This window comes from Bos grunniens, chromosome 6 (assembly GCF_055505025.1).
Source record: "Bos grunniens cultivar Pamir isolate PY7600 chromosome 6, Bosgru_T2T1.0, whole genome shotgun sequence".
NCBI classification, from domain to species: Eukaryota; Metazoa; Chordata; class Mammalia; order Artiodactyla; family Bovidae; genus Bos; species Bos grunniens.
The window spans coordinates 64,836,309-64,980,487 of NC_141170.1; positions in this window are offsets into that span (position 1 = coordinate 64,836,309).

Here is a 144,179-nt window from a genome sequence, read left to right on the forward strand (position 1 = left end):
GATTCTCCAGGCAGGAACACTGGAGTGGGTTGCCATTGCCTTCTCCAATGCATGAAAGTGAAAAGTGAAAGGGAAGTCATTCAGTCGTGTTCAACTCTTCACAACCCCATGGAATGCAGCCCACCAGGCTCCTCTGTCCATTGGACTCTCCAGGCAAGAGTACTGGAGTGGGGTGATGGGTTGCCATTTCCTTCTTCAGGGGGTCTTCCTGACCCAGGGATGGAACCTGCGTCTCTTATGTCTCCTGCATTGGCAGGCAGGTTCTTTACCACTGGCACTAGCTGGGAAGCCCAGGTCCTAAGATAGATTTGTTTAATATTTTAAGAAACTGGTAAATATTTCCCAAGAGATTATACTATTTTATATTCATATTAGCAGTTTATAGAGTCCAGGGTGTTATTTTTCAAAAATGCTTAGAATGACTGCTTTAAGAAGTAGCCAATTATATATTGTTTATTTATTATTATAGGTCTTTTATTCTCCCATGTATCTTTTTTCACATCCTTATCCAAAGCTGCCTTGATTTACTTTTCTCTAAATTCTTGACCATCTTATAATTCCTGGATCACTTTTCTCAGCATTTCTTTCTTTCTATTTAGGGGCTATTTATCCTGTTTTCTGGCATATAGAGTGGTTCTTTTTAAGTCTTTTTTCTTTTTGAAGCATAAAAAGCAATGTGCGTAAGCTTCACAGAAAGCTAGCAATTGTCAGTCAGGTAATAGGTTCAGAACAGAATCTTCAACTTTCAAACCTTTTATTAACAAATGGAATTATCTTTTCTGACTCCTTATAGTATCTACCTTGGAATTTGCCTGTTTCTATTCAGGCTTCTTATGCAACTTTCTTCTTACCATCTCATAATTTTTCCCCATTACTTTGATTTATAAAATGTCCTTTGTGACAATCACAAATAATCACCAATAAATTTTAATTAGCAATGACTGATGATAGCTACCAACTGAGAAGTAGTCAGAACTTCACCTATTTCCCCCTTTCAATTCTTTTTGCCAAAATCCCGAGTATTATTTTACCCTTTTTGCCAATAATCAACATTACTACAAAAACTCATTTTTTTCTTTCAATTTAGTGCATTGAAGTCATTAATGAGAAAACAATCTACTATCCCATTTCCTGCCCAAGTAAGCTAGCTGTGATTATATCTCCTCTTTAGGAGATACATGTGAACAGAAGAACACTTTTCTAATGTAGCATGTATCATATTACTGGACTTATATCTTCATAAGTTTGTGCTCTATTATGGTGAGCTTCAAACTGGCAGATCAAGTTTTACTAGACTTTTTTACTTTCATACCAGATATTCAGTTCACACGTAATGTTTTTCAGGTGTCAGATGTGTGATTTCCACTTTCCTGATTTCAGAACCTGTAAGATCAAAGCATCAAATAGGCAATATTTTAAAATATATAGGTTGATGGATCAATAAGGAAATTTTTCAGAACCATTAAGCAATATATTCATTGATTCTGAACTAACATGCACTCATGGTGAAATGACTTCTTTAAATGACTTTTTTGACAGAGAACTGAACATGACAATCTTTTCTCTTTTCATTAGCCAAAATGCTACCATTTCTAGCAGTTTATACTCTTCTGACAGTCACACTTTTGTGTTATCATTTATGTACTTCACATCTACATTCAACTTTAGGAACAAATAATAAGTTTAAAAATCAGCATTATATTTCACTTTATAATTATTGAGATATTTTACCTACCTTTTCCTGTTTGATCCACACTGGAGGGTAGGTTGTAGTCCTTTGGGTTGCAAAGAGTCAGACACAACTGAGGGGCTAACACTTTCACTTTCAGCCATGGGAGGCAGGTAAAGCATGTTGGAGGAACTACCTATGGTTACAACCATTCAAGCTATGATTTGCTTAAAAGTTGTCATAGAGAGACACATATCCATTAATCATGAAAATCAACAGAAAAGCTCTAATAGTAATGACAAGTCTGTAACAGTAAAAGTAGTAAATAATGGCATGGAAGTTATTCTTTTGCCTGCCCTCACAATCAACAACTACTTGTGAAAATCAAAACCATCTCTGTAGAACAGACCTGATCTTCTAAATATTCAGAATGGGTGTAATTCCAGATTATTCAGAAGTGGAGAGACAGATTTAAATGGCAGTGCTAATTCTGTTCTTAGTCATGAACTATCTCCTTTGGAAAGAAGCAGTACATTGGCAAGGAACACGGGAAAGGTATTCTTCTCTGATATACCTTCCAACTCCTCCAAGAATCTTACTATGTTTGCTCTTAAAGTTCCTCCTTTATGTTGCTTGTGTTCCCTAAAGACTTAATTCTCACTTCTGTCTTCAATTAGGAGTGACTTAATCTGATAATTGAAGTTCACTTAGCTTAACTGACCTTCAGTTCAGTTCAATTCAGTTGCTCAGTTGTGCCTAACTCTTTGCAACCTCAAGGAATACAGCACAGCAGGCTTCCTTGTCCATCACCAACTCCCAAAGCTTGCTCAAATTCATGTCCATTGAGTTGGTGATGTCATCCAACAATCTCATCCTCTGTCATCCCCTTCTCCTCCTGCCTTTGATCTTTCCCAGCATCAAGGTCTTTTCCAATGAGTCAATTCTTCGCATCAGGTGGCCATAGTATTGGAGTTTCAGCCTCAGCATCAGTCCTTCCAATGAATATTCAGGACTGATTTCCTTTAGGACTGACTAGTTTGATCTCCTTGCAGTCCAAGGGACTCTCAAGAGTCTTCTCCAACACCACAGTTCAAAAGCATCAATTCTTTGGCACTCAGCTTCCTTTATGGTCCAACTCTCACATCAATACATGACTACTGGAAAAACCATAGCTTTAACTAGATGGACTTTTATCAGCAAAGTAATGTCTCTTCTTTTTAATATGGTATCTAGGTTTGTCATAGCTTTTCTTCCAAGGAGCAAGCATCTTTTAATTTCATGGCACAGTCAATATTTGCAGTAATTTTGGAACCCCCCCAAAATAAAGTCTGCCACTGTTTCCATTATTTCCCCATCTACTTGCAATAAAGTAATGGGACAAAATGCCATGATCTTAGTTTTCTGAATGTTGAGCTTTAAGCCAACTTTTTCACTCTCCTTTTTCACTTTCATCAAGAGTCTCTTTAGTTCTCCTTCACTTTCTGCCATAAGGGTGGTGTCATCTGAATTATCTGAGGTTATGATATTTCTCCTAGCAATCTTGACTCCAGTTTATGCTTTATCCAGCCCAGCATTTCACATGATGTATTCTGCATATAAGTTAAATAAGCAGGGTGACAATATACAGCCTTGATATACTCCTTTCCCTATTTTGAACTAGTTCCATGTCCAGTTCTAACTGTTGCTTCTTGATGTGTATACAGATTTCTCAGGAGGCAGAATATTCTCCACTCTTTAAGAATTTTCCACAGTTTGTTCCCTAACTGACCTTAGGGAAAATAAACAGAGTGGAAGGGGGTTTATGATGAGTATGAGTATGAGTGCCCAGGGTCTAAGGAAAGAGATAATTGTCTGAAGATGGGAATACAAAAAAGTCACACAACCAACTTTGTTAAGAGACTGACCAGAGACTAGCCCTAATCTATCCAGTGCTATAAGTGCCCAGCTCTGTAACCCTAGGCTAACATAGGCTCTAAACTAAGAATAATCTTAAGGACTCCATTAATTGGACCCCATATATTTTGACTTATGGTCAGGTTTAGTCATTGAAAGACAACTGTAGGATTCTCAAGGGCAGAATAAAACTTCCCCTGATTCCTCCCTCTCTGCTTCTGTGATTATAAAAAAGATGCTTTCCACCTGAAGTACAGGTTCCACCAAGAAGACTCTTTTTAATGACTCCAGATCTCACTTGTCCCTAGTAACACTAAATCTTCTCTTTGCCTTATAAGTGTGAGAGTGGCAATTGTTTTGCTGTTGGTAGTCCTTGAAAATCCCAACAACCCTTACTGCTTCTTCTTCTTCTTTTTTTTTTTTTGGTTTCCTTAATCCTGTTCACACATCAGTAAAGAATCACATGATTAAAATCTTGATTCCTCCATCTGACCTACAACATTTCAGACAGTCCTATTATTTGTTGCTAATTTGATTTCTGTCAAATGTCTTTTCTTAGGAAGGGGGTTAGTAGACTTGATGGAGCATAAGGATCTGTTTGAGAAGAATGTAAAGCAACTATGCCAGGTCTCCTATTTTCTAGAAAGCTGTATGGGCTTCTTAAGTGGCTCAATGCACAAAGAATTTGCCTGCAATGCAGGAGATGCAGATGAGGTAGATTAGAGCCCTGGGTTGGGAACAGCCTCTGGAGGAGGGTATGGCAACCCAGTCCAGTGTTCTTGCCTGAAGAATCCCATGGACAGAGGAGCCAGGCGAGCTACAGTCCAAGGCACTGCAAAGAGTCAGACATGACTGATCGACTTAGCACACAAGCACATCAAGGCCTTTAAACCACAACTTTCCTTTATCACTATTCCTTCGACCATCTCCACCCACTTTTCTTTCTCAGTTTCATTTACTCTTCTCTTAATCTTTTATCCTTTATTATCACTTGTCTTAGAGTGTTTATTTCTTCATAAGTTCATTGGTGTCATTCTGTCTGATGAATACACAATTCTCTAAGGACAGCCTGATGTGGTGGAAGTAACATTTATAAGACACATCTTCAAAAGTTGACTTGGCTGTTTATTGGCTTTGTGACCTTAATAAATTAACTCTGTGAACCTGCTTTTTGTCCCTATATCATGACATTACTGAAAACAATACTGCTTGCCTCACAGAAGACTAAGTGAGATAGTAAAAATGAAAATTCTTTAATCCTCTAAGCAATACTTGAGTGTAATACATTATTTTTTAATTTATTTTTTTATTGAAGGATAATGCTGCTGCTGCTGCTGCTGCATCACTTCAGTCGTGTCCGACTCTGTGCGACCCCATAGACAGCAGCCCAACCAGGCTTCGCTGTCCCTGGGATTCTCCAGGCAAGAACACTGGAGTGGGTTGCCATTTCCTTCTCCAATGCATGAAAGTGAAGAGTGAAAGTGAAGTCGCTTAGTCGTGTCCGACTCTTAGCGACCCCATGGACTATAGCCTACCAGGCTCCTCCATCCATGGGATTTTCCAGGCAAGAGTACTGGAGTGGGGTGCCATTGCCTTCTCTGTGAAGGATAATAGCTTTACAGAATTTTGCTGTTTTCTGTCAAACCTCAACATGAATCAGTCATAGGTATGCATATATCCCCTCCCTTTTGAAGCTCCTTCTCATCTCCCTCCCCATCCCGCCCACTCTAGGTTGATACAGAGCCCCTGTTTGAGTTTCCTGAGCCGTACATCAAATTACCATTGGCTATCTATTTTACATATGGTAATGTAAGTTTCCACATTACTTTTTCCATACAACTCACCCTCTCCTCCCCACTCCCCATGTTCATATGTCTATTCTCTATGTCTGTTTCTCCATTGCTGCCCTGTAAATAAGTTCTTCAGTACCATTATTCTAAATTCCTTATATATGTGTTAGAATATCCTATTTATCTTTCTTTTTCTGCCTTCACTCTGTATAATAGGTTCTAGGTTCATGCACCTCATCAGAACTGAATCAAATGCATTCCTTTTTATGGCTGAGAAATATTCCATTGCATATATGTAACAAAACTTCTTTATCCATTAATCTGTTGATGGACATCTAGGTTGCTTCAATGTGCTAGTTATTGTAAATAGTGCTGCAATGAACAATGGGATGCATGCATCTTTTCAGTTTTGGTTTCCTCAGGATATATGCTTAGGAGTGAGATCGCTGGGTAATATGGTGGTTTTATTCCTAGCTTTTTAAGGAATCTCCATACCATCTTCCATAGTGGCTGTATCAATTTACATTTCCACCAACAGTGCAAGAGCGTTCCCTTTTCTCCACACTCTTTCCTGCATATATTGTGTGTAGACTTTTTGATGATGGCCATTCTGAACAGTAAGAGGTAATAGCTCATTGTAGTTTTGATTTGTATTTCTCTAATAATGAGAGATGTTGAGCATCTTTTAATGTGTTTGTTTGGTTCAGTTCAGTTCAGCCACTCAGTTGTGTCCAACTCTTTGCAACCTGATGGACTGCAGCAGGCAAGGCCTCCCTGTCCATCACCAACTCCCAGAGTTTACTCAAACTCATGTCCGTTGAGTTGGTGATGCCACCCAACCATCTCATCATCGGTCATCCCCTTTTCTTCCTGCCTTCAGTCTTTCCCGGCATCAGGGTCTTTTCCAATGTGTCAGCTCTTTGCATCATGTGACCAAAGTATTGGAGATTCAGCTTCAACATCAGTCCTTACAATGAATACTCAGGACTGATTTCCTTTAGGACTGACTGGCTGGATCTCCTTGCAGTCCAAGGGACTCTCAAGTCTTCTCCAACACCACAGTTCAAAACCATCAATTCTTTGGTGCTCAGGTTTCTTTATTGTTCAACTCTCATATCCATACATACCTACTGGAAAAACTATAACCTTGATTAGACTGACCTTTGTTGGCAAACTAATATCTCTGCCTTTTAATATGCTGTCTAGGTTGGTCATAACTTTCCTTCCAAGGAGTAAGCGTCTTTTAATTTCATGGCTACAGTAACCAACAGTAGTGATTTTGGAGCCGAAAAAGGTAAAGTCAGCCACTGTTTCCACTGTTTCTCTGTCTATTTGCCATGAAGTGATGGGACCACATGCCATGATCTTAGTTTTCTGAATATTGAGCTTTAAGCCAAGTTTTTCACTCTCCTCTTTCACTTTCATCAAAAGGATCTTTAGTTCTTCATCAATTTCTGCCATAAGGGTGGTGTCATCTGCATATCTGAGGTTATTGATATTTTTCCTGGCAATCTTGATTCCAACTTGTGCTTCATCCTGCCCAGCATTTCTCATGATGTACTCTGCATATAAGTTAAATAAGCAGGATGACAACATACAGCCTTGACATACTCCTTTTCCTATTTGGAACCAGTCTGTTGTTCCATATTCAGTTCTAATTGTTGCTTCTTGACCTGCATACAGGTTTCTCAAGAGGCAGGACAGGTGGTCTGGTATCCCCATCTCTTTCAGAATTTTCTGCAGTTTATTGTGATCCACACAGTCAAAGGCTTTGGCATAGTCAATAAAGCAGAAGTAAATGTTTTTCTGGAACTCTATGGCTTTTTTGATGATCCAGCAGATGTTGTCAATTTGATCTCTGGTTCCTCTACCTTTTTAAAATCCAGCTTGAACATCTGGAAGTTCATGGTTCATATACTGTTGAAGCCTGAGTTGAATAATTTTGAGCATTACATTAATAGCATGTAAGATGAATGCAATTGTGCAGTAATCTGAGCATTCTTTGGCATTGCCTTTCTTTGGGATTGGGATGAAAAGTGACTTTTTCCAGTCCTGTGGCCACTACTGAGTTTTCCAAATTTGCTGGCATATTGAGTGCAGGACTTTCACAGCATCATCTTGTAGTATTTTAAATAGCTCAACTGGAATTCCATCACTTCCACTAGCTTTGTTCATAGTGATGTTTCCTAAGGCCCACTTGACTTCACATTCCAGGATATCTGGCTCTAGGTGAGTGATCACACCATCATGATTATCTGGGTCATGAAGATCTGTGTATTCTTGCCACTTCTTCTTAATGTCTTCTGCTTCTGTTAAATCCATACCATTTCTGTCCTTTATTGAATCTATCTGTTGCATGAAATATTCCCTTGGTATCTCTAAATTTCTTGAAGAAATCTCTAGTCTTTCCCATTCTGTTGTTTTCCTCTATTTCTTTGCATTGATCACTGAGGAAGGCTTTCTTATCTCTTCTTGCTATTCTTTGGAACTCTGCATTCAAATGGGTATATCTTTCCTTTTTTCCTTTGATTTTTGCTTCCCTTCCTTTCACAGCTATTTGTAAGGCCTCCTCAGATAGCCATTTTGCTTTTATGCATTTCTTTTTCTTGGGGATGGTCTTGATCCCTGTCTCCTGTACAATGTCAGGAACTGTTGAGGTCCTTTAATGGCCTGGAACCTGGTGGTCTGGAGTCAACGATAAGAAAGTAAAGGGAGAGAAAGAGGTTGATATTCCTTTGTTAATGCAATAAACCAATAAAGTCCCTGACACGGGGCTTGCTCTCTTCACGAAGGCCGCAGGCACCCTCTCGATGGGGTGAAGGTGTGGAGCACCTTCTCGAGAGGGTCTTAGAAGCCCAGGCAGGAAAGTGAACCCAGAGTGCCTCTGCACTCCAAAGAAATAGCCTGAGAGAGAGAGAGTGGGGTTGGGGGGGAGAGAAGACATGGGGACCAAAGCTCTGATGGAGCAAAGGTGTTTTAATAAACATGGTGTGGGCATATATACTGTCTTACAAGGTAGTTATTCTCAGCAAAAATAAAGATTAAAATTGCATACTTAGAAAACATAGGCGATCCATATTAAAGAGAGAGAGTTGTAAACAATCACTTTTACCCTATGGTTCACAAGAAGGAAGAAGGTACTTATCATGGTATTGAAAAACTAATGAAGGAAATGCCTGGATTCCTCAGCCCCAGGAGAGTTTTGCCTCTCCTCTTAATTCCTGAATATTCAGGAATTAATAAGGAACAGAGGATTCCTGACAGATCCAAAACAGCACACAGGAAGCCTCCTGTTAAATGCTTCCTGACAAGGAATGTCCGTCTATAGTTCATCAGGCACTCTATCAGATCTAGTCCCTTGAATCTATTTCTCACTTCCACTGTATAATTGTAAGGGATTTGATTTAGGTCATACCTGAATGATCTAGTGGTTTTCCTTACTTTCTTCAATTTAAGTCTGAGTTTGGCAATAAGGAGTTCATGTGTTTGTTATCCATCCATATGTCTTTTTTGGAGAAATGTCTGTTTAGGTCTTTTTTCCACATTTTTATTGGGTTGTTTGTTTTCATTATATTGAGTTGTATAACCTGCTTGTATATTTTGGAAATTAATCCTTTGTCCATTGTTTATTTTGCTATTATTTTCTCCCATTCTGAGGGTTGTTTTTTCACCTTGCTTATAGTTTCCTTTTCTGTGCAAAAGCTTCTAAGTTTAACCAGGTCCCACTTGTTTACTTTTGTTTTTATTTCTGTTACTCTAGGAGGTGGGTCATAGAGGATCTTGCTTTGATTTATGTCATCGAGTGTTCTGTCTATGTTTTCCTCTAAGAGTTTTATAGTTTCTGGTCTTACATTTAAGTCTTTAATCCATTTTGAGTTTATCTTTGTGTATGGTGTTAGGAAGTGCTCTAAGTTCATTCTTTTACATGTAGCTGTCCAATATTCCCAGCACCATTTATTGAAGAGGTTGCCTTTGCCCCATTGTATATTCTTGCTTCCTTTGTCAAAAATAAGGTACCTATAGTTGCATGGATTTATTTCTGGGATTTATATCTTGTTCCATTGGTCTATATTTCTGTTTTTGTGCCAGTACCATACTGTCTTGATGACTGTAGCTTTGTAGTATAATCTGAAATCAAGAAGGTTGATTCTTCCATTCTTGTTTCTCAAGACTGCTTTGGCTATTCGGGGTCTTTTGTGTTTCCATATAAACTGTGAAATATTTTGTTCTAGTTCTGTGAAAAATGTCATTGGTAATTTGATAGGGATCACATTGAATCTGTAGATTGCATTTGGTAGTATCGTCATTTTCACAGTGTTGATTCTTCCTACCCAAGAACATGGAACATCTCTTCATCTGTTGATGTCATCTTTGATTTCTTTCATCAGTGTCTTATAATTTTCTGTGTACAGTTCTTTTGTTTCCTTAGGTAAGTTTATGCCTAAATATTTAATTATTTTTGTTGCAGTGGTGAATGGGACTGATTCCTTAATTTCTCTTTCCGATTTTTCATTGTTAGTATATAGAAATGCAAGTGATTTCTGCATATTAATTTTGTATCCTAAAACTTTACTAAATTCACTAATTAGCTCTAGTGATATCTTTAGGGTTTGCTATATATAGTATCATGTCATCTGCAAACAATGAGAGCTTTACTTCTTATTTTCCAACCAGGATTCCTTTTTTTTTTCTTTTTCTTCTCTGATTGCTGCAGCTAGGACTTCCAAAACTATGTGAATAATAGTGGTGAAAGTGGAAACCCTTGTCTTATTCCTAATCTTAGGGGGAATGTTTTCAGTTTTCACCATTGAAAGTAATGTTTGCTATAGGCTTATAATATATGGCCTTTACTATGTTTAGGTAGGTTCCTTCTATGCCCATTTTTTGAAGAGTTTTAATCATAAATGGGTAATGAATTTTGTCAAAGGCTTTTTCTTAATCTATTGAGATTATCATGATTTTTATCTTTCAATTTGTTAATATGGTGTATCAGATTGATTGATATGCATATATTGAGGAATTCTTCCATTCCTGCAATAAACTGAACTTCATCATTGTGTATGAGTTTTTTGATGTGTTGCTGAATTCTTTTTGCTAAAATTTTGTTGAGGTTTTTTGCATCTATGTTCATCAATGATATTGGCCTGTAATTTTCTTTTTGCAGTGTTGTCTTTGTCCAGTTTTGGAATCAGGGTGATGGTGGCCTCATAGAATGAGTTTGAAAGTGTTCCTTTCTCTGCAATTTTTTGAAAGAGTTTTAGAAGGATAAGCATTAATTCTTCTCTAAATGTTTGATAGAAGTCTCTTGTGAAGCCCTCTAGTCCTGGGCTTTTGTTTTTTGTGAGATTTTTGATCACAGCTTCAATTTCAGTGCTTGTAATTGGGTTGTTCATAATTTCTATTTCTTCCTGATTCAGTCTTGGAAGATTGAGCTTGTCTAAGAATCTGTCCACTTCTTCCAGGTTATCCATTTTATTGCCATATAGTTGTTCATGTAATACATTTTTATTTGATTTGATCATTTGGAGGTCTAAAATGAACCACTTTGTCATTACTTATATTTACAAATATTGGAAAATGATGCTTGGATAGTTATAATAATATTTTATGCTTAATAATTTGAAATTTAAATAGGTAAACATTGTCCACTAGAAAGAAGGAAAAAAGAGAAATTGCTAAAATTTTGAACAATCACTTACACACTCAGGCTATAGTGACTGGAAAATAATTTTAACCAAAAAAGTAAAATTTCATGTGAATAGTAACATTTAACCTCATTTCCACCTAAGTCATATTACACTCATGTTTAGTCAGCTTCTGATTGATGTCTGTAAATTTTTACATCTTTGTTGCTTTAATAGTTTGGCCAGTCAGTGTTGGAGTCAGGTAGTTTGCAGCAACTTATAGAAAGATACAAATGCTAAAGATATTTGCCAAGATTTTATAGTATTCATTGCAGTAAAATATGTACTTTATCCCTGTTTCTTTAGGAGAGGTCAATTTAGTCCATGATACATTTCTTAATGTCAGTTCCAGTATGTGGATTCTGAGACAATGAAAAAAGGATGTACTCATTTCTTTTTGCTGAATGCACAAGTCTGCCATGTGAAAATGTATTCCCTTTATATACCTTTGAATAAAATATGACAAGATCTCTATTTATGTCATGCCAGACCTACACAAAACACTGTTGATGGAAAGAAATGTCCTCTGAACTTTCACTCAGTATACTACCATTGATAATGAAATTGCCATCAAAGTAACATTGTAATTCGCATTTACTAAGCCATATTTATTGTAAATAAGAAATGATTCTGTCTTCTTTCTTTTCCAAGGAGGTACTAGTTTTCCCCATCATATCACAGACACTTTATTTCCCTGTATCACCATTTAGTGTTACACAATCAAATTGAAAATATCTTCCTGCAGTGTCTCTAACAAAGAAGAATGGTGACCTTCAACAAGTATCCATTAAAATGCTCCAGCTCAGTGTGACACAAAAAGATCAATTTGAAAGTTGTCTTTTAAAAATGGGAACATCAATTTTAAAATTCCACTAGTGTCTTCTGTAATCGTTAATAGTATAGCTACAATTGGTTTAAAAAACAACAACAACATAGTCTCTGGATAGTTAAAACACTCAGCCAAGTTTCTGGCAGACATTAGCAAAGCCACTTCATTGTATTTAGCAGTATCTTTTTCATATCAATAGCATAGTTTCTGGCCTCATAACAGGGCAAGTATTCTACTTAGTATTCATCGTCTGAAAGAAAGAGTGATAATTAACTGTATCCACTGAGATAGCTGCTAATGATATGTGTCACGACCAGGCTGCTGATGTGGAAATACGTGGAAGACAGATATTTCTAAAACCCAATTGTGATCTTTTTTCTTCCTTGGAAAAATGTTGATAAAACCTACAATATAATAGGACTTACTAATTACTTGATGGAGAATTGTATCTCAGTGATGATTCATTGTTTAAGAAATAGCATTTTGTTCCTTAAAATTTTAACTCTATTTCTGAGAACTGCCCAGTTATCTCTAAGCTTTTGATATGCAATGATGTATCTAGAAAAGTCTGAAGCATATAATCATGATAGTATAACATTATTGCTCTAAATTTACTTAAACTATCATTTTGGATGAAGTTATAGACATACACATGGAGAAGGCAATGGCACCCCACTCCAGTACTCTTGCCTGGAAAGTCCCATGGACAGAGAAGCCTGTTAGGCTGCAATCCATGGGGTCACTAAGAGTCTGACAGGACTGAGCGACTTCACTTTTACTTTTCACTTTCATGCATTGGAGAAGGAAATGGCAACCCACTCCAGTGTTCTTGCCTGGAGAATCCCAGGGACAGGGGAGCCTGGTGGGCTGCCGTCTATGGGGTTGCACAGAGTCGGACATGACTGAAGTGACTTAGCATAGCATAGACATACAAGCCTATTTTCACTTTGTTAATAAATTTTAAAAATAAAATTCAAAGGATATTTTACTTTTGAGAAAGATTAATGATAATGCTACTATAAGTAATTGGAAACAGTAATTCTTTAAGAAAAAAATACAGTGTAAAATGGAATCTCCAGGCATTCATAAATGTTCCCATTCATTTACAATCCTCAAAAACTTATAAATAGTTCTTTTTTTAATAAACTTTTTTAGTAGTTCTATTTTTAATAAATAGTTGTTTTTAGGACAGTTTTAGATTCATGTCAGTATTGACCAGAAACTACAGAGACTTCCCATATAATAACTCCTGCCACCACACATGGGTAGTCTCCCGTATCATAATCATCCTCTACCAGAGTGGTATATTTGTTGTAATTCATGAACCTACATTGACACATAAATATACTCCAAGTCCATAGTTTATATTAGGGTTCACTTTTGGTGTTGCATATTCTATCAGTTCAGTTCAATCACTCAGTCATGTTCAACTCTTTGTGACCCCATGGACTGCAGCACGCAAGGCTTCCCTGTCCATCACCAACTCCCAGAGACTGCTCAAACTCATATTCTATGGGTTTGGATAAATTTATAATGACAGATACCCATCATTAGAGTATTTTCGTTGCCTTCAAGTCCTCTGTGCTCTATTTATCCTTCTCACTGCAATAACTCCTGGCAGCCACTGATCTTGTTATTATCTCCAGTTTTGTCTTTTCCAGAGAAGCCTTTAGTGAGATTCAAATACCATGAAGACTTTTCAGATTGGTTTCTTTCAGTGAGCAATATGAATATATATTTCCTCCATGTCTTTTCATAGTTCGATTGTGCCTTTCTTTTTAGCACTGAGTAATATTTCACTGCCTGGACGTACCACAATTTTTCTCTCCATTTACCTATTGAAAGGCATCTTGGTTGGTTCCATTTTTGAAAATTATGAATAAATCTGCTATAAACATATATGTACAGGTTTCTGTGTGAACATAATTTAGATACCAGTGACTATATTTGCTGAATCATATGGTAAGCACATGTTTAATTTTGTAAACTACTTCCAGACTGTTTTCCAAAGTGGCAGTGCCATTTTGTATTCCCCATAGTAAGTCCCTATGTCTATGAGTCTCTTTCTTGTTATATTCACAAGTATGTTTTATTTTTTTAGATTCCATTTATAAGTGGCATCACATAGTATCTGTCTTTGACTTATTTCACTTAGCAAAGTACCCTCCAAGCCCATCCATGTTGTTGTAGATGGTGTTTAAGTAATATTCCTTTGTGATATCTATATCTATATCTATCTATATAGAAAACACATCTTTTTTATCCATTCATTTGTTAATGGACACTTAGGTTTCTTCCATATTTTGGCAATTATGAATAATACTTCAATGAACATTGGGGTACATGTATCTTTTTTTGAGTTAGTGTTTTGGGATTTTTTTTAAATGTATACCCAGGAGTGAAGTTGCTGGGTCATATGGTAGTTTATTTTTAGCTTTTTGAGAAACCTGATATACAGGGGAGTGATTTCTAAATGCTGAGAGAAATAGTACTACAATTCCTTAACATGTCATGCATAGATATTGCAATACTATATTTAGGATATGGCGTACTTGGTGTGTGTGCTATATGCTCAGTCACTCAGTCATGTTAGATTCTTTGCAACACTTTGAATGGTAGAACAACAGGCTCCTCTGACCATGTGATTTTTCAGGCAAGAGTACTGGGGTGGGTTGTCATTTCCTCCTGAAAGGGATCTTGCTGAACTAGGGATCAAACCTGTATCTCCTGTGTCTCCTCTATGGCAGGCAGAATCTCTACCACTGAGCCATTGGGGAAGCCAAAGGTACTTGGCACCTATTGGATTAATATCTGCACACAGGACCTCTGCTGAAATTTTGATAGACTATGAGAGGATTGCATTAAATATCATGATATAATATGGATTCTAGGGTATTATTTTCCTTGCCTCTTCCCTCTCTAACTCACAATCAGAATTTTTAAAAATAAGATTTTTTAATTTGAATCTCTCATGAAAACTGCAAATTTTGATGCACTCTTAGGATACCTTAAAAACCTATTGTAAAATACAAAGTCTCTATTCTATTACCTTCAAATCTGGAATATATGTGGTCACAAAGTCAAGTGATCATGTGTGTAGGTGAGGGTGTTATTTTTTTTGTTGTTTAAGATGATAAAAATAGATCATTCAGTTCAGTTCAGTTCAGTCGCTCAGTCATGTCTGACTCTTTGCAACCCCATGGACTGCAGCATGCCAGGCCTCCCTGTTCATCACCAACTTCCAGAGTTTACTCAAACTCATGTCCATTGAGTCAGTGATGCCATCCAACCATCTCATCCTCTGTTGTCCCCTTCTCCTCCCACCTTCAATCTTCCCCAGCATCAGGGTCTTTTCAAATGAATCAACACTTTACATCAGGTGGCCAAAGTACTAGAGTTTCAGCTTCAAAATCAGTCCTTCCAATGAACACCCAGGACTGATCTCCTTTAGGATGGACTGGTTGGATCTCCTTGCAGTCGAAGGGACTCTCAAGAGTCTTCTCCAACACCACAGTTCAAAAGCATCAATTCTTAGGTGCCCAGGTTTCTTTATAGTCCAACTCTCACATCCATATACGACTACTGGAAAAACCATAGCCTTGACTAGACAGACCTTTGTTGGCAAAGTAATGACTCTGCTTTTTAATATGCAGTCTAGGTTGGTCCTAACTTTTCTTCCAGGGAGTAAGTATCTTTTAATTTCATGACTGCAGTCACCATCTACAATGATTTTGGAGCCCCTCCCCAAATTTAAGTCTGCCACTGTTTCTACTGTTTATCACACATTAGTAAAGTAATACTGAAAATTCTCCAAGCAAGGCTTCAACAATATGTGAACCATGAGCTTCCAGATGTTCAAGCTGATTTTAGAAAAGGCACAGGAACCAGAAATCAAATTGCCAACATCCACTAGATCATTGAAAAAGCAATAGAGTTCCAGAAAAAAACATCTCTTTCTGCTTTATTGACTATGCCAAAGCCTTTGACTGTGTGAATCACAATAAATTGTGGAAAATTCTGAGAGAGATGGGAATAACAAACTACCTGACCTGCCTCTTGAAAAATCTGTACACAGGTCAAGATGCAACAGTTAGAACTGGACATGGAAGAACAGATTGGTTCCAAATAGGAAAACGAGTATGTCAAGGCTGTATATTGTCACCCTGCTTATTTAACTTATATGCAGAGTACATCATGTGAAATGCCAGGCTGGATGAAGCACAAGCTGGAATCAAGGTTGCTGGGGGAAATAGCAATAACCTCAGATATGCAGATGACACCACCTTTATGGCAGAAAGTGAAGAAGAACTAAAGAACCTCTCGATGAAAGTGAAAGAGGAGAGTGAAAAACTTGGCTTAAACCTCAACATTCAGAAAACAAAGTTCATGGTATCCAGTCCCATCACTTCATGACAAATATATGGATAAAATAGATCATTACTTTGTATAATAGTCTAGTTACAAAGGTTTTGTGAGTTTTGTGAAATTATTAACTGTGTTGCATTTTATTGTCTTTTCAAATTATATATGATCTTGGGTATTACTTTTGATTATGCATTAAGGATAATGAATACCTTAAATCTATTGTCTCATACACTATCTAGAACACAGAAGTCAAACTGTAAGTGAGTACTCAATGTCAAAAACCTAGAGAGACTGGAGTTCTCCTTTTGTCAGAGTAGAAGGCTGTGAGGATTCTAATGGATGCAGAAACCTATAAGATTAGTTTAACTTCTTAGCTGATGAGAAATGAACAAACCTAAGGAGGTTCTATCTGTATCTGGCATGGTTTATGGAAAGGCAGTGCCAAATTTAATGCCACATAAGATAACTTTTATGTTTAATAAACTGAATTAGAGTTATATTTTCATAATAATCCTTGTAGTCAAGATTGTGTGGGATTTTACTAGACTCCCTGGTCTGAGTATGTTACATGTTATTGACTACACACCAATCTCAAAAACAGCAGTTCTGTCTAATCTGTCACTTTTCTGCCCTCAGTAAATAAATATCCTCTCTCTGCACAAAACTTAGGAAAACAGAAAAATAAATATAAAATACAATCCAAACAATAATTTTAATAAATATATTAATATTTAATCTAATTAAGTATATTGAATAAATGTGTTGATATCAATAAATTATACATATATAATATTGTATCTTTTTGCCTTTCATACTGTTCACAGGGTTCTCAAGGCAATAATGCTAAAGTGGTTTGCCATTCCCTTCTTCAGTGTCCCACGTTTTGTCAGAACTCTCCACCATGACCTGTCCATCTTGGGTGGCCCTACATGGCATGTCCCATAGTTTCACTGAGTTAGACAAGGCTATGATAGATGTGATCAATTTGGTTAGTTCTGTGGTTGTGGTTTTCACTCTGCCTGCCCTCTGATGGATGAGGGTAAGAGGTTTGTGGAAGTTTCCTGGAGGAGGGACTGGCTGTGGGTAAAACTAGGTCTTGTTCTGGTGAGCAGGGTCATGCTTATAAATCTTTAATCCAATTTTCTATTGATGGGTGAGCTGTGTTCCTCCCTGTAGTTTGGCCTGAGGCCAATGGTGACCTCCTTCAAAAAGACTCATGCCAGCATGCCTTGGCTTCCAGGACTATTGTAGTCAATACCCCTGACCCTGTGGCAGGCCACTGTCAACCCACACTCTGCTACAGACTCCCAGACATGCACAAGCAAGTCTAGCTCCGTCTCTTAATGGGGTCACTGCTCCTTTCTCCTGGGTCCTGGTATACAAAAGACTTTGTTGTGCCCTCCAAAAATCTGTTTCCTTGAAGGTGCTCAGTCCTTTTGCTGGATCCCCAGGTTGGGAAATCTGTTGTGGGCCCTAGAACTTTTGCAAAAGTGTGAGAACTTCTTTGGTAGAATTGTTCTCCAGTTTGGGGGTCATTTCTTGGGCTTGCCTGATAGCTCAGTTGGTATAGAATTTTCCTGCAATATAGGATACCCCAATTTGATTCCTGTGTTGGAAAGATCCACTGGAGAAGGGATAGGCTACCCATTCCAGTATTCTTGGGCTTCCCTTGTGGCTCAGTTGGTAAAGAATCTTCCTGCAATGAGGGAGACCTGGGTTCAATCCCTGGGTTGGGAAGGGAGAAGGGAAAGCCTATTAACTCTAGTATTCTGGCCTGGAGAATTCAATGGACTGTATAGTCCATGGGGTCACAAAGAGTTGGACACGACTAAATAACTTTCACTTTGTGGGTCTTCTGCTCCGCAGCTCTATAATGGGGCTAATGATGACCTTCTCCAGGATAGGGTAATAAAAGATAGAGATATTACTTTGCTGACAAAGTTTTGTTTAGTCAAAGCTATGGTGTTCCAGTAGTCATGTATGGATGTGAGAGCTGGACCATAAAGAAGGGTGAGCACCAAAGAATTGACTTTTTTGAACTGTGGTTTTATTTTTTTTTAATTTTATTTTATTTTTAAACTTTACATAATTATATTAGTTTTGCCAAATATCAAAATGAATCCACCACAGGTATACATGTGTTCCCCATCCTGAACCCTCCTCCCTCCTCCCTCCCCATACCATCCCTCTGGGTCGTCCCAGTGCACTAGCCCCAAGCATCCAGTATCGTGCATCGAACCTGGACTGGCAACTCGTTTCTTACATGATATTTTACATGTTTCAATGTCATTCTCCCAAATCTTCCCACCCTCTCCCTCTCCCACAGAGTCCAAAAGACTGTTCTATACATCAGTGTCTCTTTTGCTGTCTCGTACACCGGGTTATTGTTACCATCTTTCTAAATTCCATATATATGCGTTAGTATACTGTATTGATGTTTTTCCTTCTGGCTTACTTCACTCTGTATAATAGGCTCCAGTTTCATCCACCTCATTAGAACTGATTCAAATGTATTCTTTTTAATGGCTGAGTAATACTCCATTGTGTATATGTACCACTGCTTTCTTATCCATTCATCTGCTGATGGGCTTCTAGGTTGCTTCCATGTCCTGGCTATTATAAACAGTGCTGTGATGAACATTGGGGTACACGTGTCTCTTTCCCTTCTGGTTTCCTCAGTGTGTATGCCCAGCAGTGGGATTGCTGGATCATAAGGCAGTTCTATTTCCAGTTTTTTAAGGAATCTCCACGCTGTTCTCCATAGTGGCTGTACTAGTTTGCATTCCCACCAACAGTGTAAGAGGGTTCCCTTTTCTCCACACCCTCTCCAGCATTTATTATTTGTAGACTTTTGGAATGCAGCCATTCTGACTGGTGTGAAATGGTACCTCATAGTGGTTTTGATTTGCATTTCTCTGATAATGAGTGATGTTGAGCATCTTTTCATGTGTTTGTTAGCCATCTGTATGTCTTCTTTGGAGAAATGTCTATTTAGTTCTTTGGCCCATTTTTTGATTGGGTCGTTTATTTTTCTGGAGTTGAGCTGTAGGAGTTGCTTGTATATTTTTGAGATTAGTTGTTTGTCGGTTGCTTCATTTGCTATTATTTTCTCCCATTCTGAAGGCTGTCTTTTCACCTTGCTAATAGTTTCCTTTGATGTGCAGAAGCTTTTAAGGTTAATTAGGTCCCATTTGTTTATTTTTGATTTTATTTCCAATATTCTAGGAGGTGGGTCATAGAGGATCCTGCTGTGATGTATGTCAGAGAGTGTTTTGCCTATGTTCTCCTCTAGGAGTTTTATAGTTTCTGGTCTTACGTTCAGATCTTTAATCCATTTTGAGTTTATTTTTGTGTATGGTGTTAGAAAGTGGTCTAGTTTCATTCTTTAACAAGTGGTTGACCAGATTTCCCAGCACCACTTGTTAAAGAGATTGTCTTTAATCCATTGTATATGGATTATAGGAGGCTCTTGCCTCCTTTATCAAAGATAAGGTGTCCATATGTGCGTGGATTTATCTCTGGGCTTTCTATTTTATTCCATTGATGCAAAAATCCTTAACAAATTTTAGCAATCAGAATCCAACAACACATTAAAAAGATCATACACCATGATCAAGTGGGCTTTATCCCAGGGATGCAAGGATTCTTCAATATCCGCAAATCAATCAATGTAATACACCACATTAACAAATTGAAAAATAAAAACCATATGATTATCTCAATAGATGCAGAGAAAGCCTTTGACAAAATTCAACATCCATTTATGATAAAAACTCTCCAGAAAGCAGGAATAGAAGGAACATACCTCAACATAATAAAAGCTATATATGACAAACCCACAGCAAACATTATCCTCAATGGTGAAAAATTGAAAGCATTTCCTCTAAAGTCAGGAACAAGACAAGGGTGCCCACTTTCACCATTACTATTCAACATAGTTTTGGAAGTTTTGGCCACAGCAATCAGAGCAGAAAAAGAAATAAAAGGAATCCAAATTGGAAAAGAAGAAGTAAAACTCTCACTATTTGCAGATGAAATAGGAAACCCTAAAGATTCCACCAGAAAATTACTAAAACTAATCAATGATTATAGTAAAGTTGCAGGATATAAAATCAACACACAGAAATCCCTTGCATTGCTATACACTAATAATGAGAAAACAGAAAGAGAAATTAAGGAAACAATTCCATTCACCATTGCAACAGAAAGAATAAAAAACTTAGGAATATATCTACCTAAAGAAACTAAAGACCTATATGTAGAAAACTATAAAACACTGGTGAAAGAAATCAAAGAGGACACTAATAGATGGAGAAATATACCATGTTCATGGATTGGAAGAATCAATATAGTGAAAATAAGTATACTACCTAAAGCAATTTATAGATTCAACACAATCCCTATCAAGCTACCAACAGTATTCTTCACAGAGCTAGAACAAATAATTTCACAATTTGTATGGAAATACAAAAAACCTCAAATAGCCAAAGCAATCTTGAGAAATAAGAATGGAACTGGAGGAATCAACCTACCTGACTTCAGGCTCTACTACAAAGCCACAGTTATCAAGACAGTATGGTACTGGCACAAAGACTGAACTGTGGTTTTAGAGAAGACTCTTGAGAGTCCCTTGGACTGCAAGGAGATCAAGCCAGTCAATCTTAAAGGAAATCCTGAATATTCATTGGAAAGGCTGATGCTGAAGCTGAAGCTCAAATACTTTGGCCACCTGATGCCAAGAGCTGACTCAGTAGAAAAGACCTTGATGTTGGGAAAGATTGGAGGCAGGAAGAGAAGGTGATGACAGAGGATGAGATGGTTGGATGGCATCACTGACTCAATGGACAAGAGTTTGAGCAAACTCCAAGAGATGGTGAAGGACAGGGAAACCTGACATGCTGAACTCCATGGGGTCACAAGAGATGGGCATGACTGAGTGACTGAACAACAAAGTAATATCATATATATTTTCAAATATATATTTCATATATGTATAACTATATATGAAGATGGTTATATGTTTGTTCTTTGGTTATTGTGTCAATTTTACCAGTACTAACAATCATAATTAAAGCTTAACAACTCCATTATTCTGGTCTGGACTGTTTTGAGAACATTATACAGAGGAATTGACTTAACATCCATGGAAAATCAAAGAGTGAGAGATATAATGCAACTGAGGTGCATATGTTCCTTGTCCAAGGCGAAATCATTTATAAGTGGTAGGGCAGGATTTGAATTTTGCAAACTTGACTTTGAAGTTGATTCTCTTACACACCATACAGTACTGTCTCTCTGAAAACATATTAAAATTTACAAACCAAAAATTAAATTCCATAAATCTAAAGCCATAAAGTAACAGTTACCATTTCCATATACATGGTAAATTTCTTAGTTTGTGTGTTTCTATATGGACTCTCTAAGACTACTGAAAGTGAAAGTGAAACTGTCATTCACCAGTGGTGTCTGACACTTTGCAACCCTATTGATGTAGCCCTCCAGACTTCTCTGTCCATGGACTTCTCCAGGCAAGAATACTGGAGTGGGTTGCCATTCCCTTCTTTTGCTCCAGAGGATCTTCCCAACCCAGGGATCGAACCTGGGTCTCGCACAATGCAGGAAGATTCTTTACTATCTGAACCACAGGGAAGCCATGGTTCAGTGGTAAAGAATCTTCCTGCCAGTGCAGGAAATATAAGAGATGTGGGCTCGATCCTCTGGAGAAGGAAATGGCAACCCGCTCCACTATTCTTGATGGGAAAATTTCATGGACGGAGGAATCTCGTGGGCTACAGCTCATGGTGTCACAAAGAATCAGACATAACTGAGCCACTGAGTACAGCATGAACAATATCACTGAACTTTCCTTATATGAAGACAAGAGATTTAAATAGTGTAACGTAGACATATTTCTCTGTAAGAAATGTCACTGCTTTTAAAATAACAAATGGAAAGCAAAAAAGAACAGATCTTAGGCATTGAAAGACATTCTTAAAACACATGGTCATTTTAAAGCAGATTGCATATGGAGTTATGTTTATGAAGAAAACTGTCTTAGGTTCAATAAATCTACAAGGAAATATGGTAGTAGATATTTCTTTTAAATTTGAAGTAGTCCTTAAGTTATGCAGATGCCTTAAAGAAAAATAGAATTAGTTTTATCTTATAATTAGCTTGTTCTGTTTTCCTGACACAGCTAAGAAAAATTCCTGTAGCCTTTATAAAAATATGATCAGAGGTTGAGAAAAGGCCAGAACTGAAGGCACTTTATATATCCTTTTTGGACAAGGGCATCATATTTGAGGATTTCCCAGGTAGCACTAGCGGTAAGGAATCCACCTGCCAATGCAGGAGACCTAAAAGATGCATGTTCAATTCCTGGGTTGGCAAGATCTCCTGGAGCTGGATATGGCACTCCACTTCAGTATTCTTGCCTGGAGAGTCCCACAGACAAAGAAGCTTGGCAGGCTACAGTCCATAGGGTTGCAAAGAATTGGGCACTACTGAAGCAACCAAGCCCACATGATATTTGAGTGGGAATAGCCACAAAGAATCTTAGAGACATGGATTCTGATGCTTATCATGCTTCTGAGAAGCAGTTTCACTAAATTTTTTAGACTGCAGTTTCCTCATTTAGAAAACAAAACATTGAACAATTTCATCTCTATGTACACTTCCAATTTAAATATTCTGAAATCAACTAAATGTTTGAGATAATGAAAAAGACATTAAAGAGCATATTTTCAAATTTATAAGAATCCTGGCTATATGTAGTTGGGCATCGATGACATTTTATCTCTTCAGTTTCTCATAGCTCATCAACATAGAAAGACCTGCAAATATTAATCACTCTGATGTTAAGAAACTTGTTCTAACTTCTTAATTTCTTGTTATAGCAGATTTTAAGAGAAGAAGATGATTCTTAAAAATATGTTCTAACATTAAATAGAAATGATAGGTAACTTTATAAGATGCAAATTGAGGTTAATTAGTTTATTGGTTTACTTAAAACATATTGTTTACTTGAAAGTGTTTAGTATCCTGTCAGGATATATAAAGCTTTGCTCCAGTTCACAATTTTATTTTAATTTTAACACTTGCATAAAGTGTGAAGTTGTTTGCAGATGCCTGGGGACTTAAGGAATTGAAGACAAAAATTCTCCAGATTACAGTAAAGGAAATTGTGTTCTAAATTTTCTAGAGTGATAATTTCTGTGTATCACTGTGTATGGCTTTATTGACTATGCCAAAGCCTTTGACTGTGTGGACCACAACAAACTCTGGAAAATTCTTGAAGAGATGGGAATACCAGACCACCTGAGCTGCCTCTTGAAAAATCTGTAAGCAGGTCAGGAAGCAACAGTTAGATCTGGACATTGAACAACAGACTGGTTCCAAATCAGGAGAGGTGTACATCAAGGCAAAGAAGAACTAAAGAACCTCTTGATGAAAGTGAAAGAGGAGAGTGAAAAAGCTGCCTTAAAGCTCAACATTCAGAAAACTAAGATCATGTCATCTGGTCCCATCACTTCATAGCAAATAGGTGGGGAAACAATGGAATCAGAGACTATTTTGTGGGGCTCCAAAATCACTGCTCAAAATTCTCCAAGCCAGGCTTCAGCAATATGTGAACCGTGAACTTCCAGATGTTCAAGCTGGTTTTAGAAAAGGCAGAGGAACCAGAGATCAAGTTGCCAACATCCGCTGGATCATGGAAAAAGCTAGAGAGTTCCAGAAAAGTGTGTATTTCTGCTTTATTGACTATGCCAAAGCCTTTGACTATGTGGATCACAAGAAACTGTGGGAAATTCTGAAAGAGATGGGAATACCAGACCATCTGATCTGCCTCTTGAGAAATTTGTATGCAGGTCAGGAAGCAACAGTTAGAACTGGACATGGAACAACAGACTGGTTCCCAATAGGAAAAGGAGTTCGTCAAGGCTGTATATTGTCACCCTGTTTATTTAACTTATATGCAGAGTACATCATGAGAAACGCTGGACTGGAAGAAACACAAGCTGGAATCAAGATTGCCAGGAGAAATATCAGTAAACTCAGATATGCAGATGACACCACCATTATGGCAGAAAGTGAAGAGGAACTAAAAAGCCTCTTAATGAAAGTGAAAGTGGAGAGCGAAAAAGTTGGCTTAAAGCTCAACATTAAGGAAACGAAGATCACGGTATCCAGTCCCATCACTTCATGGGAAATAGATGGGGAAACAGTGGAAACAGTGTCAGACTTTATTTTTCTGGGCTCCAAAATCACTACAGATGGTGACTGCAGCCATGAAATTAAAAGACGCTTACTCCTTGGAAGGAAAGTTATGACCAACCTAGATAGCATATTCAAAAGCAGAGACATTACTTTGCAAACAAAGGTCCGTCTAGTCAAGGCTATGGTTTTTCCTGTGGTCATGTATGGATGTGAGAGTTGGACTGTGAAGAAGGCTGAGCGCCGAAGAATTGATGCTTTTGAACTGTGGTGTTGGAGAAGACTCTTGAGAGTCCCTTGGACTGCAAGGAGATCCAACCAGTCCATTCTGAAGGAGATGAGCCCTGGGATTTCTTTGGAAGGAATGATGCTAAAGCTGAAACTCCAGTACTTTGGCCACCTCATGGAAGAGTTGACTCATTGGAAAGTACTCTGATGCTGGGAGGGATTGGGGGCAAGAGGAGGAGGGGACAACAGAGGATGAGATGGCTGGATGGCATCACTGACTTGATGGACGTGAGTCTGAGTGAACTCTGGGAGTTGGTGATGGACAGGGAGGCCTGGCATGCTGTGATTCATGGGGTCGCAAAGAGTTGGACACGACTGAGTGACTGATCTGATCTGAAAATCACTGCAGGTGGTAACTGCAGCCTTGAAATTAAAAGATGCTTGCTCCTTGGAAGAAAAGCTATGACCAAACCTAGACAGCATATTAAAAAGCAAAGACATCACTTTGCCAACAAAGGTCCATCTAGTTAAAGGTATGGTTTTTCCAACAGTCATGTATGGATGTGAGAGTTGGGCTATAAAGAAAGCTGAGTGTTGAAGAATTGATGCTTTTGAACTGTGGTGTTGGAGAAGACTCTTGAGAGTCCCTTGGACTGCAAGGAGATCCAAGCAGTCCATCCTAAGGAAATCAGTCCTGAATATCCATTAGAAAGACTGATGCTGAAGCTGAAACTCCAATACTTTGGCCACCTGATGTGAAGAATTGACTCATTATAAAAGACCCTGATGCTGGGAAAGATTGAAGGTAGGAGGAGAAGGGGATGACAGAGGATGAGATGGTTGGATGGCATAACTGACTCAATGGACATGGGTTTGAGTAAACTCTGGGAGTTTGCGATGGACAGGGAGGCCTGGCATACATCCGTCCATGAGGTTTCAGAGTTGAATATGACTGACTGAACTTAACTTTCTGTGTATCCTAGCCAAGAGCATCATTTCTAAACATGTGCTATAATTTTTTATTTATGTTTCACAATTGGAAAAATTAGGATGATATCCCAATCCTTTGATACATAGATATAGAAACTGTGTGCTCAGTCATTCAGTCATAGCCAACTTTTTGCAACCCTATGGACTGTGGGCCACCAGGCTCCTCTGTCCATTGGATTATTCAAGCAGGAATACTGGAGTGGGTTGCTGTTTCCTTCTCCAGGGGATCTTCCTGACCCAGGGATCAAACCCACATCTCCTGAGTTTCCTGCCTAGGCAGGTGGATTCTTTACCACTGAGCCACCAGTGAAGCCCCTTATATAGAATATATTGTCAAATAAAACTGTCTAGAGTAATGGGGATATTCTATGTATGTTTTGTCAAATACACTAGCTAATAATCACTTGAAATTGGGCTAATATCACTAAGAAGCAATACATAATATTATTCATCTTAATTAATGTAAATTCAAACTTAATGACCCTGTGTTACTAGTTGCTGCCATATTGGACAGTGCAGTTTAGAAATAAGCAGTCACTGCATGTTCTATTTTAAGCAATGGGATGCATAGCAGTGGTGAAGAATGCTGGCTGTTCCAGTAGAAAACTGAGGCAAGCATATTTAGACAAGTGCTGCTGTAAAGGTGGTAAAAAAAAAAAAAAAATATATATATATATGGCTAAACTCTTGAGTGAGGGCTAGTGTAGTGTCTCTCTTTCTTAGCAAAATTTTTGCAGTTGCTTACATACTGCCTAATATAGGGCAAGAACACAAAAATATTTCTAAATAAAGCTTCAACAGGGGACTTCTCTGGTTTTCCAGAGGTTAAGAATCTGCCTTGCAGTTCAGGGGATGCAGGTTCAATGCCTGGTCAAGTACCAAGATACCACATGCTGCAAAGCAGCTAAGCCCATGGGCTCTGACAGAAGGCCATATGCTTTAGAGCCCACATGACACAACGGAAACCTGCTTGCCCCACAACTAGAGTTGGTGCTCCATAACGAAAGATCTCTCATGACACAGTGAAGATCCCATATGCTGTAGCTAAGCAGCCAAATAAATAAATATTTAAAAAGAATAAATGGAGGAATATTAATTGTTGTTGTTGTTCAGTCACTCAGTCGTGTCTGACTCTTTGCAACCCAACTGACAGCAGCGCGCCAGGCTTCCCTCTTCACCATTCCCCAGAGTTTGCTCAAACTCATGTCTATTGAGTCAGTGATGCCATCCAACCACCTCATCCTCTGTCATCACCTTCTCCTCCTGCCTCCAATCTTTCCCAACATCAGGGTCTTTTCTAATGAGTCAGCTCTTGGCATCAGATGGCCAAAGTATTGGAGCTTCAGCTTCAGCATCAGTTCTTCCAATGATTATTCAGGGTTGATTTCCTTTAGAATGGACTGGTTTGATCTCCTTGCAGTTCAAGGGACTCTCAAGAGTCTTTTCCAACACCACAGTTCAAAAGCATCAATTCTTTGGCATTCAGCTTTCTTTATGGTCCAGCTCTCACATCCATACATGACTACTGGAAAAACCATAGCTTTGACTATACAGACCTTTGTCAGCAAAGTAATATCTCTACATTTTAATATGCTATCTGGTTTATCATAGCTTTAATGGGGGAATATTCATTAAGTAAGTGATGAAATAATTTACCTTAAGTGAAAGTGTCTTTGTTTGGCAACAGAAGAAAAAATCAGTTTAATAAATTTTTTCCTTATCAGTATCAGAATAGAATAAAACAGATAAAGATAATAATAAAAAGATAATATATAAATAATAAAAAAATAAATATAAAATGGGAAAAATGAAATTAAAATATTAATGATGCATATGGTCTTGAGCAGGAACAGGGATGACATGAATAGAAAGTGTCTAGTGAGAGATTTCCAACAAGAGAGGCTCAGCCAGAAGATTGGAATAAAGGATGCTCAAGTTAATAGGAAAAAGTTTTCATGTAAGGTGAGTATTTATGATGCTTTTCATCCTGAAATTCACTAAAATGAATCCAAATATTGTATGCATGTGTAAGTATGTGAGTCAGTTACCTGTGTTGTTGTTTTTATGCCTTTATATTTGTTTTCTTGCTTTTTACTAGATTCATTCCTACAAACACCTATGCACACAAACCTTACCCATAAAAGCAGAGGGAGAATCAGATAAACAGGAAGAGGGGCAAAATATAATGTTTTTAACGTGTATATATAAAAATATTTATATATGAAAATACATACATGTTAGAATATTTGTGACAGAAAAAACATTATAGATACGTGAACTGAGACTGACTACTGGGGCAGTAAATACATTTTTTCCTAAAATGTCCAACTTCTTTCATTAATTTTGGCCTAAATTCCACTCTACTAGCATTTATAGCAGTTTGGGGTTGTTGCTGCCTTCCAGCTTCATAACGTGGGTCTCCTGCATTGTAGACAGACGCTTTACCACCTGAGCCACCAGGGAAGTCCAATAGAATATATACATATATGCATATAAATATGTTTTCCCATATATTTTTCCATATATTCTGTCTGCCTTATAGTTTCATGCAGAATATAGGTATGACATATACAAATATATGTATATATAATACTTAGGACTTCCCACAGAGAAGGCAATGGCACCCCACTCCAGTACTCTTGCCTGGAAAATCCCATGGACGGAGGAGCCTCGTAGGCTGCAGTCCATGGGGTCGTTAAGAGTCAGGCACGACTGAGTGACTTCACTTTCACTTTTCACTTTCATGCATTGGAGAAGGAAATGGCAACCCACTCCAGTATTCTTGCCTGGAGAATCCCAGGGACGGAAGCGCCTAGTGGGCTGCCGTCTATGGGGTCGCACAGAGTCGGACACGACTGAAGTGACTCGCAGCAGCAGCAGCAGCAGGACTTCCCAAGTGGCACTAGTAAAGAGCTCACCTGCCAATGCAGGAGACGTGAGAGACATGGTTTCAATCCCTGGATTAGGAAGATACCTGGAGGAGGGTTGTTGTTGTTCTAACATGATTGATAATTCTCCTGAAAATCTTGATTCCAGCTTGTGCTTCATCCAGCCCAGCATTTCACATGATGTATCGGAGAAAGCAATGGCACCCCGCTCCAGTACTCTTGCCTGGAAAATCCCATGGATGGAGGAGCCTGGTGAGCTGCAGTTCATGGGGTCGCTAAGAGTCGGACACGACTGAGCGACTTAGCTTTCACTTTTCACTTTCATGCATTGGAGAAGGAAATGGCAACCCACTCCAGTGTTCTTGCCTGGAGAATTCCAGGGACAGGGGAGCCTGGTGGGCTGCTGTCTATGGGGTCACATAGAGTTGGACACGACTGAAGCGACTTAGCAGCAGTAGCATTCTGCATATAAGTTAAATAAGCAGGTGACAATATACAGCTTTAACATACTCCTTTCCCAACTTTGAACCAGTCTGTTGCTCCATGTCCAGTTCTTACTGTTGCTTCTTGACTGGCATACAGGTTTCTCAGGAGGCAGGTAAGGTGGTCTGGTACTTCAGTATCTTTAAGAATTTTCCACAGATTATTGTGATCCACAGTCTGTTGTGATCCACAGTCAAAGGCTTTACCAAAGTCAATGAAGCAGAAGTAGATGGAGGAGGATATGGCAACCCATTTCAGTATTTTTGACTGGAGTATCCCATGGACAGAGGAGTCTGGTGGGCTACAATCCACGGGTTCACAAAGAGTTGGATATGACTGAGCAAACTTAGCATGCATGCATATAATATACACATATAATGTACATTATAATTAAATTAAAAGGCAGATATAATATATATATATACACATATATTCTAACATGAATAGAATGAAACTTGAAGACAGCAACTATAATACTGAACATAAGTATTCAGTACTTATTTAGACAAGTATAGTAGAATTTAGACCAAAACTAAGGAATTTACATATTAGAAAATGTTAAAATTCACCTTCTCAGAGATTAGGCTCAGTGTTGATTCATCATCTGAAAGTAAGTGAGAGAGACCCTCTGGTAAGGATCTTTCTGCTTTACTCCCATGATGTGTTTATGTCACATAGACTATCCTTGAAAATAGACAGGGAAACTACCTTTCCCCATAACCAAGTAATATCCATTTACTTTAATATGAAGAATGTGAAGATAAAGAAAAAAAACCTAATTGTAATATAAAGAAGGCTGAGTGCCAAAGAATTGATGCTTTCAAACCGTGGTGCTGGAGAAGACTCTTGAGAGTCCCTTGGACTCTGCAAGGACATAAAACCAGTCAATCCTAAAGGAAATCAACCCTGAATATTCATTGGAAGGACTGATGAATTAAGCTGAAGCTCCAATACTTTGGCCACCTGATGCCAAGAGCCGACTCATTAGAAAACACCCTGATTTGGGGAAAGACAGAAGGCAGGAGAAGAGGATGACAGAGGACAAGATAATTAGATGGCATCACTGACTTAATGGACATGAGTTTGAGCAAGCTCTGGTAGATAGTGAAAGACAGGGAAGCCTGTCATGTTGCAGTCCATGGGGTCTCAAAGAGTCAGACACAACTTAGTGGCTGAACAGCAACAAATCTATTTAAAATCTGTTGCCAAATAAATAGTGCATTCTACAATTCTAAGCATGGGCTATAGAGATTATAACCTACTCTTTTATTTAGATCCACAGAGATGTCAGCTGTTATGCAACTGCTTTTTACAGAACATGGAAAATGTTGGAATAAAATTCTATCTGACACAAATGAAAATTCATTGCATTGCACTCTACTGTCTACTATGTATTCATGAGTTTATTATCTTCAGGGTAAATTTCATACCCATGTAACGTTCTCAGCAATACTTTCTGCATTAAATTGGGAAATAAAATATAGGTATATCTGAGGGCATGCATCATCTCCTTGTTAAACACAAATTTTGTAGAATTTAATAAAAGCAATTTATTCTCTTCAGGACAAAACTGGATCATTAAAAATTGCCAATTATATCATATGTGCCTGACATTTTTTATTTATTTAAAAATTCACTTCCCCTAGATATAAACCTGCACTTTCTTTACCAGTCATCAACATATCTGAAAGGCATGGATCATGATATCTGTAACTTCATTTTTTTGTTCCTTGCATAAAGTACATTTGAAACCCTTCATGTTTGTTGCCCTTGTTCTAGCTCTGCAAGGTTGCATTTATGATATACGCTTTTCTAACCTTATTACCCCTCTTTCCTCAGCGTAATCTTGTTAGAATCACTTAGCTGTCTCTAGCAGAGCATACATTTTGCAACCTCTTCCTTCAACGTTCATTCTATCCTGCTCTAACCTAGTTAGACATATCCTGCTATGCAAAATTTCCCTATTAATCACCCACCACCACCTTTGATGATTTCCTTTTTCTAACACTGTGTTATATTCACATATATACAGTTATCTCCTCCAGTGTCCATCAGAACCTTGAGGGTCTTATTGATATAAACCTGATATAAAGACTTGCACATAATATAAATCAAATACATATTGTGAAAGAATGAAGGATGTGGTATGTTTCTACCATAAAATCATTTGGACGATCTTTCTAAACTAGTATCCATCCCTGCCTGACCCCAGAAGAGTTTAAAAAGCTCATCACTTCCTATGTGTGGGGAAAAAGTGTCTTGCTCCTATGGGATGGGATGACTTTTAAGAGAGAAATCATCCACAATGTCACAGAATCTGTACCATAAGCAAATGAATAGTTACATTACACACCAAAAGAGATGAATATGCATTCAGCATCCTAGCTAACTTGTCTGAACTTGTAACTTACATTTACAAGGACATTGTTAGAGTGTCTCATATAGCGTGCTTTTTACATGTGCAGATTATACCAAACCCACTCAGAAAACTTTTTATAGCTACAACAATAGTGGCAAGATGAATGTGGAAATCCTTAAACACAAAAGGAAATGGTAAATTAACTGTACATTCTGCAATCATATCTAAGCTACTTTAAGCTTGTGATTTCTATTCTTGACAGGTAGTCTAGTTTATCCTTGCTGAGCCAAGATAATAATTATTAATATTTTAAAAAGTGTACTCTCTCCAACATAGAAGGAATTTCAGAATATTCTATATCTTTTGTTTAAAGTAGGTAGAGATTTTAAATTACTATTTTACCACATCTTCCTACATAGTCACACAATGGAAATCACTTGCCTTTCCTTTGTCTTACACTTAACAGGATTCCCTGGTAGCTCAAATGGTAAAGAGTCTTCCTGCAGTGTGGAAGACGGGATTTGAATCCTGGGTCGGGAAGATTCCCTGGAGAAGGAAATGGCAACCCACTCCACTATTGCCTGGAAAATCCCATGGACAGAGGATCCATGGGGTCACAAAGAATTGGACACGATTGAGTGACTCCACATGTTGTTGTTGTTGTACACTTAGTTTTACTGTGAGTAGAAAATATAACAATCTTCCATTCCTCTTAAGGCATTTGTTCTTTTGTGAAGTCTTTTTAACTACCTTCTATTTAAGTAAGCATTTTAGAAAGTGCTATTGCTGTTCACAACTATGCCCTCTCTTCATGGGACAAGGATGCACCCAAAGAGAAAATGAATTGCGTGCAGAGTTGTTTTTATGCTGTATAAGATCTACAAAAAGTGATTCCACACAACTGAAAAACAAAGGTCAATTTTCAACTTGAAATATACAATATTATTGCAGCAAAAAGAAATCAAAAGCTCAGACATTTAAAGGGAGAGCATATGTATACAAATTTAACAGAGAACAATTTAAGTAAAGGAATGTTGCTTGCATTATTTCAAATCTAGAAATTTATCTTGTATATTACATGCACAGAATATAATAAAAAATATGTAAAAATAGTTTCTTATCAGAGCTCTTAGCTTGATGTTATTTTATTACTGCAAATATAAATATTTAGAACCACACAGATAAATAGAAATAAACAGTTGATTAAATTACATGCTTGAAGTACCATGAAGGGGTACTGGTTAATAAGAGTGCATATTCTGGAATCACATTTATCTAATGGAATACTAGTTCTGGTACTTTCTAAATAGGAGACCACTGATAAGTTATGTATTCCTTTGTGTTTCACTTTCCTAAAATGCATACAATAATAATAGTATATACCTCTTTTATTTGTTGTTGGTATTACTTGGTTAACATATGTTAATTTGGGGGGAAATGCCTGGCATGTAATAAGCACTGCATCATTGTTAACTTTGGTTTTGTAGCCAAATACATTAATTTTGTAAAAAACATAATAAGCTGGAAAGGTTTTCTGAGGAAAGAGATTATATATTATTTGCTGCTGTCTTAAACCAGACAATCACCTTTATAGATCTAGCCCCCTTCATTCAAAACTGAAACATCACTGGTGAAAAATATTGAATGAAAATAAGCATTCACCATATTGATTTAAATAATAGGTGATCTTTAAATGGAGAAAATAGAAGAATATCTATCTCCATATTCTGATACATAGATATTTTAAAAACATTAGCCAAGCACAATGTCCTTTGGCTAATCTTTAATATTTTCTGCAGCATTCCCAGCTGATTGATTTCTTCTAGAGTAAACCTGCTACAAAAAATGTTGTCTTTGTTTTTTTCTTAGAATGTTTGTAAATACAAACTTTCTCCTCTGAATCATTTTATAACTTGCCAATAGAGTAGTTCTCTTAAAACACAAATATGACCAATGTGACTTTTAAGCTGTCTACTTGTCTAAACAACTCCAGCATATGTCCTGGGGAATTTGTATTCTCTCTCAGTGGTTTATTCCTTCCCATGCTTATCTTGGTCTCAAAGAGAATATATTTTACTTGCTAACTATGTATTGATTCATAGATCAATGAAGCACAGGTTTTGTTTGTTTGCTTGTTTTCATTTGTTTGCAAAATTCCTTTCATTCACTACTTTATTTCCATTGCCTCATATATTAACTGGCATATAGAAAGTGGCAAAAGTTGAATAATAAATGCATCTTAGCAGGCAGGCTAGCTTAATGCTTGAAAACATGTTTCCTAAACTGAAAGTCTTGGAATACAGCTAGATAAGAATACACAGAAGAACTATACACAGAATACGCAGAAGAATTACACAAAAAAGGTTATCATGACCCAGATAACCAGGATGGTGTGATCACTCACCTAGAGCCAGACATCCTGGAGTCAAGTGGGCCTTAGGAAGCATCACTATGAACAAAGCTAGTGGAGGTGATGAAATTCCAGTTGAGCTATTTCAAATCCTAAAAGATGATGCTATGAAAGTGTTACACTCAATATGCCAGCAAATTTGGAAAACTCAGCAGCAGCCACAAGACTGAAAAAGTCAGTTTTCATTCCAATCCTAAAGAAAGGCAATGATAAAGAATGTTCACACTACCACACAATTGTACTCATCTCACAGGTTAGCAAAGTAATGCTCGAAATTCTCCAAGTCAGGCTTCAACAATATGTGAACTGAGAACTTCCAGATTTTCAAACTGGTTTTAGAAAAGTCAGAGGAACCAGAGATCAAATTGCCAACATCCCGCTGGATCATCAAAAAAGCAAGAGAGTTGCAGAAAAACATCTACTTCTGCTGTATTGACTATAGCAAAGCCTTTCACTGTGTGGATCACAACAAACTGTGGAAAACTCTTCAAGAGATGGGAATACCAGTCCACCTTACCTGCCTCCTAAGAAATCTGTTTGCAGGTCAAGAAGCGACAGTTAGAACTGGACATGGAACAACAGACTGGTTCCAAATTGGGAAAAGAGTACATCAAGGCTGTATATTGTCACCCTGTTTATATAACTTATATGTAGAGTACATCATGAGAAATGCTGGGCTGGATGAAGCACAAGCTAGAATCAAGATTTCTAGGAGAAATACCAATAACCTCAGATATGCAGATGACACCACTGTAATGGCAGAAAGTAAAGAGAAACTAAAGGGCCTCTTGATGAAAGTGGAAAGTGAAAATGCTGGCTTAAAACTCAACATTCAAAAAACAAAGATCATGGCATCTGGGTCCCATCACTTCATGGCAAATAGATGGGGAAACAATGGAAACAGTTGGAGACTTTATTTTGGGGGGGCTCCAAAATCACTGCAGATGGTGACTGCAGCCCTAAAATTAAAATATGCTTGCTCCTTGGAAGAAAATCTATGACATACCTAGAGAATATATTACAAAGCAGAGCCGTTACTTTGCTAACAAAGGTCCATCTAGTCAAAGCTATGGTTTTTCCAGTAATCATAAATGGTTATGTATATATGTTAGAGAAAGTCCCTCAGTCGTGTCTGACTCTTTGTGACCCCATGGACTATACAGATCACGGAATTATCCAGGCCAGAATACTGGTGTGGGTAGCCTTTCCCTTTTCCAAGGGATCTTCCCAAGCCAGGGATAGAGCCCAGGTCTCATGCACTGCAGGTGGATTCTTTACCAGCTTAGCCACAAGGGAAGCCCAAGAATACTGGAGTGGGTAGCCTGTCCCTTCTCCAGTGGATCTTCCCAACCCAGGAATTGAACCAGGGTCTCCTGCATTGCAGGCAGATTCTTTACCAACTGAAATATCAGGAAAGCCCTGATATGGATGTGAGACTTGGACCATAAAGAATGCTGAGCTCCAAAGAACTGATGCTTTTGAATGGTGGTGTTGGAGAAGCCTCTTGAGAGTCCCTTGGACTGAAAGATCCAACCAGTCAATCCTAAAGGAAATCAACTCTGAAAATTCATTGGAAGAACTGATGCTGAAGCTGAAACTCCAATACTTTGGCCACCTGATGTGAAGAGGGAACTCCTTGGAAAAGACCCTGATGCTGGCAAAGATTAAAGGCAGGAGAAGGGGGCGACAGAGGATGAGATGGTTGGCTGGCATCCTTGACTCGATGAACATGAGTTTGAGCAAGCTTTGGGACTTGGTGATGGACAGGGATGCCTGGTGGGCTGCAGTCCATGGGGTCACAAAGAGTTGGACATGACTGAGCAACTGAACTGAACTGAACTGAGACCAAAAGTGCCTATGATTGTTTCTATCTCTATCTCATCAATTACAGGTAGTACTCTGGCCAAGTTAGCCTCCTTTCTGTGTGTGTGTGTGTGTGTGTGTGTGTTTTGGTATTAAAAAATGCCATAGATAATGACTGTGAGAAAATTAATGAGATAATATGTAAGTCACCTGAAACTTAACCTGTGTTTTTGAGTATCAGTATATTTTTGATTACCTTTGGTCAGTGCACTTAACACTCCTTCATTCTATACATTTTCTTTGAGGTAACTTTTAGGTAAATTTTTGGTTCAGTTGTCAGGACTAGAAGGTAAATATACATGACATTCATAAGTTTATGATCTTCTCTTCCAATGACTTATTAAAACAATAGTCATAAATAGATCAAGTAAAATGAAATTCTTAATATATTTTGATTTTCTGAAATTTAAGCAGAAAACTGCTTTTGAGAAGAATTCTCACTACCAGTCATTAACATAAAAATTAACATTGTAGTAGTTGTTTTTCTGAATATCATTTTAAAAAGGTAATTATTATTATTACCAGTAAAACACATGCAATAAATGGTGAATTTTTAAGGCAATTATTTAGATGTTGAAATAAGAGTACTCAAAAGCACAGAGGTGAACTTAAGACATGAGCTATTATGTCAGGGAAACAGATGACTTTAGATTAATCATTTTGATAACATCTTCAGTTCTCCATTCAAAAGAATTGAATCTTTACAATAAAATCATTAAATTAAACCAAACAAATACCCACTAATACCTGCTGCTGCTGCTGTTTCATCGCTAAGTTGTGTCTGACACTTTGCTACATCGTGGACTTGAGCCAACCAGGCTCCTCTGCCGGTGGTATTTCTCAGGCAAGAATGCTGGAATGTGTTGCCATTCCCTTCTCCAGGTAATCCTCCTGGACCAGGGATCGAACCTGTGTCTCCTGCTTGGCAGGCAGATTCTTTACCACTGAGCCACTTCAGAAGTCACCTACTAGTCTCTGTTCCATAGTGAGATGATTAAGTATCCATTGTGGATATGGAGATATTCATGCATGAAGCACTTAATACATACTTGAAAAGCATATATAATTATAACATTTACTTTGAAAAAAAGTCCAATTGTTCATAGTTATCAGAATAAAATAGAACAGTGATGAACTTCTACATTGAGGTGTTCAAAAGAGAAAGTTCTGACACTGCTCAACAACAGTAGCTACAGGTAAAACACGAGAAAAAAAGGGGGGGGATATTAAATCTAAAAAAACCACTTCTGAAGTCTTGTGAGGTCTTCTGAGATTTTTCAGCAAATATTTAAGGAAAATGAAAATTGCTTATACTTTCCTGTGCAGCTTTCCAGGAGTTAATAATGCATTTTTTTTCATTTGTTTCTGTCTTTAAACATCTACTAAGGATATTGAATAGAACAAATGGGAGCTAACAGATAATTTCCTAAGTAGTCATAGATTAGTGAAAGATGACCCTAACCATTCTGGACGACAGCTATGAAAAATCCATGGCCTTCTGCTCATTTCCCTAACCTTTAATCATATATGAGTCTTTCAAAAAAATGAGCTTGATTAAGTCAACCTTCTTGGGTTTCATATATGTTAGTAAGTTAAACCCCTTTTCTCTTATTTGTTCAAGTAACGTATCAAGTATAGTTTATTAAATTTTAATCTTGTTACAGATTTTATTATGAACACTTTACTAATGCTGCAATATAATTACATTTTTCTTCCTAATCAAACTGAGACTGTACATGTAACAGATTGTGAGCCTTTCTGAATGATGGCTCTATTATCTTCTCCCTTGATTCTGTCACATCCTCTTTGTATACAAACCACACTAAATTAATAATTTCTTTTTCTATGTAATAAAAGCATTTTATTGTCCTTATTTTCATGAATTAAATCTTTGTATTATTATTTTTCTAAACAATAACTGAACACATAAAGTTTAGGATTAAATTCTGTATACACACATATTTATGTACATGCATACATAGGTATATATGTTTTTCTACTATATATCAATAAAATTTTAAGTAAATACAAATGTCTTGACACTATTAAACATACTTTTGAAAATATGCTATAAAATATGAGCTTTTTGTACCTGTGAAGTATTAGTTTCTTCTCTTGGCATGGGCTTTAAAATGATAAAGACAAGGGGTCAGATCAAATTAGAAAGCTCTATTGCATCACCTTCCAAATTCTTCCCAAGTTTTAAATAGCACTAATATGTTCTCACCTCTCCTCTTTACACCTATATGTATAAAATTTTATTACACTAAATTTTGATAGGCATGTTAAATTACAGGGCATTTTTACATTTTTCATGTGTACAAATACGGATTTGCTCTTAGAATAGTATTTTCATTGGATACATTCGTTCTTATTTGTGATCACTTGTGATAAAATATATCTAACTTCATGACATCCATACAATCTCAAGTTTGAAAATTATTGTCAACATTCAAGTATTTTCTATCTGATTTCAAATCTTAGACTCTGCTACCTTTATAGGCATTTGATGGATAAAGCATTCCTTTTGAACCTTGAAAAAAAAAAAAAGAAATATATAGGGAGTTCCCTGGTAATCCGGACTTCTCTGATAGCTCAGTTGGTAAACAATCCATCTGCAATGCAGGAGACCCCAGTTCTATTCCTGGGTCAGGAAGATCCACTGGAGAAGGGATAGGCTACCCACTCCAGTATTCTTGGGCTTCCCTTGTGGCTCAGCTAGTAAAGAGTCTGCCTGCAATGCAGGAGATCTAGGTTCGATCCCTGGGTTGGGAAGAACCCTTGGCACAGGGAAAGGCTACCCACTCCAGTATTCTGGCTTGGACAATTCCTTGAACTGTATAGTTCATAGGGTTGCAAAGGGTTGCAAAGAGTCAGACACGACTGAGTGACTTTCACTCACTCACTCACTCCCTGGTAATCCAGTGGCTAAGTCTTCATGCTTCCAATGCAGGGGATCTAGGTTTGATCCCTGATCAAGGAACTAGATCCCACATACCCCACAATGAAGAACGAAGATCCCATTTGCCACAACTAAGACCAGATGCAGCCAAATACATAAATAAATACTTTTTAAAAAGAAATATATAAAAAGTAATACAATACCTTAAAATAATTATGATAAATCATCTTGTAACTAAGCATCCTAATCAGAAAAATAACATGAAAAATGTTCTGTTACACTAAAATTAAAATATGCAAAGTTGTGGATTATAAAAGCATGAATTTTGGTGTTATTTCATTGATAGATTTTCACATATTAAACATTGATGTCCCTAACTGTAAGTGAATTCTCAAAGTGTTTTTCACATCATCATTGCCTGCCACAATTTCTTGTGTTCAAGTATTTTCAAAGAATTAAATGTGTTATTGTTGTTCAGGTCATACCAGCTTCTGAAGAGATGAAAGAAAACTACTGCCATGATACAGAAAAAATGCTTTGTGCTTATTTGTTTTTGTTCCAAGTCAGAAGTTTCATTTTGTAATCATAAATTACTAAACCAAAACCAAACATATGCAGAATAGCACAATTTTTCCAAAGAGAGATGATATACAAATAAAATAAGAACACTTTGAAACATTCTCCTAAGAGATATTGCAGAACATATGCTGTATGTTTGTGAGTCAGTGGTTTTAAAATCCTCTTGGATCATTTTAGATGTATTATTCATAGAAATATATTTACAAAATTGTATACCTATTTTATTTAAACAGGAAAAAACTGTGGAATGCATAATTCAATTGGGACACATTTATTATTTTTTCATCATTTAGGCTTTGAAAATTCTCTTTATTAACCTTTCTTATTTTTCTGAAAAAAGCCAAAGACAATGATCCCAGAGATCACGTGCTACTAGTCAGTTCTACATGCTCTTATTGTATATATGTAGCCCCACTCTTCTTGCTCCTCAGAGTCAGTAGCCCTATGAAGGCAGTGGTTCCTTTTCTTTCCTAATGGCTTTTGATCATAAATCCAAAGCACCCTGACAACAAGCCCAGCTTGTGGCTTAATAGTATCTATGCTATACTCTCTGGCAGGAATATTCTTACTTTGTGACTAGGAACTTGAATCTTTCAGATCCCAGAGTTACAGAGACTTGATATAAAAAGTCTCCCAGTATGCTTCTAGGAGATAAGTATATCCTCTGCTCCTCCTCTTTGTTCCTGGACCAGTGTTTGTGTGTGTGTGTGTGTGTGTGTGTGTGTTTATCCATAAGGCACAGAGTTCTACATTCGAATCTCTCATTTAAGACATAGACTACATCATGAAGAATGTCACCCCACTATTTCAGATTATTGAACCCCCAGTTGACATAGCATTTGTACTTTTAGAAGCCCATTTCAACACTCTATGAGGCTAGATGCTACTGAATGTTATGATAAACGATATCACAAGTAGATCTCTGGATTCCCACTGTGAAAGAGGTCTAATACTTTGCTCTGAGGAACTCCATGTCTGTGATCAGGTATTCTGTAAGCACATAGATGTTGGTATTGAATGAGGCTCTGTGCATAGGAAAGTTCAGTTCCTTCCCAGGTATGGCTACCTCTTCTTATGAGATGAATAGAATGGTGCCAACGTAGTCACCTTACTAAGTTATTAATTAATCTCCCAGAGTGTAATGCCATGCTGAAGTATAAGTTTTGCTCCCCATTGCTGAGTGATTGGATATTCAGAAGCAGCATTAGGTAGGTAAATCTTGGAAAATAGGAATTCATGTTGTTGGGCTCTTGCATAACGTTTACATCTACCATCTTGATCACCTTGTTTCTATGTCTATCATGCTGGTTTTACAGTGGCCAATGATAAGAAATAATCAAAGACCGTTGCCCAACTCATTTTTTATTACATGCTGGTTAACTGCCCCTTCCATGACAGGTGCTTATAAAGGTCATCAGTATATTAGCTTCCTCTTGCTCCTAATCCAATCTAATCAGTAACTTGTCATTGATATAATGTATCAACATGATGTTCTGTGGTATGGACAGATGGTCTAGATCTCTTGAGACTATAATTTGACAGAAGATAGGAGAACTCTATAGCAAAACTGTTAATGAATATTGTTCATTTCACATGAACACGAACTATCTCTGTTTCCTTTTCCTCTAATCAGAGTAGAACACCATCAGTAAATCCATGGCTGCATACCATATGCTAGCTGCTGTTATTATTGTTGTTTAGTCACCAATTCCTACTCAACTCTGTGACCCCTTGGACTGTAACCTGCCAAGATCCTCTGTCCATGGGGTTTCCTAGGTGAGAATACTGGAGTGGGTTGCCATTTCCTTCTCCAGGGGATCTTTCCTATCCAGGGATCCAACCTGAGTTTCCTGCATTGACAGGCAGATTCTTTACTGCCGAGCCACCAGGGAAGCCCCAACATATGCTAGAGGCATAATTAATTTCTTCCAGCATCAGTACCATGTCCAAGACAATAAATGTGATGATGATTATTATTTTATTGAGTTTGTGGTGGTATTTAGTCATTATCCAAGGATCCATTCTGTTTCTGCAGAGTCTCTTTTGGTGAATTGAATTGGATAATTTAGGGGTAACCACAGCTCACCTTTTAGGTATTTAATAATTCACAAATCTCTGCAAGTTTCATTCTCCCCACTACCAAAGGTGATATATATATTTTGTATTTCTATGTTGCCTTAGTGAGAAGGCAATGGCAACCCACTCCAGTGTTTTTGCCTGGAGAATCCCATGGACGGGGGAGCCTGGTGGGCTGCCATCTACGGGGTCACACAGAGTCAGACATGACTGCAGCGACTTAGCAGCAGCAGCATGTTGCCTTAAGAAGGACAGTTTCAGAGGTTGTCCCTTATCCTTACCCAATATGAAAATTATGATGATATAGGCTAAGGATCCATCATGGAAGTTACTGCAACTACCTAGTATATCATCACCAACTATATATACTGCTGGGTGGTTCTACTCACCACTGTGCAAGCACTATAAGCCAGTCTTTATTCATGACTCTGTTATTGCCTGCCTGCATGCCAAGTCCTTCAGTCATGTCCCACTCTTTGTGACCCACAGACTGTAGCCTGCCAGGCTCCTCTGTCCATGAGATTCTCCAGGAAAGAATCCTGGAGTGGGTTTCCATGTCCTCCTCCAGGGAATCTTCCCAACCTAGGGATTGGACCCACATATCTTACATCTCCCATACTGGCAGGTGGGTTCTTTACTGCTAGCACCATCTAGGAAGCTTTGACTCCATTATTACCTACCCCTATATACCCACTAGTCTAATACTGGGGCAGGAGGTGGGTGTGAAGGCATCAGGATGATAGTTAGTTCTCTGAATTTCCCCACCCTCACATACCCTGTGTCCAATAGACTCAAAATCTCTTGAGTATTTTCTTTTTCCCAATGTAGATGGCCGTAAATTGATTTTTAGATGTATTTGAGAGATTTTACAGTACTAACCTAGAGCCAGACATCCTGGAATATGAAGTCAAGTGGGCCTTAGGAAGCATCACTAGGAACACAGCTAGTGGCAGTGATGGAATTCCAGTTGGGCTATTTCAAATCCTAAAAGATCATGCTGTGAAAGTGCTGCACTCAATATGCCAGCAAATTTGGAAAACTCAGCAGTGGTCACAGGACTGGAAAAGGTCAGTTTTCATTCCAATCCCTAAGAAAGGCAATGCCAAAGAATGCTCAAACTACCGTACAATTACATTCATCTTACGCGCTAGTAAAGTGATGCTTAAAATTCTCCAAGCCAGGCTTCAGCGATACATGAACCGTGAACTTCCAGATGTATAAGCTGGTTTTAGAAAAGGTAGAGGAACCAGAGATCAAATTGCCAACATCCACTGGATCATCAAAAAAGCAAGAGAATTCCAAAAAACATCTATTTCTGCTTTATTGACTATGCCAAAGCCTTTGACTATGTGGGTCACAATAAACTGGGAAATTCTGAAAGAGATGGGAATACCAGTCCACCTTACCTGCCTCTTGAGAAACCTGTATGCAGGTCAGGAAGCAACAGTTAGAACTGGACATGAAACAACAGACTGTTTCCAAATAGGAAAGGAGTATGTCAAGGCTGTATATTGTCACCCTGCTTATTTAACTTATATGCAGAGTACATCATGAGAAATGTTGGGGTGGAGGAAGCACAAGCTGGAATCAAGATTGCCAGGAAAAATATCAATAACCTCAGATATGCAGATGACACCACCCTTATGGCAGAACGTGAAGAAGAACTAAAGAGCCTCTTGATGAAAGTGAAAGAGGAGAGTGAAAAAGTTGGCTTAAAGCTCAACATTCAGAAAACAAAGATCATGGCAACTGGTCCCATCACTTTATGGCAAATAGATGGGGAACAGTGGAAACAGTGGCTGGCTTTATTTTTCTGGGCTCCAAAATCACTGCAGATGATGATTGCAGCCATGAAATTAAAAGACGCTTACTTCTTGGAAGGAAAGTTATGACAAACCTAGATAGCATATTCAAAAGCAGAGACATTACTTTGTCAACAAAGGTCAGTCTAGTCAAAGCTATGGTTTTTCCTGTGGTCATGTATGGATGTGAGAGTTGGACTGTGAAGAAAACTGAGCACCGAAGAATTGATGCTTTTGAACTGTGGTGTTGGAGAAGACTCTTGAGAGTCCCTTGGATTGCAAGGAGATCCGACCGGTCCATCCTAAAGGAGATCAGTCCTGGGTGTTCATTGGAAGGACTGATGTTGAAGCTGAAATTCAAATACTTTGGCCACCTGATGTGAAAAGCTGACCTATTGGAAAAGACCCTGATGCTGGGAAAGATTGAGAGCAGGAGGAGACGGGTACGACAGAGGATGAGATGGTTGGATAGCATCACCGACTCAATGGACATGAGTTTGAGTGAACTCCGGGAGTTGGTGATGGACATGGAGGCCTGGCGTGCTGTGGTTTATGAGGTCACAAATGTTGGACACGAGTGAGCCACTGAACTGGACTGACTGACAGTACTAACCATGGGCTTTCCCAGGGGCTCAGAGGTAAAGAATATGCTTGCAATGCAGGAGACCTAGGTTTGATCATTCAGTTGAAGGTCCCCTAGAGAAGAACATGGCAATCCATTCCAGTGTTCTTGACTAGAGAATCCCATGCACAGAAGAGCCTGGTAGGCTACAGTCCATAGGGTCTCAAAGAGTCAGACATGACGGAAGTGACTGAAATCCCATAGTACTAACCTTGGGCTGTGAGATCCTACCTCCTAATGAGTTGATCTCCTCTTCAGTCAGTGAATACTGTACCTAAAAAATTAACTCAAGTTTAGACCCTGAGAAAGGAATCATGATTTGTTATATGGGTGACCACAGTAAGACTCCTGATACACCAAATTTTTTTTTTTTTTTTTTTTTGGTAATAGCAGAGACCTTACTTTGCCAACAAAGGTCCTTCTAGTCAAGGCTATGGTTTTTCCAGTGGTCATGTATGAATGTGAGAGTTGGACTGTGAAGAAAGCTGAGCACCAAAGAATTGATGCTTTTGAACTGTGGTGTTGGAGAAGACTCTTGAGTCCCTTGGACTGCAAGGAGATCCAACCAGTCCATTCTGAAGGATATCAGCCCTGGGATTTCTTTGGAAGGAATGGTGCTAAAGCTGAAACTCCAGTACTTTGGCCACCTCATGTGAAGAGTTGACTCATTGGAAAAGACTGTGATGCTGGGAGGGATTGGGGGCAGGAAGAGAAGGGGACAACAGAGGATGAGATGGCTGGATGGCATCACTGACTCTATGGATGTGAGTCTGAGTGAACTCCGGGAATTGGTGATGGACAGGGAAGCCTGGTGTGCTGCAATTCATGGGGTCTCAAAGAGTTGGACACGACTGAGCGACTGAACTGAACTAAACATGAACCTTATCTGCACTCTGTTGCCACTACATATGTCATGCTCTAATTATTACCTTTGGCTAAAGATCTTTTCACCATACCTCTAGCCTCCTCAGCCTCTATGGTCATTGTAGCTCCTAGTACTATTTTGAAATTTAAGTACTACCTGCCCTTGGCAGTTATTACTTGTGGAGTAAAGAAGGAAAGGGGATCCCAGGTGGTACAGCAGTAAAGAATCCACCTGCCAATGCAGGAGGTGCAAGAGATGCAGGTTAGATCCCTGGCTTGGGAAGATCCTCTGGAGTAAGAAATGGCAACTCACTCCAGTATTCTTGCCTGGAAAATTCCATGGACAAAGAGCCTGGAGGGCTGCAGTCCATAGGAGTGTGGTGAGTTAGATGCAACTGAGCACAGCACACAGAGAAGGAAAGAGGGGCACTGTTATCCATGTATATGTATAAACCAAGATCTGTAACCCACTGTCAGCCCAGACCTTCAGAGAACTTACAGTACTGAACCTCTTAGTAATGCTAAGATACAGTGCTCCTCTCACCAGTCATTCCCCTCGACTTAGGTAAAGGATGTGTTCTAACCCAATGTACTGTATCCAATCCTGGATCCCGTTTCCTCAGCTTTTTTAGACCTTCCAAATCCACTTCAGTTATCTGTGGCTGTACAATAAATTATTTCAAAACCTAGCAGTTTAAAACACCAAACACTTATTTAATACCTAGAGGGTATTGTGCAAGCATTAACTCATTGTTTTATGTCTATTGGAAACTCATAAAATGTTTATAAGTAGCATTTTTTAAGTATAAACTGAATTTAAGAGAATACTCAAGTGAGACACGATCAATAACTTTAAATAGTTAATATGTGGCAATATAGTTAAGGATTTTATAAGGATCATAATAATAGGACAAATAAGTCTATGAAATATTTTAGCAAGTAGCGGATGAGAGAATATAACCACAAGTAGTTGGTTATATCTGTAACCCTCCAACACTAGGATTCTGTACATTTATAAATATCAAGAGACAGGTTCTATACCTGGGTGGGAAAGATCCCCTGGAGAAAGAAATGGCAACCTAATTCAGTATTCTTGCCTGGGAAATCCCATGGACAGAGGAGCCTGGTGGAATACAGTCCATGGGTTTGCACAGAGCCAGACACAAGTGAAGCGACTTAGCATGCAAGCACATAGTATTCCATATGTTTTAATATGCACTCAGATTGTGAAAAGTATATCACATATTGTTAGTGTCAGAGTATCCTCATTAGATGGTTATAAGCCTACAATATTACCTTTGAAAGTTTTGGTCTTGGACTTTCATGTCTTTTTACTCTTTACTTTTCCCATTCTCTTCTTTCTTTCTCTCTCTCCTACAGCCTATTTTCTTTCTTTAATTTTATTCCTATCCACCTAGTGATTTATACACAATTGAAAGTTGTATTTATTTGTTTGAAGTCAAGCTAACTGGATGGATACATTTCTCCATGCAGTCACTTAGAGACACCATGGTTAAGATACCTTATAATACTTGTAAATTTCATTCTTCTTATTTGTAAAATAGAGGAATTTAGGGTAACTTACTCATTTATCTATGAGAAAATATGTAAGATAATTTATATGAAACACTTGCACATAATCAGATAAACTGAGATTTTAAAATTACTACCACTTTCTACTTTATGATCTTAACAATATCACTTCCTGAAGCTTGTATTCCTCTACAAATCCTTACCCAGGAGGAGTTTTTTATTTAGTAAGAAAATAAACTCTTTTCTAGGTAGTGTAAATCACCTCCAGTGTACAACCTCCTGAGGTCTTTTGTAATATGCAGACGTTTAAGAGGTTTATTTTTCTCCTTTGTCTTCATCATGTGAACATCTGAGGTTAGCATAAAGGGTATAGTTATGGCAGAGAGAAAAGGAAATATGTAAAAATATTATTTTAATACTATTTTGAAATTAATAATTGAACTGTCTATACAGTAAGCTTATGGTTTTTCAAATAATTTCAAATATTAAGGATAAATCAAACACTTCTTTATTCAATGTCTTCTGAATAATTTTCCAACTACTACTTATATTGAAAATATGCTATACACATTCCAACACCTAGGAAAATAGCTCCTATGCACACATTCATTATAAATTTTGCTTTGTAATGGACAGCAATGTAGTCCTAAAGACTAACACAAAATAACAGTTCCAACTGAGAAAATTCTGAAGTAATAGTTTTGATCAAAATGAATATTAAATACTTTAAAAGTTAGGTTAAATATTTCAAATATATGAAGTCAGGTAGAAAATATTTAGCATAACTGCAAGTATTCATCATATTACAGGACCAAAAGCCATTTCAAAATGAAATAGTACTTTATAACCTGATCAAAGAAAAATTATCCACTGGAGTTTAATTTAAGCTTTATTAAAGTCATTTATGACAACCTTTCTCCATAAATAATTCAAATAGAAATGTATATATTGGTAATACAAATAGGATTTGCTTATTGAAATAATTTTAAATTAGCATATAATGGCCAAATTTAAAAAATCGATAAGTAACAATAGTAGACAAGCATGACAATTGGTCAAATGCAATAATACAACAGCTTTCAGTAGAATACCTACTGATTTTAATATCTAATGATTCAAATATTAGTTGAAGTGAGAAAATAGCATAATAATAGCAAGGACAGTTATAATGTCTGTATTCAAATAGTTGTAACAAAGTTAGGGAAACCTCATTTGTTATGCTTTCATAGCTGTCAAGTTAGGCCTTGTCCAGCATGCAAACTTTTACCTTTTGCCTCATTGTTTTCACTACAGATAGATAAATCCTCGCACTGATCTCTGTGCCATGCTATATGGATTTGAACAAGCATTCCGGAATGATAATTGTCTGTCTTGATGCACCTTATGATATCTGATCAACACAAGATGTTAATTTGGAAAGTGTCATGGGCTTTCCTGGACACGTGCCAAGATGAACACGTGCGTGCAGGAACTTTTTTAGTGAGTTCTCTTGTTATCAATGCTGGGGGAGGAAACAGAAGAAATAAAACTGAAGAGGAGGAGACATTGGGCAGCAATGCACTTATAACAAGACCTTTGCCAACCATGGGAGAACCTCTGATGCTAGGGGGTGCCCTTCATAGCTGCCCCAAGCTTCAGGCAGAACCTAAGGCTTTGTACCTTTGGGTTGTTCAATGGGGTTTCAACAGTGGCTCAGTGGCAAAGAATCGACTGCAATGCAGCAGATGTAGGTTCACTTCCTGTGTTGGGAAGATCCCCTGGAGAAGGAAATGGTAACTCACTGCAGTGTTCTTGTCTGAGAAATCCTGTGGACAGAAGACCCTGGCTCATGCACCCAAGAGCCAGACATGACTGAGTGACCAAGCACATTGTTCATTCACAGAACATGGGCTTACTGGGGAAGGAGGCATGAACAAAGGAGAAGTGACTCTCTTCAGTGAAAAACAATTCCTGAAGTGGCAAACTTAAATAATAACATCTTGAGCAAGAAAGTAACAAATCTGTCAGTCCTATGTAGGGGGAGAGTGTACTGTCTTGAACAGAAAAGTAGTCCATGCTATCCCAGAGAGAAGCTCTAGTAGAACCATCCATTTTCAGCTGAGATAATCTATCCATTAACTAAACTCATATTTTTTTTCTTTTTTGTTCAAAGGACATAAAGTTCTCAGAGGGACTTTAGGTCTGTGGTGAAGAGACACTGAACAGTCATTGTGAGCAATGTGACAATCAGGGCTATTTGCTCCTGCAGCAAGTTTGTGCCCTCTAATGATGCTTGTGTTTGAACCTGAAAGAAATAGACTCACTAGACCACTGTAGGCCAGGCCTTTCAGTGAGAACTGTGGTCACTAAATTGAGAAACCTAAATACAATAAGAGCAATTGCATGCCAGGGTGGGTGGGGCCAAGGGGCTGCACACATTATAGAAAACATGGAGTCTCAGAGAGTGGGGAAAGTTGACCAAGATCGTATAGCTGTTTATCAATAAGCTTGCATCGCCCTGAAGCCTTCATTCTTCCATGAAAATATTTGTTGAATGAATAGTTCATTTCAGTCACTCAGTCGTGTCCAACTCTTTGTGATCCCCATGAACTTCAGCACGCCAGGGGACAAATATTCCTATTTGTTTTATTTGAACTGTCTTAAAAATTTTTAGTTAGAAATCCCCAGTTCAGGTTTTTGAGAAGAAAAAGTAAACTAATAATATATTGAATGTGTCTTTCCTCTGTCATACACTATTGAATACAAATTACATGTATATTTATGTTCTTAAACTAGGAACCCCTCTTCACAGGAGCCACTCTGGCCATACTCTCAGCACCTGTATCACTTATACTACCTGATCCTCACTTATGTGTTGCTTTCATTGTTCTCTATGTGTTTCATTTGAATAGAATGTACCTCTCTGACTCAATGCAGAAAGATTAGTACAAAAATCTTCTCCATTCTTTATTAGAAACCACTTTGCAACTAGTAAAAAAAAGAGATACACATTGTCATAAGGGATTCATTGTTAAACGGATGCATGGTTATATTCTATATGTCACATTTAACTGAAAAGCAACCTTGAAATTTAGCAGTATCTCACTCAGGAAAACAAAAGCTCTTAAAAAAATGCAGTGGTTTATGCCTATTTTGCTCTTATGACAGACTAGCCTGACGGAAGCAGTCTTGATTTACTAAAATCACCTGAGGTTCAAGTCACTAAAAAATAGTTTAGATCTCTACTGCTATATTTCAGTAAAGCCTAACATTTTGCCTCAGCATATGAACAAATTGGATCTTCACAAGAAATGTAAACAGAATGATAAATGGTATTATCTTTGAATTTAAGACTCTGGGTTGTATGGTGCACAACATGTTTTCTCATAGAAATTATAAAACCACATAGATGAAAAGCCTACTTTAATATCAACAGAGATAAAAAAGAGGAAGAAATAAACACTTTTTAGAGGTTGCATTTTTCCCTTTCCACAAATGATTTTTATTGTAAATCATTTGTTGTCTTGTAAGTAATTCATTTTCTTTTTTTTTTTTCTTTTTTTTTTATTCTTCCAATTTTATTTTATTTTTAAACTTTACATAATTGTATTAGTTTTGCCAAATATCAAAATTCATTTTCTTTTAAAATATTTCCATGACTTCCACTCCCAGCTATGATGAATCAGCATGTAGTAGAGCAATACTCCTGCTGAGAGCAACTAGGAAACAGGAACAAACCCAAACATAAAACAGGATATGTCCTTTTGAGTGTTTTTTTCAGTCCTGTTCGACCCTTTGCCACCCCTTTGGACTGTAGTCCACTAAGATTTTCTAGGCAAGAAAACTGGAGTGGGTTGCGGTTTCCTTTTCCAGAGTATCTTCCCTACCCAGGGATTGAACCCAGGTCTTCCACATTGGCAGGCAGATTCTCTACCACTGAGTACCTGGGAAGCCCCAGTGTTCTCTTTTGTTGTGGTTGTTTAGCCCCCAAGTGCTATGCATCTGACTGTTTTGTGACCCTATAGATTATAGCATGAAAAGCTCCTCTGTCCATGGGCTTTCCCAGATAAGAATACTGGAACAGTGTGAAAAAGATTGTAAGGTATATGGGACTATGGAACTTAGTCAAAAAAAAAAATCACACAGGAAAGAAACACATGTAAAGAAGATATTAACATGGAGAACCTGAGCAAGAATTATCTCCAAGAGGCAAAGAATCTTAATAGATCTGTCCATGGTGCTAGAGGACAAAAACTGAAATTTAGGATGACCAGTGCATCAACACTTAAGAAGTCAGGATATCAGAGAGAAGCAAATTACATAGAAATGAAGCCAACAATATGAGCTGGCTTTATCGCAACGACTTCACCAGTCCATAAACTGCCCAGGTCACAAGGAGTACAAGCAATAAGTCACTAAAAGGCTCCTAGCAGTGGGAAGAAAAACACTGGAGTTGAAGCCTGACATAATAGAAGAGTCTGCTAAACACTCCAAGCTTCCCACTGGGCCTCCTGACAGACGGTACCAGGTATGTGGCCATTTACTGTTAATTGTAAGAACTAGTTAAAGCTTAATTGGGCCTTATGTTTTAAATTTAGATGATGAGTTTTCATAAAGTTACAATGTATTATTATTCCCTTTCAACTAGGCTCCTCTTGCCTGTTTTTCTGTCCTAATGAGTTCTCTGATATACTTACAGGATAAAGTTTTTGAAATGGTAGGAATACTACTGTGCCAGTCAATACTTTTCTGAGTAAACCTGGAAACATCTCTCCTTTATCAGTTGGCATATCTAAATTTGTCAGTGGACAATGCTAGAAGGATATTACATGAGATATTCCTGGTTCCAATAAGCTTCTCTTTCTTGTTCCTGTGGTGCATGCCTGCCAAAATATGGTCGGATGCCTACTGGTTCTTATCCTCCAGTGAACTGTAGCAGCATTCCAGCAGACAGATTTCCTGTGAATTTCAGCATTACAACAGTGGGCAGTTTCCACATAGGTCTTGCTGGCACATCACTGAGAAGTTTTTCAGTGAGTCTCTCTAGCACCCCTGAAGGCTCTTCATTAAGGCTTGCTGGTGTCACACTGGAAAGTTTCCCAATTTTTAACCCTAGACTATGGCACCTCAGCAAACTTCTCCATCAAATATTGGACTAAGGACACATGCTTTCCAATGAAGTTTACATCTCAGACTTGGGGTGGAGGCAAAGCTCTCCCAAGCTTGTTCTTTTTTTTTTTTAGTTTTCTGCCTCATTACTATGGCTGATCATTATATCGAGTATAATTATTTTTTCTTTAGCATCCTCTTTGAAAAAAGTAAAAGTGTTAGTTCCTCAGTTGAGTCTGACTCTTTGTGACTCCATGCACTATAGCCCGCCAGCCTCCTCTGTCCATGGAAGTCTCCAGGCAAGAATACTGGAGTGGGTAGCCATTCCCTTCTCCAGGGGATTTTCTTGATCCAGGAATCAAACCTGCATTTCCTGCTTTGCAGGCAGATTCTTTACCCCTGAGTCTCAACCATTTTAAATTAAAAGCTATTATTTAATAGTTCCTTTTTGTTAAAATTCTTGTGTTCAAATTCCTGATGTGATATTTCCCTTATGATAGGATCTTAACTAATGTATTCACCATATTATTTCCTATCTAGTCTACTATTCTCTTATCCAAATAAGTAAATATCAACTTGTACCCTATCTGGTGCTTGTCCCATGGAATACCCATGCATCTCAATGGTCTTAGTAAGACACAGCCACAGAAAATGATATATGTTCACTTGTAGAAAAAATTTTTAATTATTGATAAGAAATTAGTAACACCCACAAAGAATTGGTTTTACCATGTACTAAGACATATTATTTTTAAATCACCAAGAGAAAAATTAGCCTAGGATGTCTGAAATTTCATCTTAATCTGAGATGCTATAATGCAATCATTCTAGTTATAGGACATTTCTGTTCAGTGAAAATGACATTGAATTTATTCCAAGTTGTGTTTTTGTCTTATAAATATTCTGACAAACAATTTTTAAGTAAGGATGATTGACAAGTTGAAGAAAATTTCACATGTTATTATAATAAAAGATAACAAAAGATGTCCAATAATTTTATAGATGATGAAAAAGCTCACTCAATCATAATAATGTTTTAGAATATTTCCTAAAGGAAAGTTTATATAATTGGCTTCATCCTCACTTTTATTACAAGAAAATTTTTATAGTGCTTTACAGCATGATTTTCATATCAATATTTCACTGAAGTTTTGAGGAACTAGGATATAAGAAACAAGGACTATATTATCTTCACTTTTTCCTGGCTTCCAAATTCATGTCTATAATAGAATTTTTTATTCAAAGTGTCCAAAACCAATGAAAATAATTGCATATTTCCCCTTAAATTAAGGCAATTTTTCTTACCTTGATTACCAATGAGGATGAAACAATTTCTCTCATCTTTATTTATTTTTTTGGTGTCCACAAAGGGCACTTAAGAAATAGTGATGTTATAAATGTCATCAAATATTCACACATGTGAACAGGACTTAAACAATAAAAAATAGGGAACAGTAGTTACATGATTATTCTTAAACCCTATTGGCTGGGGAATTTTTGAAGTAACTAATGCCTGTTGTCAGTAATTTGTTATGTAAATAAGTATTGAAATATCTTTGCTTAATAACCTTCAGGTAACAAAAGATGTATTAAGTTTCTGGTCAGTGAGATGTTAAACACAACCACTAAAAGTACAGAGACTGACAAATTTCCATATTATTTTGATGGTAGAATAATGAAAGACACTTAATGCATTACTTTTCTGACAAAGGTCCATCCAGTCAAAGCTATGTTTTTTCCAGCAGTCATCTATGGATGTGAGGGTTGGACTATAAAGAAAGCTGAGCACCAAAGAATTGATGCTTTTCAACTGTGGTGCTGGAGAAGACGCTTTAGAGTCCCTTGGACTGCAAGGAGATCAAATCAGTCAATCCTAAACAAAATCAGTCCTGAATATTCATTGGAAGGACTGATGTTGAAGCTGAAACTCCAATACTTGGCCCACATGATGTATAGAACTGACTCATTTGAAAAGACCCTCATGTTGGGAAGGATTGAAGGCAAGAGGAGAAGGGGACAACAGAGGATGAGATGGTTGGATGGCATCACCGACTCAATGGACATGAGTTTGAGCAAGCTTTGGGAGTTGGTGATGGACAGGGAAGCCTGGCATGCTGCCGTCCATGAGGTTGCAGAGTTGGACACGACTGAAAGACTGAACTGAACTAAACTAAACAATAGAGATTTTTGAAATGGAACCTCAAATGATTAAGTGATATGGTTAGAGATGATCCAGGGAAGGTCTGCAGAATTTTGTCACACTTCTCCTGGAACTTTTAGGAAGAATTAAATGATTTTAAAGACCTTTGGGAAAGTGCATTTATATCCACCATAAAAACTACCTCAAACCTGTCTAAAGTTTACTGGGAATATCTAGTTGCACCTTAGAAATAGGAAATGACTAAAAAAGAATATCACCTTTGTACCAGACCCAGTTGTTTGTCCTGCTCCATTTGACTTTCACTGGAATTAACTCCTGAAAGTCTCTTGATGAAAGTGAAAGAGAAGAGTCATAAAGTTGGCTTAAAACTCAACATTCAAAACACTAAGATCATGACATTCAGTTGCACCACTTCATGGCAAATAGAGGGGAAACAATGGAAACAGTGACAGACTTTATTTTCTTGGGCTCCACAATTACTGCAGATGGTGACTGCAGCCATGAAATTAAAAGACTCTTGCTCCTTGGAAGAAGAGCTATGAACAACCTAGACAGCATATTAAAAAGCAGAGACATTACTTTGCCAACAAATGTCGATCTAGTCAAAGCTATGGTTTTTCCTGTAGTCATATATGGAAATGAGAGTTGGACTATAAAGAAAGCTGGACACCAAAAAATTGATGCTTTAGAACTGTGGTGTCAGAGAAGACTCTTGAAAGTCCTTTGGACTGCAAGGAGATCAAACCAGTCCATCGTAAAGGAAATCAGTCCTGAATATTCCTTGGAAGGACTGATGCTGAAGCTGAAACTCCAATACTTTGGCCACGTTATGTGAAGAGGGGACTCCTTGGAAAAGACCCTGATGCTGGGAAAGATTGAGGACAGGAGGAGAAGGGGATATGGTTGAATGGCATCACCAACTCAATGGACATGAGTTTGAGCAGGCTCTGGGTGTTGGTGATGGACAGGGAAGCCTACCGTGCTGCTATCCATGGGTTTGCAAAGAGTCAGACGTGAATGAGTGACTAAAACTTTCACTTCATCTCTTGAAAAATGGTAATGATGCCAAATGAATGATACTGCTTTAACTCTGTTATGCTTCTTTATAGAATAAAGCATGTTTCAAATTAGTGAAAGATAAACATTTTTTTTCCCCATTTAGAATCAGTAAACCAAGACTAAGGAAAAATAAATCTTTTGCCAGAGCCATAACATCAGTATGTGGAGAGTCCTAGACTCAAACCAAGGATGTCAGATGTCAGCAAAATTAATGACTTTCAGATCAGATGTTGCAACATGCCAAACATAGAGATAATTTAAAATAATCATAACAATAATTACAATAATATTTATCATGACTTTACTATGCGATTGTTATTGTTCAGTCACTCAATCATGTCTGATTCTTTGTGACCCCATGTACTAAAGCATGCCAGGCTTCCATGTCCTTCACCATCTCCCGGAGCCTGCTCAAACTCATGTCCATTGAGTCGGTGACTCCATCCAACCATCTCATTCTCTGTCATCCACTTCTCCTCCTGCCTTTAATCTTTCTCACCATCAGGGCCTTTTCTAATGAGTCACTCTATGCATCAGCTGGCCACGATATTGGACCTTCAGCTTCAGCATCAGTCTTTCCAATGAATATTCAGGGTTTCCTTTAAGATTGACTGGCTTGATCTCCTTGCAGTCCAAGGGACTCTCAAGAGTCTTCTCTAAAATCACAGTTCAAAAGCATCAATTATTTGGTGCTCAGCCTTCTTTATGGTCCAACTCTCACATCCGTACATGACTACTGGAAAAATTGTAGTTTTGACTGTATGGACCTTTGTCAGCAAAGTGATGTCTCTGCTTTTTGATACACTGTCTAGGTTTATCATAGCTTTTCTGCCAGGGAACAAACATCTTTTAATTTCATGGCTGCAGTCATCATCTGCAGTGATTTTGGAGCCAAGAAAATAAAGTCTGTCACTGTTTCCATTGTTTTTCCGTTAATTTGTCATGAAGTGACAGGACTGGATGCCATGATCTTAGTTTTTTAATGTTGAGTTTTAAACCAGCTTTTTCACTCTCTTCTTCCACTTTCATGAAGAGAATCTTTGGTTCCTCTTCACTTTCTGCTGTAAGGTTGGTGTCATCTGCATATTTGAGGTTATTGATAATTCTCCAGAACTCTTGATTTCAGTTTGTGCTTCATCCAGCCCAGCATTTCACAGGATGTATTCTGCATATAAGTTAAATAAGTAGAATGATAATATATAGTCTTGATGTACTCCTTTCTCAATTTGAACCAGTCCATGTTTCCATGTCCAGTTCTAACTGTTGCTTCTTGACCTCCATACAGGTTTTTCAGGAGGCAGGTAAGGTGATACTCTGTGATAGGGAATGTAGAAAGTAGTTTATGAATGGCATAATTTAATCTTCACAAATAATCAACATGACAAGTAGTCTAATATATTTAGAGAGATATAGGTAGAGATGGGCTTCCCAGGTTTTGCTAGTGTAAAGAGCCTACTTGTCAATGCAGGAGACTTCAGAGATTCAGGTTTGATCCCTGGGCTGGGAAAACCCCCTGGAGGAGGGCACAGCAACCCACTCCAGTATTCTTGCCTGGAGAATCCCATGGACAGAGTAGCCTGGTGGGCTACAGTCCATAGGGTCACAAAGAGTCGGAGATGACTGAATTACCTTAACACAGCATAGCACAGCATAGAGGTAATGACATTGGCTTTCTGTATCTGTATCTTGTCATCTATAACTACATTTATATCTTTATCTCTATCTCTATGTCTATGTCTAGAATCTGTCAAAGCCTAGAGATTTGCCCCAAGTCAAATACCCAATAAGAAGGAGAACAATTTGAAATGGTCAATCAATTATATATCATGGGCAGACCTTTCCTTTTAAATGTATTGGAGCATATGGACTACCCAGTCTCCTCGTTCTGCTCTTTGATTTCACACCTGTTCATAAGGGAGTTCAGGTTTTGCAATAGGAAGCTGTAACAGGTCAGGATATGTCAGTAATTTCTTTCCCTTGAGAAATACTTTTTAATTTATCTATTAAACAAGCATTTATTTAGAAAATATTTGTTAGGCACTCCATTTAAGAAAATGTTGATTTCACCTATTTGGGGGACCTTTTATTTTTAAACGTCTTTCATTAAAATTTTCTTGTTGGCTTTTGTCTTGCACATTCTTTCTAAGGTTTATTATAAGATATTTTACTTATTATTACTGTTGACATCATAAATAAAATTACATTAATTATGTGTTCTTAATTTGAAAAGGACTAATTTTTATTACATTTTCTATTATTGTGTTTAGGGAAGTGTTACCGTATCTATGTGAAGTTGCTCAGTCATGTCCGACTCTTTGTGACCCCATGGACTGTAGCCCACCAGGCTCCTCCATCCGTGGAATTTTCTAGGCCAAGAGTACTGGAGTGGGTTGCCATTTCCTTCTCCAGGACATCTTCCCAACCCAGGGTTTGAACCCAGGTCTCCCGCATTGCGGGCAGACGCTTTACCGTCTGAGCCACCAGGGAATCGGGATTTAACAAAAATTATATTCGTTTTTAACCTATTCCCAAGGGAGGAAAAATTAGCAAAGCTTAATACTCATTGTTATAAATGATATATTAGAAAGAAACTCTGGATACAACCACAAGTCTTGGCAGTTTGATTACTCAAGAAATAGATCATTTCCAAAATGAACTCTGGAGTGCCTGTTCTGCTTTTCAACAAGGTCTTTAACTTCAAGTCCATCTCTACACATACCTCTGTATTTTTCTTCTATTTCGTTTCCCTTGAAAGAACATTCTCTATTGCTCTCCCTCTGTCTTAACTTCCTCCTATGCACTCTTATATCTACAAAGACTCTTGCTTCATTCCCATACCTTTAAAGAAAGTGCTTTTTGTGATTCAGCAATGGGCTTCCCTCATAGCTCAGTTGATAAACAATCCACCTGCAATGCAGGAGACCCTGGTTTGATTCCTGGGTCGGGAAGATCCACTGGAGAAGGGAAAGGCTACCCACTCCAGTATTCTGGCCTGGAGAATTCCATGGACTATACAGTTCATGGGGTTGTAAAGAGTTGGAAATGACTGAGTGACTTTCCCTTTCACTTTCAATGCCTTGCTGGAACTAAAGACTCTTGAATATGTTTGGTGTATCCATAACAATAGGGCAAAACATAATGTTGAAACAACAAAAAAGTTTTAATTCGTCTAAAAGGATTAACATCAATTCATATAATAAAACAAAAATAAGCAGATTAGCTTTAGAGGATAAAATGTAGAAATGTTTAAGTAAAGTAGAGAGTCAGTGGGGAAAAAGGTATGATGGAGAGTGGTCAGATTTGAAGGGAGCAACCACTTTCTGGATTAACTTTTTAAAAAGTTACATGTAAGTAAAAATGAGTTCAAATTATTTATTTCTTTTGTTTTATCCTTTCAAAGTAATATTCAATACAGAGTGAAGAATGTATGTAAAATATACAAGTTGTAAAACATACAATTTAGTTTTACTTATTTTTGAATTTCATAAAAACATCACTGTACAGATAGAATCCTGAAACTTCCAACATCATAAGTCTTAAGATTCATTCATGTTGTTGAGAATAGTTGCAATACATTTATTTATACACTACAGAATATGATGAATTTATCATATCTTTATTATCCATTGTCACACAGATTGACAGTGTTTACCCAGCAAAAAAAATTAAAACAAATAAAACTCAGCAGGTAAAGAATCCGCCTGCACTGCAGGAGACGCAGGAGAGGCAGATTCAATCCCTGGGTTGGGAAGATCCCCTGGAAGAGGAAATGGCAACACACTCCAGTATTCTTGCCTGAAAAAACCCATGGACAGAGGACCCCTGTGAGTTATAGTCCTAAGGGTCACAAAGAGTCAGACACGACTGAGTGACTAAGCATACAAGCACACGTGAACATTTTGCACATTCCTGCACCAAAGTTCAAAAGTTTCTCCAGAGATTGAATGGTTAGAACACAAAGGATTTTAATGTTCAATCCTACAAGACAAACCAAATTGTTTTCCAACTTTGTTTTAGCAACATACCCTGAACATCAGCAGGTAGTACCATATGATCCACGTCCCAGCCAACATTTCTGCCAACTCTTTAGTGAAATGTAGTTTCTAATTTTGTTCTTAATTCATCCTTGCTTGATTTTTATGAAACAGAGCATACGTCTCTGTATTAGTTGTCCATGTGTAAGGACACTTTTTCTAAATTTCTACACATCTCATTACATTATTTTTGCCTCTTTAAAATTTTTAATTAAAAAATTAATCTATATACTAATCTAGCCTCAGCTCTTTATATTTCTAGTACCTTCAACCAACAGACTTGTCTTTTTGCTTCTGTTACAATGCTTTTTTAGAATGACACGTTTTAATTTTTATAGTGTGAAATGTATCAGTTTTTTTTTCTTTTACAAAAAAATCATTTAGGGAGCTTGCTTAAGGAACATGTTTCTCTTTCAATGTTGAAATATTAATGACCCTTTAGTTAAATTTTTTTCTAATATTTTCCTATTTTATCTGAGTTTCATTTTTCATAACACATAATTATCACTCTTTTCTTTCTTACTTATGAACTAGCTTTCTCAGTTTCATTTATATAATATTTTGTTTTCCTTCACAGGTTTTCAATATCATCTTTGTCATATATATAGAATTTTCATTCATCTAGGGGTCAGTGGGTTCGCTATACTTTCCTCTTGGTCATTCGTCATCTATTCTTTTGTTTACATCATATTAATTTATTGCCTTTTTTTATAAGATTTGGTTGTATGCTAGAAAGATTGCTGCAAATTCATTATTAGTTTCAGCTTGTCACATTTATCATACAACCCTATTGAAATTTTCTTTAAAGTTATAACAAATCTATAGATCAATTAAAAATAATAGATACTTGTATGATACTGATATTTCCTATGACTCAATATAGGATATTTCTCCATTATTTCAGTCCTTGTTCAAAATTTTCAACAATTGTACAGATTTCTGGATGGAAGTCTTGTATATATATTTTCAGATTTATTTATTCTCAATAACAATAATTCCATTGCTGTTGTTACTAGTATTACTTGAAATTTTGGTTTTTAAACTGCAGGTTACTGTCTTAGAAATATAGATCACATTTATACATCAATTTTTTTCTTATAAACTTTTTTAACTAATTTTTTTCATATATACATATATATCTATTCTTTTTCAATTTCTTGTCCCATCTAAGTTGGTATAGAATGTTGAGCAGAGTTTTTCCCGTACTATGCAGTAGATCCTTGTTGATTATCTATTTTAAATATAGTAGTGGTAGGCTGCAGTCCATGGGGTCGCGAAGAGTCGGACATGACTGAGCGACTTCACTTTCACTTTTCACTTTCATGCATTGGAGAAGGAAATCGCAACCCACTCCACTGTTCTTGCCTGGAGAATCCCAGGGACTGGGGAGCCTGGTGGGCTGCCGTCTATGGAGTCGCACAGAGTTGGACACGACTGAAGCGACTTAGCAGCAGCAGCAGCAGCAGCAGCAGTGTGTACATATTTAACATAAGAACTAAAGAGCCTCTTGATGAAGGTGAATAAGGAAAGTGAAAAAGCAAGTTTAAAACTACACATTCAAACTTTGCCAACAGAGGTGCATTTAGTCAAAGCTATGGTTTTCCCAGTAGGCATGTGTGGATGTGCAAGTTGAACTCTAAAGAAGGCTGAGCACAGAAGAATTGATGGTTTTGAAATGTGGAGTTGGAGAAGACTCTTGAGAGTCCTTTGGGCAGCAAGGAGATCAAACCAGTCAATCCTAAAGGAAATCAACCCTGAATATTCATTGGAAGGACGGATGCTGAAGCTGTAGCTCCAATACTTTGGCCACCTGATGCAAAGAGCCAACTCATTGGAAAAAACCCTGATGCTGGGAAAGATTGAAGGCAGGAGGAGAAGGGGATGGCAGAGGACAAGATGATTGGATGGTATCATAGACTCAGTAGACATGAGTTTGAGCAAGCTCTGGGAGAAGATGAAGGATAGGAAAGCCTGGGGTGCCACAGTCCTAGGCTTGCAAAGAGTAGGGCATGACTGAGCAACTGAACAAGTGTGTGCATGTTAATCCCAAACTTCCAATCTATCCCTCTCCGCAAACCTTGCCCAGTGGTAACCATAAGTTCATTTATGAAGTCTGAGAGAGCTTATTTTTTGAAAATAAGTTCATTTGTATCATTATTTTAGATTCTACATAGAAGTGATATAAATATCATATAATTTTATCTTTCTCTGCCTGACCTATGTCACTTAGTATGATAGTCTCCAGGCCCATTGGTGTTGTTGCAAATGGCATTATTTCATTCTTTTTATGCCTGAGAAATATTGCATTGTATATATCTACCACATCATCTTTATCCATTCCTCTGTTGATGGAAATTTAGGTTGCTTCCCTGTCTCGGCTATTGTAAGTAGTGCTGCAATGAACACTTAAGTGCATGTATCTTTTCAGGATTTTCATTTTTCTTAAGTCACTTTGACTTGCAACCCTTAACTTTGGGGGGTGTGCTCAGATAGAATTCTTCACCTTGCTGCTGGCCCCAGGCTTTACCCCTAGGATGATACTGTTCTTGGCAGCTCAAATCAGGGGAGTTCTTCTGAGAAAAGCATAGCTCCCACTACAGGAGTTCAAGCTCATATTTTTAAGAGAAGGCTTGATCTTGGCAACTTCTTTAAGACCAGTGATGACCTAAGAAGAGTTGTTCTGCAAGTGGGATTTCCTCACAGATATAAAGCTGGTTGTTAAAGTTAGTATTTTAATCTTGAAAGGCAGCACAGCATAATTCTTTAAAAAAAGAAAAGCAAATCTTTGAATTCAACCTCTAGATTTGAGTCTAAGCTGCACCTTGAATACTTTGGATATGTATCTGCAAATTGTGTTTTTGTATTTCAATTTTCTTACTTCTAAAATAGCAATATAAAAAATGAAATAATAATACACTTGACATAGAAATGTTGTATGGATTGAGTTTATATGCACATATATATATAGCAAATAAAATAGTGTATGGACTTTAGTATGAAATATAGAAGTACTTACTATTATTATGAATTAGTTTCATTTAAATATAAGTTTACATGATTACGTCCTGGAAAATATTTTCATAAAGGGAACTTTAACCTAATATAGCTACTATGGGTGAATAAGCCACTCTCATAACTATTTTTATTTAATTTTCTGACTGATTCACAAATGGATTTTTCCACCTTATAAAAGATTGATTGTCTTTATACTCTTCTTCTCAAGGCAGTTTGAATATGCTGATTTTGTAGCTAATAATTTGTCATTAGAATGTTTTCTTTGCAAAGTATTATCAGAAATCAGAAAGTTAAAGTAATAAATTCACAATGATATAAATGACAGTATGGCATAATTTTTTCCTTTTTAAGATTATAAGCATTTTTTGATACTAGACCATCTGCTTTGACCAGCTTAAAATTCATCAAACTACTTTTTTTTAGGGAATAAGCTTAAGACAAAATAAATTATACTGCATTTGCTTCATTTCTCTCTAATTATTTTTATTATGCCACTGAATTCCCATAAAAGTATTAAAAGTAAATAAAACATAAAATAATGAATAACAGAACATTATTACTTAATACAACTATTTATGATTTATACATTTTAAAATATGATTTTGAAATTAAGTCTTACTTATCTTACAAGAGAAGTGTCAGTTGGTTCATATAAATCCTTCTGAAATTAAGTAGGTTAGACACAGTGAGTCAATAGCATGTAGGTAATTTTGTCTTTGTGTCTTGTAGAGTTCCATATAGTGCTTATTATCACATTTGGGGGCTTCCTTAGTGGCTCAGATGATAAAGAATCCACCTGCAATGCAGGAGATCCAAGTTCAATCCCAGGGTCAGGAAGATACCCTGGACAAGGGAATGGCTACCCACTCCAGTATTCTTGCCTGGAGAATTCCATGGATAGAGGAACCTGGCAGGCTATAGTCCATGGGGCTGCAAAGAGTCGGACATGTCTGAATGACTAACACTTTCACTATCACATCATCATTTTACTTCACATTCCTGACATATTTTCTGTAACTTAACAAGAATTTGAAGAAGAATCATAAAAGTAATACCTTTATTAAGTATGTATAATAAAGAAAAGTATTCTCATTTTCTTGGACCGTGTATATCACAACAAACTGGAAAATTCTTAAAAAGATGAGAATTTTTAATTTAAAAATTTTAATTAAAATTTTTAATCATGCACTCCAATACGGTTGCCTTAGATTCACTTCCTCCCATCTTGCTTACCTTCTCAGACCGTCTTCTTCTTTTCCTTTTCGTTCTATGAAGTTCTCAGTACCCTATGTACTTCTGATATTTCTACTCAATGACACTTAAATTGCCGTTCTGCCTCCTTCCTAATTGGGGTGAGAAGAGGGAGAAGATCCCAGATCCCAGAGGGAGAAGGGGGATCGGTGTGCCTTCACCTGCCGGTCACCACAGCCGAACCAGAACACCACGTGTTCCACGACTGTTTCTCCCTCAAAGTCCGTTCTGCCTTGGTGGGCTTGATCAGGTGCGGATGAAAACACAGATGGGTTAAATATCCCGTGTCCTAGGCCATCTCTGGAAAAGCCAATTCATACTCACTTACGTATTCCCCTCTTTCTAGCCTGACAATTCCGAGGGGGTCAAGAATTTCACAGCAGATGGGACACCTCCTGGGGGAGGGTAGAATATGAGCACACAAGGACCAAGTTTCTTCTCCTAAAAATCCCCTGGCGATTGGTTGATAATAATTTTCCCTAAGACGGTGTGGACACCGCCTCCTAAATGACCTTCACAAATTTCTTTCCTAAGCCCTAACATGCTCGTCGACCTGTGTACCAAGCAATTGCCACCTGTCTATTCCAGGCTCCTGTGGGTCCCCACTCCTAGTCCCTCCCAGGAGGGTGATCAGGCCCCCTCTTCCACCCTGATGGGTGGGTTCCTCCTCACCTGAGGGCTCAGTTCCCTTGCTGCCGTTCACTACCTGTCAAAGTGAAGAAACCGGGCATTGAAAGGCTGATTATTCCAAAAGGGCAAGGCACCTTCCCTCCTCTAGGAGATTCAAGCCACAAAGCCTCGGGGTGGCCTCAAAAGAGACCTATCTCCTCAAAGTGAGGAGTTTCCCGGCCAATGCACCAAAAGTTGCAGCCACGCATTCCGGGAAATAAACTCACTCAGAAGGACAATGCAGATTGTGGATTGCAGTTTATTGCACCAGCAGGCCCAAGGCAGAGTCTCCTCTTAGCCAAGGACCCCAACCAGCATTTGTGAAAATCTTTTATACCCCATGTGTACGTGTCTGAACCCACCACTCCAAATTCCTTGAGACTTACATAAACCAAGGAAAATACAATCCCAATAATCCCATCATTCCCGTGCTATGTGCTCATGTGCTCAAACAGTCAAACAGTTAGCCAATCATCAATAAACCTGAGGTTACACTCTGATAGATACAGAAAAATTTATGGCCTGTCTGGAGGAAGAGGTGATTAGTGTATGTTTTCTCTTAGGCGATGAGTAACCTAGATACTATCTTCAAGGTTCCCCTGTCTGGAGGGGGTCTTCTCCTTCTGTTGTTGTTTTCATAGGCACTAAACACAGAGTTCAGAGCCCATTGGAAAGGTGGCTGAGCATAATCAGCATGAACAGGCCTAAAATGGAGTTCAGGCCCTATGAATTCCTTCTTCAAATGGACATGGGTTTGGGTGGACTCCAGGTGTTGGTGATGGACAAGAAGGCCTGGCATGCTGCAGTTCATGGGGTTGCAAAGAGTCAGACCCAACCGAGTGACTGAACTGAACTGAAAGCTTTGTGCATCACTTAGACAATGCAGCCTTAACGAGATGCCCCAAAGTAACACCCTATGTGATTTTAAGGCTCTTTTTCCTTTCCAGGAGCTCAGTGAAAAACAATAGGATTATTGTAGAAAGAGGCTGAATAACTTCTATTTAATTTCCAACTTTCCAGGAATCTTTAAATAACTCTGCAACTGGAAACAAACAATATATATTAGAAACAAAACAAAACCTCTCACTGTCATAGACCCTTTCAGAGTACTCTATTGCAAAGTATACTCTGTAGAACTCCTTGTCACCTAGCTTCCACTATTTTAGATACGGAAGTCTCTGATCATCCAGCCAAATGATTAGTCACTCCTTACCTATTGACATATATCCGCACCTCCTGTTTTCCTTCCAGGCAAAGTGAACAGGCACACAATGCTTAAAGTTTCTACAACTGGAAGGATTTCCTTTTCTTCATCTCTTTCAGACAACATCTGAGGGAGCTGTCTACTGCAGTAGTTTTGGTGGATGACAGTGTATCTTGCAGAGCCAACTAAGCTTGAAATTTTAAAGCTGTGTGTGTCAGCTGACAGGAAGGTGGCAGGAAAGCAGAGTTAAGGCTACTAGCATGATCAATTGATCAGCTCAGGCAAGTATTTGTGTATTCTAGAGCTCTGGTAGGATTTCTCTTCTTGTAACTATTATGTCAGTTCTACTTGATAATGATGTGTTGGTGGCCACAAACACCTTTATTGAAGAGTCTAAAGAAATGCAAATTTTGAAGAGTGGCTCAAACTTTTAAGCCCTAAGGACATCCATCAAAGATTTCAAGAAAAAAGGGGATGTTTGTGCTCCAAAACCACAGCAGTCTTCAGTGTAATACTCCAGTTAATCCTTGCGACTACCTCCAGAGAGACTGAATTTACAATTTGTTGATTCCAATGTCAAGTGACAGAGCTGTTTCTTACACAGACAGGACAGTGGAGAGTCTTTCTCAAGTCTGAGATCACTCAAACTAGGCAGTTTTACAATTTTCTACAATAAGTAGGTTGGGGAGTGGTTCCTAATTGTACCAAATTATTTCTTTTAAAACCCCAAAGACAACATATTTTTACCTTTTGCTCAGTGCATTGGATTCAAAGTTTAGAAAACTTTCATGAGTTTCAATTTAGAAGGATGTCAACTCAATTTTAATTGCAAATTTTGTATTCTGCAGTATTGTTAAGCAAATTGAATAAATATATTCCAGTTTTCAAAAATTTACTGTTCTTTTAAAAATTTTAAACTCAAGACTTTTTATGTTTTTAAAATTTAGTTTTCTATGTAGACAGTTTTATCACATGCACATAGTGAATATTTATTTTCATTTATTTCATTATTTTCATGTTTTTAATTAACATTTTTAAATTTTATTATTGAAATGCACTAGCCAAGACACAGAAGTAGTAATTTAATATATCAGTATCTTTTTCAAAGTCTTAAGAAGGGGCTTTTGACATTCCCAGTATTAAGTCTGTTATTATGTAAGGATTTTGTACATGTATTTTATTTGATTAATCTTTGTTTGTAAATAGTTCCTATTATGATAGGTGGTTTAATTTTATAAAAACATTTTAATACCATATATAATAAAATTAAAGACAATGTAGTAATTTTAATAACAGATTTTCTAGTGCTGAAATTCTACTGCATATTTGGAAAAGATCTGTATGGTTAAGAGGTATTAGTAGCTTCTCTGGTGGCTCAAGCAGTAAAGAATCTGCCTGTAATGCAGGAGACCCAGGTTCAATCCCTGGGTCAGGAAGATCCCTGTAGAAAGGATGGCAACCCACTCCAGTATTCTTGCTTGGAGAATTCCATGGACACAGGAGCCTGGCAGGCTACAGTTCACATAGTCACAAAGATTTGGACACTACTGATTGATTAAAACTTTCACTTTCAAGAAGTCTTATCTTTTGTGTATAAATGCTGCTGCTGCTGCTGCTAAGTCGCTTCAGTTGTGTCCGACTCTGTGTGACCCTAGAGACGGCAGCCCACCAGGCTCCCCCGTCCCTAGGATTCTCCAGGCAAGAACACTGGATTTGGTTAAATAACTTATCCACTGTAATTATCACTAGATATAATTATAAATATTTCTTTCCCATAATGTCCTTTAATGGCTTTGATTCCAGTTATACAGCTTCATTGAGACTATCTTATGAAGGTGTGGTATTTTCCTTTGCAAGAGTTTGTGTACAAGTGGAATTCTTTCTGGAAGAAAGTTTGTGTATAAATGAAAGTAGCAGTTCTTGAAATGTTTGTTGAAGTATGTTTATAGATCCTTCTGCTGCTGCTGCTGCTGCTAAGTCGCTTCATTCTTTCTTGGTAAAGAGTTTTTTTTTTTTAGTGTTTAATTTTGGCTGGACTGGGTCTTTGTTGCTGGGTGTGGGCTTTCTCTAGTTATATTATAATGTACGAGCTTCTCTTTGTGGTGGCTCCTTTTTTTGTTGCTGTTGTAGAGCACAGGCTCTTGAGCATGTGGCCTTCAGGAGTTGCTACACATGGTTTTAGTAGTTGTGGCGCTCCAGCTTAGTTGCCCCACGGCATGTGGAGTCTTTCTGGATCAGGGATCGAACCAGTGTCCCCTGCATCACAGTGTGGATTCTTAACCACTGCACCACTGGTAAAGCCCTTGGTAAAGAGTTTTTAACTACTAATTCTATTTGTTTAATTATTGCAAATTTGTTCAGATTCTGTAATTCTTCATAAGTCAAATTGTTAAACTGCAAATTCATTTTAATTTCTCCATATATTTTGCTTACACTTTTTATGTATTGCCTATAATTATTCATAACATGCACTTTTCTATTTAATTTTGGTGGCATCTACTGTCATATCCCCCCTTTTCAAAATTTGTACATTTGTCTTCTCTCTTTTATCCCTTACTCACTTAAGTGAAAGTTGCCTGTATCATTTCTTTTATGAAATAAATGAATTTTCAATACATTTTTTCTTTTAAATTTCTGTTCACGTATTCTGCCTTAAGTATTTGAACTTTGTAGCTCATATGTTTGGAGAAGGCAATGGCACCCCACTCCAGTACTCTTGCCTGGAAAATCCCATGGATGGAGGAGCCTGGTGGGCTGCAGTCCATGTGGTCGCTAAGAGTCGGACAGGGCTGAGTGACTTCACTTTCACTTTTCACTTTCATGCATTGGAGAAGGAAATGGCAACCCACTCCACTATTCTTGCCTGGAGAATCCCAGGGATGGGGGAGCCTGGTGGGCTGCCATCTATGGGGTCGCACAGAGTCGGACACGACTGAAGCGACTTAGCAGCAACAACAGCAGCAGCTCATATGTTTAGCTAATTATCTTGATGTTGCCTTCTCTTAAAATTGAGCATGTAGGGTTCTAAAGCTCCCTATATATAATGCATAAGCTGTATCCCACAGGTTGAGATAACTATTGTTATTTTAGCAATCATTTATATATCAATTATAGAAATTGCTTTCATTTATTTCTAAATCAAATCAATTATAGTGAGCATGAGAATATTTTGTTATCATAAAAGATACATTTGCTTTACTCAACAAATGTTTATATTGTGTATAATGGGCTAGGTTCTGGAGCTACAACAGTGAACAGACAATGGAAGACAATGATGCCTATTTCATGGGATTGCTGTAATAGTGAGAGATACAAAGTAAAAATAATAAAAGAAATAAAATGCTGTTAGAAGGCAGTACTCTCCGTGAGACAAACAAATAGACAAAGCAAATGGATTGAGCCTGCTGGTCAAGAAGATTGGTTTGTAATTACTCAAAGTAGAACTTGCTGAGGATATGACATAATCTTTGAAGATGACAGAATGAGCCATTTGTTTATGTGACTTAATGTCTTTTTGAGGGCTTTCCAAATGACACGAGTGGTAAAGAACCCACTTACCAATACAGGTAGATGAAAGAGACATAGGTTGAATCCCTGGGTTGGGAAGATCTCCTGAAGAAGGAAATGGCAACCCACTCCACTATTCTTGCCTGGAGACTCCCCGTGGACAGAGAATCCTTGCGGGCTACAGTCCATAGGGTCACAAAGAGTCAGACATGACTGAAGCAACTTAGCAACTGTGCTCTTAAGGTCTTTTTAATCAGATAAATCACAGTGCAAAGACTTGAGACTTGAGTACACCAGGCATATTTCAAAGAGGTCACTGTGACTGAAATAACAACCAAGATGGAAAGTAATCAGGGCCTCAGGTAAAAGAAAAGGATGATTGTCCCACAATGTTAGTGCTTTTTTTTTTTTTTTTTAAGCAGAGGATCCCACTGAATGATAAAACAGATGAAAGATTCAGATTCCTCCAGCTCTAAATGGATAGCTTGGATAGCTACCAGGAAGCTGCCGTATAGCACACGGAACCCAGCTTGGTGTTCTGCAATGACCTAAAGGGGTGGAATGCAGGGGTGGGAGGGAGGCTTTAGAGGGAGGAGATATATGTATACATATGACCATATGACTAATTCATGTTGTTGTACAAGAGAAACTAGCACAACTTTGTAAACCAATTATATTCCAATAGGAAAAAAATTAAAAAAATGAAAGCCTATCCTGGCACGTAACCAGAATCTGAAAGCCAGGAAACCAGAAGCAATATTGAGAAAATGGCCATATGCAAGAAATGCCAGAGTCTCCAGATTTTTTTTGCTAAGTTTTTCCTGCTCCAGAAGATCTTATTTTTTGGTTTGGATGATTTTTTTTTTAACTCATGGCCAATGTTCCTCTCCTGAAGACCCTCTCTGCTGACTATAGTGCTTGCCAGGTTCTATTAAAACCATTCTCTTCTCATACCCCTAAACTTCGTGAATAACTTCATAATGTTCTTGGTCTCATCCCTTTTGGTTTTTTGAACTCTGCCCACTTCTCTGTAAAAAGACCTTTCCTATTAGTTCTTTAAATGTGATGTCTATTTCCTATCAATATCTTAACCAATACATCATACTCCGATGATTCCTAAACATGGCTGCCATTCAAATTATTTAGGAAGCTTTAAAATAACACATATTTTAAAATATATATTAAGAAAATGGTGACCCCCACTGTCAGGCCAGTTAAATCAGAATCTCCAGGAATAGGGCTTATATAGAGACAGCTTTTTAAAGTTTTCCTATGTACTACCAGGCTTGAGAAAACTTGTTCTGAGGCCTGGAGTCCCGAGCAGACTAAAATTCTTGGTATATTAACTCTGAAAAGAAACGAGAAATCTAAACCCTCCTCTTGACATGCATTTTATTCATTATTGTTGTTCAGTCATTAAGTAGTGCCTGATTCTTTGTGACCCCATGAACTACAGCACCCCAGGATTCCATGTTTTTCACTATCTTCCAAAATTTGCTCAAATTAGAGCCAATCGAGAGTTTGTCCGTTGAGCCAGTGATGCTATCCAACAATATCATCCTCCATTGTCCTCTTTTCCTCCTGCCCTCAATCTTTCCCAGCATCAGGGTCTTTTCCAATGATAAGGCATTTTATCCACTAAACATGCTTTAATGTCACTTTGAGTAAATATAAATCTGTGAATTGATTATCCATAGATATGCAAGAGAAATAATATAAAGGTTAAAATTTGCCCTCATTCATCATGGTGTATTGTAGCTAACCATTATAAAGATGAAAATTCAGCAGATTCTATATTTCATAATGTAGAACAGATATTCAATTCAGTTAAGTTCAGTTCATTCACTCAGTCATGTCTGACTCTGCAACCCCATGGACCACAGTACGCCAGGCCTCCCTGTCCATCACCAACTCCCGGAGTCTACCCAAACCCATGTTCATCGAGTCAATGATGTCATCCAACCATGTCATCCTCTGTCATTCCCTTCTCCTGCCCTCAACCTTCCCCAGCATCAGCGTTTTTTCCAATAGGTCAGCTCTTCGCATCATGTGGCCAAAGTATTGGAGTTTCAGCCTCAACACCAGTACTTCCAATGAATACCCAGAATTGATCTCCTTTAGGATGGACTGGTTGGATCTCCTTGCAGTCCAAGGGACTCTCAAGAGTCTTCTCCAACACCACAGATATTAATATCCTATATGTTCCAGTCCATCCTAAAGGAAATCAGTCCTGAATATTCATTGGAAGGACTGATGATGAAGCTGAAGTTCCAATACTTTAGCTACCTGATGTGAAGAACAGACTCCTTTGAAAAGACCTTGATGCTGGGAAAGTTTGAAGATGGGAGGAGAAGGGGATGACAGAAGATGAGATGTTTGGATGTCATCACTGACTCAATGGACATGAGTTTGGGTAGACTCCAGGAGTTGGTGATGGATAGGGAAACCTGGCATGCTGCAGTCCATGGGGTTGCAAAGAGTCAGACACAACTGAGTGACTGAACTGATGTTGTAGCAGGCACTCAAATGTGTCTTTAAGAGTGATTGGAACCTAAAGAGCATGCAAATAATAAATGTGTTTGCCACTATCAGACTCCTTATTCATTAACTTAATTAACCTGGTTATGCTCAGAATTTTACTATCAAAAAATGACACACAGATACTGTTTGGGGCTGAATATCATTCTAGTAAGTGTTTCTTGACTTCTCACTTTTTCAGTGCATAACTTCCACATTCAATCAATCACATACACAGATATTTTGTGTGTATCTACTATGCAGTATTCCACTCATATTTGTATTTAATATGTGTCTTGGTATTAGCCCATTCTCTTTTTATCTGTCAGTGCTGATAATATGATTTTGTGTTTTATGTACATTAAGGATAAAACAATTCTTATTTCTGTTGCTACGGATATCATTTTACAGTGTATGAAATTCAAGCATCAGTTACTTAATCTTATTTCCACTGAATAAATTCCTGTATCTGGAGTGCAATAGATATTATATGTACATAGATATGGGGGCTTCCCACGTGGTGCTAGTGGCATAGAACCTGCCTGCCAATGCAAGAGGCATAAGAGACATGAGTTCGATCACTGGTTCGGGAAGATCCCCTGGAGGAGGGCACAGCAACCCACTCCAGTATTCTTGCCTGGAGAATACCATGGACAGAGGATCCTGGCAGGCTACAGTCCATAGGATCGCAAAGAATTGAACATGAGTGAAGCGACTTACCACTGCTGCTGCTGCTGCTAAGTCGCTTCAGTCGCGTCCAACTCTGTGCGACCCCAGAGATGGCAGCCCACCAGGCTTCCCTGTCCCTGGGATTCTCCCGGCAAGAACACAGGAGTGGGTTGCCATTTCCTTCTCCAAGATATATGACATTAGCAATATAAATTTTTAAATACATAATCAATAAAAATATATCTAGAAAGAAGTATTTTTGAGTAGAGTAATAAGTTGTATGGCAGAAACCAACACAACATTGTAAAGCAATTATACTCCTACTAATAAAATAATAATAAATTATAAATTTTTAAATTTGCATTATTTTAAGTTTTTTTCCTAAATGAAAATAACAACATTGCATTAGATGTACCCATCAGAGAGTCTAAAATGCTCTAATGCCTGAAGTTTCATGTTACAGTCAAAATGTCCTAAGATACAAAGAGAAAATTCATCCCTGCAAAACTCTGCCAGTAAAAAAAAAAAAATACCATTTGAATAGGGATCTTGTCTGGATTGTTGAAGATTAAATTCCCTGCATCTAGAAAAGTTCTTTAAATAACAGCAACAACAAAGAAGAATGTTTTCTGACAAGTATAAAGTGAATGAATGAATTAATTAATTAATCAAGAAACTATAGATAAAACTGAAATTAAGGATAGCATTTAGGGCTAAAGACAAACACATGAGTTATAGACATACAGATAGATAAATCCATATTTACATTCAAGATAAGACTACCAGGAAAGAGAGTGTAAAAAGTACAAAGTTACCAAAAAAGGAACCTAGGAACAATTCATCTCTCTGAGGGAAACTATATTTAGATATTGAGAAAAGAAGTAGAACCCAAAAAACTGGGCTCAGAAGGACACATCAGTAAAGCAGGGGGGAAATGAGGCATCAGTAGGGTCACGGAAATCAACAGAATTTAATGTTTGAAAAAGAAGGAGCCATTCAGTTTTTTCAGATGTGTGTGAAAGAGGCTGGAAGATGAGCAAGTCGGGACTGCTCTTTGTAATGAGGAAGTCAGTGGTGATGTATACATGAACAGCTTCAGTGGAGTGCTGGGGCATAAAAACAGCAAGGAAAAGAATGTGGAAAGCTGAATAAATGATAGTAATCTACTTGACTTCTTGTGTGAAAAATGACAAAAATGTGGCAATACCTGCAGGCAGATATGTATAAGTTGTGAGTTGATAGGAACTATGTGCTAGTTTTGCAATAATAATACATGTTAAGTTAAATAAATCTAGAAGTTAATTTTATTTAATCAATATTAACAAATAACATTAAATTTTTCTACTTTGTGATAAAAAGGAATCTGGGAATTGAATACGTAGTGAGAAATACCAGTCTTGAATATAGACATAAATGGAAAAGACGAAAAACAAACATCATTTCAGGTATATAAATTAAGGATATGCTGAACCTTTTCCATGTATTATCTTGCATAACAACCTATTTAAAGGCACTGGGAGCAATATGGTAATGAATTGAGGTGAATGATCCAAAAATATATTCCCTCTAAATTTGCTATTGCACCTTCTATATCTTACCATAACAACATATATATACATATAGTTCTATGCTAGTCAAACTACAATGTAATTATCTGGTTAATTATTGATCTCTACCACTAGATTATGAAAATTCTTATACCAAAAATCCTCTCTTTTTTTTTAATTTTAGTTATAAACAGTTTTATATCTGGAGTTCTATAGTATATATTCTAATTGTACTGTGCTCCGGCTTAGCTTTGTAACCCTGCTTAAGTAACTATTCAATTTACTTAACCCTCAATTTGCTTTTCTCTACAATGGGAATGACATTCACACATACCTCAGATGATTCAACAAGATATATCATGACAAATAAGTGTCAAGCTTTTAGCTCAGCACATATAGTAAACATCCAATAAAATTGGTCATTATTATTGTTGTTCCCAGGCCACTGCTGTGTTTACCACCTAGTTGATACTAAAAATAGTTTCCTTAATTAAACAATCAATGGAGTGAAGGAATGAATGATATCAGACCTAAAATCCCAATCCAGAAATCACTAAAGGATCAGACACTGAAGACAATGATAGTTTTTTTTGAAGATCCATCTCACTGTATCCTTATTTTTGGAGGCAGCATGGAAGGTCTTTGTTGCCTAAAGTGGTGCTTCTCAATTGGAAATAGGTCCAGGAATATTATAATTTTGCTTAATTTGTTCTTTGAAACCTAGCTCAGGACCAGAAAGGAATGTATGGTCATGATAATGACAACAAATAGAAAATCTTGATCAAACTAAGAGATGGCATATAGCTTCTTGGCAAGAAAAGGAGGGTAGATTTGAGCTTGTAGATTTACTAACAAAGAGATGGTTTATGTAGGTGTCTTTGGTACTTGGTTTAGAATACAACTGGGCTCCTGGGATGTAAAGACCCAAATACACTTGGGAGGAATTGCATAAAAATTTAGCTATAAAAAATATAACTGCTTATTTATCACTTTGATAGGTTATGTTATTTTTTAAAGGAAATTATACATTGTCACTTGGAATCTATAAATATGAATGAGCACAAATAGTGAACAAAATATTTGGTTTAAAGCACACTCATTTCAAATTCTAGAGAAAAATGGAATTAATTTGCTTACAATATAATCTCCTTGTTTTCTTTGTAAATATGTGTGTAAGTTTAGCAATTCAGGACAGAATTGCCTACATTTCTTCCAATAAGTTGAACATCTAAGTCTATGGGGAATTTTAAGTACAGAGCAAACACCATAACTCTCCAAAGGTTATAAACTGGTATGGAATGTTGGTACTATTGGTCCTCTGACAAGCATTAAAATTGGTTTTTAAGAAAAAAAAGTGTCAAAGAAATCAGTACCAAAAGAGAGATTGTAAAGGAATTAAAAAGATGAATCATGACAAGGGCTGGGAGGAGAGCTTTCATTAAACAATAAAATGAGAGTTAAGAAACTTTAAAGACAAACCTACTTTTATTACTCACAGAATATATTTGATAGATTCACCTGAGGATATAAAACTGATGAGCTTCCCTCTGGGCTTATCCCTGAACAACAAAAGAGAAGTGAATTTCCACTTCCACAAGAGACACTGTAAAATTGTCTTGTTATTTTTTTCATATTACAGTAAATTCTTCTTTGATCTTATCTGTGTACTATCTCTGTGATTGTCATTAGTTCTTTTTGAAAAGTGCCTCTCTACATGGGGTGTGTGCTTGTGTGCTAAGTCACTCCAGTCTGGTCTGATTCTTTTTGACTCTCTGGACCTTAGCCCACCATACTCCCCTGTCCATGGAATTTTTCAGGGAAGAATACCGGAGTGGGTTGCCCCTTTCTTCGCCAGGGGATCTTCCTGACCCAGGTATCGAACTCCCATCTCTTACATCTACTTGCTTTGGCCGGAGGGTTCTTTACCACTAGCGCCACCTGGTAGTTGATACTTAATATTTGCATATTTAAATTCTGTCAAAATGCCTCCAGATATTAGTAAATGAATTGTGTCCTCTCTGAATAAGTGACAAAAAGCACTACTACTTACTGCTCTATCTGGGAGCTCTCAGAGATACAGGCATACATTATTTTTAAGTAAATAATAGCATTCAGGGCACAGAGTACTGATAGAGGATAAGGTGTGGGTTAACATTTACTGGTTTCTATTGATTTTCTTCTCAGAACTCTGAAGTCAGTGAAATTTTGTAAGTGATATTGGTCTCACATTGAGAAAGTGTATATTCCTCAGACTACTGTTCCTCATGTAGAGCTTGTATCATTTAGATGGAAATTTCAGTTAAAAAACATCTTCCACGGTCTAGTGCATCTGGCCTTTCTTTTTATTGCTGCTATTATTCTTAATCCTGATCTTGCTCTTGTTTTTTGGGGAAGAAATGTGATTGTTATTTGCTTATATGTTTAATTATATTGATATTTTTAAAATATGAGTTTTAAGAAGTCAGAAATAGAAGAATACAAAACTGGATCTTATATTTTACTTTCTTATGTGAAAAATTGTACTGTTAAATTACAAATATTTAAATATTTAATTATGATGCAAAATATCAATGGCTTATATAAAGTTTTTAAGTAATCAGTTATACAAAACACCATCTGAAATTTTAAATTAATGCTTAAATAAAACAGAGCCAGAATTATTTCAATTATGGTGTTTTAAAATCAAACCAACTGTGTGCAATGTATTAGGGTTTTAAAAATCTATTAAGAATTTACAAAATTAATTAAGAACTTAGATACATATTGAAAAGGGAACCATCCAAAGATAAAAATATGTCTGCTATTACAGGAACAGACAAATCTCTTTCATCTTCATGGAATCTCTTTAATTTCTCATAAACAATCTGGCACCCTTTAATGACTGCTTCTCCTGTTTAGTTTCATATCTCACCTTTGGAGTGTTGACACCTTATTTAGAGTCAGCAGATGTTCATTTGATTTCCCCTCCCTATCCAAGTGCTTCATCTTCCTCCTTTATACTGTAAAGACCCAGTTCATTCTTCACCTGTCATATTATGTTATTCCTTGCCCTCTACTTCTCCCTATCTCTGAATTGCAGTGCCCTAATTGTTTCCTGCCTATCATGCTGCCCTAATTTTTAAAAGCTTATTTTACTGTCCTGTTTCTTTGGATCTGAATCCTTTTGTCCTTTATTCATCCTTTCATTTGAATGTTTTAGCAGAATGGACACATTTATTTGGGTATCAAAAAATTGAAAAGAATATGAAATGGTTACAAGCACACAAGAAAATATAAGATAAGGTGTAACTTCCCTCTACTTGTTTTCTTAACTTTTGCCAAATTTTATTATTTAAATGAAACACACTAAATTCATAGAGCTCTCAAATAAAGTATGGTATCTTTAGAAATATTAAAGAAAATTCTTGACACAAAGAACAAAAGAATATGCTTTATAATTATTTTGTAGTCCAGGATGCCACCGTGTTGAGAAATTAATGCATTATGTTTTCTATTATTTCCTCAGCAAACTCAGCTCATTTTAAAAGCCATTAAAGGAAATGGCAACCCACTCCAGTGTTCTTGCCTGGAGAATCCCAGGGACAGGGGAGCCTGGTAGGCTACTGTCTATGGGGTCACATAGAGTTGGACACGACTGAAGTGACTTAGCATAGCATAGCAAGGCTACTTTAAAGAGTTTCAGAAAAAGTTCTGCAAAAACTTATAAAGATATTAACATAATTTTTACTTTATTAAATAAAATACTAAGTTTAAGAGTGATAAGGAACATTTGGATAAAGGATAGTAAGAACATAATTTAAATTTTTAAAGTTTAGATATGATGAAGCCTAGTGGTTATTTGAATTACAAATAGGAGACCTGATTACTAGGTAGGGCAATGAGTTACACAAATTGCAAGAAAAGCTAACTAGAATGATTAGGGCTTTAAAGATTTCTGACTCCAGGTTGAGTCTTTAGAATACAGTATGTGTTTGAACTTCAATCCCCAATCTTTGTGATTCACATCCCAGAAAACAAGCACTAAGCTTCAATCAACAAAAAGTCAATATGAACATTTTGTTTGGTTCCATATTAAACGTTACTATATAGGTTGATATTTTTTAAGCAATGATCTACAGAAGAGCCTCTGTAGAAGGAAATGGCAACCCACTCCAGTGTTCTAACCTGGAAAAATTCCATGAACAGAGGAACTCAGTGGGCTGGAGTCCGTAGGATTGTAGAAGAGTCAGACACGACTGAGCACAAGAGCTATTCAATGAAGTCATTCTTAGAATACTGACATGATCATATTCAATATTCCAGACCATAGGTCTGTAAATTTTACCTGTTAAGGACCAGATTGTATATATTTTAGACCTTGCAAGCTATCTGGCTTCTGTTGCAATTATTCACCCATGCCTTGTGTCACCAAGAAAGCCATATGCAATTTCTAAACATTAAGTCCATGTCTGAATTTCCATTTTTATTTCTGGACACCAAAATTTCAATATCATATTATTTCCCTGTGTTATAAACTATTAGTCTTATTTTTTTTTTAATCTTACCTTAAAAAAATGTGTGAAAATAATTCTGCACTTGTGAACCATACAAAAATAGTTCATGCATCAGATTGATCCAAAACACTGTTTTTCCCTGAGTGAGAAAATCACAATGTTAGTTAAATTTCAACTAACAGTGTTAGTTAAATTTCCAACCATAGGAATATGGTTGGAAAATTCACTGTAGTCTACTAAAAAAATAATTTAAAAAAACTAGACTGATTTGTTCTTAGAATACACAGAGTATGGAAAAAGGAGACACACTCATTGAGAGTACGTATGATGCCTGACACTCTTTAAGTACATTGCAGGCATGTGAACAGATTTTTCTACCATATCCCTGAGCTGAAAATTGAGACTACTACTGCTACTAAGTGTCGTGTCTGACTCTGTGCGACCCCATAGACGGCAGCCCACCAGGCTCCCCCATCCCTGGGATTCTACAGGCAAGAACAAGAGTGGGTAGCCATAACTCTAATAGGAAAGGGTTAACTAACTCACCCAGGAACGCTCAGCTATTAGGTAATCAAACTCAGGATTCTGATCCAAGACTACTGGACTCTGAAGACTAGGTTCATTCCATTTACTATATTGAAATAAAATTAATGTTAAATAAATAAAATATATTCAGTTTGATTCCCCAGTAACATATGATACTCCTTCAAAAAAGTTTGAGATCGATTAGTGGTGACAGCATTTCAGATATCATTATGCAGAAAAGGCTGCTGAGAAATTCCCCTTGCAAAGAAGATAAAAGCTTAGGGAAAAGGATGAAAGTAGAAGCTTAGTCAAATCTGCTTCATAAAACTTGACTTACCCTTTTATGTTTAAGCAGCTGAAGGCCACACAGTGGTCTGAGTTCAAAACCACTGCTTACCCCAAGTGGAAAGTGGTCTTTAGGGGGAAGGAATGCTTTGCACTCCTATGCTGCTTTGTTTATGCAAGCAGAGAACTGCTGTTCTAGGAAACTGGCAAAAACTGACATTTCCTTAGTTTTGCTGGCTCTGCAAAACCTTCTGCACAGCTGTATTCAAACCCATTAGCTCAACCTTTCAGAAAATCCTCTCGCAGAAATTGCTTAGAGGTACACAGGCTGACAGTTGCTGTGTGTTTTGAGAGCTTTCCCTTTCGGAAGCAGGCTCAGCATTCTTTTGCTTAATTGGTCTGTAGAGACTGGTCATTTTGGAGAAGGAAGTTCCACACCTCTGAAAGAATGACATCTATTTCAGCCCATAATCAGCTAATTTAAAGAAAGGGAATAGGAGTAGCTCCAGGGGATGCTTACCCTCTGCTCTGTGTTGGGGTGGGACCTGGAGGGCTACAGAAAGCACATCAAGCAATGTAAAATTAAGGGGAGATTGGGAATAGAGAAAAACAGTTTTTAAAATACATGAAGTCCATTACTTCAAAATCCAGGCATACAGGTAGCTCTAAGCACATTGAAATACTAAAATTTAAAACTGAATATCTGAGTTTGATTACAGGCACCTGAATTGTGGTATTTCACATTTAGATAAGCATTGTCTACCTCACAGAACGATTTTCCTAAGCTCAATGGATTTTAGCAGTGGAAACTGATCAAAAGGATAGAGAAAATGGGACCTTGAATTACAAAGATGTGCCAGGTAGTCAGGTCCTTGTTACACCAACTCTGACAATGCAACTTTCGGGACCTTAACCTGTCTGTGCTTCTATTTCTTTAACTTAGAAACCAAACTCAGTTGAATTGTCTTACATGACAAAATACAGATAAAAGCTTCATCTCCAGTCTTACCCATTTACTTTTTGTGTGTGTACTAAGTCACTTCTGTCATGTCCAACTCTTTGGGACCCCATGGACTGCAGCCTGCCAGGCTCCTCTGCCCATGGGATTTCCCAGGCAAAAATACTAGAATGGGTTGCCATTTCCTTCTCCAGGGGATCTTCCAGATGCAGGAATGGAACCCACATCTGGATTGGAGCCAGATTGTTTACCACTAGCACCACCTGGGAAGCACCAGTCTACTTTCTAAGCTAAGGCTTTAATTTGTAATGAGCTTGGTGATGGTGCAGCTACAAGAGTTAATAGCCATTGATCAAACTACAGCTATTTGCTGAATATGAAGTGTTAGGTAGTTAGAATAGAGGAGTCCAAAATGGCGGTAACTAAAAGACAAAGAAAGGGGAAAACCTGTGAAAATGAAACAAAAGAAAATCCATGGACTGAAGTGAAAATTTCTGAGCCCACATGTGAAATGTTGGGGGAGTGTGTAATTTCCTTGGTTCTGTCTAGCTGCAGCAAAGATTTGAAATGGTGGACCAGTGTTCCAGCTCGGTTCCAGCTCAGGGTTTATTCAACAAGCACATGAAAGTATACCCTCCAGGCATGAGGGCAGCTCGACCCCTAAGGAGAGGCCTCAGTTCTTCTTGGCATCATCTTTTTATAAGTTTTTGTCTCCTTCCCCTGCCCTATGTAAATTGGGATAGCCAGGAAGGCTGTTTGTTTCACCTGAAGTTCTCAGTCCAGTTCATGAAATTTCTTTTGTACCATTTTCATGGGCTTTTCCCTTTCTTTGTCTTTTCAGTTCAGTTCTGTTCAGTTCAGTCGCTCAGTCGCATCCAACTCTTTGTAACCCCATGGACTGCAGCACGCCAGGCTTCCCTGTCCATCACCAACTCCCAGAGCCTACTCAAACTCATGTCCATTGAGTCAGTGATGACATACAACCATCTCATCTTCTGTCCTCCCTTTCTCCTCCCGCCTTCAATCTTTCTCAGCATCAGGGCCTTTTCAAATGAGTCATTTCTTTGCATCAGGTGGCCAAAGTATTGGAGTTTCAGCTTCAGCATCAGTCCTTCCAATGAATATTCAGGACTAATTTCCTTTAGAATGGACTGGTTGGATCTCCTTGCAGTCCAAGGGACTCTTAAGAGTCTTCTCCATCACCACAGTTCAAAACCATCATTTCTTCAGCACTCAGATTTCTTCATACTCCAACTCTCACATCCATATATGACTACTGGAAAAACCATAACTTTCACTAGACAGACCTTTTTTGGCAAAGTAATGTCTGCTTTTTAATATGCTGTCTAGTTTGGTCATAACTTTTCTTCCAAGGAGCAAGTGTCTTTTAATTTCACTGCAGTCATCATCTGCAGTGATTTTGGAGCCCCAAAAATAAAGTCTGTCACTGTTTCCACTGTTTCCCCATCTATTGGCCATGAAGTGATGGGACCAGATGCCATGATCTTAATTTTCTGAATGTTGAGTTTTAAGCCAAACTTTTCACTCTCCTCTTTCACTTTCATCAAGAGGCTCTTAGTTCTTCTTCACTTTCTGCCATCAGTGTGGTGTTATGTTTGTCTTTCAGTCACTGCCATTTTGGACTCCTTTTCCTATTCTAACTACATAACATAATAAATGAAACAAAGCCAAGAAAATTACATTAAATAATGCATCCTTAATATGTATTAAATTAACATTAAATATAATGTTTAACTTTTACTATTTTGAATTAAAAGTAAGAAATAGTCTTTAAATGCATCCTGGTGGCCAAAGTGTAAGAATATGCCAAAATGACTGATAACCAATTATAATTTCTCGTGAATATTACAAAAGCCTTCTATCATTCTCTAAGTGGTTATTGAAAAGTCCAGAAACTATTTTATATTTCTGTTTTATTTTACAATAAACATTCTTTGTAAAAATAAACGCAATAAAAATGCTAAACTTTTGCAAAGATATATCAACAAGAACTGGATAAAATATTTGACTGTTTTCTTCAATTCTCATTTGGAAAATGTTACAAAAAGAAGCTAAAATACTAAGAGGATATTCAGAGAGATGTCTTTAAAAATAGAACCAGAACCATTAAAAATTGAAATAACTAGATATATTTTAAAAATTACAGCATATAAGTGAATATGATGACTATCATTTCAGATGAATCATGTGGTAAAAACTAATGCAACATAATACAGCAAATATGAAATTGGATAACTCAAGACATGCCTTATTAAGCTAGACATTTGAGCATTCTAAAGGGAGGATAGTGCTTAGAAAAATACCTGGAATATTATTTAATTAGCATACAAATTTTATTCTGTTTTATGTGTATAAATAAGAATGACTTACAATTAAAGATAATATTCTATATTTGGAGATAAATTATTATGAGGAATACATTTTTATTTAAATGATGCAAAGTATCCTGATGTTATCAGATAAAAAATAATGAAACAGTAGTAAAAAATAAACAATAGTTGCAAATTAGTAGTAGAATATTTTAGTAGTCTCTAAGTTTAGAAGAGTTGACTCACTGGAAAAGACCCTGATGCTGGGAGGGATTGGGAGCAGGAGGAGAAGGGGACGACAGAGGATGAGATGGCTGGATGGCAGCACTGAATCGATGGACATGGGTTTGGATAAACTCCGGGAGTTGGTGATGGACAGAGAGGCCTGGTGTGCTGCGATTCATGGGGTTGCAAAGAGTCGGGCATGACTGAGCGATGGAACTGAAGTGAAGTTTAGATTAACATGAAAATAGACAAATTGTGCAGGACAAAGTTAAAACAGGCTTTATTCAAGGCTATTGTATCGGAGGGGCCAGGTGATCATAGATGATTCACATTTGCTAATTGGCCTTACCCAAAAGAAGAGCAAACTTTTTTGTATCCTTCTGAATGGAAGTCCTTTTACAACTTGGAGCAAAGCACTCACTGAAGTTTCACCTCTATCCTCCCTGAGACACTGAGAGGTATGTGTTATCTTCCCTGATTACATTTCAAAGGGAAGGTTCAGGTTCTTGAGAAAGACCATCCTGGGTTGTAAAACTGCTCAAAGGCTTTCAAAAACTTTTAAATATCAAAAGGGCAGAGAAGAACTTTGCAGTTACAAGTTTTCTAAAACGAATTTTACTGATGAAAGGGTTTCTCAGGTTGTTGTTGTTCAGTTGCTCAGTCCTGTCCAACTCTTTGCTACCTTATTGACTGCAGCATGCCAGGCATCCCTGTCCTTCACCATCTCCTGGAGCTTGCTCAAACTCATGTCCATTGAGTCGGTGATGGCATCCAACCATCTCGTCCTCTGTCATTCCCTTCTTCTCCTTCCTTCAATCTTTTCCAGCATCAGGGTCTTTTCCAAAAAGTCTGCTCTTCACATCAGATGGACAAAGTATTGGAGCTTCAGCTTCAGCATCAGTCTTTTCAATGAATATTCAGGGCTGATTTCCTGTGGGATTAACTGGTTTGATCTTGCTGTCCAAGGGACTCTCAAGAGTCTTTTCCAGTGTCACAAGTTTGAAGAGATCAGTTCTTTGGCACTCAGCAGTCACATCCGTACATAACTACTGGAAAAACCATAGCTTTGGCTACACGGATTTTTGTCAGCAAAGTAGTGTCTTGCTTTTTAATACTCTAAGTTTGTCATAGCTTTTCTTCCAAGAAGCAAGCGTCTTTTCATTTCATGGTTGCAGTCACCATCTGCAGTGATTTTGGAGCCCAAGAAAATAACGTCTGTCACTATTTCAACTGTTTCCCCATCTATTTGTGATGAGGTAGTTTTTTGAATGTTGAGTTTTAAGCCAGCTTTTTCTCTATCTTGCCAGCTTTTTCACTATCTTTTCACCTCCATCAAGAGGCTGTTAATTCCTCTTCACTTTCTGCCATTAGGGTGGTGTCATTTGCGTGACAAATTGATTTCAATCTTGATTCCAGCTTGAGGTTCATCCAGCCCAGCATTTTGCATGATGTACTCTACATATAAGTTAAATAAGTAGGGTAACAATATACAGCTTCAACTTACTTATTTCCAAATTTTGAAACAGTCCATTGCTCCATGTCGCAGTTGGTTCAGTGGTAAAGAATCTACCTGCCAAGCTGGAGACATCAATTTGATCCCTGTGCCAGGAAGATCCCCTGGAGAAGGAAATGGCAATCTGCTCCAGTACTCTTGCCTGAAAAATCCCATGGACAGAGGAACCTGGCAGACTATAGTCCATGGGGTCCAAAGAGTTGGACACGACTTAGTGAAACAACAACAAAGAAAATGTAAGTCAAAAGTCTAGATATAGGAAGAAGGTTTTCTGAAGTTTAGAAGCTGAGGGGAATCTTAAGGCTTTTTTGGTGAGCATAAGTACTAACAAAGTGTTATTTTTTCCCCTCAGAATCCATTATTGCTACATCAATTTTGTTGTTGTTGTTGTTTAGTCACTATGTCATGTCCAACTCTTTTGTGGCCCCATGGGCTGTAGACCACCAGACTCCTCTGTCCATGGGATTTTCTCAGCAAGAATACTGGAATGGGTTGCCATATCCTTCTCCAGAGATTCTTCCTGACCCAGGGATAGAACCTGCATCTCCTTCATTGGCAGGTGGATTCTTACCAATGAGCCATCAGTGAAGCCATAGATTAAGTAGGGACAGACAAATGTGGAACTAGAAGATCTGAAATTTATAAGCAGAATATTCAATAATTGGCATTCATTCTTGCATTGATTTTTAAATAATAGAAGCTTATTTATTTTTAAATAACAGAAGCTTTTACAAAAAAGCACTTTCTAAGAACTCTGTGGACCACACTCATACTTATAGCTGCTCAAACCTTGAAAATCATCTACATACTGACAGAAGCACTTAATATTGTAATTTGTAATGGATGAAATGCCACTACTTTAGCTAGCTATAGGCCTCCCCCAAACTTCCCAGCTGCAAAACTCTGTTAGGGAGCATGAGAGCTAGATTGAAAAAGAGGGTGCCCTGTGTCAGGTAACCCCACTTCCCCAAAAGTTTATTTTTTTTTAATAATTTTATTTATTTATTTATTTTTGGCTGTCTTCATTGTTGCATGGGCTTTCCTCTAGTCAAGGTGAGCAGGGGTTATTCTATAGTTGTGGTGTGTGGGCTTCTCACTGTGGTGGCTTCTTATTGTGGAATGCAGGCTCTAGAGTATAAGCTCTAGAGTACAGAGGCTTAGTTGCTCCACAGCATGTGAGGTATTCCTAGATCATGGATAGAACTGACGTCTCCTGCATTGGCAGGCAGATTCTTTACCATTGAGCCACCAGGGAAGCCTCCATCCTAGTTACTCAAAGGTTTATGCCACGGTGAATTAATTTCTCAAACTGGCTGCATATCAGGATGGCATTGCAGATTTGTACTAATGTAAACTTGGCCCTACTTCAGAGTTCTGAACTAATATGATTTAGTGTGATACCTAAGGGTTAATATATAGATAGATAGACAGGTAGAATGGATAGATGTTTCAAATCTCCAGGCCAGCCGAGTCACATGCTGCAATCTTGAATTTAGGAACCACAGAGGCAGACTTTCTAACTCCTCTTGTTCACAGACAAAGGAACTGACCCAGGCTGAGTATTGGCTGCTAGAAGTAAACAGTTCTTCCATCCAAATCAAACTGTCAAGATAGCAAGGATTCTGACATTAACTGAGCTCAGTGTTAGGATCTCAGTATCACTACCATTTAACAGAGCCAATATGTAATGAATCATTAAGTAACACGAGAAATACTTGAAGAAGATGCTCAAGACGTTATTACAGTCACTGTTCTATTCTTCACCTTGGCTGACCCCTGATCCTCCAACCTCTCCTGTCAGATCCTTAATCCTTCAGGCGCAAATCCTGTTGACCTTCCAATAATGAATTAGACCAAAAGAAGATTAATAAACTGCAACACACAAAAAGGTCAATCTATAAGTCATAGCAGGAACAACAACAAAATATTACTTTACATGAGTACATTTAAAATTAGGAAAAGTCAATCTATGAACATCATTTTGGAAAAAGGGTAAGAAATCATGTAGATCATGAGTTATTTTTTTTAATTTGGAAAATAATGAATATTATATATCCCAAGTGAACTGAGTTTGCTGAAAATATTTAAAATTATTAATATTATGTTATTGTCAATTATTCTATAACAATTCTGAAGTAACTTCTGGAATTCTGGCAATCAATGTTTACTATAACTGTGCTGGTCAAATGATGACTTGTGAGCTAGGCTCAATCCACAAAGAGAAACTGAGTGTAAGTATTTTCCATTTTTTAGAAATGCGAAAGTGTTGTATTATCTCTGTTGAAGCTAAAAATGAAATTGAGTTTATATCTTTTAATGTTTATAATAACACAGATTTTAATATTTTATAAAATTATTATGCCATGATGACTTAACCACACAAAAACGCAACTGCTCTTTAACAGAGATGGTTTGAAAATTACTGCTTTGAATAATACTATGTAAAATACTAGGAAGGCTCCAGGTTAAATAAAAAATAAACATTTATTTCCTATGAGACTCCTCAGACCTTTAAAATTGAAATGTGCACTATGCATCTCAAGATGAAAATTTAATAGTTCTTTGCAATGTACTTTAATACAGACTTTTCTTACACTTCATCTTATGATCTCATGAAACTAGGATTCCTCAGAACACTTGGGAAATAGCTCTTGGAAAATAATTAATGGATGTATGGAAATTGTCATGTTAGTCAGTACATAGAAATGAACTTAGCGGGATGGTGTTGGGAGGGAGGAGGGAGGAGGGTTTAGGATGGGGAACACATGTATACCTGTGGCGGATTCATTTTGATATTTGGCAAAACTAATACAATTATGTAAAGTTTAAAAATAAAATAAAATAAAAAAATAAATGAACTTAGCATTTTCCAGAAATTGTGATTCATTTTCCAGAAAGGGAATCAATTATATACTTAAGAAAGAAAATATTTTATTCAGTTAACTGAGAAATAAAACACAGAAGAGAAAAAACTGAATCTGACTAGCCTATATCTTTAAATTCAATGAATATGGACTTCTTGAAATCTTACTATGTGCTGCTTTCTACTTTTAAGACATATTTACTCAAAAAACAACAATTGAAGCAATAAAGCAAGAAACCTTACATTTTTCCTGAAGGAAACTGGGTAGCTAATGGAAAATATTTGGGGCTTTACTTTGGAAACAGTTTGTGCAAAATATTTGAAAATGTAGTTTCTTTGTCTTTTAGAGTCCTAGAAGATGATAAACTGTATACTTTTTTCATGAAGAGACTAGAAACAAATTGACTTCAATATATTTTACACGTTTAATAGGATAGAAATAAAGACAGTACATTATGTAAGAAAAGGCTGAGCAGTACTATAGCCTATTAAATAAGGATGTTTTCAGTGCTGCCTTAAGGGCCTGAAGGTACTTTTCATCTCAGAGCAGTTCTCTGATGCTCTTGCTTGTTTATTCATTCACCTGCCTGTTAAATCCGAGTGAACCAAATCACTCTGCATTTCCACCTCATGGCCCTAGCCCTTTAGAGAGCTTTCTATGAACCATGTAATGCCTTTCTGAATGTCAAATCTCTAAAATTGATGACGCTCAACAATGAAGATATTGCATAATTTTAAACTGTAATGTGTTGAGTCTTCAGAGTATCTAAAGGGTGTATGAAAAACTCCCTAATCATGAGGTTTTGTATATTGAATATGAGAAGACAAAGCAAAAGCGAAAACAGTGAATTGACAATGTCAGGGTGCATGCACCCTAAGTCGCTTCAGTAGTGTCTGACTCTGTGACCCCATGGACTGTAGCCCACCAGGCTCCTCTGTCCATGGGATTCTCCAGGCAAGAATACTAGAGTGGGCTGTCACGCCCTCCTCCAGAGGATCTTACTGATGCAGGGATGGGATGTACATCTCCTCCATTACAAAGTAACATTTTCATTGAGTCCATTTGATTTAACCCTGTGGATTGGACAACTTTGGGAAGATTTCATCAAAGAGGAATTTGGAATGATAATTTAAAGGTGAATAAGACCAAGAGAAAGAATATTCTAAAGGAGAATATGTGATCAGGAATAGAGAAAAATGCACAACATGTTTAAAGCATAGAAAGTGGTCTAGCATGACTGGTTCAATGATATAGGAAAAAATGTACCTAAACTCTAAGATTGATCACAGTCTCATTATAAGCAACAATACATATTAAGCTAGAGAGGTGATATAAAGATGTTAAATGATTGGAAACTCCATATCACTGAAGAGTTTTAACTAGCAGTTCAAACAGATTTTTAGAAAATTTAATCTGGCTACTATGTGGGGTAAAGAGAAAGTCTTTAAGAAATCTCAGAAAAGTCTCTTTATAAAAATCATTTTTCAGTTGATCCAATTAAACTATATTCTTGGCCATGAATGAAACAGAAAGGTTATTCTGGGAGACTAATACCAACCAAAAACTATAATAGGATGGGAGTGAGGAGTCAGTGATTGAACAAAGTTATTTATTTCTAAAACATTAAGCCCACCCACACAAGAAAACCTCTGATGGAAGGCTGTTTAAAAAAAAAAAAAGCTACTGCATAAGGATTCCCACATATTGATATTTAGATATACAGACAAGGATGTAAAGATGGAACAATGTCTTATAAATGTGAATTAGTTTATATATGAGTGGATTGAAATTTATGAGAAAGTTCATAGTAAAACTTTAATATTTAGGAGTCAGCTGCCAACAGATTATGTTTGAAGATGTGACCATGGGTAAAATATCTAAATAGTAATGTAGATTGAAAATTACAAGAAATCCTAGGCTTATATCTGGATGTGCATTAAACATGTGGGAACCATGTAGGTGTACTCAGTAAAGGAGACAGAAAAAAACTATAAGAGGAACTCTAGAATAATGTAATGCAAAACACAGATGAAAACTTAAAATCGTGTCATCAAGCTGTAATGCATGCATGCGTATGCATGCATGCGTATGCATGCTAAGTTGCTTCAGTCGTGTCCAACATTTTGGGATCCTATGGACCTGCCAGGTTCCTCTGTCCATGACTTTCTCCAGGTAAGAATACTGGAGTGGGTTGCCATGCCTTCCTTCAGGGGATCTTCCTAACCCAAGAACAGAACCTGAATCTCCTGCATTGGAATTCAGGTTCTTTACCACTTGAGCCACCTATACAAAAGTAAAAATAGTGTAATAATAAGACAGAAATCTGTGTGTCATAAGAAAAATAAAACTTTAATAACTGAAACCAAATAATTCTCTGCCTCCATGTTAAATAATAATGAGTCAAGTAATACTTCTTGGTCTGTGTTAACAATTCTTGAGTGAAGCATAATTTCCTGTTCTTTGCTAGGCAATCCTGAAAACAAGTAAAAATAACATAGATGCTTACTGCAGGAAATACCATTTCTTAGAAAGTCAGATACTGAAACAACTAAACATCATACTTACCATGACTGATTTCATGTCTTTCATCTTGCTGAACACAATAGTCAAAGAAAAAAAGATTACCTCACAATAGAAATCCAACTTCTTTCCAACCCTGTAAATTCTGTGCTGTGCTTAGTTGCTCAGTCATGTCTGACTCTCTGCGACCCCACGGGCTATAGCCTACCAAACTCCTTGGTACATGGGATTCTCCAGGCAAGAATACTGTAGTGGGTGGCCATGTCCTCCCAGGGGATCTACCCAAACCAGGGATCAAACCCAGGTCTCCCACATTGCAGGTGGATTCTTTAATGTCTGAGCCACCAGGGACTCAACTTAAAATCACTCAGCTCAAGCCCTTAAAATGCTGACTGTACTACAACCCAATTTTAAACTTAGAGGTTCTGATAAGACCTTTGTGAAGCTAGTGTTCTCCCTTGCCACAATGTCTAAGTTATGTGTCATCAGCAACTCTTTCTGGTGGTGTTTTTTTTAAGTGAACAGCTGACACTTCTGGTGAAGAAGTAAGAAGAGAAAGATCATTCATTCTTCCATTTGGTACAATTTGTCATGTGCCTAGTACATGTCAGGCTTTCCAGGTAGCAGCAGTGGTAAAGAACCTGCCTGCCAATGCAGGAGATACAAGAACGTGGGCTCCATCCCATGTTCCTGGGTCAGGAAGGTGCCCTGGAGGAGGGTATGCAACCCACTCCAGTATTCTTGCCTGGAGAATTCCATGAACAGAGAAGCCTGGTGGGCTACAGTCTATATGGTCACACAGAGTTGGACATGACTGAAGTGACTTAGCATGAACACATGCACTAGTACATGCCAGAATAAATTAGTGTTTCCTTTCACAGACAGACATTGGAATTAGAAATTAATTATAAAATTGGAAATAGGTGGCTCAGTGGTAAAGAATCCACTTGCCAATGCCAGAGCTCAGGCTCAATCCCTAGGTTGGGAAGATCGCTTGGAGGAAGAAATGGCAGCCCACTCCAGTATTCTTGCTGGAATAATCCCATGGATAGAGAAACCTGGCAGGCTACTGTCCACAGGGTCGCAAAGAGTTGGACAGGACTGAGCAAATGAGCATGCATGCACACAAATAAATAATCATCAAGATAGTGATATTAAATGCTAGGAGAAAAATAAAATTCAGTAATGAGATAGAATTACTTTGGGGGACTAATTTAAATCAGTAGAGAAGGAAGGCTTCTTCAGAGGGTGATGCTTCAGGATAAGAAGCAAGGTCCAGTGAGATTCTATTAAAAGTTGCCAGATTTTCAGATTCCTAGTTCCATCATAAAATCCTAACACCGAGGAGAAGGAAGAGGAAAAGAGGAGGAGAAATGCTAAAATGTATTACATACAAACAGTGCCAGCTTCTTCATGGGCATTTTCCTTTTAGACTTTAAACCACCTTGTGAGGTAAATACTGTTAATATCCCCATTTTATTAAAGAGATAACTGAAGTTAGCAAAATTTGGTTATTAACCAAGTTGCATAATGAGTGAACGGTAGGACTCAGAACTTGCCCAGAGCTGCCTGATTAAAAAGACTATATCCTTAAGTTAGTTACTTAACAATATCTATAATGGTAGACATTCATTGCCACATAGAGAATTACCCTCCAGCCCATGACTATGTCTTCTATGTTAAGCATTTCCTCTACCCTTCCTAGGTTTTGTTTGATAGATTAAATAAATTCAGAATGTATTCAGCCATTTGTTTTATTAATGCAAATAGTTGATAAAGAGAATTGATAAAAATTGGGAATAATTTTTAAAGACCTCTCTCATTAAAGTTTTGCTGTCATACTTGCCTAACCCATCTACTATTTTTTAAAATTCTTAAATCATTTATTTTTTGAAACTGACACCAAAGTATGATTACCAGATAATATGAAGGACAAAGATTCTATTGAAAAGAATGCATTTTCCATTCACAATGGACGGTGGCCATGGGGTTATTGAAATTTTCTGTCAGTGATACTAGTAAACATATTCTGGAACACTCTTTCAGTTTGTTTTTTCTCATGCTGAAAACTGACTATTTATGGCAACTCCTGCCTTAGGGGTTGTGTGCAGCAGTTGTGTTCATTGATTAGAAAAACTAAAGACATATCAAGACAGAGGGAAACACAAGTAAGGGCTTTTAAAGGCATCTGATGATGAGATTTCTTCAGGGCACACACAGTATCTTAAGCTTCTAAATTTCACATAAAAGATCTTTAAATAATCTCAACCTCATTTACTTTTTAGAAAGTACAATCAGTCTTTGAAGGCTGCAGTAAAAAATGGAGGTTTTCAAACTAAGTTGAAGAAAGAAAGAATATCCTAGTAAGAATAAAGCAGAGATTTCATTTGGTTTTGCAAATTCATGTATTTTAGCTAATTGCAGAGTCTTTGTTTTATCTAATCGGAGAATACTGTACAGTACTGAATTGCCTCATTATTCAGTTCAGTTCAGTTCAGTCGCTCATTCGTGTCTGACTCTTTGTGACCCCATGAATCACAGAACGTCAGGCCTCCCTGTCCATCACCAACTGCCGGAGTTCACCCAGACTCACGTCCATAGAGTCAGTGATGCCATCCAGCCATCTCATCCTCTGTCGTCCCCTTCTCCTCCTACCCCCAATCCCTCCCAGCATCAGAGTCTTTTCCAATGAGTCAACTCTTCGAATGAGGTGGCCAAAGTACTGGAGTTTCAGCTTTAGCATCATTCCTTCCAAAGAAATCCCAGGGCTGATCTCCTTCAGAATGGACTGGTTGGATCTCCTTGCCGTCCAAGGGACTCTCAAGAGTCTTCTCCAACACCACATTTCAAAAGCATCAATTCTTTGGTGCTCAGCCTTCTTATTAGAGATTATTGAATAAAAATTTCTGATCTAGAAAAATCTCACTTCAAAACTAAGACACTAAACCTGTCTACCCTAGTGCCTTATCTGAACCACAGACTTGGATTAAAAATTACTTTTTCAGTCTTTTAGATCTTCTAATACCATTGATTTTGGCACGATATTGAAGTGTGTACTGATAGAACAAAGCTTCTCTGGATATAACATCATATCTTTTGTTCATTATTTCTTGGATAACAAAACTGAATCCAGAGAGATCAGTTTGCTCATCTACAATATATCTCTTATGTGAAAGTGGCCCTAAAAGTAGCAACCTAGCAACCTATAAGTTTTATCTTACAGGCAATTTTGAGAAGTAGTAACTGGAGGAATAGTTACTTTAAAGTGTTAAGCAAATAATGACTTCAAGAAAATGATAGTTTAGAAATATAAAAAATAATGACATTTGTGAGAAAAGGTAAATAATGCTTTCTATAATGTGGTCATTTTGTGGCATGGTCACACTTCTCATAACTTATGTGGCTTATGTGGCAGCAGTGATAGCCATATAGCTTGAGGAAGGAGACACAGTAAGTGCAGTGGGCAGGAATTTTACAAGAGTACATGATGGAAAAAGGGAAGGGAGGAAGCAAAAGTGGGCAGAGAGAGATGTTGAGTTGTCATATGGACTTAAAAGACACAGTCAACTGGTATTAAACAGTACTTCAAATTAGCCCCACATTGAGCTAAAATGTCCATATATTTAATATCCCCATTTTCACCTATTGATCAACTTAGAAGGATGTCACTGTAAGAGAGGCAGATTTTCATTCTGGAGCAACCTTGAAGGAGCTAAGAGCTGGTGCTGTCTCTTGCATCAGAAACCCAGCAACCGAGGCAAGACGTTCATCATTGAATGGGGATATCCTGGCCCAACTATCTTTTGTGCCACTCAGATCCACTTCTTTGTTCAGGAAGCAACACCTTCATCATTCTGTTAAGTCTTTGTTTCTGGGGGAAACTTAGAAAAAGGAAGGGTACTGGGATGGATTACAGGTCCCAACTCTACAGCCGATCTCTGAACTACTAATGATATTTATCACCTCCTTCCCCCACTATCCATTCTTAGTTGTCCTCACCATCTGCTAACACCTTTGTTAGTCTTAGCTCACACGGGGATGACACTGAAGTTATCCTCAAGGTGTATGAGCCCCTTATCACCATGTTCTTAAGGTTGCTTCACTTAAACTCTAACCACCAAAATTAGATAAGGGAGTATCAAGAGGAGCCCAAGAGGGGTACTTTTGTGTTAGCAGATACTTCCCTGCCCTCCGTAATGTAAATGCAGCACTTACCTCCTTCCATTACCAGGCTGATTACTCCTGCCATGATAGCTCCTCTTCATGCTTACTGATCTCCGCACATAGAGCAGCTACAGTGACCAGGTGGCAACCAGAGCTTAGAGTTCAATGGGACTCTGGCTTGATTCTCAGGTGCAGGCATTCATCCTTTGAGAACTTTGATTCTTTATGGAATCTTTTTTGATTCCACATATATTCAAAGCTTTGCCATACCCCTTTGTGAACAAAGTAGGTGATCAAGCACACCGCCACAGTGTGTTTTTTTTTTAATATTTTCCAAAAATTTACCCTTTTTGGAAAATATTCTTTCACCAAAGTCTTGCAAGGTTGTGCCTCAGGGAGAATGAAACATAGCTGCTTTCCATTTTCAGCTTGCGCAGAAATACTGAGCTCACCTGTGCATAAGCAACGCTTAACTGGCTTTTTGTTCCTCTCTTAGTGGGTCAGAACTGATCTTCCACAGAGCTGTGGGGTGTGAGCTGAAGGAGAGGATCTGGTGCAATATGGTGGATGATAATGGGTTCAGGGCAATGTGCTCATGCTTTCACTCTCTGGTCTTACTTGTGCTGCCTCAGATTACATCCTATAATGGACCACTGATTGCCCTGATCAAACTTAATGACTTAATGGACAGGAAGAATTCTGGTTCATGATTAGAATTGCTGAATCATGGTCAGTTGAAGCCCTGTATTTGTTGTGTTTCATCTATACTGACTTTCAAAATATGCCAGGGGTTGCTTTTTTTTTTTTTTAAAGATGTTGTGGGCTTACTCTGGACCACTGGTGTCCTGCATTGTTGTTTTGCCATAAATGCCACACATCTTGGCCCACAACTAATGCAATTTTGGTAGATCATGAGTCCCCAAGTGGCAGGGCTGCTTACACCACAGCCCAGACCTTCTTGCTCTGTGTCTCACTAGAAACTGGCTGCCTCAATGTCACTGATAACATAGCCTTGAGCAATATACTTAGATGTGAAATGCACTGCCTCTATAATGTAAGAAGTACTACATTGTACTCCCATCTTTATTGGCAAAGATGTAAGAGTTTGTCTTGCATTTTATATATCGTGTGCCAAGATGCTTCTAACCACAGAACCCCTAAAGAGGTAAATGGAGTAGTAATGTGATGTAGTGATTTTCATAGGGTTTATTCTCCATGCCTAAGAATGAATGCATCAACCAAGGCCTCTGCCATGCTAGGCATTTCTTGTTTGTGTAACCCAGTAACATGTCATTTTTATAATGGGCCATTTTAATATTCTGTAGGATGTTTAGATGCACTCAATATTTTTGACCAATATTGTTATATTATACATAATTGAAGAGTTCACATGGTCCATTGTGCTAAGCTGGAAACATATCTTGTTACCTGTTTCATGTGAATGTAAATAATGCCTTATCTCTTTTTTAAATGATAGGAATGGAAAAGAATGTGTTCACAAAATACGAGTCCACCTACCATATCCTGGAAATCATGTAAGTTTTCTGTAGCAAAGATATTACATCTAGCATAGTGAATAAAATTCGTCCTACTAAACTGAGTTTGTACAAAGATAGTGTCATCCAGGATTTGCAGCTCTACTGTAGGAACCATCCTAGTGAATTCAGTGGAAATACCACAGGGATCCCCAACCTTGTATCTAATGTATAACATGGTGATGATAGCTAATACTATATTGTATACTTTGAACTTGCTAAGAGGATAGATCTTAAATCTTATCACCAACATACATACACACAAACACACACATGCTCAGTGGTAACTATGTGGAGGTAATGGATAAGCTATTTATTTTAATTATGGTGATCTTTTTATAATATACACATAGATCCAAACATGAAGTTGTATATCTGAACTAAATACAATTTTTATATATCGTGGATATCTCAATAAAGTTGTTTACAAAATAGAACTCTCAGAAGTTAACAAATGGCTATTATTGCAGTCACATTTTTATTTTTTTAACATGATGATTTCTTTTTTGGCCATGTTGTGCAGCATGCAGGATCTTAGTTCCTGGACCAGCGATAGAAGCCTTGCCCCTTGCAGTGGAAGCTTGCATTCCTAACCACTGGACCTCCAGGAAAGACCTTGTAGTCACTTTAAGAACAAGTTCCTGAACCCCATTGATTTCTGTAGTGATATATTGCTTGCTTCTTGACCTATATCTTGGATGCATCTTCATTTTATTTTTCTTCCTTATCACTATCTTCCCTCTAAGTGAGGGTGTGATGAGAAGGATGAGGAATTCCATTTTGCCCTTTCTCAGAGAGCTAAGAGAGTTTCATAGCCTTGGTTCTCCTCACTCTAAGAGAAATCCTAAAACTAGATTCTGAGCATCTCTGATTAACCAACACCAATTTGATACTAAAGACTCTGTTATCATCTGAAATCCATCATGTGCATGCATGCTAAGTCACTTCAGTCATGCCTGACTCTTTGCAACCCTATGGACTGTAGCCCTCCAGGGTCCTCTGTCCATAGGACTCTTTAAGCAAGAATATTGGAGGGGGTTGCTATGCCCTCCTGCAGGGGATCTTCTAGACCCAGGGATCAAATCCATGTCTCTTACATATCCTGCATTGGCAGGTAGGTTCTTTACCACTAGTGCCAACTGGGAAGCCCTGAAATCCATATTACTTAAAACCTAAGTTATCTGTCTTCCACCATAACTGTTCTTGCTTTTCTAGGTAGGCCAAAGACACTACCATTCTTTCAGTCCTCCATTTCTGAAATCTGAATTCATCTCTTAGTCTACCAGTTTCTCTTCCTGTTTCTAGATATCTTTGTGTGCAGTCTATCATTTTTAATTCTTCTCATCACAGATTCATTTATATTTTCCTTCTATTCTCAGAGTCACAGCCATTGTTTAATACCATCATTAGTCCATTTGTCCCATCACTTCATGGCAAATAGATGAGGAAACAATGGAAACACTGTTTTTCCTTTATTTGGGGGGGGAGGGGCCAAAATCACTGCAGGTGGTGACTGCAGCTATGAAATTAAAAGATGCTTATTCCTTGCAAAAAAAGCTATGACCAACCTATACAGCATATTAAAATGCAGAGACATTACTTTGCCAATAAAAGTCCATCTAGTCAAAGCTATGGTGTTTCTGGTAGTCATGTATGGATGTGAGAGTTGGACTATAAAGAAAGCTGAGCGCTGAAGAACTGATGCTTTAGAACTGTCGTGTTGGAGAAGACTCTTGAGAGTCTCTTGGACTTCAAGGAGATCAAACCAGTCAATTCTAAAGGAAATCAATCCTGAATACTCATTGGAAAGACTGACGCTGAAGCTGAAACTCCAATATTTTGGCCACCTGATGTGAAGAGGGGACTCCTTGGAAAAGACCCTGATGCTGGGAAAGATTGAAAGCAGGAGAAGAAGGGGACAACAGAGGATGAGATGGTTAGATGGCATCATTGACTGGACAGATATGAGTTTGAGCAAGCTGGGAGTTGGTGATGGACAGGGAAACCTGGCATGCTGCAGTCCATGGGGTCAAAAATAGTCGGACATGACTGAGCCACTGAATTGAACTGAACTGAGTCAATTTGTGGACTATTATAAAATTTTCCAATTGATCAATTTCCTGCCCATCTCTTCTTGTTCCAGTAGATTCTACATGATTGTCAGCTTATGATTCTAGAAGCTGTCTTAAAACACAGCTTAACATGTGTTAAACCATCATGTAAGGCCATAAAGAAATCTCATTTTATAATAAAATAAATTTTATGTTCCCATCTGGCATTTGATACTTTTCATGATCCATAATATAAGTAATTCAACTGTATCACCAGCTTTTCCAGTAAACATGTTTTCTATTACCTAATACAAAATCTAACATGCCATATCTTTTCCATCACTTTCCTTCTTTTATGATGTTTTCTCTGACTTAAGTCAGCCTTTTAAAATGGCTTTCTTTTTGAGTTACTTTACCAACTATCAACACACTAGGTATTATGTATATGTTATTGTATCTCCGTTTCCTCATCTGAAAAAAAGAGGGAAATAATGTTCATCTTACAAATGAAACAATGTATGTAAATTGCTACCTGAAGGGTCTTTCATTTATTAAACACTGAAAAAAATATTTATTTACTTTTTCTTCTATCTTATACCCTTATATTCATGACAGCAAAGAAAATTATGTAAAAGACCAGAAATTTATGGATATAGAATATAAAATGTTAAAACAGGGAATATAAAGGAAACAATGAGAAATATAATCATTGAACTGCAAGGAGATCAAACCAGTCAATCCTAAAGGAAATCAACCCTGAGTATTCACTGGAAGTACTGATTCTGAACCTGAAGCTTCAATACTTTGGCCACTTGATGTGAAGAGTGGACTTATTGGAAAAAACCCTGATGCTGGGAAAGATTGAAGGCAAAAGGAGAAAGCAGAAGCAAAATATGAGATTTAGATAGCATCACTGACTCAATGGACATGAATCTGAGCAAATTCCAGGAGATAGTGGAGGGCAGGGAAGCCTGGATTGCTGCAGTATATGGAATACAAAGAGTTGGATGACTTAGCCACTGAACAACAGCAACAAATAATTATTGAATTCTGTGTCGACTAAACTAAGTTTTACTTGCCCTTTATATTTTGTACAAATATTGCCTATACTAGTAAGACCAATAGATATGTATTGCTTAAGGATGAATGCATTTCCTATTTAAATATAGTTGGCATTTGCAATGCAATGATGAATTAATATGAAGTATCACAATCATTGAATAAAATATGTTTTAGAAAGACAAATGGTTTCAATAAGTCAGATGCAGAGTATGGATCAGTATGAATGCTAAGAATGAAATCATCTATAATATATTTCAGCTTCTTATTAAGGATTCTCAGGTGATAATTTGTGGGAGGTAGCATCATCAGAAATTTAACAGTAGTCATTTATGTTAAAAGAAAGGATTTATGATAGGTATATTTTTATTCATGAAATAAGATAAATTGGAATTATCTATCATTACTGTCTAGAAGAGTTTGGTTTATTATAATTTATTTTATAGAGTATTCTGTAGGAAATAGAGTTGGCTAGCATACATTTTATTATTAGATTCACATCATTTTTATTCCATAAGTATCAGCTGCTAAAAATGTAATGTTATGAAAAAGAGACTTAGAATCTATTAAGAAAAACTTTTAACATTTTCTACTTTTTTTGGTTAAAGTCAAGTTTAAAACATAAATTCAGAAAACAAGATTTTTAATAATTTTCTTAATTGTCACAAATCTGATCTTTTAAAGTTTTAAACCAGAACTGTGGTCTTGAATAGCAATTGCTAGATGCAAATACAATGCCTTTTTTTTTCTAGTGGCAATAATTCACACAGTATTTTTACTTCACAGTACCAAAGGTCAACATCATGGAGTGTTATTCATTCTCTCAATCATTAGACACTTTTGAGCACCTATAATGTGCCTGAAATTGTGCTAGAAAATGTGACCAAAAGTTTAAAAATAAAATAAGGACCACACACACACACATATTCACAGTATATATGCTATAAGAAAGATAAATACATAATGCGATGCACTGAAAACCCTTCTGGTTCTAACAGGAGGTGAAATCTTCCAAAAAGAAGACATGGTCATTCTGAGCAGAAGAAATTTGATGTTCAAAGACATAAAAAGGTAGAGACCATTCTAGGAGATGTAAGATATTCTACATAGCTAAAGTAAGTACTTGTTTGGGGAAACAAATATGGAGAAAGCAGTGGCAAGAAGATCTGGAATAATCTGTGGTTGGAAGATGTCGATGGTCCTCGTTGCCATGGTGTTACTTGCAAATTTTATCATTGATATGGGAGACAATATTATGAAACTTCTTCAATAGTTCTGAGAGTGAATTGAAATAAAATATTTAATTTTTTCCAGAAAGCTGGGTATATGCCACTAATAGCTGTATAGTAAATGTTAGCACAGTTTACACAGTTGTAAACCAAAGATGTCTTCTAATCAAAAGCAATGCAATTATCACTTTAAGAAAATGAGAATAAATTGTTAGTGACGAAATTCAGGCATAGGGGTTGGTGAGGGACATAAGTCTAAAAATCACTTATAAAGTTTTGATGAGAAACAATATAAAATAAATATGAATTTACCACAGTTAGATAAAGACATTATATATTCTAGAGGGGCTGAAAGAATTGATAGGAACACAAAGAATAAATTAGTTCCTTGAGGTGAAGTCAATGACAATGTTCTACAAACTAACATATTTTTTATAGCAAAAGCAGTATTACTTTATCAATACCTTAAATTTATTTATTAAATGCTTAAATACATTATATAATACTACTACTATGTATATTACTTTTGGTAGAAGGTAGTACGTTGTTTAATACTACAAAGACACTGTGATAGAGGATCTATTATTAACTCTACTTAACTCTATTCTAAAAAGAAAAAGAAAAAATAATGTTTAACAAGCTAGTAAATGATGGAACTAGAACTCAGCCCTCAATTGTTACCTTTTCAGAGCTTGAATTCTTAACTCCTGTATTACTGCTTCTGCACTAAATTCTATTCAAAATTCTTATGATGATTTTAAAATTCAAAGGCTAAAAAATTCAAGTCTAATTAATTTATATTTGTTATTCACTGACAATAAAACTCACTGATATTGAATCAGATTATATTTCTACAGTTTATTTTTTGGACACAAATATATTTGAGAATATAGAAAGTGGTAAAAAAAGGCCATCAAGTCAAAAGGATTTTTGTGCTTGTTTTTGGTGTAGATATTTCCTTTTCTTGTGGCTTACTGTTTCTTTCTGGACTTCTTGGACTAGTTTTTGTTTTCAATACTATTATTCTAGATTTTATCATTTTTCTACTTTTAAAATTAGGCACTTCAAATCACTGCCATCCTTCAGTAAATGACACTCTTTCTAACAGGCATTGCTTTGAAACTTTTCTGGCCTCCCCATGATGTCTTAGAGAACCTGACAACTTTAGAAGCAGTTACATGCAGTGCCAGTCATGATTCATTTGGTTGGAAATTCTGGTGTCAGATGTGATTAGGTACAAGAGGGCAAGCATTCTCTGCCTTTACAGTTTGCATTTTAGTAGATTAACTAAAGAATAAAATGCCAATAAATGATGTGACACATCTATTTTTATAACCATGTTAAATTAGAGAACTATAGGCTGCTACTTTGTGATTTATAGAAGTATATTCTTAGGAATATTTTGCCTTGAGTTTCCCTTGATTTCAGTTTGTTCAAAGTATAGCATTTGCATTATCTTATATAGATCCAGATATAGCCTAATAGTATACAAATAGAATGGACTCTTAATACTTACTGAAAGTACAATAGAAGTAGCTGAGAGGGAGGGCTATAGGAGACAAGCTCACCTATTCTAGAGGAGGACAGATTGTTATATTTCAACTCAACACAGAGTACTTCTAAGTACTCAACACAGAGTGGCTTCTAAGGGTTTGTATTTGTCATATGTTTACTCTGTGTTTGTCTCTCCTCATACAGATCCTTGCATAGAAGTCCCCTCCCCACGCAAAGACAACTTTGTCCTGGAAGCCGACAGATTCTCAAGATAGATAGAAAAGAGCTTTGAAAATGAAACTTGTGGCAGAGATGACAAAATTATTACTAAAATAATGCACAGAGGTAGTGATAATTGCCAAGCACTTAACTGTGAGACTATTGTCTCTTTGTTATGACTTCCTCTCTCTTTTACCCGCCTTAGGATCTGGAATCAGTGGCTTGCATCCAACAGTGGAACATGAAGGAATCAACAGTCTGACATCCTTCCCTGGAGGCTGAGTAAGATGTAATGGAAAGTAGAGTTGAGTGGGGGATGGGAGAAGACAGTTCACAAGTAGAACAGACTGGTGGATCTCAAGGGTAGGAGAAGAAATGTACCACGTAAATAGAGTAGATATCAGGGGACACAGGATCATGCATAGCCTAATATCTACTGTGGATGAAAGCAGATTCAGTCTCTCTTTCTTCTCCTTCCCTCCCTCTCTCCTTCTCTCTCTTCCTTTCCTGAGAAAAGACATGACAGAATTATGTCTTAGATCACGAAAATTTAAAAGAAAACTATCCATGTTTCTAGTTTTACTACTTCTTAGTGACTTGGATAAATACATAACCTCTCTTCACCTCAGTTTTCTCATCCATAAAATGAGTAGAATGATAATCTCATACTTACTGAGTTCTTTCTATGATTAAATGAGTTAATACTAGTAAAATATTTAGAACAATGTCTAGCAATTCTAAGCATTATAAAAATTTAAATTATAATTACTGTTTCACACAGTCTTTTCATTTGCTTGTTCAAGTTTTAATTGTTATCCTAAGGCAATGGCACCCCACTCCAGTACTCTTGCCTGGAAAATCCCATAGATGGAGGATCCTGGTAGGCTGCAGTTCATGGGGTCACTAAGAGTCAGACATGACTGAGCGACTTCACTTTCATTTTTCACTTTCATGCATTGGAGAAGGAAATGGCAACCCACTCCAGTGTTCTTGCCTGGAGAATCCCAGGGACTGGGGAGCCTGGTGGGCTGCCGTCTATGGGGTTGCACAGAGTTGGACACGACTGAAGTGACTTAGCAGCAGCAGCAGCTATATATTTGGAATTTCTGAGTATGTGTGACAAATCCTCTTGAATCTCCTGCCTGGACAGTTATCCTGGGTAACAAGCAACATTGCTGACCTGGTAACTCTAAGGCAACCAACCACAAGAAATCATCACTTTGCCAACAACCATCCATATAGTCAAAACAATGGTTTTTCCAGTGGTCATGTATGGATGTAAGACTTGGACCATAAAGACCATAAAGGTTGAGCACTAAAGAATTGATTATCTTGAATTGTGGTGTTGGAGAAGATTCTTAAGAGTCCTTTGGACAGCAAGTAAAAGAAACCAGTTAACCTTTAAGAAATCAACCCTGGATATTCATTAGAAGTACTGATGCTGAAGCTCCAATACTTAGACCATCTGATGTGAAGAGACAACTCATTGGAAAAGAACCTGATGCTGGGAGAGACTGAGGGCAGGAGGAGAATGGGGTGACAGAGGATGAGATGGTTGGACGGCATCACTAACTCAATAGATATGAACTTGAGCAAACTCTGGGAGATAGTGGAGGACAGGGGAACCTGGTGTGCTGCAGTCCATTGGTTTGCAAAGAGTCGGACACAACTTAGCAACTGAACAACAACAATAAATCATGTGAAACTGCTGCCTTATGTCTTTATTTTTAAGGACCCTAGAATCTGGACATGTCCTCTCTAATAATAATTTGCCTATATATCTGAACACTTTCATCATTACAGTAGGTGACCATTCTAATATTTTAATACATAGGACGACTATTTAAATTTATGTCTATAATGGGTTTCAGCTACAAATTGGCACTTGTGAAGGGCATTCACCATCTGCTTCTGTGGAGATTGACCCCTGTGCTGCTGCAGCTGTTGACCTTAGTCATGCCCTGAAAGGAGTTCAGAGTGGAAAGTGAGGCACTCTAGGGAATCTGGTGGAACAGGGCTTTAGATAGCTAGATATTTTCAGGAACTAATTACATGATCACAATCTTTGCATCTTGTATCTTCCCAGGTGGCACAATGGTAAAGAATCTGCCTGCCAATGCAGGAGAGGCAAAAGATCCAGGTTCAGTTCCTGGGTTGGGAAGATCCCCTGGCATAGGAAATGACAACCCACTCCAGTATTCTTGCCTGGAAAATTTCATGGATAGAGGAGTCTGGCAAGCTACAGTCTATAGGGTTGCAAATAGTCAGATATGACTATTAGATATACACATGCATATCTAATCTTTGTATCTCCTCATATCTAGAAAAACTAAAACCTTTCATGATGACATCAGCTCCTCTTAACTAGTGGAAAACCTTTTGAAAATTAGTGCTTGATTGCACTGAACTCTCCCTTCACCAAAATTATATATATTGACCTTCCCATACTACCTCTTTGGAGCAGTTTCTCAGAGCTATCTGAAATGCTATATCCCAGGCTACAGTCCACATTTTGTGCCAAGTAAAAGTTATCTCACAACTCTCATATTGTGCATGTTTTCTAGTTGACATGGAGGCACTTTTGAGATTAAAGGGCGTACTATGAATAACTGTACTGAAAATATCAGTACTCATAGCATGGTCTGTGCTGTGCTCAGTCACTTTAGTCATGTCTGACTCCTTGCAGCCCTATGGACTGTAGCTTGTCAGGTTTCTATGTCCATGGGATTATCCAGGCACGAATACTGGAGTGGGTTACCATTTTCCTCCTCCAAGGGATCTTCCATACCCAGGGTTTGAACCTGTGTCTCTTTTGTCTCCTGCATTGGCAGGCAGGTTCTTTACCACTAGTGCCATACCACTAAGGTATGGTCATCCTAGGATTAAATCTCTTTCCAGAAGTCCCTGTTAAAACACAAATATGGTACCTGCAATGGTAACCTAATTGGTTTACTTGGTCATGTGACTCATCCAATTGACTTGTCAGTGAGCAGAACCCAAAAGAAATAAAATATAGGATAGGTAAGACTTGGTCTGTCATTGAGAGGGTTGGTAAACAGAAAGAGCAGTGACTTTAGGAAGAGGTTATGTTTTATAAAGGTATTCATATGAGAGATCTTGAAATAAAGGCTTCAATCAGGGATCAAAAAAAAAGATGGGGGATGTAAAAGAATAACTCTGAGATAAAAGAGTCTGAAGACTATCTCTACCCCTTCCCAATTCTATGTAAAACAAATCCTGGATTTTGTCGGCATCTCTCTGACCAAGATTTGACTCTGAGGCAAAGCTTCACCTTAAGTACACTTCCAGATTCATGCCTCTTATACTCCGTGTTTGAATGAGTTCTTTTCTAAGTGGGTTAACTAATTTTTATTTTATGCAATACATTTTAGGTCAGGTCTGAGGAACTCAAATTGCTTTCCTCATTTAAACTGCCTTTAGGCATGTACTCATATGTATTTCCTGATAAACTTATACTTCCCATAGCCTTATTTAAAGATCAAAAAAAAATTTTAAAGGACTTGGTTTAAAATAATGATGAAGCAAAAAATGAGAGAGAGAGGTTCCATTTATTTTACTTGAAACTAGACAATATGAATACTAATCATCACAAATTAGGAGAATATGAAGTAAGATAACACAAGTGAGAAAAAGAGTAGAAATAGTAACAGAATTTTGAATATTTTTTGACAACTGGCCCTGCACATCCTAGAACTCTAAAAGAAAAATTGCACCAAGTTAGTTAAACAGGCAAGGAAAACATGACTCAAGACTGCTACAATTAGGGAGGAAGATTATATTCAACTTCACTAAAGCAAAATAGGGTGATTTTCAAAGGTAGAGTGAGGTAACGGAAGAGTACAGGGAGATACTCAATGGGAGGTTAGTCAATGTGCTTAGTCTGTCTGTGTTTGCTAGTCATCACTTTCTGAATGTAAGCCCCCACTCCCCCACAGAAACTGGAGATAGAGAACCTTTCTTGATTATGTTTCGAAGAGATGGCTCGCCTGTCTTGGAGAAATATTTTTGGACTGCAGAAGATTTATATCTCAAAGATGTAGAAAAAGAAGTTATAATTGTAAGTTTTCTAAAGCAAATGCTCTAAGAAAAGCAAGGTCAAGAAGAAGCCTGCCTGAAGTTTAGTCAAGCTAAAAGGACCTACTGATAGTGTGTTTAAATATGAAACTAAGCACTTATGATTCCACATTCCCTCACCTTCCTTCTCTGATGAACCAGACAAAGAGAAGGGTAAAAAGAATCAACAAATGAAAATTATCATACAATCACATACTCAAAGTACTATTTAAAATTTTGTTTGACTATACCAGGAAGCATGTGGGATCTTTGTTCCCTGACCAGGGATGGAAACTGCACCCCCTGCAATGGAAGTGCAGAGTAACTGGACTGCCAGAGAAGTTCCACTATTTAATTTTTTTTTAATATTATTTTAACTGCCTCCACATTTTGAAACCACCTTCTACAACAGATTCCCTTTATAAGTGCTCACCTTGCCTACATCCTTCACTTCAGCAATACCCTCTATTCTTTATTACCAGGGTGGCTGTTTATGAAGGGATGTGAAAAATAAAGACACACCATAGGAAATATGATAAAATCACTTTTTTTTTTTGTTCAGGAGAACACAAAAAACAATATTTCACTGAAAGTGCACAAGCTAAAGCTTTCATAAGTTTTGAAAATAAAACATTTATAATGAAAAGAAATAGTTATACTACAGAAAAGGACTCTAATAAAGATATCATTCACAAAGGAATCTCAAAGACAAATTAGCATGTTTTTCCATATCTGGGTAAAATTTGACTCTAAGTTAAACCATGATTTTAATTTAAATTTCAGATTTGAGGCACTATTATTACTGTTAAATGAATATATATATATTATATATATGTATGTATATATAAAGTAGAGCTGTGAGTTTCAGTTTCATCTGAGCCTTTACTTAGGACTATACTCGGGTAGATAGTTTTTCACATAGTTCTGAGGAATTTTTCTGAAGAGGTGAGGGATAATGTAGGTATATGTGTGTTTGGGTGATGTGGTTACTTGCAATCAAGCCGAGATCTTAGTGGGCTTCCCAGGTGGTTCAGTGGTAAAGAATTTGTCTGCCAACACAAGAGAAGCAAGAGACATGGGTCTGATCTGTGGGTCAGGAAGATCCCCTGGAGGAGGAAATGGCCACTCACTCCATTATTCTTGCCTGGAGAATCCCATGGACAGAAGAGCCTGGCAGGTTGCAGTTTAAGGGCTTACAAAGACTTGAACACTACTGACCTACTGAGCATGCACGCCCGTATCTCGCTGGAAGCTTGCTGCTAATCAGGAAGAACAGGTGTCTCTGGTAATAATTTTAGTGCTTTTCTAGTTATGAAAAGATGCAAGAAATTTGGTTCAGAATATTTTCTCCTGAAAATGTCTGACTATCTGAAGGCCTGTTCTGCTAGTTTTTCTAGAGCACAGAGTGCCTCATTCCTGATCTCTACCCTGAACTCCTTTCAAGGCATGTTAAAAATCAGCAACTTCAATGACTAGTGACTTCATTCTTGCAGAACCAGAGGGTGAAGATATTTTTTGGTTGTTGCTTTCAAAACTATATATTGAAAGAAAAGAAAAATATAAGGCACCTTAAACTCCAACTCTGTATTTTAACATTAATCATAATGTCCAAGTTTCACTTATGGATATAAATAGTTATCTTTAATAAAAGTACCTTGAAGTACTCTTAATTTGAACTTTGCAAAGCATTAGTGTAAGGCATAGCATCTTTTATTTTTATACAGAGAGACATCAAATATTTACTGAGTACCTATTATGTTTCCAGCACTGTATGAGACATTGTGGGTGTGTGCATTCTAAGTCACTTCAGTCACGTCTGACTCTTTGCAACCCTACAGACTGTAGCCCATTAGGCTCTTCTGTCCATGGGATTTTCCACACAAGAATACTAGAGTGAATTGCCAGGACCTCCTCCAGGGGATCTTCCCAACTCAGGGATTGAACCCATGTCTCTTACATCTCCTGCACTGACCATCTCTAGTGCTACCCCATTAGGGGATATCAAATGACAAATCTCTATTTTATACTGATCTTTTCTTACAAGTTTTTGATTGTGCCTGAAAAATGACTAATACTTACCCAAGACTTACCAAGTATTGAACTATGCAGTTAGGTGTTGTGATAGATGCAGAAGGGAGTCAAATATGAAATGTTCCAGTCTAAATGAGTCTCTGTGAAAAAAAGAGCATTGGATCTCTCTAAGTTAACATAGCATTTGTGCTCAATCAGTTACTGAGTTTCTAGGATATATCAGCTGTGATGCCAGGAGCTCAAGATATGAGTGATATCCCTTCCTGCAGAAACCTTTTAACCTGGAAACAGATAATTCAATATAATTTGATAAACATAGTAATAGACATATAGAGGAACATGGTCTTTACATGAGGAGTAGGGATACTTATCTCATATTAAGGGTTGAAAAATATAAGAAAAAGTTTCCTGATTGGATTCATTTCTTAACTAAACTTTAGAAGACTTTTATTATTTTTCTAGGTGGCAGAAGAAAACATAAGTAAAAGAATTAAAGTTTGAAACAGCATACCTTAATGACAACAGAAGTACAGGGTAAAAGTCTATCTTTGTTCAGGGGTAAAGAGCTGAAATCTTCCATAGTGCTTACTCAGCAACTGTGTGATGAATGAAATCCTTCAGGGACAGGTGAATAAATGAATGAGGTGACAGCATATGCAGAGAGCTTGAAGCCATAATTTGATGTCAAGATATAATTTGTTAGGTAAGTTTTGGCAGGGATCAGGCTGGAGAGGAAGATAAGAAGCACATCATTGATACACTCATTCAACAAATCAGGATTACATTTAGTTTAGAATCTACTGGAAGAGGAGTCAGTATGGAAGAGGGATATCTGAGTGGTCAGGCTGTCAGGTGATTACATTTCTGGTAAATCTATAAAGTGGAGAAGTCTTTACCCAAAATTGTTAAGGACTTACATTACTTTATTAATAACATCATGAGGTTTCAAGAGCACGAAGTGGAAAGGGATAGGGGTGAGCATTAATGATCAATGAACCAGCGCTAAAAAAGTCCAAGCAGTCAGGTGGTGAGATTAAGATAGAGAACTTGAGTAAGGGAAGAAGGAGCTTTCCTTGTCTTAGTGATGCAAGGTACCAGATAGAAGATCGGTTTGGGACTGACCTCAGATATCCACAAGATGGCTCAATCGTTTACTGTTCAAGAACTAAGAGTGTGAAGTCACAGAAAATATTAACACCAGGATGTGAGACTTTGACTCAAGTGCCTTTGAATATGAAATATAAGGTCAGACAGTGCATTCCAAGAAGAGATAAGACAAACTCTTCTGGTAAGAATAGCTAAGCTTACTTGACATTCACTACACGACATGCATTCAGTTATCTCATGCATATTAATTCCTTTTAAGCTTGCCACAATTCTAGGGAACAGGTATTATTATTTCTTCTATTTTACTGATTAGAAAATTTAGTAAGGCTGATGGGCAGCTGGCTCAAGGTCATACAGGTAGTAAATGTTAGAGATGGTATTTCAACATCGGGAGTCAGAAAACACTGTACTTTTGAATCCTGCTCCTTGCTACATATGGAAGAAACTTTAAATTACCCTTGTCTTTGCTCATTAAAACTCTGAAACATTAACCTTAAAAAGAGAAGTTTCACTCCTTTGTATTAAAGCAAACTTTTTTTTTTCTTCCTAAAATTAAAGCCTGATATATACATGTATTTCCATTTACTGTGTGAACCCTAAAACTTGGAAGACATTTTTTACTCTAATCATACTTTTAACATCTAGATATATATTCCAAATTGCACATGCACAAAATCTTTGCTTACAAATAATCCAGTCATTGGAAATAATGGCTGCTAACGTAGGACTTCCAACCAGTCCATCCTAAAGGAGATCGGTCCTGGGTGTTCATTGGAGGGACTGATGTTGAAGCTGAAACTCTAATACTTTGGCTTCCTGATGCGAAGAGCTGACTCATTTGAAAAGACCCTGATGCTGGGAAAGATTGAGGGTAAGAGGAGAAGGGGACGACAGAGGATGAGATGGTTGGATGGCATCACCGACTCAATGGACACGGGTTTGGGTGGACTCCGGGGGTTGGTGATGGACTGGGAGGCCTGGCGTGCTGTGGTTCATGGGGTCACAAAGAGTCGGACACGACTGAGTGACTGAACTGAACTGAATGTAGGACTTTACAATAGCAATACAGGGCTTTTACTAAACCACAGTCTCACACACAATATGGGCTACATTGTGTTTAGGAATTTACTCTCTTCTGTCACATAGAGCAGTTGCTTGAGGATCTGTCAGTGTATTTTTACCAGCATTGCTGCAATAGCTGTAAGCATAAAGTGCACCTAGCTTTGCAATAAATTTTCCACACTCTGTGAGGAAGTCAGCAGTATAGTTGAACTCAGACTGGTGGGAAAGAGACCAGCTCTGTCAACTGTGACTATGACAGGAAGTAAAACTAGAGCAAAGCTGCAGCTCATGGTACATGACATTTTCTAAAACAAAGAAAACCAAAAAAGAGCATTCAAAGACAATGCTGAAAATGACATCTGGCATTCCCTACAAGCCGGAGATTATCTTTGCTTCTTTACAAGCTGGAGACTATCTTTGCTTCTCTTCTTCGCCTCCTCTTCCTCTTAGCTTTCAACTTCTATTCTCTTCACTCTTAAGTTTACATGTCAGTATCATGTTGTGAAACCTAAAGAAGACATATATATACATACTTAAGATTCTTTAGTAAAACATCCATTTCTCCTTGAAAAATCACTGTTCATTTTTCTGGTTTCAATTTACTTACAATTTTGACATATTTTGTAAGACTTTTCTATTTATGATTAACAGACAGCCAAATTATAGATCTTTTATCTAGGCTTTGCTCAGTACTTAAGAACTTTCTAAATCATGTCTCATGTTTTACTTCATGGTTTATTAATTAAGAGAAGCCTAACTTTTTGAAACGGGAAAAAAAATCTATCTTTAGCATCTATTGACATTTATTTTACTAAACAAGGGGCTTCCCTGATAGCTCAGCTGGTAAAGACTCTGCCTGCAATGCAGGAGACCTTGGCTTGATTCCTGCATTGGGAAGATTCCCTGGAAAAGGGAATGGCAACCCTCTCCAGTATTCTTGCCTGAAGAATCCCAAGGACAGAGGAACCTGGCAGGCTACATACATCTATGGGGTCACAGTCAGACACGAATGCAAGCACAGCACAGCACATACTAAACAGGCAAATTTGAGAAAATAATAAAACAGTATCAATTAGCTTTCAATAGGCAGCTAGTCAGTTTTTTATTTGAAGAAAATGCATTATCTTTTTTAGGGGTAGTAAAATTCAGGTTGTATTTTAAGCTTCCATGTTTACAAAGGAAATGAATTAGAAAAAAAGTTGGAATAGTCCATTGTTTCTCTTTGGAGAAGAGACATATGTTTGAAAGTACTATAGTCTACTGTCTTTTCTTTGCTGTTCCAGTTAGAAAATGAAATGATGTGAATACATTTTTAAATTTTATTATATTTATGTTATTAAATGTTTCTCACCACCAATTTTCATCCTCCTTCCCTCCTGGGTACAAGTAGGTGTTACTTGTAACCATATTCTTAAAGTAAGTATTGCCAGACAAAAGTTAGTATAGTCAAAGCTATGGTTTTTCCAGTAGTCATGTACAGATGTGAGAGCTGGACCATAAAGAAGGCTGACTGCTTTTAAACTGGAGCTGGAGAAAACTGTTGAGTGTCCCTTGAACAGCAAAGAGATCCAACCAGGCAATCCTAAGGGAAATCAACCCTGAATATTCATTGTAAGGATTGATGCTTAAGCCGAAGATCCAATTCTTTGGCCGCTAGATATGAAGAGCCAACTCATTGGAAAAAACTCTGATGCTGGGAAAGATTGAAGACATGAGGAGAAGGAGGTGACAGAGGATGAGACGGTTGGATGGCATCATTGACTCAGTGGACATGAGTTTAAGTAAACTCCAGGAGATAGTAAAGGACAAGGAAGCCTGGTATGCTTCAGTTCATGGGATTGCAAAGAGTAGGGCATAACTGATCAACTGAACAACAATAAAATAGCCAGATATTTTTCTTTGAGCAGAGAAATCTGCCTACAATTGATAATGTATGCTGTTGCTGCTGCTAAGTTGCTTCAGTCGTGTCCAACCCTGTGTGACCCCATAGACGGCAGCCCACCAGGCTCCCCCATCCCTGGGATTCTCCAGGCAAGAACACTGGAGTGGGTTGCCATTTCCTTCCCCAATGCATGAAAGTGAAAAGTGAAAGTGAAGTCACTCAGTCCTGTCCGACTCTTACTGCAGCCTACCAGGCTCCTCCATCCATGGAATTTTACAGGCAAGAGTACTGGAGTGGGTTGCCATTGCCTTCTCCGTGATAATGTATAGCCATAAGGTTAAAGCGGTCCAGGATTCTGTGCTATAAAATGGAATTCAGTTGTCACTCAGCCTTATGGCAAAGTGTGAGCAAGGAATGTACTCTGGCTGTAATGCCACTGAGTTTCTGGTATTGCTAGATACCAAAACATAGCATTTCTTATTCTGGGAAAAAAAATAAAACATGCTGAACTCAATGAAATATTGGATAAAAATATAAAGTGTAGCAGATACACCTCTTAAGGTGGTTAAAAATGGTTGGCATCAACAAATGAGCATATTAAAAATTTTACACACATGCATACTTGAAAAATAAGATACAACCAGTAATGGTAAACAATCTGAATGTTCTTAAAAGGAAAGGATGAAACTCCAGAATCAAATTATACCATTTAGGACTTTATGGACTAAAACACCTATGCATGCATATACACACACACACATACACACTCATACATGCACACTAACACACAAACATACAATGTTTCACCGTGCCATGCCGTGCTAGTCGCTTCAGTCGTGTCTGAGTCTTTGTGACCCTATGGACTATAGCCCACCAGGCTCCTCTGACCATGGGATTCTCCAAGCAAGAATACTGAAGTGGGTTGAGTTTTTTACCACTGGTATCTAACTTTCACATATAAGCAAAGAAGGGTCACATCAACTTCAGTAAGTGATGGTAGGAGAGAGAGAGTGAAGGAGGGGGATGGAGGAAGGGAAAGAGAGAGGAAGAGATAAATGAATGAGGTAGAATTTTACATTTAAGTAATTTAGTTACCTCCACTTTAAAATTAATTCCTAACCTTACCACTGGCCCCTATAAACTTTGTAGATGTAGTCCTTTAGCATTCTTAGGTGAAATATTTCTGCTCTAATTTTTTGTTTTATTGTATGTTTGTATATAGTTGCATTCTTTATGTAAAAGTCCCATGGAAACAGAAAGATACAAAAAAATATATATCCAATCACCATTGGGTTATTCTACCCTGCTCAAAATTCTGTTTGTAACTCCCATGACCATATAAAAATCAACTCTTCCTATCAAGTCCTATAGGGAACAAATTTCAGATGTGCATAGCAATATTACTCAGTTAAACTGATCTTAGAATATGGAAGTTAGTACTAGAAATGATAAAGCAGATCATTTATAGCTAAATTTAAAGATAACATTGTGTACTGATAGAAATAGGAAATAGCATTAGGAGAAGCTTTATTTAACAAAATATGATTTATGGTGAGACTAATTATTAAAAATATTGACATTATTGTCCATTATACACACATGGTACTGGAAAATCTGAAATTACATATATTTCTTATATAGTTTTTAAAATTTAAGGTAACATATAAGCTATGAGACTATCTTAAAAAATTAGAATAAAATGACATAATAGCACCTCTATCTGAGTATATAGACATTTCTAAGGTCAACTGAATTGACTTATTACTTTTGTATTTAGCAAATTTTTCATAACTGTAAGTTTACCAAAATTAACTTGGCATCTTTTAAATAACATTGCATTTTTAACTATTTATTTTCTTGCCCTCACCTTCCCTCCATTTACTCCACTAATCAGCCTCCACTATTTTTCTATTCAATTTGAATGGCCTAGCATTTAGAACTTTAACCATAATTTACAACCTTAATGGAATAGCCATCTTACAATCATGTGGTGGCAATTAATCTGCAGATTATTAATGACCCTGGATTCATATAGCCTTAATTAAAAATGTTCTCTGGCATAGAGAAATGAGAATAATAAGAAACAGTAGAATTTCAATGAAGTTTTTAAAATGATTATTTTAGACTACCAGTATGGTTCCTTCATAAAAATGAAAGGGAAGGCATTTTAACAAAAGGGTAATATTGTAATACATATGTATTATATATTATATTAATATATGCATTATGAATGTATGTGTATACATAGAGTATATGTGTGTACATGTGGACATACATGCATGTACATATGTATATCCATATGCATTTGTAAATACCAAGAAGTTACATGTAAATTTTTTAATGTTGTAGAACAATCTATTCCTGGAATTAAGTAGGTTAATTTTAATTGAGGAAGCTGACCTAGGATTTAATGGTAAATTGAAAAATCGGAAGAGGAAAATAGACCAGGTTGCCACATACCCCTAAAAAGTGTAATCCCAAAAACTCATCCTTGAACTGTGTGCCTTTGCTTTGTTAAAATTTATCACTGTACTACATTTCCTTGCAAGATTTACAATTTTGGACAACGAGCCCAGGGTTTCTGGCCCAGAAAAGTCATATGAGCCTATCTTAGTTAAATATTTAGATTGGAAATACAATAGATCAGACCTGGGTTCTTCTTTAGGTCCATGAAGAAATAAAGTCAATCTTTTTCCTGAAGAGTGCTTATACTCTTATATAAAGATACCCTAGAACACACACATATGCCTGAATGAAGCAGGAAGGAACAATTCTAAACAGATCTGTTTTCTATAAGAGAAAGATTTTTTTCCCCTGAAGCCCAAATTTTGAAACACAAAAGTAGTTTTTTTTTTCCTTTAGTTATAAACACAGTAGGAATAGTAATAACAAAAAATTGATTTTTAAAAACAACAGAAATAATGACTGCATTTAATTTGGTGTTTTTAATAGAAACAAAGATAAAAGTGCATTTACGTTCTGGTGGGCTGCTGTCTCTAGGGTCGCAGAGTCGGACACGACTGAAACGACTTAGCAGCAGCAGCAGCAGTACAGTTTTGAGTGTGTTAATGTTTAAATATTTTGCATTTTGGTTTAGTAGGGCCAAATCCTTCTTTCCTGAAGTATGCTCTAGACAGCGATTTAAGCACCAAAAACAAAAATTAAGACAACAAAATGTTCCATAGGCAATCTCTTACTTTATTATTGGGAAATAAATATTTCTATTATGTAGAACACTCAACATAGCTTTAGAGATGGACTCTATAATGCTACCAAACAGTAATAAATAGGAGTTCTTGTTAACTTATTAATTATCTCTGCTCACATATATTCACTGTAGTAATTAATAATAGAATACATTTTAATATTAGAAGCTGTAAGTTTTTACTTTTTCAGGACCAGCATTTCAGCAGAATCTTCAAATCGAATTCTACTGTGCTTTCATTGCTCATGGATGATGAAAGTACCTTTATTTCCAAGTCACTTACCCATATACAGATGTTTGTGCAGCAAGCCTTATGAACACAAGAAGCAATAGGATCACTGAATTTCTAACCTTTCAACGTGCTTCCGGACTCTCCTTCTTTAACAAAAGAGATGAGGATAAATACTTCATTTACCTTCCTAACTTTGTAGATATTTTTATTATCTGTCACTTGCATAGCAGTTCAAGAAACATCCACAATGCACTCATTTTTTTAAACCTGAATTGTAAGTTATATCAATAGATTACCTTTCTTTTCTATTGATATTCACCAGCATGCTTTGAATGTGACCTTCTCCTCCTGATCTCCATATAATGACTTTCTCAGTCTGTGTATGTGTGTTCTACTTTATATCCTAATGTGTCAACCCTTTCATGGCAACAGCAATCTGGTCTATTTTCCTCTTCCTGTTTTTCAGTTTCTTATTAAATGCTAAGTCTGGAATCCAAAAACAGCAGCCTTCCTCAAAAATGTTGGTGTTTTTAGCAAATTTAAGGAATCAATTTTGATTAGAGACCCCAGTAAAAAGCAGTCTTTTTTATGTTTAATTTAGTTTAATTAAAACTAAAGATGCATTAGCTGTGACTGTTTTTTTTTTCTTTTTTTAATTTTATTTTATTTTTAAACTTTACAATATTGTATTAGTTTTGCCAAACATCAAAATGAATCCGCCACAGGTATATTCTTTTACAGAAAAACCTCTGTAAATATTCATTAATTTGCTTTTTAAATTCCTTTAAAAATAATATTCTAAAATCTTGTGTCAAACACAGTTAAATTACAACAGAATGTGACCATGGGTTTTTTTACCTTTCTGAGAGAGAAACCTTTTAACAAGTATCTCACAAAATTTGGCTCAGTAAGCCTGAGGTCTCTTAAGAGTCTGCAGTATTAACAGAAAGTAGAATACTGATACAGAAAAGAATAAATAAAGGGAAAAAGAAGAGGTACTTACATGATTGTCAAGTCTCATAATGGGGACAACAGCTTGACAATATGTGTGATCAGACAGCAAAATTTAGGAGTCTGATGGACCTTTAATTTAGTTATATTTAATTGTGTTGTTTTGCATCATAATTCACTCACAAAAGATGAAATATAAAGAGAAAAAAAAAAGATACATATTTTCCCCTTCACTGATAAAGTCAGAGGACTGACTTATCCCACCCACTCTGATTTGTAATTATTAAGTTAAATAGCCCATAGGTATCACCACCCTTGAGGAACATCCATTTTTATAGAATGATATTCATCTTGACCCACTCAGTAAAAATTGAGTTTTACTGTATTACCATCCACATTTCACATTTTATAGACTCAGGAACTAAAGAGCAATTACATCAAGCAGCTTACAGCTACTGCTAGAAGTGACTAGAAGTCAGGTCATTTTACCATGATTTATAATTTGGAATTATAAAGATAGAATGTATAGTATAAATGCTCATATTATAGATATGTAAGTCTTCCCTGATAGCTCAATTGGTAAAGAATGTGTCTGTAATGTAGGAGACCCCAGTTTGATTCCTGGATCAGGAAGATCCGCTAGAGAAGGATTAGGCTACTCATTCCAGTATTCCTGGGCTTCTCTTGTGACTCAGCGGGTAAAGAATCTGCCTTCAATGCAAGAGACCTTGGTTCAATCCATGGGTTGGGAAGATCCCCTGGAGAAGGGAAAGGCTACCCACTCCAGTATTCTGGTCAGGAGAATTCCATGGCCTGTATAGTCCACAGGATAGCAAAGATTTGGACACGACTGAACAACTTTCACTTTCGCATAGATATATAAAAATATGCTACCTGGCTAAGGATGAACTGCTCATCACGGTGCAGAACTGCAATGCAAATTTATAATTGTTCATGTGATAAAGCTATGTATTTATTATTCTGTCACAATTTAGCTTTTGGGCTGGATCAGTGGGAAGTACTATTTTAACAAGCTCTAGATGTGCTGATGAACTATACAAAAAAGATCTTCATGACCCAGATAATCACGATGGTGTGATCACTCACCTAGAGCCAGACATCTTGGAATGCAAAGTCAATGGGCCTTAGGGAGCATCACTATGAACACAGCTAGTGGAGGTGACGGAATTCCAGTTGAGCTCTTTCAAACCCTAAAAGATGATGCTGTGGAAGTGCTATACTCAGTATGCCAGCAAATTTGGAAAACTCAGCAGTGGCCACAGGCAGGACTGCAAAATGTCAGTTTTCATTTCAATGCCAAAGAAAGGCAATGCCAAAGAATACTCAAACTACCATACAATTGCACTCATCTCACAAAGTAGTGAAGAAATGCCCAAAATTCACCAAGCCAGGCTTCAATAGTATGTGAACAATGAACTTCCAGATGGTCAAGCTGAATTTAGAAAAGGCAGAGGAACCAGAGTTCAAATTGCTAACATCCCCTGGTTCTTTGAAAAAGCAAGAGAGTTCCAGAAAAAACATCTATTTCTGCTCTACTGACTATGCCAAAGCCTTTACTATATGGATCACAATAAACTGTGGAAAATTCTGAAAGAGATGGGAATACCAGACCACCTGACCTGCCTTCTGAGAAATCTGTATGCAAATCAAGAAGCAACAGTTAGAACTGGGCTTGGAAGAACAGACTGGTTCCAAATTGGGAAAGAGTACATCAAGGCTGTATATTGTCACCAAGCTTACTTAACTTATATGCAGAATACATCATGAGAAATGCTGGATTGGAAGAAGTACAAGCTGGAATCAAGATTGCCGGGAGAAATACCAATAACCTCAGATATGCAGATGACACCACACTTATCGTAGAAAGCAAAGAAGAACTAAAGAGCCTCTTAATGAAAGTGAAAGAGGAGAGTGAAAAATTTGGCTTAAAACACAACATTCAAAAAACTAAGATCATTGCATCTGGTCCCATCACTTCATGGCAAATAGATGCGGAAGCAGTGGACACCGTGAGAGACTTTATTTTTTTGCAGGGGGTCGGGAGTGGGCTCTGAAATCACTGCAGATGATGACAACAGCCATGAAATTAAAAGACATTTGCTCTTTGGAAGAAAAGTTATGACCAACCTAGACATTATATTAAAAAGCAGAGACATTACTTTGCCAACAAAGGTCCACCTAGTCAAAACTGTGGTTTTTCCAGTAGTCATGTATGGATGTGAGAGTTGGACTATAAAGAAAGCTGAGTGCTGAAGAATTAACGCTTTTGAACTGTGGTGTTGGAGAAGACTCTTGAGAGTCCCTTGGACTGCAAGGAGATCCAACCAGTCCATCCTAAAGGAAATCAGTCCTCAATATTCATTGGAAGAACTGATGCTTAAGCTGAAACTCCAATACTTTGGCCACCTGATGCGAAGAACTGACTCATTTGAAAAGACCCTGATGCTGGGAATGATTGAAGGTGGAAGGGAAGGGGGTGATGGAGGATGAGATGTCATTACCAACTCAATGGACGTGAGGTTGAGTAAGCTCTAGGAGTTGGTGATGGACAGGGAAGCCTGGCATACTGCAGTCCATGGGGGTCACAAAAAGTTGGACACAACTGAGCAACTGAACTGAACTAAACTGAGATGTGCTGATGGGAAAATCTAATCTTCATGAGACAGAGTGATTTTTCTCATTTTTTCTTTGATATATGTGTAGTGCTTAGATGATGCTTCTTCTATATTTGCAGTCAGTAGGCATTGGTTAAATAAACAAGTAAAAGACATAGCCTGTATCATAAGTTCATTCTATTTTGTTCTTGCCAGAGTAAGGAGCAATAGAGTAGAAAGCAGGATCAATAGTGTTTATCTGTTTTCAGCAAGATCTCCCTCTCCCTGCCTGGCAAGGCTGCCCTTGACATCACTTCTCATATCATCCAGAGTTGTGCTTGAATGTTAGCTTTGAATTCCAGTCACAAGCTAAAGAAAAAATCAGACATAATTGTGCACATTTTTTATCCCTTCCAGATTCTACCACATACTACCCCTAGGTGATGGTTTAGTTGCTATGTCATGTCTGACTCTTGTGATCCATGGACTGTAATCTGCCAGGATCCTCTGTCCATGGGAATCTCCAGGTGAGAATACTGGAGTGGGTTGCCATTTCCTTCTCCAGAGTATCTTCCTGACCCAGGAATCGAACCCAAGTCTCCTGCATTCCAGACAGATTCTTCACCGACTGAACTATAAGACTACCCCTAGAAGTATCTTCAAAAGAGCAAACTAGATATCATGTAGGATTTTTTTTTTTTTTAGTAAAATTTGCACATAAGTGAATTGGAGGAGGTAACTGAGCCATTGATCTTACAGCAGAATCCAGACAATTAGAGGTTCCTCATCCCCTTTTCTGCCCTTGGAATGTGTGTTCCACTTTCTTTCCCTACAATATAAGCTGCCCATAGACATAGCCTTGAGATTGTCTTGTGATACTGAGACAATTTGGATGTATATGTGACTGAACTCAATTAAGGTTTCTATATAAACTTTAGGCAGAAGATCTACTGAAATTGCAGGCATTCAAAACAAGCTTCATGTGTAAATTCCCTTGCTTATTAAACCTGTCACTTACCAGTCTGGAGTGGTCTGCCTCCTCCTTCAATCCTGCCATATACAGGGCCAGTTTGCAAATCAATAGGCTGATACATAAATTAGGAAAAAGGAAAGAGAAAAAATACTAACAATACCAATAATTAATGTATTTAACATGATACATTATAATTAATCCAGATCATAAAAATATTTCATACTAAACACAAATAACCACATTTCTTTGTGAGATTTCTTTATCCCATATAATATTAACAACAATAAAAATATAACCAAAGCTTATTAGAACAAAATAAAGCTCATGGTAAGCAATTCAACTTATGACTCAATATTCAAAATTCTATTTTATAATCATGCTCACTTTGGGAATTTCATTATTGCTCTATAGTTTTTGGTTACCTTTTATGATATTTTAATGTTACTTTTGGGCTCTCCCGATGGCTGTGTGGTAAAGAATCTGGATGCCTGCAATGTAGGAGATGTGGGTTCAGTCCCTGGGTGGGGAAGATCCCCTGGAGAAGGAAATGGCAACCCATTCTAATAGTCTTACTAGGAAAATCCCATGGACAAAGGAGCCTGGTGGAATACAGTCCAAAGTGTTGTGAAGAGTCGTTAGGACATGACTGAGCACACACCTAATGTTACTTTCAACAAAGTGTATTATAGTTCATTAAATACAATAATAATAATCATATGCCTAGACTTAATTTTTGATGGCCATTATATTAAAATTTTATGCTATTATCTTTAAATGGAATAAGCAAATATTTTGAGACACCGTTTTCTGTAAAGCATATCCTGTTTGTCCTAGTCAGAGAATTACGGTACTAATGCAATTAAATGAGGCAATTGTTACCTGACTAAATAGACAAAATACATACTGAGTAAACTTCAGAAACAGGTGGCCCAGTTTAATCAGCTTAAAGAACTCATCCAAAACCTTTTGCCAATCTTATCATAGTGTAGCTCTGCAGTCTGCATTATTTTGGTACTGTAATAAAAGCAGTCTCTTGGGTGGCGAATCCATTAGAAGTTCATAAGTTTTTATTTGGAAGGTTAAAATTACAAAATGTTTCCCAACTCTGGGTCTCTGTTAAACTAATTTAAAAAAGAAAAAGTTGCAGGCTGGGGATTCCACTTAGCTAGGAAAAGATGAATATAATGAAGATTGAGAATTGTCTACAGAGTTTTGAATTGATCAAAGGTAGATGGAATACTGGAGAGATGAAAATAAGAAATTAAAATAAACAGGTATGAAATAGCTTTAGAGTAGTATTTGGGCTGGTGAAGATAGCATGAAACACAATGAAAGTTACCAGTGAGAATAAGTAAGACTGGACTTTTCTGCCTTTGTGCCTTCTGACTTGTTCATTTCCGGCCACCACCCTGAGCTGTAAAAATTATGGATGAACCTGGGCAGTGACTGCTTGCATGGCCTCAGTAAATTCACATTATAGAGTTGATCTCTACACAGTCTTGCTGCTATGGACTTGAAAGTGTTACTTTTGCAGATCTCCTGGCCATTGATATATAGATTTTTCTTATACAATTTTTCTTGTGCTTTGGTCAATGGGGCATGCTAGATTTCTAATGAATGGCAGGGGAGGCTGGATATTCCTTATTCCATTTATTTGGTACTTTTTAAAGCAAATGTTAATAAGCAACTACTATATGGTAGGCTCTGTGCTACTTGCTGAGAGATAATGATGAACATGATACTGGCCTGGCCCTTAGGGAGATTAAGAGGGTAGACGTAAGAAAACAGGATATTATAATGCCACATGGGAATAAGAACAGTACAGCTAAGCATAGAAAGCTTTGAGAAAAACAACAAACTGGATATATAACCAATCACATGCATCAGAGGACACTTTCTAAAAGTTATAAGCTGAGACCTAGTGAAGGAGGAGAGCCTCCTGATGAGAGTGAAGGAGTAGAGTGAAAAAGTTGACTTTAAACTCAACATTCAGAAAACTAAGATCTTGGCATCCAATCCCACCACTTCATGGCAAATAGAAGGGGGAAAAGTAGAAGCACCAACAGATTTTCTTTTCTTGAATTCCAAAAGTCACTCCAGATGGTGAATTCAGCCATGGAATTAAAAGACAGCTTGCTCATTGGAAGGAAAGCTATGAAAAACCTAAACAGCATATTGAAAAGCAGAGACATCACTTTGTTGACAAAGGACTGTATAGTCAAAGCTATAGTTTTTCCAGTAGTCATGTACAGATGTGAGAGTGGGACCATAAAAAAGGCTGAGTGCCAAAGAATTGATGCTTTCAAACTGTGGTACTGGAGAAGACTCTTGAGAATCCTTTGGACAGCAAGGAGATCAAACCAGTCAGTACTAAAGGAAATCAACCCTGAATAGTCACTGAAAGGATTGATGCTGAAGCTAAAGCTCCAATACTTTGGCCACCTGATGCAAAGAACTGACTCACTGGAAAAGACCCATAGGCTGGGAAATATTGAGGTCAGGAAGAGAAGAGAGTGACAGAGGATGAGATGGTTAGATAGCATCACCAACTTGATGGGTATAAATTTGAGCAAACTCCTAGAGATACCGAAGGACAGAGGAGCCTAGTGTGTTGCAGCCCATGGGGTTACAATGAGTCAGACAGGACTTAGTGACTGAACAGCAACAACAGTGAAGGAGGAATTTTCCAGGAAAAAGAAATGATTTTGATGGTTTTCCCAGGCAGAGTTAAAGAAAGTGCAGAAATGAGTCAGACCTAAAAGAAATAATTTTACTCCTCGATTTATTACTCCTTCAGGGTAGATATGGATTATGACAAGGATTATGACAAAAAGGCAAGTAAGACAAGAGAGTCGTGGGGGTGAGGAAAGATGAGGCAGACCCTCACTGAGACTGTCAATGGAAAAATAAACCCAGACTAAGGTAAAGTAAAGGTTTATTCCAAAAAACTATTTCAGTAGTCTGCAAGCATCTCAAAACAAACAAACAAACAAAAAACAACAATAAGAAAGGCTTCTCTTTTATAGGGGAAGATGGGGGGGATGGGAGGAACTTAGAAGGGAAATTGGGCAAGTGAATAGGGGCTAGCAGACAGCTGATGCGGGCAGATCAATGGGAAATGTTTCTCTCTGTGTTAAACAGTTCTTGGATTGAACCTGTTCTGCTCTTTAGGGCTTGCTTGAATGCCAGCGTTTGGGGGTGAGCCAAAGTTCAGAGGCCTATGGGGAGGAGAGAGGCCCTTCTAAAGTTTGGTCAAGCCAAGTCAGTGGGTAAGGAATGAACAATCATGAACTTGGACAGGCAAGCAATACTGCCTGCCCAGTATTTGCCACTCAGTTCTCCTTGGGGACTGAAGCCTATTCTCTAGCTTTGCAGTAGACAGCTCGCCAACTCCAAATGGACGGATGCCTCAGGCCCGTCATGCCACCACCCACAGGGCTTTGATCATCTTGCTGCTGCGCTCACCAATAATTGGTTTGACACGTTCACACGCCCTTGTAACACAGTACACTGGAAACCGTGATACCCACAGTGGCAGTCTGCCTTCCATACACCACCTGGCATGACTGTGACTTCCTTCAGCTTCAGGCCAGCTTCACTGCTAAATTGTGAGCCTGACTTGAGTCGTGTTGTGGAATTTCATGCTAAGATCAGTTTCTTATGCTTCTCTGTAGCTCTCTATTATTGAATCACTGTATTTTAAGCAGTTTGGGAAGACTCTAGTGAGATTCTTTCTGGTTAACAAAATTGTGGCAGAATTTGGAATTATAACAGCAGAAAATAAATTCTTATATATATTGAAATGTGATGATTTCACATTTTATGTATACGTTTTGCCTATTGGTCTAAATTATAGCTGAATAGAAGATACAAGGAAATGCATGTTATTTCAGAGTTATACTTCTTTGTATTATCCAAGTAGGTAAAAGCATATTTAAATTTTCATTATTCAGGTATGTATCCTGAAATCACATTTTGCTCAAACCTTAGGGTATACCCCAGGACAAGTTATTAAAATTCTGGTTAAGCATTCAAAAAACTTACAACTTGCAATTTTATTCTGAGGCTTTTTTTTTTTTTTAAAGAAATAGCATTTTGCTAAAAGTCAACTAATTTTTTAAAGTCTGATTTGTGTTTTATAATTTAGTGAAGTTCATTATGGATAGAAAAACAATGAGAGAATAATAGGCCATATTTTTAAAAATTCTCTTTTATTACTGCACACAGTAGCTAAACTAGGTTAACAAAATATTGCCTAGCAGAGGGAAACTGCTTTAATGATCAAGTAAGAAAGAATTGTAATTAGCTCAGAAAAACTTTTACATTATTAATTTGCTTAGGAAACCACTTCTTCCTGGGGGCGGGGGGGTGGCGGATCTCTTCTCAGTCTTTCAGACTTTTTATCTCTGCAATTAGGAGTTCCAGATATTCTGCCAATTCAGTTAAGCCTGATACACTGATATATTAAGCAAATAAAAATACAGAAACTAATTATCAATTTGCTGCAATTATGATTAAGAATAGCTGATATTTTTTTCCTTTTTATTAGAATCTTGCTCAGTGAATAATAAAACTGAATTTATCCTTTGTTCTCTCTTTTTTTTTTTTTAACTTGAAATTCGTGCAAACGGTTTTTGCAGGATATCATTTAAGAAGAATCATTTAAGGACAGAAGCTAGTACACGAGCATCACTTCCGAGGACAGAGACAAAGAAGTCAGCTCTCAAGGGCCAGAGCAGGGCTGGGGACTCACCCAAAGGAGACACTGACACAAAGGAGAGGAGCACGATTGTCAGGGATGGCCAGGTTGTAGCTGCTGCTACCTGCATCTCTGCTCAACTGCTCTCTTTTTAAAACCACATCATCAGGATAAAATGATAGGAAGAATGAACAAACACGATTGGAGGTGTTATTAACACCATTTCAAAATGAAACATAAAAGGGACTCATTTCTATGTGCTCTTTATAAAAGTCCTTGCTCAATAAAAATATAATGCAAGCCATGTATGTAACGTTCTATTGTCTAGTAGCTGTATTTATCAAAATCAAAGGTGTATAAATTACCTTTAAGAACATATTTTATTTAATCTGCTATATCCAAAATGGGTAACATATTTGCTATCTTTTTGGCATGTAATAAAAATGATTAATGACATAGTATACATTTTTTTCATAATAAGTCTTCCAAAGCCTGTCTGTGTGTTAAACTTAAAGCACATCCTATTTTGGATTGTCACATCTCCTTTGCTCAGTAAGGCACAAGACCATGAAGAGAAATCATGGAAAGATTTTCCTACAGCTTTGCTCTACATTGTGGGTCATTTCTGAGATACTATTTAGTCAACTGCTAAGAAACAAAGAAAGGTAGAACTGAAATGTGCTAGGAAGTTACTAATTAGCAAATTAATTAGTTGACCCCAGATTATCTGGAATACTCTACATTGTTTGATGACTGTCTCTTTTTTTTTTAATGCATTTTTTTAATTAAGGAAATGTCTCACTGTATTTGCAAAAATGCACTTTTCAAACTCTTTTATATTTTGCTTCCTGTAGATTATTTCCCCACATTCTTTAAATTTCTGCTCAAGTTTAATTTTCTGCTAAACTATTTCAAAAACATTCCAATATTACCCTTGCAGTTGTCAATTATTTTGCATGAAGAAAAGAACCTTTTCCTGTGTTTTTTTCTTTGAGGATGGTGGAATTTTTGAGATTGTTCAAACTATGTGAATAACCCCATAAGTTGAGTTGTCCAATTTACTTATACTGTAAGAAAGTTATAATATAAAGGAATATTATGGTTTAAGATTTATAGAACCTGTCTCTCCCCAATAAATTCTGTATTCATTTTAAAAGTTTGTCTTCAAAGATAGGGCATTGATATGCAATTGTAACCCAGATGATATTGGACAAGGAGGCATTGTCTTGTATGATTCACTTTCTGCTGGTTCTTTGGTGTTGTTTAATGATGTAGTAAAACAAAACATTATTTTAGACATTGTTCTTCATAATAGGATATCCAGCTTCAGTTCAAAGTAGAGAATCTATCTGCCAAAAGATGCTAATAATATTCCTCCTATTCTTACTGCAAGAGAATAAGAATTTGCTAGAGAGAATACCAAAAGAAGCACAAAAGCATAACAAGTCTTTACTTTGCACTACCGCCCATCCCTCTGCACCCCTCCCCACCAACCCTCTCATCTGCAAATATTGTCTTTATTTCACCTGGAAAAATATAGTGGTTTCTTTTGAGAGAGAGTGAGAAAGAGAGGCCTGATTGATCGCTAAGTATCAGAGCAGAATTACTGAACCAGAATCTCTTGAGATGGGGTTCTGCAATTTGCATTTTAAATAAGATTCCCAATTGATTCTTATCTGCTTTAATGTTTGAGAACCTCTGGTAAAAGAAAATATTTAGAGGCGTCGTTCAGCCACTTTTTTGCACATCCAGAGAGGGGAAGATGTAACTTGCAGATTTAACTAGGAAGATGTAATTTGCAGAACAGATTCAAGTGAACAAAGACTGATAATTGATTCTGTACTTACAGTAGTTGAAGCACTTGCATAATCAAAGAGTAGAGAATGGAATGGAGACACCCTGGCCCAGGAGTGTTTGGGGTTTCCCAAAAGAGTCTCCAAAACCTTAAGGTAAATATTTTGGTCAATGCAGTATTACATTATAATGCTGTTTTGCTTTCCTCTATCCCTCATTCTCTAAAATTATTGGCAACCAGAAAGAAGAGCATACTGTATGAATCGAAGATGTGCCTGCTAAATCAGTACTTGCTGACATGAGAGAACAGTGTTTCTGCTCTTCTGGGAGTTGAGTGTATAGGAGGCCTGAGGAGTCTGAATACATTCCATATAATGTCCTTTTTGGATTCTTATTGCCTATAGCATTTAAAACAAACTTTTTTACCACAGACATGCATCTTACACAATGAGCCTCAAACTATCTTCCCAGGTTTTCTCCTCATTATTCCTCTCATAAATCCTGTGTCTGTCTAGCAACAATGAGCTCGGCCAGTCCCTTATGGTTCTCTTTACTTAAAACCACCTTCTTTTTAAAGAAATGTAGGACATATTTTTAACAATAGTATAGATGCACAGAATTTAAAATTAAATTATTCTATAAAAATTTAAAGGGAAAAAGCACTCTCCTGTCAACCTCCGATGTTTCCTGCTCACCAGAAGCAACCACTTTAAATAATTTTAGTTTTCTTCTCTTTGGTATATTTATATTTTAGAATAACATGACTTTTTTTTTCCTTTTATATCTGAAAAAATAACAATTCTGCACTCCTTCACAATCCTTTTTCTTCTCCCATCCAACATATTTCTGCTTACCGATTTCCACAAAAATAGTTTCGTCATAATCTGTGACTATATATTCTCTGTACTATTGTTGCAGGAAGGGGGACCCCTTCCAGGGCCTGAAACTGGGCTCTTGTCTAACATTCGGAATTGAATTGTCCGAGGAGACACATGTGCTGACAAAGCAAGAGATTTTATTGGGAAAGGGCACCCAGGTGGAGAGCAGCTGGGTAAGGGAACCCAGGAGAACTGCTCTGCCGCATGGCTCCCAGGCTTGGGTTTTATGGTAATGGGATTAGTTTCTGGGTGGTCTTTGGCCAATCATTCTAATTCAGAGTCTTTCCTGGTGGCGCACACATTGCTCAGCCAATGGATGCTAGCGAGAGGGATTCTGGGAAGTGGACGGACACGCGGTGTCTCATTTTGACCTTTCCTGAACTCTTCCAGTTGGTGGTGGCTTATTAGTTCCATATTCCTTATCAGGATCTCCTGTCATAAAACAACTCATGCAAATGGTTTCTATGGTGCCTGGCCAGGGTGGGCTGTTTCAATCAGTGGGCTTCCCCTAACACTATGACTGTTCACAGCAGAGACAGGTACTATATTGGCATAACACCTGTTTCTCCCCACAAGTAACACTAAGTCACACCCCAGTAGTTCAATATAAACATAGACAACATATTCAAAATGATCAAGTATTATTTATTGTTGTTGTTTTTCAGTTGCAAAGTCTCATCCGACTCTTTGGAATCATACCAGGTTGCGCTATCCTCCACTAACTCCTAGAGTTTGCTCAAATTCATGTCCGTTGTGTTGGTGAAGCTATCTAACTAACTCATCCTGTGTCATCCTCTCCTCCTCCTGCCCTCAATCTTTCCCAGCATCAGTGTCTTTTTCAATGAGTCAGCTCTTTGCATCAGGCGACCAAGGTACTAGAGCTTCAGCTTCAGGATCAGTCCTTCCAATAAATATTCAGGGTTAATTTCTTTTAGGATAAACTGGTTTGATCTCGTTGCAGTCAAAGAGACTCTTAAGATTCTTCTCCAGAACCACAATTTGAAAGCATCAATTCTTCAGCACTCAACCTTCTTTATAGTCCAACTCTCATATCCATACATGACTGCTGAAAATACCATAACTTTGACTACATGGACCTTTGCCAAGAATTTTTATGTTTATCATATTGCAGATATTTCTAGAACCTCTGACATATGGAATAGGTTATTCCTGAGGTTTTTTACACAACTTTCATGGCCCTAAATCTCTTTACCATCAAAGTGACTGTTGCTTTCTTTGATTTCATGTGGTACCTTTTTATATTCTTTCATTTTGTTCCATATAATCTGCAACTTCCTGAAAATAGAAAATGTTTTGATAATTTACCTGTCTGAAAATGCCTTTATTTTACCCCATTTTACTGTCAGCTCAGGTGAGTAAAGTATTCTAGGTTGGAAGTAATACCGTCTTTGAAAGTCAATGCACTGTTTGTATTACAGCTTCTCACTTAGTTCCTGTTATCACTGAGTCTCCTAATCTCAAGTATCTCTAGTGTTCCTAAAACAAAATGCCTCTAATATACCACATCTAAAAAGTAAGTTTTCCATTTGCTTCAAAGTGGGTAAGATCAGCTGTGTAACTGAGGAAGGTTCAGTTCAGTCGCTCAGTTATGTCTGACTCTGCGACCCCATAGACTGCAACATGCCAGGCCTCCCTGCCCATGACCAACTCCTGGAATTTACTCAAACTCATGTCCATTGAGTTGGTGATACCATCCAACCATCTCATCCTCTGTTGTCCCCTTCTTCTCCCATCTTAAATCATTCCCAGCATCAGGGCCTTTTCAAATGAGTCAGTTTTTCATTCACATCAGGTGGCCAAAGTATTGGAGTTTCAGCTTCAACATCAGTCCTTTCAATGAATATTCAGGACTGATTTTCTTTAGGATGGACTGATTGGATAGCCTTGCTGCCCAAGTGACTCTCATGAGTCTTCTCCAACACCACAGCTCAAAAGCATGAATTCTTCAGCACTCAGCTTTCTTTATAATAAGTCCAACTCTCACATCCTTACATGACTACTGGAAAAACCATAGCCTTGACCAGATGGACCTTTGTTGGCAAAAGTAATGTCACTGCTTTTGAATATGCAGTCTAGGTTGGTCATAACTTTTTTTTCAAAGAGCAAGCATCTTTGAATTTCATGGCTGTTTTCACCATCTGCAGTGATTTTGGAGCCCAAAAAATAAAGTCTGACACTAATTCCACTGTTTCCCCATCTATTTCCCATGAAGTGATGGGACCAGATGCCATGATCTTCGTTTTCTGAATGTTGAGTTTTAAGCCAACTTTGTCACTCTCCTCTTTCATCAAGAGGGACTTTAGTTTTTCTTTGCTTTCTACCATAAGCATGGTGTCATCTGCATATCTTAGATTATTGATATTTCTCCTGGGAATCTTGATTCCAGCTTGTGCTTCTTCCAGTCCAGCATTTCTCATGATGTACTCTGCATATAAGTTAAATAAGCAGGGTGACAATATACAGGCTTGATGTAGTCCATTCCTGATTTGGAACCAGTCTGTTGTCCCATGTCCAGTTCTAACTGTTGCTTCTTGACCTCCATACAGATTTCTCAGCAGGCAGGTCAGGTGGTCTGGTAATCTCATCTCTTGAAGAATTTTCCACAGTTTGTTGTAATCCACACAGTCAAAGGCTTTGGCATAATCAATACAGCAGAAATAGATGTTTTTCTGGAACTCTCTTGCTTTTTCGATGATCCAGCGGATGTTGGCAATTTGATCTCTGGTTCCTCTACCTTTTCTAAAACCATCTTGAACATTTGGAAGTTCACGGTTCACATATTGCTGAATCCTGGCTTGTAGAATTTTGAGCATTACTTTACTAGCGTATGAGATGAGTGCAATTTTGTGGTTGTTTGAGCATTCTTTGGCATTGCCTTTCTTTGGGATTGGAATGAAAACTGACCTTTTCCAGGCCTGTTACTACTTGTTGTGAAGAACTGACTCATTGTAAAAGACCCTGGTGCGGGGAAAGACTGAAGGCAGAAGGAGAAGGGGAGGTCAGAGGGTGAGATGGTTGGATGGCATCACTGACTCAATGGACATGAGTTTGAGCAAGCTTTGGGAGTTGGTGGTGGACAGGGAAGCCTGATGTGCTGCAGTCCATGGGGTCACAGAGTCGGACACAACTGAGCGACAGAACTGAACTGAACTTCCTAAAACTCAAAAGTAAGATCTGAATCTTGGTACTCACCCATTGTCAATTGATTCATACAAGTGATATGAATTTGAAATTTGCACTAAACAACTTTTTAGGTTTTTTTTGTAAGAAATCAAGTTGCATCTTGACTTCCTACTCAGAAGACTTATATTTAAAAATTGTTCAATATGCTAAATCGGTATGTCCTATCTTCCTGTTTCCCACCTCCATAATTTTTGTTTTCTTCCCTTCTATTTTCTTAGTATATGTGAGTGTGCATATGTGGTATGTGTGTACCCTTAATAAAATCAGATAATTTCATTGTTATTCTAGTGAGGTTTGTGGAGGAAGATTGATTTAATTATCTCAAAATTAAAAAAAAAAGAATGATTTCTCTTTACAACAGAAGAACTAGCACCTGTTGGATATCTTTGGGGATGAAAGTTATGAACATATGCATTAATAAATTTAAATGTCTAAGTAGATAGAATTCTTTCTGTACTTTTCCTTCAATAATAAAAAAGTATACCACAAGTTAGAGTAAATCCTTATTCTAATATATATATATATATATATATATATATATATATGTGTGTGTGTGTGTGTGTGTGTGTGTATTTTCTCCATGAATCTCTTCTCCTTGATTGTTGGAGAAATATTCTGATGCTCAGAGAGAAAACATAATGAAGCAAATAGAATCTGAATACAATTTTTCTTCACTCTAACTTAGGTCTCTTTATGGCTATATATTTTAAGGACAAGAATAAATAATAAACAATGTAATACTTTATCTGTACCTATTTTTCCCACTAAAGAAAGTGAACTGACAACTTTCTGAACTTGTGAAAAATAAGTTCATAAATGATTTTACTAGCAAAATATTATGATAGATGTTTTGAGAATTTGCACACTTCCAATACCAAAAACTCTAATGATAAAGCAGCAACGTCTTCTTAGTTTATATATATACATATATATATGTATATGTGTGTGTGTATGCGTGTGTATATATATATATATATATATATATATATATATATATATATTCCTGACCCAGGAGTCTCCTGCATTTGCAAGCAGATTCTTTACAGTGAGCACAACTTGGGGAGCATTGTATATACCTATATAGTGGTAACGGAGAAGGCAATGGCGCCCCACTCCAGTACTCCTGCCTGGAAAATCCCATGGATGGAGGAGCCTGGTAGGCTGCAGTCCATGGGGTCACTGAGGGTCGGACACGACTGAGCGACTTCACTTTCACTTTTCACTTTCATGCATTGGAGAAGGAAATGGCAACCCACTCCAGTGTTCTTGCCTGGAGAATCCCAGGGATGGGGGAGCCTGGTGGGCTGCTGTCTGTGGGGTCACACAGCGTCGGACACGACTGAAGTGACTTAGCAGCAGCAGCATATAGTGGTAAACAATCTGCTTACCAATGCAGGAGATCTCTGGGTCAGGAAGATCCCCTGGAGGAAGGGATGACAAACTACTCTAGTATTCTTGCCTGGAGAATCCCAAGAACAGGGGAGCCTGGAGGGCTACAGTCCATAGGTTCACAATGAGTCAGACAACTGAAGCATCTTGTCATGCAGGCATAGGCATATGTATATATACATATACCTATAATGCATCATATATATGATGCAGTTAACTTGTAACAAAACAAAATTTTATTATGAAAGACATATATTCTAGAATATGCATGCACACTCCTCATGGAAAAACTAGTGATAACCCTTGCATGATGAAGAAAAATCCCTGGTTTATTTAGTTGCTTCATAATCATTTATGCCTAACTAGCTTTTTTGCTGTCATATGACATTTTTCCAGGTTATTCTACAGTTTATTTCATAGTCTATTGCTGGATAGTCAAAACATTACCATTACACACTGCTTCTGTATACATATATTATTGCTCAGATACTTTTAGCATATTCTTGATAATATGATATACAAAATTGTGCTTGTTCTAATGTCTATGTTTATTGCTAACCCCAAGACTAGAGTAGATTATAAATACTTTTTTATATTATGTATTACTACTGCCATGCTGAATAATGTTCACATGACAGCCATTTTTATCTAGATTTTTTGCAAATATTTGTTTATTTCGTTGTGCTGGGTCTTAGCTGTGGCATGTGGGATCTTTTGTAGTTGCAGCATACAAACTGTTAGTTGCAGGATGTGGGATCTAGTTTCCTGACCAGGGACTGAACTCAGGCCCCCTGCATTGGGATTGCAAAGTTTTAGCCCCTGGACCACCTGGAAAGTCCCTGTTGTGAGGATTAATCTATAGAAGAGGCTTGAAACTGTGCCTAGTAGATAATAAGTGGTAAAGTAGTTATTGAGCTTCTCCAGTGGGTCAGCAGTAAAGAATCCTCCAGCAATGTAGGAAATACAGGAGACACAGCTTCGATCCCTGGGTCGGGAAGATCCTCTGGAGGAGGAAAAGGCAACCCACTCCAGTATTCTTGCCTGGAGAATCCCATGGACAGAGGAGACTAGCAGGCTAGAGTCCGTAAGTTTGCAAAGAGCCAGATACAACTAAAGTGACTGAGTATGCACACACACAGTGCTATTTATTGTTGGTATTAAACAAGCTTGGATAAATTGCCATGGTTTGTGTCTTTGGGAAAGTGATTTTGAGGAAAGAGAAATGAGAAAAGGGAAATTGCCGATAATAGCCATTTTGTTTTTGTAAGAGTGAAGGAAAGGTCAGGGATGGAATATTCCTCAAAAAGGTCAAGTTGAAATCTTGATTAAAGATGGTAATGATAACCCTGTATGAGAGACAGCAAAAGAGTATAGAACAGTCTTTTGGACTCTGTGGGAGAGGGAGAGGATGGGATGATTTGGGGGAATGTCATGGAAACATGTATAATATCATATAAGAAATGAATCACCAGTCCAGGTTTGATACAGGATCCTTGGAGCTGATGCACTGGGATGACCCGGAGGGATGGTACAGGGAGGGAGGTGGGAGTGGGGTTCAAGATGGGGGACACGTGTACACCCGTGGCAGATTCATGTTGATGTGTGGCAGAACCAATACAATATTGTAAAGTAATTAGCTTCCAATTTAAATAAATTTAAATTAAAAAAAGAAATCTTGATTAAAGTAAAATTATGGGGGGAAAAAACAAGAAGAAAAGAAATTATTTTCTTATTATTTATAATTATAAATAATAATTATATAATATAATTTATTATATAAAATAACTTCTTTTCTTCTGTAATAATATATTATTACAGAAGAAAAGAAATTATTTTAATTCAGAAATAGAGTAAATTAAATAGAATTGCCACTTTTGTTTTTACTGTTGAGTTATATGTTTTGAAATATCATTTGATTTAGAAAGTGATTTAAAAGCATATTTTAAAGACAAAATAATATTCAGAAATAATTTAAAGGTAAGATGATAGAATTTTAAAAGTCTGAAATATATGAGTATGAGATTGATCTAATACATTAATTTGATGTTGAGAATCATTTTATTGAATACCTGCCATGTGGTAACAGCTATATTATGCAAAAAAGCTATTGTCTACAATCTACATAGCATGAGAGATTTTAGGCCTTCCTTTGTCATTTGCAGCCTTTAACACAGCTTGTAGACTTGAAGGGAGTTTCATTTGTTTTCTTGCTCTCCCAGGTTTTGGTGCTTCAGTCAGAATCTCCTTTTCTGGTTAACCTGACCAGTCTTTAGCAGACCTCACCTTATCCTAGACAAAACCTGTTTCAGAAGGACTTGTTTAATTTACTCTAGAAAAACATTCACAAAACTGGTTATACCATCTTTATTCACCACAAACTCAAATTTTAAATATCCAAACATCCAATAGAAAAATGAAATAAATTATGGTATATTCATATCATGGAGTATTACTAAGAATAATAAAAAAGGCAACCAAATAAATGATACCCAGTACCACATGGATGTTCAAAAACACGTTGAAAGGAAAAGCCAAGGGCAAAAGAAAACATTATATCATATAATAGCATTGAAGTTAAGGTCAACAAAAGGCAAAATTCAACTATGATGACAGGAATCAAAACAGTGGTGGTTTGGAGGTAAATGGAAAACACATGAGGGAAATTTCTGAAGTGATGAAAATATCTTTTTCATGGTGTTAAAATGAGTGTTCATAATTGTCAAAAATTCATCAAACTTAACACTTATGATCACTGTATTTTAGTATGTATTCTTGGCTTCCAACAGTACCTTGAAGGCCACATCATAAACAATAGTTGTGAAAGCAAAATTCTGATTTGAAAATACCAGGATTGATGATAGAATGAATGGTTCTTAAGAATCAGAAGTCTTCCAAAGTAATATAGCATAGAGTTCAGCTTCAAAGTAATATGACATAGAGTTCATAATGACACAAGTACTGGACAAACTTTACAGAGCTAACCCGCAGGCAACCTATGTAAATGAGGAATTAAATTAGGCACAAGGAGAATTAGACATTAGAAGAGAGTTGATGTGAAAGGAAAACACACAGACAAGCAGAGAAAACATCAATAAGCTCCCTAGAATATGCTGAGTGCCCTAGAACACGATGGGAGAAAGATTATAAATTTAGGCATATATTGACAAGTCACATCTTTGCTCTCAAGTCATTTACAGAGAACAAGTTCTGACTCTATCCCAGAATGTTTAAGCATCTGTCCTTCCATCCTAAATCACTTCAGTCATGTCTGACTCTTCGCAACCCTATGCATCTTAGCCCACAGGGCTCCTCTGTCCATGGATTTCTCCAGGCAAGAATACTAGAATGGGTTGCCATTCCCTTCTCCAAAAATCTTCCCAACCTGGGGATCAAACCCTTGTCTGTTAGGTCTCCTGCACTGGCAGGTTTTTTGTTTTTTTGTGTTTTATTTTTTACCACTAGTGCTACCTGGGAAGCTCAGGATATTAAAAAGCTTTCAAAATATTTGGGGTGGTTAAGGAGCAGACCTTCAGCTGAGCTTTTAGTAATGACGTTCAAAGCCCCCAGTATACAACCAGGTCCCTAAGGGAGCCACTACTTCTGCCACAATCAAGAAATTGCCTGTCCAATCAGAAATCTCCTGTAATATGGGTTAGATCCAGAACCTGCCATCTCTGCTTTCCTCTGAAGCAGCTAATGTTTCTCAGAAGTGAAATTGATCCAGCAAACCAAAATCTCATCTAGATACTTCAAGGGGATCTAGAAATCTATTTTCATCTTGTTTTGTCTTGTTTTAGCAGTTTAGCCTTTGCAGCATAATAAAACACACAATAAGCAGTTTGAAATACATACTGAGTAAGCCAAACCAAATATATCACCACTCACATGCCTTTTTTCCCTTACTTAAACTTCCAAACAGCAATATAAAACAAACAAACAAACACCCAAATTCCCCCCTTTAACACAACATGGATATCCCAATAGAAACAACATACTCATCCTTTCATAAAAGCAAGGAACAAAAGTCTTATTAAGTATGACATCCATTTCTGAGTGATACCCTTTCAATTGCTCTTTCTGACCCTGTGTAATCTATGGAATAAACAATCAGTTTAATTACCATCAACATTCCATGTAAAAGAATAGGAAAAGAAGACAAATAAAGGGAAATGGATAATACTTACAAATTTATAGAAATAACACAGGAAAAAGATAAAGTAGGCAGAACACTCCTTATTTCTACTACTGACTATCTGTTCATAGACAGTATTCATAATTTGACACTCAGGAAGGTAACAATGTAGAGTTCAAATTCAGCAACTTTTACAACTAAATTTTGCATGTGATTTGGGTTTCCCTGGTGGCTCAGATGGTAAAGAATCTGACTAAAGTGTTAGTTATTCAGTCATGTCTGACTCTTTGTGACCCCATGGACTGTAGCCCACCAGGCGCCTTTGCCCATGGTATTCTCCAGACAAGAATACTGGAGTCGGTAAGCTATTCCCTTCTGCAGGGGATCTTCCCCACCAAGGGAATCCACTTCCTCACATCTCTTCTGTATCAGTCAATATCCAATCAAGAGACAGAAAGGACATAATAATTTGAGCAAGTTTATAAGCTCTCCTAGGGGGTTAGTTACTTTGGGAAAAAGAGAATTCCCAGGGACAGGGGAGCCTGGTAGGCTGCCGTCTATGGGGTCGCACAGAGTCGGACACGACTGAAGCAACTTAGCAGCAAAGAATTCAGGAATAGCATGCGGAGGGAGCTGCCACATCCTTTACAGCTGAGCAGAGCATCTAAAGAAGGAACAGATTGGAAGACACCCCTACCTGCCCCAAACTGTGATGCAGACTTCCTTACAAAAGGTTTATTATGGTTCCCCAGGATATGGAAAAATTTCTTTACAGGCTATACAGTGGAAATAACTTATAAGGCTCCCTCTAGAGTAATGGGAGAGCTGCCTACAGGGAGGTGCCACATATTTTGGTGAATCTTACATCACTGGCCAGTACATACTGTTGGCTAATCTGTACTGCAGAAGCATGTCAAAAGGAAGATACTAGAATCATGAAGACTAGAGATCCTTTCATCCTTGATATGGAGAAGGAAATGGCAACCCACTCCTGTACTCTTACCTGGAAAATCCCATAGATGGATGAGCCAGGTAGACTACAGTCCATGGGGTTGCGAAGAGTTGCACACGACTGAGCAACTTCACTTTCACATTTCACTTTCATGCATTGGAGAAGGAAACGGCAACCCACTCCAGCGTTCTTGCCTGGAGAATCCCAGGGACGGGGGAGCCTGGTGGGCTGCCGTCTATAGGGTAGCACAGAGTCGGACACGACTGAAGCGACTTAGCAGCAGTAGCAGCAGCAGCACCTCTCCATTGGCAAAGTTCAAAATAACATTGTTCAGTTGCTAAGTCATGTCCAACTCTTTTCGACCTCATAGACTGCAGCACCCCAGGCTCTTCTGTCCTTTACTATCTCCCTGAGTTTTCTCACATACAGTTCAATTGAGTTGCTGATGTTATCTAACCATCTCATCCTCTGCTGCCCTCTTCTTTTGCCTTCAGTCTTTCCCAGCATCAGGGTGTTGTCCCATGAGTTGGCTCTGCACTTCAGGTGTCAAAGTGTTGGAACTCCAGCATCAGTCCTTCCAATGAATACTCAGGTTTGATTTCCTTTAGGACTGACTGGTTTGATATCCTTACTGTCCAAGGGACTCTCAAGAGTCTTTTCAAGCACCACAGTTCAAAAGCATCAATCCTTTGGTCCTCAGTCTTCCTTATGGTCCAACTCTCACATCCATAAATGACTACTGGAAAAATCATAGCTCTGAATATATGGACCTTTATCAGCAAAGTAATGTCTCTTCTTTTTAATATGCTGTCTAAATTTGCAATAGCTTTTCATCCAAGGAGCAAGTGTCTTTTAATTTCATGGCTGCAGTCATTGTCTGCAATGATTTTGGAGCCCAAGAAAATAAACTGTCATTGCCTCCACTTTTTCCCCTTCTATTTGCTGTGAAGTGATGAGACTAGATGCCATGATCTTAGTTTTCTTTAATGTTGAGTTTTAAGCTAGCTTTTTCAGAATCAGGCCATCTGCAAAAATAATATTTTTCAGATTCAGCTCAACAATTATGGTCAGGCAATGAAACATGGACTTGGAGCTAAGAGGAAATAGATTGACATTTGATCACTAACTAGATAGCAATGATGTTGGAATAACTGCATCCCAGATATATGCCAGAATGGTAGCATCAGTTGGAAAAGATAACCATCTTTTCAAAACAGTAATGTTTGCCTCAGGCAGGTGCTACAAATTTCAAATATGGAGGTTCTTGTGTACCTAATTACAGAAAGATATAACATAAATCAAAGTCAATATATTTCCTCTGATTCCTTCTGTAAAATAAATTTCACCAATGCTATCTTCCAAATTGACATGTAAGAACTTTGATTTTGGAGATTCTTTAATAGCAAAGTTTTAGAAGAAGAAATGAAGCAGAAAATTCAAGACCAAGTGTCATTATTTTCCTCTCCATGTATAATATGTGGATATATTCATTTTTAACAATATAGAATGTAACAAGATGGTTTCTCTCTTTTCCTGGAAAGTTCCAGAATTACATTTTCTCAAATTAAAATATTGGGGCAACATAATATAGAGTTACTAACAAATTATAAAACTTTTAGATTTCCTTATCAAATAAGTATGAATAACTTCTGGGAAAATAGGGGCGAGTTTGAATTATTGCATTCTAGGTAGTTGAATTAAAATAAATAGGTAACGTATACCTTCAGTTCATTGTGTCTTGAATTGGTTTTTAAAAAATATTTTTTTTAGTATTGAGATAAAAATTGAATATTATGAAAAATATGCCTATGTTTGATGTGCGAAAGGGTTAACAGTTTTTCTTTGCCCTATGGGGTTCCACTCATTTGAAACAATGTCCAACATTACTTCTGGGGTCCGTACAATCTTTCATTTATTGAGCAAATATTGTGTGCCAAGCACTTTTAGTAGACCTTTCCACGTATTAATGCATTTAATACTTACAAGAAATCAGTAAGATAAAAAATTATCTCATCTCCATTTTATAGATGAGGAAACTTGCCAAAACCTGACTTCCAAAAGTCAATGAGCTAGATAATAGCAGAAAAATTCCATTAAGTCTGGTTCCAGAATTTAATATTTCTACCACATCCTATCCATAATAATAATAAAAAACAGTTACTGAAAACATGAAGACTTTTGAAGTATACTTCTATTTTGTTCACAAATTCATTCTTTAGAATACTGAAGAACAAGATTAATGACCTCAAGCCCTTAGCACCATAGGGGTAGAAGGACAAAATTTTGCAGTCTATGACAATATATCTTATGCATATGAAAGTAATCTACTTTGTCTATTGGCAACTATGTTTGAGAATAAAATATTTTGTGTATAATAACTGGGGAGAAATTGGTGATTAATGTTTGAGTCATTGATAAATTGTTTAACTGCAAACTCTTAATTTAGCAGTTGCTGATTCTGTTAAATTCTTTTCATTTTTTTTGCATATGGAAGAAAATTTTCCATCAGTCTGAGCCATTTAAAGTGGGTTTCTAGAAACCAACTTTGGGGTCTTAGAAAATTGATTTAAAAAAAGAAAACAAAAATACCTTTAATTTCCCTTTGGATTTTGAAATAGGTAGATAACACAGGTTCCCCACCAGTAACAATATATATGGAAAATACCAAAATATATTTATCTTGAAGATAGATGAACTTTGTATAGATTACTTAAAAATACTGAAGTGAACATGCTCTGTTTATTGTCCCAAATGGATTCTGGTGATTATTCATTTCTCTTCTACAGAATTAGAGTAGATGTGGAATATTGTTTCAATATTTTAACTCATGCAGAATGAATTTCTTTCACTATCAGAAACCGGATGATCAGACTATAAGCCTCAGATGGCAAGGGGAAAAGCCAAGATCTTTGTGTCTAAAGGAGTCAGATTTTGCTGTGAGTCTGTAGGGAATTATGTCTCAATACTTTGCAGTACTGAGGACTGGCAATGCACAGTTCAAGGAGGGCACAAAAAAATCAGTGCTTTCCAATAATGTCTTTGCTCAGTGGGGAAAGAAGAGATCTTAGTACAAACCAGTTTTTATGGCCCCAAATGCCAGAAATATCTAGTCCAAATACGAGATCTGTGTGATCTAAAGGATAAACGTGTCCACATGGCTAAACTTGGAAAACATTCAAGACAGCAAATCACTGTCAGTTGGCCTACATTCTCCGCCCGTGCAAGCTGGTAGCCAGAAGCTTGGGACATAAGTACCTCATCTAAGGTCAGAAAAAATAAAAGATGCTTGACAATATTGGGGATGAATGAAATTTTCTGCTAGAATTTATTGAAATTTGATGTGAGATTTTGAATGTCACCAACTTCAGAATATCTCCATCTCACTACAGTATTGAAATCCCAACCTACTGCTATCATCCACAAGGAACAGGGCTGGATAGGTTGGCAACAATTTCCCCAGTGTGGAAAAGAACAGCACAGAAAGAAGTGAAGAAATAATTTATGCTAATAATGTTCTGTGAAGACAGATATTATCAATTTTGTTCCTTGTCTCACGATGTTTAGGATGTCTATCAGGTGTTTCTATTCTGTGAGTGATGGAGGTAAAATGTCAAGGGTGACTATGGTTCTTGGAACACATGCTTTCTGTTTCTTTGCATTGCAACTTATTCAATTATATGGTACAATTTCTTAATCCAATCAAGAATTTGGAGGATGGTGAAATACTATTCTCATTTTCACATTGACATAATTAGCCCTGTGTCCTTATTATTACACACATCAGCAAAGGAATTGGGAAATTCAAGATGAATATATGACAGAGGTTGAGCATTTTCATTGTATGTAATTTGAGCTTTTCCTTCCTCCTATTTCCTTTCTACATGGAAAGTTACTAATTAATTACAGTAGGCTCCCCTTATCTGCGGTTTTACTTTCTAAGGTTTTAGTTCTGAGGTTAACTTCAGTCCAAAAAATATTAAATGGAAAATTCCAGAAATAAAAATCCATAAGTTTTAAAGTGAACACCGAGTAAGATGATGAAATCTCTTGCTATCCCACCTTGTCCCGCCTAGGATATGAACTGGTCCTTTGAGCATCATGTTCTGCCAGTCAGTCACTTAGTATCTTCTCAGTTATCAGACTGACTGTAGAGGTTGTGTTCAAGTCACCCTTGTTTTGCTTAATAATGGCCCCAAAGCAGAAAAGTAGTGATTCTGGCAATTGGAATATTCCAAAGAGAAAATATAAAAAGCTTCCTTTAATTAAAAAGATGAAATCACATGACTTAAAAAGGAAAAAATTGTATGCTGAGATTGCTAAGATGTAAGTTAAGAACAAATCTTCTTTCTGTAAAATTGTGAAAAAGTAAAAAATTAATTTGTGCACATTTTGCAGTTGTATCTCAAAGTGCAAAAGTTATATCCACAGTGCCTGGTAAGTGCTTAGTTAAAATAGAAAAGACATTACATTCATACAATAAGATATTTTGTGAGAGAGAACATGTATAACTTTTATTAGTGTATGATTATAATTGATATATTTTATATTAGATATTGTTGTGAATATCTTACTGTATCTTATTTATAAACTAAATTTAATCACAGGTATGTATGTATGGGAAAAAAAACTTAGTATATATAAGATTTGGTACTAGCTGAGGTTTCAGGCATCCACTGGGGGTCTTGGAATGTAACCACCACAGACAAGGAGGGACTACTACAAACTCAAGAGATTCCAAGAGATCTTTTCTTGGTCACACTAACTTTTTAACTTGTTTTCCTTGCTCTCGAGTGTATGCCCTACTTAATTTTTTTTTTTTTTTTTTTATAGTCTTGGGGGCTATGAGCATCTAAAGTATAGAGGATCTAAAGCATCTGGTCTGAATTAATGTATGGGCTTCTGGAGAGTGACTAATTGATTACAGTCAAGTGTAATCATTGCTGGAAAAGAGTTCTTGCCCCCTAGATATTTCCTTCAGTATAGTTATATTTTTCTAGGTCAAATTTCCTTTTTGATATATCCCATGTGTCAGACTTTATTTTTGGGGGCTCCAAAATCACTGTAGATGGTGACTGCAGCCATGAAATTAAAAGATGCTTACTCCTTGGAAGGAAAGTTATAACCAACCTAGACTGCATATTAAAAAGCAGATATATTACTTTGTCAACAAACGTCTGTCTAGTCAAGGCTATGGTTTTTTCCAGTGATCATGTATGGATGTGAGAGTTGGACTGTGAAGAAAGCTGAGTGCCGAAGAATTGATGCTTTTGAACTGTGGTGTTGGAGAAGACTCTTGAGAGTCTCTTGGACTGCAAGGAGATCCAACCAGTCCATCCTAAAGGAGACCAGTCCTGGGTGTTCATTGGAAGGACTGATGCTGAAGCTGAAACTCCAATACTTTGGCCACCTCATGAGAAGAGCTGACTCATTGGAAAAGACTCTGATGCTGGGAGGGATTGGGGGCAGGAGGAGAAGGGGACGACAGAGGATGAGATGGCTGGATGGCATCACCGACTCGATGGACATTAGTTTGGGTGAACTCCGGGAGTTGGTGATGGACAGGGAGGCCTGGTGTGCTGCGATTCATGGGGTCGCAAAGAGTTGGACACAACTGAGTGACTGAACTGAACTGAACTGAACTGATATGAGATTCAGACACAGTAGTAAAATAAATTATTTTACCTCTTGAAGATACTAAAGCAAGCACATGCAAATCTAGGGACAAGCAATAATTGGGGTGAGATGGTGGGGAAATGCAGTCTGAGCCCATTAATAAAAGATAAATTTTCTTAGTTAATATTGCTCATCTATATGAAATATTTTAAATCATTGCATATTATAGTTGTAATAGGAAAAAACTAAAAAATAAAATTCTTATTGTTTTAAAAATAGCATTTATATTTCAAGATCTCAAGTACCTTATTTGGACTGCTTATTGTTCTTCAGAGTTTGGAAAAAAAAAAAGGTTATTGAGTATTAACAGATGGTCAAGTACTAAATGTTATGTTCAAGCTCAAGGGGAAAGACAGGAATCTAAAATAATGCCATTTCTTTAAGGCTGAAGTTGATAGCCATGAACTTATTGATGTAGAAGAAAAAGTTGGAGTATCTGAAGGGAAATTTCTCAGCTACATCACAATTGAACTGTTTTAGATTTTGACAGTTCTCAACATTGAAATTGTGATATGCAAGACCAACAAAGAATTAGTCTACAGCTTCCTAGGTTATGTGGGGATGTGGTTTAAGTAGGAAGACAATCTTTTATACTTATTGAGACCATGATCTCTGGAATCAAACCATCTGGACATAAAGATCTGGTTGTTCTATTTAGTAGTTGTAAAACTTTGGAAAAGTTCATCAGTCCTCTATACTTCAGTCTCTCCAACTGTAGATTAGGTATACTAATGTTTCTTATTGAAGAGCTATGGTTTGAACATTAAACGTGATACTATATGTATAACATAAGCTAGGATTATGTTCAGAAGAGCATGACAGAGATACAGAATCACAGTGATTTAAAACAAGCAAACATGCTATGAAGGTCATTTATCTTTCATGAAGAAATTTGGAGTAATTTGGAATTAAACAGTCCAAAGTTGACGTGGCAGTTGGACTTTGTAAAGTACTTGGACACCCAGGCTTTCCCCTTGGTTCATGAATGAATCATGATTCAATACATTTTTTTTTCTCCCCCTTATGTCTACATTCCAAGTTACAGGAAGGAAGAACACACAGGAAAGGGAGATAAGGGGTTCACAACTGCTGTCTTTTAAGAAAGGTTCCTAAAAAGTTCCATGTGACTCTTGCCCAACCATATTTCACTGGCCCAAGTCTGGTCACTTGTCTGTAAGAAAGCTGGACCATATGATTCTTGTCTGGTGGCTTACATGCATAGCTAAATATACAAAGTCCAGATACTATGAACTATTGCCGAACAATAGCTCCCGATATTTAAAAAGTCCTCAATAAGTGTTCAACAATTGTATAATAGATATAAATTACCAACCCATTTTATTTTAACTAATATGTAGTGATTCAAGTTACTTAAATTTGCTAGTTACACTAATCAAATTTGCTAATTATTGGAAAGAAAGCCTGCCTTCCTCCCTTCCCCTTCCTTTCTTCCTTTTTTTCTCTTTCTTTCTCTTCTTCCTTAAAAATATTTAACAGGAAGCAGTTTCCTTCTACCTTCAGTTATGAGCACCTCCTTAATTTTAGTAAAGACAAGTTGTTTGGGAAGGTACAGTCTATTTATTTGTGGAAAACAGCACTGCACCCTTGAAGTCAAACTTCAAAAAGGAAATTGTTTAGGAAAGAAAACTAAAAGTGTATTCAAATAGAATTTTCAAGGAGACCATGATGAGCAGAACTATATCTTAGTATAAGGATCTAGCTAGTCATTACTGCAGAAAATTGAGTTTAGAAGAATGGTCTATTAATATGGATACTGATTTCCCCAGGTGTACATATGTACATGTCTCCTTGTATCTGTGACAATGGTCTGTAGCCTAAACTAATATAATACCCTTTCATCAGTGTTATCCTTTTCACAAGAATTTAATAGTCTTATTTTATCACCCAGAATACTTTGGCCTTTATATTTCACCATGTGGATTCAAATGATGGACCCTCATTTGATGATTCTTTATTATCCTCAACCACTACCAAGGAGGACAGAAAGAGGATGCGATTAATGCACCGGTCTAGGAACTGTTAAATAGCAAAGAGAAGCACAGTGATGATAAACCAAACTACTCTTCCTATCTCTGGCTTTCTATTCATTATGTACAATATTGGTATTCTGTTGGCTCATTGTCATTCAGAATTATTAAATGCTGTGAATGGTGAAAGACAATGGAACCAAACTATGATACAGTTGTGGCTGTTGTTAAGTAATAACTCAGCATATATGCCTCCCATATTATTGGATGAAATAAATAAAAAAGAGGAACAAAGCTGTAAAACAGAACATACAAAGCTTGCTAGCAGCAAGCTAATTTTCCAATATTCAAATTTGATAGCTTTATGTCTATTGGGTTCATATTACAATCTCTGTAATATAGTTGTTAATTGTTTGAAACTTATTGAAACTTATTTTATGGCCCAGACTTTAGTTTCTTTTGGTGACTATCTCCTGTGTGTTTAAAAACAAGTTATATCCTGTACTTGTTGAATATGATGGTCTATAATTACCAATTAGGTAAAATTAGATAATTTTAATCATCTATAGCCTTAATAATTTTTTCTACTTATTGAATAATTTACTGAGAAATTAGTGTTAAAATCATCAATATTTAATTTTTGTCACAGGTATTTTAAAGTTGTGCTATGGGATGTATAGGCATTTAGGACTATTGTATCTTCCTGATGATTTTAATCTTCTGTCATTATAAAGTATCTCTATCTTTGATAATATTTATAACTACCTCATTGGATATGTAAGTTACTATAAGTTAGGCCACAATCGTTATTTTTTGCACACCATTTCTAATTCTTTAATTTTCAGTTTTTCTGTGCCCTTAAAATTAAATTTTGTCTCTTGTTAAAATCATACAGTTTGCATTTTTATATTCATTTTGGTGATCTCTGTCTTTTAAAGGTAATATTTAGTATATTTGAATGTACTTTAATTATGACATAATTGACATTAAACTACCATTTTGCAGTTTATTTTCTTTATGTACTCTCTGTACTTTTATCTTTTCCTATCTTTGCTTGAATTAATCAAGTTTTTAATTACTATTTTTTAGTATTCTGTGTTAACTCATGAG